General features: G+C 38.6%; 3 protein-coding genes and 1 pseudogene across 3 annotated transcripts; all 4 read left to right on the forward strand.

The window, feature by feature from the left end:
* The first annotated feature begins 17,999 nt into the window (after positions 1–17,999).
* LOC108703894 (up-regulator of cell proliferation) lies at positions 18,000–22,666 on the forward strand. The gene has a single exon (XM_018240198.2). The coding sequence runs from the start codon at positions 18,012–18,014 to the stop codon at positions 22,653–22,655; it is 4,644 nt and encodes a 1,547-aa protein (XP_018095687.1). The 5' UTR covers positions 18,000–18,011; the 3' UTR covers positions 22,656–22,666.
* A 30,707-nt stretch (positions 22,667–53,373) lies between these two features.
* LOC108703868 (up-regulator of cell proliferation) lies at positions 53,374–58,418 on the forward strand. The gene has a single exon (XM_018240174.2). It carries the CDS (start codon positions 53,748–53,750, stop codon positions 58,416–58,418), a length of 4,671 nt encoding a protein of 1,556 aa, XP_018095663.2. The 5' UTR covers positions 53,374–53,747.
* Positions 58,419–77,595: 19,177 nt separating this feature from the next.
* Positions 77,596–82,645, forward strand: LOC108703956 (up-regulator of cell proliferation). The gene has a single exon (XM_018240267.2). It carries the CDS (start codon positions 77,596–77,598, stop codon positions 82,297–82,299), a length of 4,704 nt encoding a protein of 1,567 aa, XP_018095756.1. The 3' UTR covers positions 82,300–82,645.
* Positions 82,646–125,644: 42,999 nt separating this feature from the next.
* Positions 125,645–130,325, forward strand: LOC108703867 (annotated as a pseudogene).
* The last annotated feature ends 13,854 nt before the right edge of the window (positions 130,326–144,179 follow it).

The raw sequence follows: 144,179 nt of genomic DNA on the forward strand, positions 1-144,179 counted from the left end.
TTCAGTGCAGAGAAAAGAGGGACTGGTGTGCTGCTCCTCCTAGTAGTTCACCACTACCAGCACCAACCAGAGTCAAAATTGTTACAAAGTATCTTATTTGCACCTGTTAGCTGTTCTGAGCTCTCTGCCAAAAGCTAATTAAGTTAGAAACTGTTTTTTTTCTGGCTGTTCAGAGAAAAGAGGGACTGGTGTGCTGCTCCTCCTAGTAGTTCACCACTACCAGCACCAACCAGATTCAAAATTGTTACAAAGTATCTTATTTGCACCTGTTAGCTGTTCTGAGCTCTCTGCCAAAAGCTAATTAAGTTCAGTGCAGAGAAAAGAGGGACTTTCCAGTACAAAAGAGGGACAGGGGGTTGAGTGGTCAAAAGAGGGACAGTTGGGAGGTATGCAAGTGCCACCTAGCTGTGTGAGCTTTTTCACATTCTGTCTAAATAACAATAATAATTCCGTGTCCGTAAACATCACCTGAGTGATGTTTTTACAGCAGCAATAATATATTCCGTATCCACTACTGTATACGTTGCCCTTGCAGGCATTGTTTGCCCAGTCTTTAACCAAGTGCCACCTAGCTGTGTGAGCTTTTTCACATTCCGTGTCCAGAAACATCACCTGAGTGACGTAGTGTGATTTCTGCCCTTTACAGCACAAAACGCAGCGCTGTGTCAACAATGTATTTTTCAGATACATTTTTGCCCTTGATCCCCCTCTGGCATGCCACTGTCCAGGTCGTTGCACCCTTTAAACAACTTTAAAATCATTTTTCTGGCCAGAAATGTCTTTTTTAGCTTTTAAAATTCGCCTTCCCATTGAAGTCTATGGGGTTCGCGACGTTCGCGAACCGTTCGCATTTTTGACGCAAGTTCGCGAACATTTTTTCCGCCGTTCGCTACATCCCTAGTAATAAACTATATTTTTTAACTTAATAGCATGCCTTGGAGAATTATTTAAGTATATTGTTGTACCTCTGTTTGGTCACTAGAGGACTCTGGCATGCTTAATACAAATATTCACTGGCCTCTACTTCCAATTTGATTTAAATGGTACTTGGTGGTCAGACTGGTGAGAAACTGACCAATAGTTGGCGCTGTTGTAACAAGATTCATTCATATTAACAGTACATGTATTCTTTAATATCTTGGAATGAAAACAAAATAAATAATGAATGTAAATAACAAAAGTGCTTAGAATAGCCCCTCATCAATTTTACATGCGCTTATGTTAAAGGTTTATTTATCCTTTAAAACTCCTACAATTACTTTTTCTTTAGCACAAAAGAGAATCCGTCAGGTTTAATTGTGTCTGATAATGTGATTTTAAGGAACACGCCTTACTCTGCTGTATTGATAAATACCTTCTCCCTGCAATTGGCTTAGAGAAAACAGCCCCAGAACCACTACTGGCATTTGGCGAACCACATTGTCTATAAAAGTTGCATCCACAACTCATCAAGTGTCATAAAAAGGCCCAAGTGCTCTGCCCTGAGCCTTCAGCTAGGGGAGAGGAATCAGCTGTATATGTCGGAGCAGACACTCAATTAGCAGTCTATCACAGGCAGAGAAGTAAAATAATTGTGGGTTTATTTAGTACAGGCATTGGACCTGTTATTCAAAAAGCTCGGGGCCTGGGGTTTTCCAGATAACTGATCTTTCCATAATTTGAATCTTCATACGTCTACTAGAAAATCATATAAACATTAAATAAACCCAATAGGCTGGTTTTGCTTCCAATAAAGATTAATTATATCTTAGTTGGGATCAAGTACAAGCTACTGTTTTATTATTACACAGAAAAAGGAAATAATTAAAAAAAAAAAAGGATTAAAATGGAGTCTATGGGAGAATTTCTGTAATTCGGAGTATACTGGATAACGGGCTTCCGGATAACGGATCCCATACCTGTACCAACAAACAGAGGCAGCCTTTCACGTTTTGTGTCATAGTCATAGACAATTGTCACATCGTCTCTACGCATCATGATGCGCTTTTCAGTGCTAGGATTTTCATTAGTCTGATGCACTGAGACTTGTCATCAGTGTCAGACTGGCCCACTGAGATACCAGGAAAACTCCCGGTGGGCCCAGGTGTTAGTGGGACCTTTTGCTCTTGCCATATAGCCTATTTCATGGTCATTCCCCTATTTCTTTATAGGGCTTAGTAATGAAAGAATAGAGTATAGTATTATAGAGATAAAAGACTAGGACAATAAGTAGGTTGAGTGAAGAAAGCAGGAATATAGTTTGTAAAGTGGGTCCATGGTCTAAGGTTTTCTGGTGGGCCCCTGGCATCCCAGTCTGACACTGTTTGTCATCTGTATAGTTACAATATTGAACTCACTTTCTTGTATGAGTTAGGATTGTAAAGGCCTCCTTGGCCAGTACTTTCTAGGCAAGCCTATATCACCAAAGAATGAATAAATGGCTTTAAACCCATTTCTCTTAAACGTTGGATAAAACCCAGAGCGCTGAAGTAATGATCAAGGCCATAACTTCATACCTGAGAACATTAATGATTAAAAAAGGAATTTCCCACATCTGAGCCAACGGATTTGGGTGTCAAAGTTAAGCATTTCACCTTCTTCATTACTGGGCCACCAGAAACTACTGCTTCACTTGAGACACTGGCATTCATGTATCAACACTGGGCAAATTTGCCCAGTAGCCCCATTAGCAACCAATCAGTCACTGGCTTTATTCAGGCAGCTGCAGATAGAACCATGAATGCACCAATTTGATTGGTTGCCATGGGTTACTGCCCACAATCAATTTTGCACAGTGTTGATAAATGTCCCCCTGTAAGTATGAAGAAAATACGACTGGGTAATATTTAAGCTTTGAGTTATGTTTTCCATGAAAATTGGAGTTTTAAAGTTGTATTTTTCGGTCAAAACTCACATTTTTGGGTAAAAAAACCCCATATCTTTAATTTTTTTTAAAAAATTCAATTTTTTCGAGATTTATTATACCCAACCGTTGAAATAGCTTGATTTAGAAAAAATATCATCTAAAACCTGTCGAGGTCATGTAGGAGTCAATGACAGAGGTCCCATGAACCATTTGAAGATGTTAAAGGACCAGTAACATCATTTTTTTTTCACAATAAAAAATAATTAATGTACATTACTTACCCCCAATATGCTGCCCTTTCCTGCAGTTTCGGCAAGACGCCCGAAAAAACTCAAATCGGCTCTGTCCCACGGCGTCCAAAGGGTCTCCACCATTTTCTGGCTTCATCTTCTTTCTCCTTCCCTACGTGCGCGCAGCTGTGGGCCTCTTCCGGTTCTTCGTGACGTCACTTCCTCTCTCACTGCTGTTCCCTCAGCATGTTCCTGTCACACAGCCATTGACTCCGTGTGCGTCTCACTGCAGTTCCCTCACCCAGCCTTAAACTTTCCTCCCCCTCCTCTGTATTCTTCTCACTGCCGTTCAGTCGCGCAGCCTTCTCCTTTCGTCACTCCCCCAGAGTTTCTTGACAAGCCTTTCTTTCTCCGTTACAGAATTTATTTCTGCCCCCCCCCGCAGGCTGTCTTTATTGGCACCCTTTCTGTTCCAGCAGCTTTCTGTGCCAGCTTTTTTGAAGCCCTCCCCCCCAGCGTTACTCTCTCTTTCCGTGCAGCCTCTCTCTCCACAGCTCACGCTGCCTTGTCAGAAGTTGTGCCTCTCTGCTCTGTGTGCGACGTCCTGTTCCTGACTTCCGGTGCTGTGTGGAGGAACAGTGTCGGGAACGTGCACGCAGGGGCGAACTGATCGCCGTATCGCCGGTTTCCAAGGTAATGGAGAAATAGTATTTTGAATTTTTTTTAAAAAAAACGCTAGGTATTTTATAGGGCATTATTAGGGCATGTCCATTATTTTTATCATATAGAATGTATTTTTTAGATAAAAATTTTTGATGTTACTGGTCCTTTAATAGCCTGTATGGTGTTCAAGGTTTTTAGGAGGATTTTGCCTTGAAAACTCAAATGATTCGAGTTTTTTTTTTTTCGGCGAAAACTCAATTCATTTACGGTTTCGGGACTCGAACACGCAGAATCAGTTTTTTCCCATTCAAGTATTTTTTTAAATAAAATACCATTTGAGTTTCGAGTTCATTCGTGGTAAAAAAAAAACTCTGACACTCGACTTTTGATAAATAACCATCCTAATGCAGGAAGGTGCTGATTGCAGTTATGGGGCAACGGGCAGAAGAATTTACTACAAATCCAACTGATTCCAACCAGTTTATCAATGCAGTCATTTAATAATTTACTTATCATATTTTCCACAAACCTCATTCTTTTCTAAGTAAAATGCAGTAAACATTTTAATATCTGAGCTTTAGTGGTCCTTTAATGTCTCATTTCATCTTTTTTTTATAGGCCAAAGAATTGCTTTAGGCAGCTTACCGAGGAGTCCTAAATGTCACCATGAACCCTAATATTATATCTGCCAGGTAAGGATAAATGAGAGCATTTAAAAATTAACTTTAAAGTCTAAAGAATATGCACCAATAATCTGATAGACCAAATGCAATCTGGTTTTTGACCTTCATTCTCATCTAAGACAGCTGTATGTTGAGTTTCATATGATCTCCAGATTCAAAGCCAACTGAAACTTGCCTATTGTCATCCTCCTGGATTTATCCTCTGCTTGTGATACTATCAGTCTTTGTGTTCCAATGCAAACTTGAATGCATACAGAATTGCCCCTCGCTCTGTATGTTGCATGGCCGTCATGCATAGGAGGTGGAAAATGAGAAGAATGTAGACATTCCCTTGCTTGGGTGTTATTCAGATAAGTAGGCAGAACAGTGTTTCTATTAGTTACCACCTGCTTTAAACAGACATTAAGTCAAAGGCTCTGCACTTTGCATTGAATTATAATTCTGGCAGAAGGTGGCGAGTACAGTTTATATCGTAAACTCAACAGGTGCTTCATGGCAAGGCCATAAGGGGTCCAACTTTGAGTCCCGTTGTGCTTTATGCTTTGATTTTGTTGTATATTCTGTATAAATATTTAACTAGCAATTGTATTTTTTCAGACCCTGGGTTTCGCAAGAACAACGAAATTTTCAGAGAGTTTCATTTTCATACAAGAGGGGAAGCTATGCTGCTCAAACCCAAAGCTCTGCTGGTAAATATACTTCTCAAACGAAACAGGCATCCACAGCAATGAAATCCATCCAGTGAAGCACAAGCAGCTTGCTTTAAATCTTTAGGGTATTGCTCCCAACACTATCAACATCGTGAGCACGACAAACCCCCTTTATTCCTTACAGCACAGCTCCCAGCATTCTCCATTGTGAGCACACAAAGTCCTCCTCTGCTGAACTACAGCTCCCAGCACTCTCAATAGTGCGAGCACACAAAAGTCCATCCAAGCTCTAAACCCGCATGGTTGAGCTTACCTGGCTCTGGGATACCGCAGGGTTATCAAACTCTTTTTAGCTCCTATATTTTTGCAGCAGTTTCTGTCCACCCTCTCTCAGTGAAAGTGACTCCCAAGACTCTAGGTAGACCCTGTAGCTGGAGAAGTAGGGGATTTCCACATGTGGTTTCAGACCATAGGGGAATTAACCCTACGGGTCCCTAGATTCTCTAACAACAAAAATGTATACATTTGTAGAGAGGAAAGAATAAACACGGCACTGCATTGTTATGTAAAAGTAGGAATTCTGGGGGAAATGCCATATTTTCTTTTTTCTCAGAATTCCTACTGGCTTGCCTAACATTTTTTTTTTTTATACTGCCCATATCAGACGCATTCTTTTTTTAAAAATAAAACTACATCCAAGTTTTGCATATATCGATGAGAATCTCTACACCAGGGCTGGGCCAAGCTGCCCAGGCACCCTAGGCAACTCATTTGGCCACCCACTCCCCCCCATGTGTTTACTTGTGCATGCATTGTAATGGAGTGGAGCGCGGCAGAGGTGAGGACAGGGGAGGGAGGGGACAGAGGGTTGAGCAGAAGACCCTTTAACAGGTACCTGCCCAGCGCCCACCCTTTGTTGCACCCTAGGCAGGTACCTCTTCTGCTTACCCCTAGTTCCAGTCCTGCTCTACACTGGTGAAGTGTAGACTGAACTGATCTGTAGATGGAATCTGATCAGCACCTCCCCCAGCTGTGATCCAAAGCCAATGGATGACATTATGGGAATTCCATGGAACTGTAAAAACTTGAAGCAAAATTTCACTTTTCTCCCAGGGTTTATCCCACTACCCCCCTAGTTTTTCATAGCAAAGTTTTGAATTCTACTGACCATAACCTTAATTACAAATACAAGAGAATTCCCCAATGAGAATATCTAATATAAGTAATTCAAAAAACAACTGGACTTGCTGAGTAATTTTAATGAAAACGTTTCACTACTCATCCGAGCAGCTTCTTCAGTACAACTGACTGGTGTGGGAAGTTCCGGATTTATGTGCGCATTGATGCTGGCGTGTTTATGTCAGCGTGCAATGGCGCGAAATTTGAATAGTATTTAAAAGGACTTTGGTCCTGTAATCATTGCCTGTTGTTAGGTTCATCTTTGAGAGTTCCTGGGTGCTATTCTTGTTATTGCTGATATCTGACTCCTGTTTTGACCCCTGCCTGTTGTGACTACTCTGACTTCTGTGTTCCTAACCCCTGCCTGGTAACTGACTAATCTACACACTGTAATCCGACCATTCTTGATTGATCTCCCAGCTTTGACCTCTGCCTGTTTGACTCCGACATGGGGATAAAGGACAGACTTGTTCAGTACTGGATTAAAAAATCTTTTAGGAAAGTATTAGTCTGGGCTTAACATTGCCAAGTGTTTCAGTTATAGTCTTTGCAATCTGTAATATTTTATGCATTCTGTGATGGATAGAATGTAATTAACATGCTACCTGACAGACCCTATATAAATTATATGTTTGTCTTCAGTCTGTCCAAAAATAAGTGTCAAAAATTATTCATTACAACTTATCTTTTAAATATGTCATGTGTGTGTATATAATGGACATGTTCAAACTCTAATTCAGATGCTTCAGACTGCAGGGATTCAGAAAGTACCTCTCACACTCCCAGCTCCTATGGCCCTAGCATCATCCCTCCAATGGCCAAGAACAACGAAAGTCAACTGACAGTAAGTTCTGTTCATAATTTTTATATGTATATAATGCAGGTTGAACCCTCTTAGCTCATAACAAGGTTACAGATATATAGAAACATTGGGGTCACTCTGCTATAGTTCCAGGGGTACCTTGAAGTCGATGCTTCTGAGGTTGAAACAGGAGCTATAATTTCCCAAAGACACTTTACTGATGGGAAATTACACCCATGTGCATATTTTTCCAAGAAATTCTCTGCTGCGGAGCAGAACTATGATGTGGGGAACTGTGAACTTCTGGCAGTAAAACTCACTCTCGAAGAGTCAATATCTACACTGACCATAAAAACCCTCAAGAAACTGAATCCCCAGCAAGCAAGGTGGGCTCTCTTCTTTTCCTGCTTCAACTTTGTCTTAACCTATCGCCCTGGCTCCAAGAATCATAAAGCAGATGCATTATCCAGAAGTTTCACTCTGGTGGATCGTCTCCCTGAAAGGCAAGATCCTATTATTCCCCTGCCAGAATTATTGCTTCTCTTTCAATTTGCCGAGCAAATCCTGTCTGGTCAGTGTTCGGCTCCTGCTGATACACCTATTGGGATGGCGTTTGTTCAAGCCTTCCCACAAGACTTTGTTTTGTCAGATGTCCCTGCCGCAGATGATCACGCAGCCCATATGTCTGTTATTTGGGCCGCGACCAAAGCTAATTTGGAGAAGAGTGCTCTGGTGCATGAGACTTTTGCTGATCGCAGACAGAGCCCTCCTCCTCCATTCAAAGTCGGAGACAAGGTGTGTTTGTCTAGGAACATTCATCTAAAGGTTCCTTCTCCCAAGATGGGCCCAAGATCTGATGGTCCTTCTCCAGCTCAGAGATAATTAATCATGTGGCAATGTGAATTCCAAACGTTTTTCATGTCTCCCTGGTAAAACCAGCAGTTTCCAATCGCTTCGCTTCAGATCAGTCTTCATCCATATCTGTGGATGGTCAACAGGAGTACGAGGTGGAAAAGATCTTGGATTCCAGACTCTCCAGGGGTTCTCTCCAGTTCCTTATTAAATGGAGGGGCTTTGGCCATGAAGAATGCTCTTGGGAGCATGCCCCTCAATTGGTTAGGGAGTTCTACAATCAATTTCCCCAGAAGCTAAGGCTTGGTGGTCCAGAGGCCCCCCTGTGGGGGAGGGGGTACTGTCACGAGTGGTGCCCGATGTGTCTTCTCCCATTGACATCAAAAACAAGATGGCGGCGCCCATAGCTACCACGTTGGTAGCAGTGGCACTGTAATGTCAGGACGCCGGCACAATGACGTCACGCAAGTCGGCGCCAAATTCAAAATAAAAGGATGCCCAGGACACCGGTTCAACGCCCGATTATAGGTCTTAATTCCTGTGAGCACCTGGGTGCTTTATTATTATATTGACTGATTCCTGGACTTTGATTACTGCTTTGATCCTGACTTTGATCGTTTTCTGCCTGCCTTTTGGAACTCTTGCCTGAACTTTTACTGTGATTGTGCCTGATCCCTATTTGTACTGCGAACTTGGACTTAACCCCTAAGCTTCCTCCTTGGTCTGGACTACTCCCGCTGGGAGCCGCTAGGCCCCCTGACATATTGGAAGCAAAACCAGCCTATTGGGTTTATTTAAAGGACATGTAAACCCCCCACGCAAAAATTTAATCAGTGAACAGCCTCTTTGAAATCTCTAAATAACTGCCACTCTGGTTGTTAAAAAAGGTTAACAGTAAGGCTGCAGCATTCGCTTAATCCCTTAGGATTCCTTCTCCTCCTGTAACCCACTCTGCCCCCTCCCTCAGAAATTGGCTTTGGCTGTTGGCTCATGAGCATGCTCAGTTCTTCTCAACTCAGATAAATAAACACACCCTCCAGTCTAGCAGCCAATGAAGAGATGGCATTGCTGGTTCCCATAGAAACTCTGCTCTAGCTGTCTGCTCCTATTTTTAAATCCTAACCCCTCTCCTGAGCTCAGAGTAACCATTACAGTGCTCAATCCAAGCAGGACTTGTCATCATAGTAAAGTCTGCCTGTGTTCGCCTATATTCTTCAATTGCATGAACTTTCCATCACATATGTGCTGTTTGCAGATATAAATGCACTGATGATGTGTCAGAGGGAAAATGGCTCCCGCGTAAAAGCTGCTATTTTTTTTAGGGAAATGTAATGACGCTGACAAACGGAGGGGGTATAAGCAGTACAGGTATGGGACCTATTATCCAGAATGCTCGGGACCTGGGGCTTTCTGGATAATGGGTCTTTCTGTAATTTGGATCTTCACACTTCAAGACTACTAGAAAATCATGTAAACATTAAAAAAAAACAATAGGCTGGTTCTGCTTCCAATAAGGATTAATTATATCTTAGTTTGGATCAAGTATAATGTACTGTTTTATTATAACAGAGAAAAAGGAAATCATTTTTAAAAATTTGGATTAATTGATTATAATGGAGTCTATGGGAGACGGTCTTTCCGTAATTCGGAACTTTCTGGATAACGGATCCCATACCTGTACAAATAATGCCATTTGGGTGGGGGAGATGTGCCCAAATCATATACGTGGTAGGAAAATGTAGGCTTTACATGTCCTTTAATGTTTACATTATCTTTGGAGATCCAAATAACGGGACAATCCAATGTCCAGAAAACCCCAGTTCCCCTGCATTCTGGATAACAGGTTCCATACTTGTAGTAGCTCACAAAAATTCATATGCAGTATTGGTGATAATTGTAAATTTTCTTCAATTTGTTGTCATCTTGAGAACTTTTACCACGATGGAAATGTTCTAGTTCCTGCATGTTTCCATGTGTTTCCAAGAGCAGTTCTTTTGTTTTGATTGATTCTATTTTTACAAATTCTTTCTCCTCTTGGATAAAAAAAATGCAACGTTCATTATTTATGAGGTTGCAATTTTATTTGTGTTTCTTTTTTTGGTTATTTCTTATATATCTGGTGTTTCTAGACATTTTTAAATAATGGCCATCATCCATAAAGTCCATTTTATGACAATAACTCTATTTGTAATAATGATTTCCTTTTTCTCTATAATAATAAAACAGCACCTTGTACTTGATGGTATAACTAAGCTGCATGAATCCATATTGGTGGCAAAACAATCCTATTGGGTTTATTTTATATTCAAATTATATTTACCAGCCTTAAGGCATGATAATTAAAGAAAAATCCCTTATCGGGAAACCCCTGGTCCCAAGCATTTTGGATAATTGATCCTATACAGGACCTGGTATCCAGAATGCTTGGGACCTAGGGTTTTTCGGATCTTTCCTTAATTTGGATCTTCATACTTTAAATTGACGAAAAAATGTTTTAACATTAAATAAACCCAATAGGCTGGTTTTGCTTCCAATAAGGATCAATTATATCTTAGTTGGGATCAAGTACAAGATACTGTTTTATTATTACAGAGAAAAAGGAAATCATTTTTAAAAATTTGGATTATTTGTATTATAATGGAGTCTATGGAAGATGGCCTTTCCATAATTTGGAGCTTTCTGGATAACGGGTTTCCGGATAACAAATCCCATACCTGTACGTGTATTCTCAAACTTTCATTGGCTCTTGGTTTTCATATCTTTACGTTACAGTTTAATAAGAAGTATTTAAGAAGTAATTAATTCATTTACTCCAGATAAAGTGTTCCATGGTTTTAATTTCATCTTTAATCGTGCTATGGTAACTTGATACATGTTCCAGAACTTTACAGCAGTATTGTAAAATGTTATTCTATGTCCTGAAGTTCTATGTTTTATGCTGTTTCATATTATATGGTATAGTGTAAATATATATATATATATATATATATATATATATATATATATATATATATATATATATATATATTGAATTTCAGCCATTAATATGGCAGGTAAAAAAACAGTGTTCAGAAATGTACCTTTATTCTTAATACATACTGGTTGAAAAATACCAGATTTCTTAAAGGAGAAGGAAAGCTACTGAAGCAGTTTATTGCCAATAGATTAGCCACAATAGTGCAAGCTATAACACTATATTTATTCTGCAGAATGCTTTACCATACCTGAGTAAACAGCTCTGGAAGCTCTCTCTGTTTGTTTAGGATAGCAGCTGCCATATTAGCTTGGTGTGACATCACTTCCTGCCTGAGTCTCTCCCTGCTCACTCATAGCTCTGGGCTCAGATTACAGCAGGGAGGAGAGGAGGGAGGGGGAAAACTGAAAGGGAGAGTCAGAGAAAGAGAGTAATAAACTGAGCATGCTCAAGCCCTAGCCCTGGAGGTTTAAGCGGAAAACAGGAAGTCTGATACAGAAGCCCATGAGTACACAGTAGAAGGAAAGAAATGTGGTGTTTCTTTTGACAGAGAACAGCATTACTTTGAGGGTTTACTGGTGTATTTCTGATAAAGCTTACTTAGTTTTAGTCTTTCCTTCTTCTGTGACCATGCACGAGCAGTTTGACTGAGTTCAGTTTTACTGCCTAGCCAACGTGGGCCACTTTTTCATGTTTTCAGTTTTCAGTGTTTACTCCAACACTGTGGAATACTGCAACATCATGGGCCAGATAGACTGACAGGTCTGTACCTAGCATTGGATATAAACCAATCAGCAAATAGGTGGCATGACCAAGCTCAGCCCATTGATCACTCCTACATATATGTTTTCTCCTTTGCAACAATGGACTGCTTGGTAGTTCTTGGCTACCATGGAATGATGAAGTTTCATTGATTTGATGGGCAGAAGTGTGATTTTGGTATATAGAGATGGAGACCTTTGAAAACCCCTAGGTACATGTTTTCCTCTTGCCTCAATGTGCTACAGAGTAGTTCCAAGATAAATATTGAATCTGATTGATCATATGTGCAGGCATGTGATTTTTGGGTGGCACATAAAAAGGGGAACTATGGCCAAAATGAAAATGTAATATAAACTTTATCATACGGAAATATGGCACTTTCTAAATTGGAGCCTGTAATCTAGAATGCTTGGGAATTGGGGTTTTACGGATAAAAGATCTTTCCATAATTTGGATATTCAAAGGTTTAAGGGGTTATTTATCAAAGGTCAGATTTTAGAGGTTTGGGAACTTTTTAGACCTTGAATCAACTCAAATGAACTCACAACTCAAATGGTTCCTTTTTAAGAAAAAACTCAAATGTAAAAACTGGAATCAGTGTTGTTGGGACGAAAAACTTGAAAACTCGAATGCTCGAACTGATCAAGTTCTCAGCGGGAAAAAGCTGGAATTGCTTGAATGTAATGAGTTTTCAAGCGAAACCCACCAAAAAAAACTCGGACATCATGAAGGCTACAAATATGAGTTTTTACTGAAAAATACCCCCAAAAAGTTGAATTCTTCTGGGAAAAAAACAACTCGACCTTTGATAAATCTGCCCCTTTAAGTCTACTAGAAAATCATATAAACATGGGGGGCCTTATTTATCAAAGTCCGAATTTATCTGATTATTTTAATGAAAAAAGTCCGATCAAACTAGAATCCACGATTGGACCTTATTTATTATTAAAAAATCCTGATTTTATCGGATCGGGGACAAGCACGAAAAATAGGGCAAAAATTTGAATTGTACGAGAAAAAGTTTATATTAGAATTCATTTTGGGGATTGTTCTCCTTTGAAGTGCAGCACCTTAGTTACATGATTTGCTGAATTTTTTCTTACCCTCTGTAAAGCTGAAATATTATTTGTAAGATAATATGGTGGCCCATTATGTTTTGGGGTTGACTCGACTGATGTTTTAAAACAAAAATTAAGGGGCAGATTTACTAAGGGTCGAAGTGAATTTGAGGGAATTTTCGAAGTAAAAGAATTCAAAATTCAAAGAAATTTTTTGGATACTTCAACCATCAAATAGGATGCTATGACTTTGAATTTACTTTGACTTCGATTGGAAGTAAAAATCGTTAGAATATTCGACCATTCAATAATCAAAGTACTGTCTCTTTAAAAAAACTTCGACTTCAATACTTCGCCAAATTAAACCTGCCAAAGTGCTATGTTAGCCTATGGGGACCTTCTACAACACTTTTCTAAGTCTTTATATATCCAATAAAAATCGCTCGATCGTACGCTAAAATCGTTCAATCGAACGATTTTTATTCGACCACAGGATTGCCAAATTTGTTGAAAAAACTTCGAATTCGATATTCAAATTCAAAGTTTTTTAATTCGATGGTCGAATTTCGAAGTTTTTTTGTACTTCGAAATTCCACCCTTGATAAATCTGCCCCTAATTGTTAACCTTCTTCCAGAAAAAAAGTTGTGATATATGTACCCAGACATTCCATGCTCTTGTTTTTAAGAAAATGGTCTCTTTTGTTGTATTCGGTGCCTGAATGCATAAAGTGCAACTACACCAATAATCACACAACAAAATATTCTCCGTTTAATAAGATGTAATACTTCAGTACTTCCCTTTACATTGTTAGTATTAGATCTCGACTAAACTCAATGTACATCTGTTCATTTAGTCATCGGTGTTTGGGAACGTCTCATACAATGAAGCAGAGAAGCTAAATCACTGTGAGTATTTCCTGTCATTTCCCTCTAACTCACCTGTTAATTCTTTATTTTTTTATTTTCCTTTTACATTTATTTAATAGAAATATAAATTACTACTAATGAGTGAATCTGTCCCGTTTCACCGAAAAATTTGCAAAATGGAGAAAAATGCGCAAAACGCATTTTTTTGATGTGCAGCAATTTTTTTTTATGTATGCAATTTTTTTCTCCCTCCAAATGCATTAAAGTCAATAGGCGTTTTTTCATGCATTGACTTTTGTCTCAGTGACTTTTTTGTCTTGGCGACTACCGTATATACTCGTGTATAAGCCGAGTTTTCAGTGATTTAGTTTGCGCTGTAGTGATTGTAGCATAAAGGGTCTTAGTTGTGTCTAGGCTTATACGCGAGTCAATAAGTTTTCCCAGTTTTTGTAGGTAAAATAAGGTACCTCGGCTTATACACGGGTCGGCTTATACACGAGTATATACGGTATTTGTCCAAATGCATTAAAGTCAATAGGCGTTTTCCATACAGTGACTTTTTATTAGCCACCAGTGGGATCACCTGACTATAGCTGGGAAGGGTGGGGTATTTTGTGGTCACAGCCTCATTGCACCCCCACCTAATGGTTTTAAGAATTAGTGGTGAGCACAACTTTCCCTTGTTTGTTATAGTTATACAGGAGCAGTGACCAGCTCCATGTTGTAGCTCCAACCCTTCCCAGCTATAGTCAGGTGATCCCACTGGTGTCTAATAAAAGGGCAGCCAAGTTTGGGAGTTTTACTTTGAAAGCAGCAAATAAGTTGCAGGTAAAACTTAGTCCCTGATTCTTAATGAATCAGATAAAATAGAGCGTAGGACTGGCCAGATATGGGATGACTTTGACGTATTTGTTCAGCTTAAAGGAGAAGGAAAGCTACAAATGCAGTTTATTGCCAATAGATTTGCCACAATAGTGCAAGCTATAACTATATTTATTCTGGAGAATTCTTTACTGTATCTGAATAAACAGCTCTAGACATTGTCAATGTTTGTTTAGGATAGTAGCTGCCATATTGGCTTGGTGTGACATCACTTCCTGCCTGAGTCTATCCCTGCACACGCATAGCTCTGGGCTCAGATTACAGCAGTGAAGGGAGGAGGGAGGGGGAGAGGAGCAAACTGAGCATGCTCAAGCCCTAGCCCTGGAGGTTTAAGCTGGAAACAGGAAGTCTGATACAGAAGCCCATGTATACAAAATAGAATGAAAGAAATGCAGTGTTTCTTTTGACAGAGAACTCAGAGCAGCATTACTTCAGTAAACATTACTGATGGTTTACTGGTATATTTATATAGACCTTTCTGATAAAGCTTACTTACTTTTAACCTTTCCTTCTCCTTTAAATATATTGCAATATATGGACAAACAATCCCTGTGTTGTTTAAAGGGTAAGGCATTTTTCAGAAGCAGTATGTTCAAAATGTCTCTGTCTTAAATATATTGATAATGGGTTGAGTACCTCTGGTATTTATCATTTCATGTTTTTGTCTTACCAGTTCCTCAACCTGATCAGACAGCAAAACAAGACAATAAGAGGCCCCCTCCTCCTAGGCCTCCACCTCCACAGATGAGAGGCATTAAGAGTACAACGTATACATTCAGTTCATCCGTAAGTCTGCAGACACGTTGGGGGTTATTTATCAAAATCCGAATTTTTCTAATTTTTTATTTAAAAATTTGGCAGGTATTAGATGAAGTATTTTCAGATTCAGGTTTGGAACAGGTTTGGGGCATAATAAATCATGAAAACATGGCGTCTTTTTTTACCGCAACTTTTTTTGGGGTTTTGTCATCAAAACAGACACATTGAAAAAAATGTTGTTTCTCTATATGGGAAAGTGAATATGGTAGATTCATTCCAGGAGATAATTAATAAAGCAGTTTAGTTCAATTTTATAAATTATAAGTGCAACATTTATTATATACACTACATTGACAGTAGTTTCTCTAGTTATTGCATGTGATCTATCTTGATAACATATATCAGCTGTGCTATATATGAATCAACATTAGATACCAAGCACATTGAACTCAGTTGGTATTTGTTATTTACTTCAAAACAGATGATTGTTCCAAACCACGGGGAGGAAAAGGCAGCAGCTGATTCTCACCGTGAGTATTGCTATTTTTTCTTTCTTTAAAATTTTTATTTTTCAACACATGTACAGGAAAGTACGGTCGCTGGACATTAACCAGCTAGCATCAGCAGTAACATTTACTTAGCTCGAGTGAAGGATTAGAATAAAAAATACTTAGAATTTCAAAGTTTTTTTTTGGCTACTTCAACCATCGAATTGGCTACCTCGACCGTTCGACTATGACTTCGAATCGAATGATTTGAACTAAAAATCGTTCCACTATTCCACCATTCGATAGTCGAAGTACTGTCTCTTTAAAAAAAACTTTGAGTACCTTCTTTGCCACCTAAAACCTACCAAGCACCAATGTTAGCCTATGGGGACCTTCCCCTATGGGGACCTTCCCCATAAGCTTTCCTAGCAATTTCTGATCGAAGGAAAATCGTTCGATCAATGGATTAAAATCCTTCGAAGCACATTTTCCTTCGATCAAAGTATTTGCAGTAAATCCTTCGACTTCGATATTCGAAGTCGAAGGATTTTACTTAGATGGTCGAATATCGAGGGTTAATTGACCCTCGATATTCGACCCTTAGTAAATGTGCCCCTGGGTGTTCCTGAGACAAATGAAAGTGCATTTTTGTTGAGGTCAACAAATAATGACCAACAATCATACAAAGAAAAAAAAAATACAGGTACGGGACCTTTTATCTAGAATGCTCAGGGCCTGAGGTTTTCCGGATAACTTATTTTTCTGTAATTTGGATCTTCATACCTTAAGTCTACTAGAAAATCATATACACATTAAATAAACCCAAATAGGCTGGTTTTGCTTCCAATAAGGATTAATTCTATCTTAATTACAGAGAAAAAGGAAATAATTTTTAAAAATACGGATCGTTTGGATAAGTTAAGTTGACTTTTAGTATGTTATAGAATCGCTAATTCTAAGCAACATTTCAACTGGTCTTCATTTTTTCTTTTTTTTAATAGTTTTTGAACTATTTGCCTTCTTCTTATGACTCGTTTCAGCTTTCAAATGGTGGGCATCTAAAAACAAACGCTCTGTAAGGCTACAAATGTATTGTTACTGTTACTTTTTATTACTCCTCTTTCTATTCAGGCCTCTCCTATTTATATTCCAGTCTCTTTTTCAAATCAGTGCATGGTTGCTAGGGGAATTTGGACCCTAGCACCCAACTGGAGAGCTGCTACAGTACATAAATACCTAAAAAAACACAAATAAAAAATGAAAACCAATTGCAATATCACTTTCTGCGTCACACTAAAAGTTAAATTAAAGGTGTACAACCCCTTTAATTAATTAATTAATTCATTCATTAATTAATCCATATCATAATAAGTTACCTATTAAATCTTTTTTTATCAAATTGGCATAAAAATATCAGTAAATATCTCCTTTTATATCTTTTGTGATGATCACCTGACAGGAAGTAACGGAGGTTCTAACTGAAACAGGAAGTGCAGGAGTAAAAGACAAAGCTATGTCCACTCATTGGCTAATATAACCTAGCATGGTATTATCCAATGGCCCATTCAATTTGATCAGAATATTTTTCATGAACAGTTTTATATAAGTTTTTTTATGAAACAATGTTGTACACGCAGTTTTATGTGATCCATTTTTATAAATACCTGAAATGTCTTAAAATATTTTATTAAATAATAATTAATAATAAATGAATAATAAAATAAAATTTAATTAATAAAACAATAAACAAGGAAAATAAAACAAATATGGTGCAGATTCTTTGCACCTTGCCACAGAAGTTGTCATGAGAAGCAACTTTTTGCGATCCTACAATAGTATTCTCAATGTCGCAAGTCCTGTGTGCACATGTAGAATAGGCAGTGAGCCATTGCATTTATGTAATCTATGGAGTGTCAGTGGATGAAAGGTTCTGGGAAACTCTGCATCTACCACCAGGCAGGTGCTAAGATAGGTTGTTCCAGCTGGTACAAGGATCTTGGAAGTCATTATCTGGCTGCAGATAAGAACAGGGCTTCTTTGGCATCAACAACTGTGTCCACCCCAGTCCTACATTGTTGGAGCCACTGTTACAAGACAATCCACTGTACATAGACTGAGGCATGTGACTATCTTTTGATTTAGTATGGCCTTCACTGAATTCCTATATATAAACTCGTGTAAAGAAAACAAAATATAGTGACTCTTTTGATGCTAACATGAAAATGTTATTCATACATTAAACTTAGTAAAGTGTATCTTTATTGTTTTTCTACTAGGCATAAGAAAAGAATTCAATCATATAGTATCCCAGCTTAAAATGGAACCTTATAAAATATCAAAATTAACACTTACGGATATTTTGAGCATAGGGAAGGAATCCGAGAAGAACACGACTTTGGAAGACATGCCCTGGTGTTTTTTAAACAAAGTAATGGCTGTTGATAGCACTGCAAGGAACACAACTATAAACCAACCTTTGTTTAGTGAGGGAGAAGGTGCCAACTGGTATGAACATCCATTTCCAAATCTGAAACCAACCACTCAGCTTTCCATCCATCCTCTAGATGTTGTGTGCGCTGTTCTTCATTGTTCGGATAACTTTTTGCAGCAAGAAATAATATCCAAAATGTCTATGTGTCAGTTTGCTGTCCCCTTGATACTACCGCCCAGTCATGACCAAGAATGTACTTTCCTGTTGTGGGCCTTAAGAGGTATCGTGAAACGGTGGAGACCTCAGTCATTGGCAGAAAGCAAAGGCTTTATTGAAGACAATTTAGTAAATATAAAAATGCCAACATTTTCCTTTGTGAGACTTGGTGAATGCAACATATCTAAATCCAGAATTCTTAATCAACTACTTTGCCAAACTCAGTCTTACTATGACATTTTTGTGAATCAGGACATGGTTTGTGGAAACACAGAAAAAACAATTGCTGATGGTTTAGTGGAAATTTCTTGGTTCTTTCCTGGAAGTGTTACTAAATCTGAACTCTTTCCGGAACCAGCTGCCATTATTAATTTACGTGGAGATTTGTTGTCCTACTGGAAACAGTTCACCTTTCTGACTCATGTTTCGTCAGCTGTGTTCATATTTACAAAGTATTTTTCTGAGAAGGAATATCAATTATTTTTAAATTGCAAAAATAGCAACACAGACTACTATTTTGTTATTGACTCTAGTGACATCATAGAGACACAAAAAATAATTGGCATTCTGAAAGAGTTGTCTAAAGTACTAAAAGTCAATATACTCAGAAGCAATCATAGAAATATTAAAGAACTAATTGTGACAATACAACATTATGTTGCTAAATACATGTCAAAAGAAGAAGTCCGAGTAAGTCTTCAGGATCTGGCAGATGTGGCCACTAAACTTGGCCTTCATGTAGATGAGAATTCTACAGAATGTCAAAAGGCTAAAGCACATGCAGTTTCAATTACAAATGAGATTAAAAATGTGTTGGATTATAAGAAAAAAACAATGCCTCTCCAGGGGGTTCCGTGGAAAGAATTATCCAAGATAGAAAAAGAGCTGTGTAGAATGAAGCACCAAGGAAACACCAATATTAATATTTATAAAAGGGAACTGGAAAGGAAATGCTCTGAGCTACACAGGACACAATACCAGTGTGAGCTTCCTCGTGGCATAAGGGACTATATGAATAGTTTAATGACGTTATCCAAAGTGGAAAAGGGTTACTTTATTAATTGGATGAAGTTCTATCTGGATGCAATAACAAGAAACAATCTGTTAGGCTTACAGGCTGAGTACAAAGAAAAATGTAGTAAGTTACCCACAAACTCAAGTGAAATAAACACGTTGTGTGAAAAAATTTCTGACAGTTCCTTGGGAGTTGATCATTTTCTGCGAGAGCTTGGGCAATTCTATGAGGCAGAATGTGCCATGCTCAAAGAAAAACACATACAACCAAACAAAAATAAATTTTGTAAGCTCCCAGGATTAGCCACTGATCTCCTGCTGAATGGATTCCCATTAGAGCTGATAGATGGAGATGCCTCCAATATCCCTTTACAGTGGATTACAGATGTTCTAGCAGAGCTAAACAAAAATATTGCTGGATGCAGAATGAGAGTAATCTCTGTACTGGGAGTACAGAGCACAGGGAAATCCACTCTCTTGAACACCATGTTTGGGTTGCAGTTTCCTGTTGCCAGTGGAAGATGCACAAGAGGAGCCTTTATGACGTTGATTAAAATAAAGAAAAACTTACAGAAAGAGCTGGGTTGTGACTTTATTCTGGTGATTGACACTGAGGGTCTGAAGGCTCCAGATCTGGCTTCCCTGGAGGGCAGCTATGAACATGACAATGAGCTGGCAACTCTAGTGGTTGGGTTGAGTGATATCACCATAGTAAATATAGCCATGGAAAATGCCACAGAAATGAAAGACATCTTGCAGATAGTAGTCCATGCATTTCTCAGAATGAAGAAAGTTGGACGGAAACGCAACTGCTTCCTTGTACATCAGAATGTGAATGACGTGTCCGCTTATCTGAATAACAGAATAAATAGGAACAAACTTTTGAATGAACTAAATGACATGACAAAAGTTGCAGCAAAAATGGAAAAAATAGATGCACCTATGGACTTTTCTGATATTATGACCTATGATCCTGACAAACACAGCTGGTACATTCCTGGGCTTTGGCATGGTGTCCCACCAATGGCTCCCATAAACTTTGGGTACAGCGAAAACATTTTCAAACTGAAAAAACATTTGATTAAATTCATGAAAGAAAGCCACAACTCTGGTCCTCAAAACATTGAATCTTTCACAGAATGGATGAACAGTTTGTGGAAAGCTGTAAAATATGAGACCTTTATATTCAGTTTTAGAAACAGCCTTGTTGCCGAGGCTTATGAGCAATTGTCTGCTAAATACTCAAAGTTGCAATGGAATTTCCGAAGTCAGGTTTATACATGGCTATCAGAGCAGGAAAATATTATCAGAAACCAGCCTCAAAGTAAAATGACAGTTGGAACAACAGATATTCTAGAAAAGAAAATGACAGAATTATTGGACAGAGAAGAGGCCTACATGACAGAGCAGTTAAAATTATTTTTTGACCAAAGCATTAGCAAAATGTATGTTGCAGAGAGATACCGAGCTGATTTCATGAGCTATGTCAAATGCTTGCGCCTTAACATGGAAGTCATTATTTCAAGTAAATATTTGGAAACCATGCAAATCCAGAGAGGGAAACAAGAAATACGGAACATTCAAGAAAGTTGTCTTAAATTCATCGAAGAAAAAGTGAACATATTTTTGAATACTACAAATGCGTGTTATTTGAGTGACACAGAACTGAGAAAAGAATTTGACTTAATGTGGGATAAAATGTTGCAAGAGCAACAAGTGGTTCGTTTAAGAAAACGCAGAATTGATAATGAAATGCTGGAGCAATTTAAAAAAGAAATGAGAACCAGGGGAGGTTATGTCATGGAAATACTGCATAATGTATTATCTTTAAAATTCTATGGACAGAATGACTTTAAGATGGATAAAAGTTATATCAACATTCCTTTGTGGACAACAAAAAAAGTTAAAGAATTTTTTACGAACGACTGCTATAAAAAGCTAGCTAATGTTGCAAAAACCTTACAATATAGGTGCCAGAACTATGTAACAGACAAAATTAAGACAGGAGAAGATTACAATGAGTTATACTGTCAGGAGCTGCTGAACATAATTAATCAAAAACTGAAACATGAAGAAGTGAGAAAACTTGAAGCCACTAACGAGTTTGAGGTCAATCTAAAGTTACACATTTTAGGAGCTGCAGCACCTCAGTTTCAGAAGATGCACGATGACTTTGGCTTGAAAAATGATCCCAGACTTCTCATAAATAGATCAAAACCGCAGTATTTTGATATATTTAAAAACAAACTGCAGCAGAAAGATGAATCCAATGCTCGAGCTAAAGATTTCTGTGATCAGTGCCTGAAGCCGGCAATAACTGACCACATTTACAAGAACCTTGGCAAAGAAATAATCAATGACCTGCTAAAAGATCATTTTGATTTCAGGTTCAACAGTCAGAACCATTTTCACTTTAGGATTCTGAAAGAGCTGCTCAAATTTAATAAATATGAACATTATGCAGAATACATTACAAACTATGAGATTTATTTAAAAAGATGGATTTCGAAATACATTGTAATGAAATATACAAATTGTTCTGGCTTGGATGTGTTGATAGTAAAAATAATTTCTTCCGTTACTGAAAAAATCCAATCTACTCTCTCTGACAAAAATATACAAAACAGTCAGACTGTTTCCGAATTATTGGAATCCTTTTGCATGAATTTGAGGAAACATTTGGTGATTTCCAATAATGCAATGAGAATCATAATTTTTCAAAACACAGTGAACATCCACCAACTTGCAAATAATATTAAATTTCATCTTGAAAAATGTCAGGAAGAAATCAGATCAGGAATGAAACATTTAGACATTGAATCTCTACTTGCCTGTCTGTCTCTAAAACCTCAAGATGAGTTGCTCAAAAAGATTTTGGGATGTGGGAAAAAGTGTCCATTTTGTAATGCTTCTTGTGAAGCCAGAGGAGATGACCATCAGGAACACTTTGTATCTGCTCATCGGCCCAAGGGTTTAGCCCAATACAGATTTTCAGATGACAACAGTCTTTGTACATTGACATGTTCCACTGCTATTATTTCTAATGGCACATTTAGAAATCCAGACACAGGAGGAAAAAAACATCCATATAGAGATTATCGATCTGTTTATCCCCAGTGGATCATACATCCAGAGAGAAACCCAACAGCTTCACTTTACTGGAAGTTTGTCCTTGCGCGGTTCAATTATGATTTTGCCAAACTTTTCCAAGCAAACCCAGCCGAAATCCCAGCAGAATGGCTAAAAATAACTGAAAAACAAGCTCTTTGCAGTTTAGAAGACATGTATAACATAAAATAATGCCCACCATCTATTCAATTTTATGCAGGAAAAACAGACATCTTTTAAAGGGAAAAAAATGAATTGTTGTTGAACATCTTTAAAGGAGAAGGAAAGCTACAGAGGCAGTTTATTGCCAATAGATTAGCTGCAATAGTGCAAGATATAACACTATATTTATTCTGTAGAATATTTTACCATAACGGAGTAAAAAGCTCAAGAAACTCTCTGTTTGTTTAGGATAGGAGCTGCAGTATTAATGTGGTGTGACATCACTTCCTGCCTGAGTCTATCCCTGCTCTGGACTCAGATTACAGTAGAGAAGGGAGGGGGAGGGGAAGAGGAGCAAACTGAGCATGCTCAAGCCCAAGCCCTGGAGGTTTAAGCTGAAAACAGGAAGTCTGATACAGAAGCCCATGAGTACACAATAGAAGGAAAGAAATGCAGTGTTTCTTTTGACAGGGGACTCAGAGCAGCACTACTTTGGGGGTTTACTGGTATATTTAGATGGACCTTTTTGATAAGGCTTACTTAGTTTTAACCTTTCCTTCTCCTTTAAACAGCTCTACAAAGACCATTTTGTAAGTGACAATGCCATTACCATTTTGATATATGGAAATCACAATTCTGACCAGTGTCCAGCCCTAAAATGAAAGCAAAATAACATTTCTACCCTAGCTTACTACTCAAAACATGTAGAGCTTTGGTGACCGTTTTCTCAGATGAGACATTAAAACAAAAAGACTTGTTTTATAAACAAGTAAAGTTATGACAATGTTTTGAGACATCAGTACTATGCTACAGTTGAGACACTGCACATGTATTAACAGAGACAAATCTTGTCCCAGATACAATTTTGTACTTTTGGATGGGACCTGTTCTCCAGAATGCTCAGGACCTGGGGCTTTTCGGATAACGGATCTTTCCATAATTTGGATCTTCATACCTTTAGTCTACTAGAAAATCATGTAAACAAAATAACTGGATAGGGTGGATTAGCTTCTAATAAGGATTAATTATATTAGTTTGGATCATATACAAGGTATTATTTTATTATTAAAGAGAAAAAAAAAAGGAAGTAATTCAAAAATGTAACATTCCACACTTTTTTTTGGGATGGGGTGGTAAACTGTACTGTTAAACATATCAATATTACAAGGCATGTTTATCATTAAACATTGTACTTGTTGCTAGTGATGGGCGAATTTATTCGCCAGGCGCAAATTCGCTGCGATTTTCTTCGCGAAATTGCCGAGAAAATTCAATGGCATCAATGTTTTTTTCATGCCGGCAACAATTTCGACGCTGTTTTGCGAATTTCGCGGGAAATTCGCTCATCTTTCAGCGAAACTGGACAAATTTGCCCACCACTACTAGTTGCCATTAAGAGATGCAACTTTTATACTCAGGTGACTGGTTATGACCTGTACCAAGTAGATTTTGTGTGATGTCTTTCTTGCCTAATACACAAGGAGAAGTTCCTCAGAGAAGAATTTTAATTTCTGATGGGTCAATGCTTTTTGGAGATTGTGATCAATGAACTCCTTTATACAGCTTTTTTCAATATAAGAATTAATAGAACTTATGCTCATTAAGGACTTATTAACAATATATTACATATTCCTTTCATAAAAAAAAACATTCTCTATGATGATTCTCTTTATTATTAATAAAGCTTTAATGGATCAATGTTTTGTTGTTACACTTACTATATCTCTGTAACCAGCTAAGTTAGTTCTGAATAAACTACCGCCTCCTATTCTCCCTTTATTTGAGTTTACAGAAATGAAAAGCTCCTTTATGCAGGGAGTTTATCGTTACACTGGTGACCTGACTTACTGTCTCATAAGGAAACTGGAAACATAGATGTTATTCTTAATTAAGACTAAAATCCTAAAGGGGAAACATCATGAAAAAAGTTTTTTTATAATATTAATAATATATGGTCTAGAGAAAGATTTTGACATTTTCTAGCTTTTAAAAATTTTGTATCGTTACAAATAGTGATGGGCGAATTTATTTGGCAGGTGCAGGTGAATTCCTGCGTTTCGCCGCTGGTGCTGCGAAAGTGCTGCAAAAATTTGCCAGTATCCGAAAAAAATGGACACCGGCGTCCAAAACCCACCTTTCATTAATATTTCGCCGTTTCGTAATTTCACAGGAAATTCGCTAATTTTTCTGCGAAGCGAAATGGGACAAATTCGCCCATCACTAATTACAAAGCTATGGCTAATTATTGATGCAGCCTCCCATCCTGCACCCTTCAGAATCTCAAGCTCTCTGGTTGGTGACAGTGACTGAGAAAAGTTTGAGTGACAGAGCAGAGTGAAAGCTGATTTGTCATGTCATGTCATGAGGCCACACCCCCAAAAGCAAACATGTGCAGGGCAGAAGTCAAGAAATGGAGCCAGGCTGGGATGGGTGATGATGAAGTTGCATTTCTACATAAAACAATAAACCAGTTTATTGTTTATATACTTTTTACCACATATACACAGCACTTAAGACTAGTGATGGGCGAATTTGCGCCGTTTCGCTTCGCCAAAAAATTCTCGAAATTCTCGCGAAATTCGCAAAACGGCGAAAAATTATCGAAACCGCACCTGTTTTTGACGCCGGCGCCCGTTTTTTGACGCCGGCGCCCGTTTTTGACGCCGGCGTCCGTTTTTTTTTCGACGCCGGTGAAATTTTTTTTTTATGCCGCGAATTCGCGCCTGGCAAATAAATTCGCCCATCACTACTTAAGACTCTTTTGGGTATATTGATGCTCCCCTGCATGCTCAGATCAATTGCTAGTCTGCGGGTTACACATGCACATACAAATCTTAATTCAATTGCCAGATTATGTACCACAAGAGTAGTGACGAGTGAAACATCGAAAAATTTGTGAAATGCATTAAAGTGAATGGGCATCAAAAAAAATGTTTATGAGCGTCAATTTTTAGAAGCAGACTTTTTGTCGTGGCAAGTTTTTCCATTGAGAATTTTTGCCACCGTTTCGCAAAAAAATTCACAGGTGGTGAAGTATGGAAGCTTGCCATGAATCCATGCCTGGCAAATAAATTCACTCATCACTACACAAGAGTGTATAAAGTAGACTTTCTCCATACCAGTGTCAGTAACATATCTCATACATATTAATTCCAACACCTTATCAAATCCCAGGACAGCTTGAACTTAATTGTTTTATTCGGATGATTTTAGGATTGATTACGTCTTTTAAAGGAACAGTTCAGGGTAAAAATAAAAACTGGATAAATAAATAGGCTGTGAAAAATTAATAAAGTTTCTAATATAATTAGTTAAGCAAAAATGTAATGTATAAAGGCTGGAGTGACTGGAAGTGTAACATAATAGCCAGAACACTACTTCCTGCTTTTCAGCTCTCTAACTCTGAGTTAGTCAGTGACTATAAGGGGGGCCACATGGGACATAACTGTTCAATGAGTTTGTAATTGATCCTCAGCATTCAGCTCAGATTCAAAAGCAACAGTTATGACCCATGTGGCCTCCCCTCAAGTCTCTGATTGGTTACTGCCTGGTAGCCAGGGCAACTAGTCAGTGGAGCTGAAAAGCAGGAAGTAGTGTTCTGGCTATTATGTTACACATCCAGTCACTCCAGTCTTTATACATTACATTTTTGCCTAACTAACTATATTAGAAACATTTTTATTTTGCACAGCATATCTATTTACCCAGTTTTTATTTTTATACTGAAGAATTCCTTTAAAACTTACTTGCTTATAACTAGGAATATCAAAATTAAAAACACACTGCAGCAACATTCCTGAGATCATATGGAAGCTTCTCACAGTGTAAATGTCAGGACAGCAAATGTCTCTTAAAGGGGAACTAAAGTCTAAAATAGACTATATCTAAAAATGCTGTTTTTTGTGTACTGAACATAAACATTAACATTCTGAGTTACTGCACCAGCCCAGAGGTTGAGAACTAAGTATAACTGAATGCATGATTTATATTGTCAAAGTTGTCCACAGGGGCCACCATCTTATGACTTTGTTCAGCCATCTTTTGAGTGATCAGCTGTCATGCTCATGCTCAATATGCTCTGGGCTGCTGTTGGGAGGTTAAGCTTAGGGATCGTCATAAATTATCAAAGCAGCACAAGTCAGGTAATATCTGCCATAGAAGCTGATTCAGCAAGACTCATTAATAATCAGAATCAGAATGCTCTGGTTTCTGTGTTGCCATGTAATATTTTATAGTTTTTTTTGATTATTTAATAAAATTCTTTCCCAACTCTCCAGAGCCAACAGCAATGGTACTATCCAAAAAGTATCATCCAATGTGAATCCCAGCTGATCTGTATAAGTCTGGCTTCACATTCTTTGTTCCTGCAACTGGAGTTGGAAGCTTTAAGCCCAGTTTCCCAGCACTGAACAAGTCTGTCCTTTATCCCTATGTCTGATTCCAGTGTCATATAATGACCCCAAAACTAACTTCATTATATCTATAAAAGATAATAGCAAAATGCCTGACATAGTGCTGTGAAATCTAATCAGCATTCTTATTAGTTTATTTTCTTGCATCTAAAATTAAGTTTATCTTCAACTTCATTAGAGAACTAGGAGCAGGGCTGCCATCAGAAATCATGGGGCCTCGTATTACAACATTTTCTGGGCCCCCTGGTCCCCAGCCCGCCCAAAGCCCCGCCCCAGATCCAACCAACCCCACAGTAAAAAGGCCACACATTAAGCAGAACTAAAGCACTAACCCCAAGTTATAAAAAGCCATTGGTGGCCAGGGCCCCCCTATAGGTAAAAAAGAAATAAATTAGTGGCTAGTCCCCCCTATAAGTAAAAACACATATATTGGTGACCAGGCCCCCCATAGGTAAAGAAAAAAAACATTGCTGGGCAGGCCCCCCCACAAACTATAAAAATACATTGGTGGCCAGGGCCCCCCTATAGATTAAAAAACAAAAATTGGTGGCCAGGCCCCCCCCATAGGTAAAAAAAAGAACATTGCTGGCCAGCCCCCCCCCCCCACAAGTTATAAAAAGCCATTGGTGGCCAGGGCCCCCCTATAGGTAAAAAAGAAATAAATTAGTGGCTAGCCCCCCCTATAAGTAAAAAAACATATATTGGTGACCAGGCCCCCCATAGGTAAAGAAAAAAAAACATTGCTGGCCAGGCCCCCCCCAGGTAAAAAAAAACATTGCTGGCCAGCCCCCCCCCCCACAAGTTGTAAAAAGACATTGGTGGTCAGGGTCTTCCTATAGGTAAAAAAAAACATTGCTGGCCAGCCCCCCCCCCCACAAGTTGTAAAAAGACATTGGTGGTCAGGGTCTTCCTATAGGTAAAAAAAATAAATTGGTGGCCAGGCCCCCCTAAAAGTTTTTAAAAAATTGGTGGCAAAGGTCCAACTTTAAAAGGTTTATAAAAAACATTGGTGGTCAGGGGTTTAAAAAAATGATATTCAGTGGAACTTACCTTTAAAGGTCCTCTTCATTCTCCTCTTCTTCAGCTCCATTCAGCAGCATTCAGGTCCTTTGTCAGCATTCCGGTCCTCAGCTCGGCTTTCAGTTCCATTGAAACTCCCTGCCAGTTGCTAATTAAGGGGTGCTAATTACGCAAGCAACAGTTCGCATTCCACTAGTCTGTAGAAGAAGGAATCACTCAATAAAACATAACATTTAATAGTTCATTTAAAATTAAAAGAGGGAATTAATGAAAGATAAAAACACTTACAATTATGATGGATCCCGATCTGGTTTCACAGTTGTAAGGATTGCAGTATATCTGAGTAATGAAAATACTGGTCCCACCTAGATCATTACATCAGCCTAAATGCCCGCGGATAGTATTATGAGTTGGGGTGGGGAGCAGGAGGGTGTCTATAGTAAAAGAAATTAGGTGGCTCCCATTGTGGGAAAAACAACAGACACACCAACACCTTGTATGCTGGACCTTGACGTATCACACAAGTGTTAATTACAAAATGGTGTGCAAGGAGAGTAAACTGACACTTTGTCCTCTCAGAGGCACCTAAGTAGGTATGGCCTATTCACTATGTCTTGTGTTAAAGCAACACCAAAAGTTTGGACATGAACACAATAGGTTAAATAATCAAAGGTAACGCATACAAACGGAGGACAGAGCCAGTGTACTGTACCTTGCAGTATTATACAGACATATATGTTTCCAATATGGTGTGCATAGAGTAACTGGCGCTTAGTCCTCTCAGAGGCACCTAAGTAAGTGTGGCCTATTCCCTATCACTAGTGCAAATGCAACACCAAAAATTGGAAACGGGCAAAGCCCAAAATGAAGTCTGTGCGAGTGCTGGTAACAACATCACCGGTCTGTCCAACGTTACCTTCGTTATTATAAGGAAACTGCTGCCACCATTCAGCCCTCCCTCCAGAGTGCCTCCTCCCTACCCGTAGAACGCTCGATAGAGCAAACGCCTGACGTACGTTTCACCTGTATAGGCTTTCTCAAAGCTCTTGCCCACCACCTTACACCGCCCAACGTGTTTCACAGAGATACATGTTGGGCGGTGTAGGTGGTGGGGATAGCTCCTACTCTTCCCTACGTAGATAGTTAGAATTGGCACAGAGGGAAGGGAGGTTACTGGTGGCAACATGATCGCTAAATTAAACCCTAATTCTATTGTTGCTAATACGAATCATTGAAGTTTGGAGATTATACAATTAGGGGCCCATTCATTAAATTCGAGTGAAGGAATAGAAGAAAAAATACTTCGAATTTCGAAGTGTTTTTTTGGCTACTTCGACCATCGACTACGACTTTGACTTTGAATCGAAGGATTCAAACTAAAAATCGTTCGACTTTTCGACCATTCGATAGTCGAAGTACTGTCTCTTTAAGAAAAAACTTCGACCCCCTAGTTCGCCACCTAAAAGCTACCGAAGTCAATGTTAGCCTATAGGGAAGGTCCCCATAGGCTTGGCTATCTTTTTTTGGTCGAAGGATAATCCTTCGATCGTTGGATTAAAATCCTTCGAATCGTTCGATTCGAAAGGATTTAATCGTTCGATTGAACGATTATTCCTTTGATCGTTCGATCGAACTATTTGCGCAAAATCCTATATTCGAAGTCGAAGGATTTTAATTCCCCAGTCGAATATCGAGGGTTAATTAACCCTCGATATTCGACCCCTAATACATCTGCCCCTGAATGTCTCTATCCACCACCTAGCCACTCTATTCTTCAGTTTTAACTGTGTGTTATTTTAAGGACACGGTCCTGCACAGCTATGAGAGTAATATGCTGTGAGTGTGTGTATGGCTGCGCTAGCTAGTTTTTACTGGCACTTACATTAAAAGTTACGTTTTAGATACATTTAGACAACAATTTCCTGAACTAATTGGCTTGCTATATTATAGATGGAATGGTGATCTTAGCACATTTCAATCTAATTTGTTGCAGTTTTGCAGTCTTATATGTTATGCTAACCTGCGGGGATATGTAGATAATTTACCTTGCTCTACATACAAGCCCCTTCTAGAAAGTAGGAAAGTCTTTCTGGATATGAGTCCTCCATGTGTCCCATGGCAGCCATTTCTGCAGTAGTGGATCTGAAGTTTCTCCTGTGAGAGGTTCCTTTTCTGCACTTTTCCTATTCTGCTGCACTATCCACACAACTGTGATCCTCATGTCCACAAAAAGTTTTGTGTTCACAGCGGAAGTTATGCAGAACTCACTGATTATGCTTAAACAACTGGTTTATTTCAGCTCCAATATGGCTAACTATGTACATGCATTTCAAGAAGGAAGTATATCTAACTATAGAGAGCAAAACAGAAATGAAGCTAGAACAGTATATCCACGAACAGGGAGAACACATATAAAAAAACAACAATATTTAGATAAGCAGCTCCCTCTATTGGTACACAACAGGAAACTTGCAGTTTTCACCAGCTGAGGAGCATTACGTTTGAGTTCCGTGGTTCCACCAGATTTACATTAGTTTATGTATTGATTTAAAAAAAAAATGAAACCCATGGGTACATTCGCTCTGCACATAAGATTTTCATTTGCCTTAATCCAGATTGTCTCCGTAGATGTGGTTTTAGGCATCTAAGGCAGGAGTAAGGCTCACTCCAGTTGACTGTTCATGTAAACAATTGAAAAAAAAAATACCACAGTACTGGACAGAGTTTTATCCAACACTACAAATCTTATGCAACCCTCTCAATATTTTTTAAAATATGAAAAGCATATTCAGAACCTCCTTGCGACAATTTACTTGAGTTCACAGCTTGGCTTTCCATAGTTGTCAATCACATAACAAAACAAAAATGTAATAAACTGTCTTATAAAGGTGGATGTAAAGTAAATATTTAACTCTGTACCTTTCCAAATAAAACACAAATAGTCAATAAAGCCAAAAAAAGACAATAATATAAACCATAATGAGCAATTCAAGACAAAAGGCTGTCAACAACTGCAGAGATTACAAAGTAATACACTTACAAAACCAATACACTTTTTCCAAACTCAATCATAGCTGTTTCAATGCTAGAAAATGTGATCTAATAGACTCATATTTGCCAGAATCAAATTATACCTAATCCTACCCTCAATGGCTGATATGGCCTTAAGTCTAAACATCAACTTTGCATAGTAGAGGGTTGTCCTATTCCTCTTTGAGGAACATCTATTTGAGGCTATTAATTTGAATTATTTCATAAGGTCACAACTCTCTCTCACAACTGTTGCTCTATGAAAGCAAATCCACAAATATGTAATATGTGAAGAGAGAAAAGTGAACTGGGGAGGCTGAAATCAAAATCTTGTTTCTACCAATACAAAGCAGAGGGAAATTGATTTATCCTTTCTAGAAAGGTCTGTTATCATAGAAATGAAAGAATTAAAGTTGGAAAACTGCACTGAACCTTAATCCATACGGACAAAGAGTTCCCTCAATTTACTTGAGTTTACAGTATATAAAAATAGTAATATGGCAGAAGGAGAAGGGTGGCCTTTTAGGGCAATGGCACTGCAGGTGACAAATCTCCCAAAAATGCTTTCCCACTGGAAATAATGTAAATCACTGGTGGGAATACATACAAATCACTTTGGCTTTCCAAAGTTGCTTCACGCGGATTTCATTATCCTCCCAGATCAGTATCGGATTGGCAATATACCGAAAGTAACTCACTATATGGGAATGAAATGGATTGTTTTTACCATAAATAAATGTATGCCACAAACCTATGAAGAGGTTCGCATAAGAGGGCACAAACCATGCCCCCATCACCGTACCGCTCCTCTAAATGTAAAAGGAACCGTTAAACATTAAATAATTTGTATTTAACAAGTGATTGTATTAAAATTAATTTTGAACATCTGAGTAAAGCAGGGGACCCCATCCTTTTTTACCTGTGAGCCACATTCAAATGTAAGAGTTGGGGAGCAACACAAGCATGATAAATTCCCTTAAGGTGGTTTATATGTGGACTGGCAGCCTACAAGAGGCTCTACTTGGCACTATACTTAGTTTTTATGCAATTAAAACTTGCTTTCAAGCTTGGAATTCAAAAATAAGCACCTACTGTACATTAAGGACCCTGAGAGCAACATTCAAGGGGTTGGAGAGCAACATCGAAAGCAACATGAGCTACTGGTTAGGGATCACTGGAGTACTGTATATTCTAGCCAAAACTGAATAGCGGATATCCCCATGAGCATGATCAGTGGAGGAATATAAGGAGGCTACATCTAGAGTCACCCACAGGTAAGAAGATTTCCATGTAACTGATAGGGATGTAGCGAACCGCCGCCGATGTGTTCGCGAACGCCGTTCGCGAACACCGGCATAATTTGCGAACTGTTCGCGAACTGTTCGCGAACTTCGATCATCCGAAAATCGTTCGATTCGAACGATCGAAGGATTTTAATCGTTCGATCGAACGATTTTCGTTCGAATCGAACGAAAATCGTTCGATTTTAGCGATCGAATGGTCGAATGGGCGACCGATTTTGACGCGAACGCCTATTGGCGAACGTCGCGCGACGTTCGCGAACTTGCGGCGGACGCGAACAGTCGAAGTTCGCGCGAACTAGTTCGCCGGCGAACAGTTCGCTACATCCCTAGTAACTGACTGCATTTTATCAATACAGTCTATACTGTCCCTAAGATAACTCGGTAACTTCAACACTTCAGTAGAAGACAGTTCACATACTCTGACAAGTGTTAATTAAGGGACCCTATACCTGAAACTATGGGTCTAGCAAAGACAGTTCACATATTCTGACAAGTGTTAATTAAGGGACCCTATACCTGAAACTATGGGTCTACCTTGTACATTAATAATGCTTTTGTGGACTTTGGGTAGCCAACGAAAAATAGGTATATGTGGATAAGTGCCACTAATATAAATATATTCCTTTTCAGTCAGGATAACTGCCTCAGGGCTTCCTTTATATAGAAGTCCGCATCCAATACAAAAACAGAACCCCCTTTGTCTGCTTTCTTAATTACAATGGCTTTATTGGATGCCAAATCAGTAATACTTTAGCTCTAAGTTCTTATTTGTTGAGATTTCTACTGGTACAACCACGTCTCCCCCTGTAACCTACACAAATCTTCGTTAAAGTGTCTTATCAAAGTGAGTTTACGGACAAAGTTGTTAATTTCCAAAATAGTATAAAAAACCTGCATGTTCTTATGAGTAACAAAATTCCTAAACATGAAATTCATTTTTAGTCAATATATGTTTGGATAAATTGATAACATTGTGGACTTCATTAGGGAGTCTTCCATCACTACTATGGATTAATAATGCCTGTTGCTCCTCCTCTGGGTCCACTCTAGACCCCCCTGAATCCACCGCACCCGGCTGACTCTTTGTTTTTACCCTTTCCATGCATTGGGGGACTCCTCCGCGATCTCGCCTTCCAACATGTTCCTATGTCTCACTCAAACAGACATCCCCCTCTGTGTGTAAAAAAGAGGAGTAAGAGAACGAACCATCTGACATATAGCTATCTCAGTCTTTAAAACAAACCTTCTTGTAGGGTATCCTATTGCTTTTAGATTGACTCTTAATCACATGTTTTGACCGATCAGCAGGAAAGTTGGTTCTGACACTCCAATAATATACACGGTTAAGTTCATAATCTTTCTTGTCCCTAAGGAACTTCTCCCTTTTAACACACTTCACATCCATTTCCATTTTATTTACTTGATATTTTATATCATACAACCACTCAGCAAAATCCACATTTGCTTCGTTTTAACAAACTCTGATTATTGAATATCTGATTGTATCACATTATGGCATTAGTTTGGATGATCAGGATGAAAGTATGTCATTCCATGCTTCAACAAAATCTTTAGAAACATCTGAGAAGGCAGGAAATTTACATATACACAGGCCCCTCGGAATACGACCCGTCTTTAAATAGTTCTCCAAAGTTGAGATATACCACCATAGCCTCATTTCTTCGATCATATATTTCTCCAGTTGCGGACACATATCCATAGCATTATCAGTATCTGCATAAAACAAGGTAATATCCTCAACTACATCAGAAAAAACATCAACCACTTCTGTGAGCTGAAACTACCAAAGTCTGCACCCATAAACTCTACCCTGCCTGCACATGTCAAATCGGTTGAATGGCTGAATTTTGGTATGGACCATGGCTGGGGAGGATCACTTGCATGGCCATGTAAGTGAAAGGATTTTTTTTGCAGAGGGGGGCAGTCTATTAGCTGGCATGGCCAATCTCCTATGTGCCCAGTTAGTTGGCTAATAGAGGGAATCCCCTCGGAGGTGGGTCTTTTATAATGAATTAGTTTGTAGCCCTATATGACTGTTGTTGACTGCACTGCTTTGGTGACAACAAATTCCATCATCTTGCAAAGATTCCTAAATATTTTTTTTCTGTGGTGAATGTTATCAAACCTTATATACACCCAACACCATAAAGGTGTTGTAGAGGTTTAATAAAATATTAAAACTCTAGGTGTGGGACCTCAGAGGGAATAAACATTGCCCCCATTTAACTTTTTTAGGTTGGTAAGAATAATAGCAAAATCTTTGGGTGTAATGATAGTGTTTTCCCTCTCAAATTTGCTTTTATAATCACTTTATTAAATTAGATTTTTTTTAAAAAAGGTCACGGTTTCAGGGATTTATAACAAATTAAATCTCCATTTTACTTCAATAGGCAGTCTATTCAATTTTTATAGAGCACTTTGTGTTGGAAGGAAAAGGCAAGCAACTCTTTGCTGAGAGTGTATTTTGCACATCCTACCCACGTTTTTCACTGTTTCTCTTCACTGTGGTAAGGATATACTGCTTAGGGGAGTAACACTACTCAAAGATGATCCTCCAGTACAACAAGCTATTTGGAATAGGAAAGTTTCCTTTGTTACCATGTTAAAGGGGTGGTTCACCTTCAAGTATACTTTTCGTATGTGATAGAACCGCTAATTCTAAGCAACTTTTCGATTGGTTTTCATTACTTATTTTTGTATAGGATTTAATTATTTGCCTTTTTCTTCTTCTGACTCTTTCCAGCTTTCAATGGGGGTCACTGACCCCATCTAAAAAAACAAATGCTCTGTAAGGCTACAAATGTATTGTTATTGCTACTTTTTATTACTCCTCTTTCTATTCAGGCCTCTCCTATTCATATTCTAGTCTCTTATTCAAATCAATGCATGGTTACTGGACCCAAGCAACCAGATTGCTGAAACTGCAAATTGGAGATCTGCTGAATATCACTGTGAGGACTCACCCTGGTGATCTAGTGGGAATGCAACAGGTTCACTCATCGAACCAATGGCAGGGACGCCCACCGCGCCCATATTTTTTGCACGCTGTGTAAGTATGGAGCAGGCGCAGCCGCTGCTTCTTGGTTTGAGGTGGCACTGCGTGCGACGTCATTGTGCACTGGCATGAAATTCAAATAATTAATGGGCTTTCACATGATAATTCATTGTCCAACGTAAAGGTCTTATTATTAAGTTCCTGGGTGCTTTCTTATTGTGAATCTAGTTGTTGTTGACCCTGCCTGTCCCTGGTTTTGTCCTGTCTGCTGTCTGTCATGACCATTGCCACTCTGACTACTCACTTGGATTCCTGCCTTGTACTACTATATTGTTGTGTTTTTGACCCAGCCTGTGACCGCGACTATTCTCTTGCCTACTGATTCGGTGCTGCCTCTCCTGTTTGGTTCTGACCCCGGCCTGTTCTGACTTCCTGTTCTCCGTTCCTGTACCATGAGTGGTTCCTTTGCCTGCCCAGAACTCTCTTCCTGGTCCACTCACACTAAGACCTGGTGGCATCCAAGTAGGGAAGGGCTCATTCTGAAGCAAAAGGTGTCTGTTATAGGCGGAAGACTGAGCCGCGACCGGGACCTTGGGGATTGTTCTGGGTTTGGGATACCAATCATAACAATCACTCTCTATTTCATACTAACATTTGACTCAAAGGTTAACAACCCCTTTAAGTTGAATGTTTTATTGAATCGTGTTTATAAAAACAAGACAACCAAACACATAAGCGCTAAAGTGGTGTATTTCATGGCCATGTAATTAGATCTTCTAGTTTCAGGCGAGAAAAGAATTTACTACAATAAGTGCAGGGGCACAGGTGTAATACAGAACCCATATATCAAAATGTATAGTTCCAATAAAAAACATATGTGCAAATTTTGGCGCCGAACGTAATAACCCATACAAAGCTATAAAGTGCAAATGCTACCAATGTAGAACAATAAAACACGTAGGTCTAAGGGCAAACAAACCGTAATAAGGATACAGGTTCGTAGTAGCCTTGTGTCAATACCTGATCTGCATGTATAGGAATATATGTGGGCATTCTCTTTAACTGTTTAGTACTATAGCACCCATATGCATTTGGCCCCATTATACATATATCTAAGACTGTTGTTGAAAGATTCAAGATTAATGACCATTCTGGAGTCAGGGGGGGGGGCTTGAAGTGGGGCTACAAAGGTAATCCCATCAGGACATTTACTTTCAGATACTTTATATTTTACTAATCCACCAAGGAATCCTAGATGCTAATAAAATATTTCATATATACTTTACAACGCATTACGAGGGGGGAGTTGCAGTAATCGAAAGTATTTATGGGTAGAGCTACTGGTATAAAAACATTATGAGATAAATGGTATATTTAAATAGCTGCATTAGGCACAACAGTCAGTATAAGGGATAGCTTCGATGAGAGAACATCTCACTGAAATCTGTTATACTCTTGTGAAAACTTCAGCAGGTAAGCACCTTGCCTATTAGTGTAGGTGACACTGATACAGAGGAATGGACAAAGTCAGTGGATGAATTGTAAAGCAATATTTATTTGTATTTTTTTTACATTTAGGAACAATTTAGCATTTGATGTATTCTAATGGGAAACACCACCCAAGAATTTTTTGCTCAATGAAAGAAAATGCAACTTCCCAATTTACATTAATTCCAATGGTTTTAAAGGTTTGTGTAAATGTAATTGCTGTTGGAGTAGCCTTAGTCTTGCTGATTACATTCTCTGCACTCCTGAATCCTATTGGTTCAAGAGTCAGACCGACAGAATATAAGTAGACAGATGATAACAATATTCAATTTTTTTTATAATTTTTTAAAGTTTTATAGGCCTCCTAGTTTTTATTCCTTGAACCTAAGTTCACACATTGTAATGATGAGTGAGATGAGGGAGTTTACTGAATAAACTGAGAGATACAACTGCAGTTACGAAGTGTGCAGAAGAATCTTCTACAAATCCAACTCATTCTAACCAGTTTCTAGTTCCAATATTTTACGTAATGAAAAATTATATCCCAAAATTATACAAAAAAAGAGAGACTCAGATGAGGCTTAATAAGATAATAACAGACCTCAGGTGTTGGGGTGTCCACTAAATTGACAATGTGTAAACCAAGAAAAAAGAACGAAATAGGGGAATATTGACATGCTGTCCACCTCAGAACTTTGGAAATTTTCCTTTTAGGATCAAGATGGACTTATTCAACTGAATCCTATTGAATTACTGCACTTTAAAACATACATGTACAATTTTGTTCCGAAACTTTTCACATGCTAATTTTCCCTTTGTTGGTTAACATAACCAGCTTTTGGGTTTGTCCTCTTAGAAGGGATCCCTTCATTTCCACATGCAGCGCTGCTCATCATTTTAAATGTTTTTAATTTCACTGGTTTCAATATGGCATGGTGGTGAATAAAAATTGCCTTTTATTTTATTTTGTTACTTATTATTATTATTTTGTTTTCAACAACATATTCTTTCAGGCCCATGTAGTGTGGGGATAAGTCCCTTTGGTTCTTTTTTCTTGGTTTACACATATATCCCAAAATTGCTACTAATGAAGAAAAAATATAAAAAAATATGACTGAAGGGCAGAGCATTTGGACAGATAGGGGCAAATTTACTAAAGGGCGAAGTGGCTAACGCTAGTGAAAATTCGCCAGTGTGACGTCATTTCGTTACTTTGCAGATTTACTAATGGTGCTGGCATAAATTTGCTAGCGAAGTGGACCTACTTTAGCGCTACTTCGCACCCTTACGCCAGGCGTATTTGCGCTCTGGCGAATGGACTTAACTACGCTAATTCACTAATATGTGGATTTTACTGAACGTTACCTCTTGCGCCAGACTTGCCTTCGCCACCTCAGACCAGGGGACGTGCAATAGAGTACATAGGACTTGCTTCAAAAAAAGTTGAAATTTTTTCTAAGTCCCAAAAAACGCTGGCGTCTTTTACTTTTTTTAAGGGTGATAGGCTGAAGAAGACCATAAATTTTTTGGGGGGTACCCTCCTTCCCCCCTACATTTCCTAACATATGGCACCTAAACTATACAGTGGGCACATGTATAGGGTAAAATAACAACTCTATTTTATTTTATGAAGCTTTCCCAGGCTTGTGTAGTGTAATGTATTTGCTGCTACATATACGTCCATTGTACTTTAACTTGGTGCAGTATGCAAATTAGGCATCGCTACCGTAGGCATTGCTTTGCTTGACAAATTAACGCTAGCGCAACTTCTCTACCTTTCGCCTTCCAGAGCGCAACTTCAGATTTTTGTGAATTAGCGGCGCCCTGGCGAAACTTCGCCTGGTGAAGTGCGGTGAAGCCAATGCTGGCGCAACTTTGAAGGTAAGTAAATTTGCCCCATAGAATGAAGCCTGCATCAAGCTGAACATATGCAACACGTTATTTTAATTGGAATAAAGGAAACCTTTTAAATTATGGGCTTTAGTGGCCCTTAACCATCATTTCCTGCTTCCATTTTACAGGATACATTTCATTGAGGCAACTCAATGAATAATTGTAAATCCAATGAACCGGAATTTTGCAGCTCCCAGGTAAGCCTGAAATACATAAAATCAATTCTACTTAGCCAAAAGAATATACACTTATAATACACAAAAGCCATGAATATCCTGTAAATTATATCCTTATAAACAGTGAGATCTGATGTCATCTGTTATAAACGGTGAGTTCTGATGTCATTTCAGTCACATGACTCATTGAAATTTGTGTATTATAATAAATAAAGTACCCCCAGTTGCAAAATATGAGGATATTAGAAATTACATCGGAGTTCCATGACCTGTATAAAAACACTCGGCCTTCTGCCTCGTGTTTTTATATGATCATGAAACTCCTCGGTAACTTATAATATCCTTATATTTTACAGGAGGGGGTACTTTATTCACTATATATAATCTGTTGGTCCCTATGTAGTCTGAGTTTTTAACTGGACACTCCACTGAGACAGCTTTTTGTAGAGTTGCAAATTATCTTCAGACTGCCAAGGTCAAAAGGAATTACTGTGTCCTCCTTCTCCTCAATTTATCTCTGATTATAATGCTGTTGGCCTTTACATTCTACATTCCCTTTGTATTTGTAAACAGCCTTTCTAACCAATCCTTTGCCGAAAAACATAATTATAGATGCAAAAGAAGTGACCAATGAGAATGCTGATGCCCAGCACTATATCAGGCATCTTGCTGTTATGTTACATATAGAGATAATTATGTCATTTTATTCTTCATTATATGACAGTGGAATCAGACATGGGGATAAAGGACAGCCTTGTTCAGTGCTGGGAAACTGGGCTTAAAGCTTCCAACTCCAGTTGCAGGAACAAAGAACATGGAGCCACATTGATACAGATCAGATGGGATTCTCACTGGAGGATTATTTAGCATATTAATTTAACAGTGGCCCTGGGGAAATGTTTTATTGTGCACTATTGCTTTTAGAATAAAACAATGATATTGCTGGACTACAGCTCCCAGCATGCCTCATCGTATATAATATGTTATGGTATTTTTGGATTAGTAGGGCAAAGAGTGAGATTGAGCAGTAATGGGCAGCAATGTTTATTGCCCCTGTAAAGCGTGGGCAAGGTTCTAAGTTGGAAAAAAGGCATAAAGAACCATGTTTGATTCTAGAATGGAGCACAACCAATTGCACCTTACTCTTTATGTAGCACTGCTGTATATTAATTGTACTCTCTGCTGTATAAATATTATAGTAAAGTAAAATTGATGAGGGGGCTATTCTAAGAAATTTTGCAATGTACATTCATTTTTTTTTGTTTTTATTCCAAAATATTAAAGTTGTCAGGAGAAAGAAAGAGGCTGCTCTGATGTTCTTCTGCTTAGGAATGATGTGAGAAAGGTTTATAATTTTTTTTCCTAAGCAGAAGAACATCAGAGCAGCCTCTTTCTTTCTCCTGACAACTTCCTTGACTACTTGCTGGTCAGACTGGTGGGAAAATGACCAGCAGGTGGCGCTGTTGTAACACAATTCATTTATATTAACAGTACATGTATCCCTTAATATCTTGGAATAAAAACAAAATAAATAATGTAAATGACAAAACTGCTTTTATGCCCTCATCAATTTTACATTTACTTATTTTAAAGTTTTAATTATCCTTTAATTATAATAATGTATTCTAACTGTATTTTCAGGCCCTGGATGCCAAAAGAGAAACAATGTGCTGGCAGAGATACATTTTCAAGCATGAGGAGAAGTCATATTTCAAAAGCCCAAAGCTCTTCTGGTGAGTTAAAGCCATCATTGCTCAAACTAAAGAACTCTAATTCCAAAATGTATATATTGCCAGTGTGGAGAGAGTACCCCACAAACTGTGCCTTATTTGTATTCAATAGTTTAAAAAAGGTTTATTGTGCAATTGTAAGAATACAACCCTGATGTCACTGTACTACAGCTCCCAGCATGCCTCAACCTTTATTATATGTTACATTATTCTGGGATTTGTAGTCCAGCAACAACTGAGTAACGTTTAGTTGATCAGTGCAGTGCAGCAGGGTTTACTTTCCCTTTAAGATAACAGCAAATGCTGTAAAATGAAAGAGACAACATTTTTCATGGGATGTGTGTGCGTGTATAATACATTTGTTTAAACTCTAATCCAGCAGCTCCAGACTGCACGGAATTAGAAAATACATGTCACCCTGACAGCCCCTACAGCCCTAGTGGTATGCACCCTTCAACGCCAAAGAATATCAGCAGGCAGCCGATAGCATCATCTGTAAGTTTCTTTTCCAAGTGATGATCCAATATATTCATCTCTTTTAAATATTTCTATAATGCAGGATTCATAATAATGGTGTTAATAATGTAAAAAAAAACCATATAAGCAAATCTGGTTCTTAAATCTATATCAGGAGTCTGTGTTAGGAGCCTGACTAACCCAGGTCTAACCAAGTTGTGGATGAACGGGGGGCAGATTCTGCATAGTTCCCCTCTGCCATTTTATAGCAAAACAGGGAAAGTTGTGTTGACACCACTTAATGAGGCTGTGACCACAACATTCATACAGATAAATACAAGAGTCCTCTGCACTCTACACATTATGAATATATTTAGGAAATTGAGACATTTTGTACCTTAAAGGAGAAGGAAAGCTACCGGAGCAGTTTATTGCCAATAGATTAGCCACAAAAGTGCAAGCTATAACACTATATTTATTCTGCAGAATGCTCTACCATACCTGAGTAAACAGCTCTAGAAGTTCTATCTCTTTGTTTATGATAACAGCTGCCATATTAGCTTGGTGTGACCACTTCCTGCCTGAGTCTCTCTGCTAACTTATAGCTTTGTGATCAAATTACAGCAGGGAGGGAGAGAGGAGTAAACTGAGCATGCTCAAGCCCCAGCCCTGGAGGTTTAAGATATAAACAGTCTGATACAGAAGCCCATGTGCTATGGGAGCAGGGAGGGGGGCAGGCCCGGACTGGCAATCTGTGGGTTCTGGCAAATGCCAGAGGGGCTGCTATAAGGTCCAATAGAAAGTCAGTATTTAGTGGGCTGGTGGGAGCTGTTTGGGCCTCTATGTGGGTTGATTGGGCCTCTGTGTATCTGAAATGCCAGGGCCTATTTTAATTCTCAGTCCGAACCTGGAGGGGGGGTCTATTTAGGGTATGGGATTTAAATATAATGGATTTGGTTCTCCTTTAAGTATATCTTCTTGGGGAAGGCATTTGCTCCCACATAGAAGGTACCCCCACAGGGACCACACCCATGTAACCTTACCAGTTTTCTCCCTTTGGTGGTCACTCACCAGGGCTCTCAGAGGCAGGCACACTGAGGATTATAGGCAGCTCTACAGCACAAAAACTTTCCACTGTGGCAATGGTCACATCCTTAAAAGTGGGGCAGGTAGCTGGAGGGCCTTTCGCAGAGATGTTGGAGCTCTAGGTCTCACTTTCTGGCTGAGCTCAGGAGGGCCAACACCATTGCTGCTTTCTTTGGCAGTCTATCTCTCTGGGAGTGGCAGCAGGGAATATGTTATAGCCTCTGGTGGCCATTCCTCTGGTTTGTGTGGTAAAAGACTTCCCATAGATGCATTCCACCCCCCTACCCCAATGGATCACTCCTACCTGTGATGGGACAGACAGAGGAAAATAAGGCAGGGAATGGGAGGAATAATCCTCTGACTCCTTACATATATTTATATGTCTTTCTATGAATTAAAATGCCACCTTAATGATTCATATCAGGGGTTTTGTTTGATGGTGAAACATGGCTGTTGTCCAATATACAAAAATGTATGACTATTATTGGTATAGTGATTTTTTTATTCTTAAAAAGCAAAAACACCCGAAAGATGAGTACAATGAAGATGAAAGACCGATGGATAAACACCACCAGCATGCTTATCACTGTGAGTACCTTTCAACTTTATACTGTTTTTTTTAATTGAGAAAATGTTTTTGAAGAGTTTACAGTCTAAGTTAGGACATTTTCAGTCTGTAACCCTATCGTGGCAACTCGTGTAGTATAGGATGTACCCTCTTAATAAAAATAATCTATTTTATCAATACAGGGCCTGAATCCTTTTTGCTATGTGAAAGATACTGGGGATTTTTAATGCAGTGCATCCACCTAGTGGGCACTGAGAAATTCCACAAGGACAAATAAACCACACAAGTGCAGCAAACAAATAGAACTTTATATGGAAATAAAGAAAGGCAAAATGCAATTACAAAAGTTAACCTCTGCTCTGGAAGTCCAACCCTGGCACAATCGTTACCAGAACACTGTCCCTATTTGACTCCAGGTGGACAAAGACAGTACAGTTCCTTCCCTGAGAGCTTTTTTTATTATGTTATAGTTCAGTCAGCACTCACCAACGTATGATTTCGGTAACTGTCTCGTGGTCCGCTTTCCACTTCAATTATAATGATCCAATGTATTACACAGCACTGCTACATAGGAATTTTGAATGAAAAGCCTTTATTGGAACATATGACTTCTGATCGGAACATACAACGTTTCTGGTCTAATCTCGGCCCTTTATCAAGCTTGATAAAGGGGCAAGATTAGGCCAGAAACGTTGTATGTTCCAGATCAGAAGCCATATGTTCCAATAAAGGATTTTTATTCAAGATTCATATGTAGCAGTGCTGTGTAATACATTGGAGCTCTTTTTATTACCCCAGGTAACGTTACCTGCCCAAAACACCTCTCCATTTGGACTTAGACAGTAGCTCCTACATGGCAGGCACACAATCAATACCTGTCCTGTTGCAGGGGACCACATGCTGGATAAGACATCCACAGTGTCTCCACAAAAATCTTCAATCTTCAGGTTGAGCTCTCAACACTTCCCTGAAGTGCGAGCACACCAAAGCCCCTTTCAATGGAATCCATCAACAGGCAGAACCTTTACTTTCCTCCTCTGCCTCGAGCTCCAGATCATCTCCTCCAAATTGAGCTCCACATAATTCCTTGTATTCTGGTATCCCCAAAACCACCAAGGGCCTCACCACCTTTCGGGCTTTTCTGTGCTCCAGCTGCATCCACTCCCTCCTGGAATGGATGGCTGTTGGAAATCATATAGCGATATTTAACTTTTTATCAGCGTGATTAACCTCTAGCTACTAACAGCAAGGTTAAAGTGATTATGTCATGATTTTTATGGTGTAGTTTTCTAAATGACACTGTTTACACTGCAAATAATTCACTCTACAATATAAAATTCCATTCCTGAACCAGCAAGTATATTTTTTTGTTGTAATATTGGTGTGTAGGTGCATCTCAGGTCATTTGCCTGGTCATGTACATTCAGAAAGAGCCTGCACTTTAGAAGAGAAATGCTTTCTGGCAGGCTGTTGTTTCTCCTACTCAATGTAACTGAATGTGTCTCAGTGGGACCTGGATTTTACTATTGAGTGCTGCTCTTTGATCTACCAGGCAGTTATCTTGTGTTAGGGAGCTGCTATCTGGTTACCTTCCCATTGTTCTGTTGTTAGGCTGCTGGGGGGAGGGGATGACATCACTCCAACTTGCAGTACAGCAGAAAAGAGTGACTGAAGTTTATCAGAGCACAAGTCACATGACTGGGGGCACCTGGGAAACTGACATTATGTATAGCTCCATGTCAGATTTCAAAATGAATATAAAAAAATCTGTTTGCTCTTTTGAGAAATGGATTTCAGTACATCAAGACAAACTGATGTGTTTTGATTTTTTTTTCTTTCTTTCCCATGACAGTATCCCTTTAAGGTTTAAATATAACACTGTGTGAATGTGGAATGACAGATGGCATTTGGGGAAGACTGATGATTTTGCAGGACTGAGTTTGTAATAAAACTTTTGATGGATTTATATATGAACATTAAGCAGCAGATTTATCAAAGGTCAAATATTCAATTAGAATTTTCAAGTTTCAAAATTCACGCATTAAAATTTTAATTCCCCTATTTGAATGTAATTTGAATGTGAGATTTTTTACACCTCGACCATGGAAACAGTCCTAATTCAAATATTCACCACCTAAAACCTGCCAACGTTGCCGAGTTCATGTACAAGTCAATGGCAGAGGTCTGTTGAGCCATTTGGAGATGTTAATAGCCTTCCTGACATTCAAGGTTTTTTTCTGGAGAAAAACTCAATTCATACAAGTTTGCTCATAGTCTGTACAGAGAGATCCCATAAAACTATGGCAGCATAGGTATTCCCTGTACTAAGCACAATTCAGCAGGAACAGCCCCTAAGTTTGCTCATAGTCTGTACAGAGAGATCCCATAAAACTATGGCAGCATAGGTATTTCTCTGTACTAAGCACAATTCAGCAGGAACAGTCCCTAAGTTTGCTCATAGTCTGTACAGAGAGATCCCATAAAACTATGGCAGCATAGGTATTCCCTGTACTAAGCACAATTCAGCAGGAACAGCCCCTAAGTTTGCTCATAGTCTGTACAGAGAGATCCCATAAAACTATGGCAGCATAGGTATTCCCCTGTACTAAGCACAATTCAGCAAGAACCGCCCACAAACAATAGGGGGTACTTTATTCACTATATAATCAGATCAGCAAATTCCCTATGGGACACACTGTAATTTAGATCTTTATAAACGTTGCATTTCTACGTGAGAATGCGCCATTTATTTCTTAAAGAGACAGCAGCTGTTACTGTCACATTGTCCCTGAATCTTCTCTTCCATCCTGTCCACCTCGCATCTGACTTCCCCGCTTTTTTACTTGAACGGTGCACACAGTCACTCCTCCTTCTTCACTCTTGCTATTTTTCCTTCCCTCTGCCATTGTCCCTCTGCGTCTCTCTCCCAATTCCGCTCCCCCTCCATCTCAGTTGTGCTAGCTCTGCATCTCTCTGCCTCTTCTGTTCCCCCCACTTCATCTCCGGTCTCACTCCTCTGTCTCTCTCCCTCTTCTGATCACTCTCCCTCTGTCCTTCCCACACCCTGGTCTTGTTCCACCTGCTGCTCCCAAACTCCCTCTATCAATCTCCAGTCACTTACAACGTATCTTTCTCACTCTGTACCAATACTGTGGTCTGGCCTTCTTTTTCAGATTTGCGGCTTTTTATTCATTATCTAAGAGGGTTTTTTTTTTATTTTTACGATATGCATTGTATTTATTATAATACAGATAAATAATGAATAGAATCATTTCATATTTATTTTTGGAACTTTCTTGTTAGTGAACAGAACCTTTAAGCTTGTAGCATCTTTGGAATATTACTTCAGTTATAGCCTAAATAAGTCATAGGCTTCTTTGGGCTTCTTTGTTAGCTCTTGCTTTAAATTCAATATTACATAATACATAATGGGAATGAGTATATATTCATTATCTAACACAGTTGATCAAGACCCTGAGTGGGACAGTAGGGATGCAGAGAAGGTATCACATTGTACTATTGCTCATGAAGATCAGAATACCAACAGAGACATCAGGGACTTACCCAAAAAGACATCACATGTGAGTTGTTTTTTTTTTTTTAAACTTTAACAGTGACTGTATAACCCTAGGGATTCCCTTAATCAAACTTTTTAGCACTAAAAATTGTGTATTTAACTAGTTACTTTAAACCACAATTTTTTTTTTATTTATCAATCTTTCCTTGCATTGAGTTTTTATACGTTTTCAGAGTTTTCTTTTTTGTCTGTAAGCGCACAAACATTTTTATGAAAATGAGGACTTTAATGTTTTTAAATTCTCATTTGGATTTGTTCCTTTTTTTTCATTTCTGCTTTTTATAATTCGGATCTTTTAATAAATAAGTAGATGTTCGTGCTTACATAGTTACATAGTTAAGTTGGCTTGAAAAAAGACCAAAATCCACTGTCCATACATACATTCACACTGACCCCTTCATACGCTCTCATAAAGGATATATACCCATATCTATACTAATTGTAGACTTTAGTATCACAATAGCCTTTGATATTATGTAAATCCAAGAAATCATCCAAGTCCCTCTTATAGTCATTAACTGAATCATCACCCGGCAGTGCATTCCCCAACCTCACTGTCCTGACTGTGATGAACCCCCTACTCTGTTCCTTTAAATGAAACTTCTTTTCCTCTAGTCTGAAGGGGAGGCCTCTGGTACGTGATTCTCTTTATGGGTAAAAAGGTCCCCTGCTATTTGTCTATAATGTCCTCTAATGTACTTGTAAAGTCTAATCATGTCCCCTCGCAAACCTTGACAGTCCAACCAATTTAGTTGCACTTAGTCTCTGCACTCTCTCCAGCTCATTTATATCCCTCTTAAGGACTGGAGTCCAAAACTGCCCCCATACTCCAGATGAGGCCTCACCAGGGACCTATAAAGAGACACAATTATGTTTCATCCCTTGAGTTAATGCCCTTTTTTATACAAGACAGAACTTTATTTGCTTTAGTAGCCACAGAATGACACTGCCCAGAATTAGACAACTTGTTATCTACAAAGACCCCTAGATCCTTCTCATTTAAGGAAACTCCCAACACATTGCCATTTAGTGTATAACTTTCATTTATATTATTTTTGCCAAAGTGCATAACCTGCATTTATCAACATTGAACCTCATTTTCCAGTTTGCTGCTCAGTTTCCCAACTTAGACAAATCATTCTGCAAAGGTGCATCATCCTGCATGGAACCTATAGTTCTGCACAATTTAGTATCATCTGCAAAAATAGAAACAGTACTTTCAATGGCCACCTCCAGGTCATTAATAAACAAGTTGAAAAGCAAGGGACCTAGTACAGAGCCCTGCGGTACTCCACTAACAACACTGGTCCAATTAGAAAATGTTCCATTTACCACCACTCTTTGTAGTCTATCTTTTAGCCAGTTCTCTATCCAGGTACAAATACTATGTTCCAGTAGTGATGGGCGAATTAATATATCAATATAAGCATCCCTAAGCTTCAATTAAAAAGGGGAGGTGACACAGAATTATACTCAAAAGGAGAGATGTTTTAACAAGATTAACAAGTTTAAATCATTCCATTCAGCAGGAGTGAACAAAGATTATGACTTGTTTTTATCAAAATTCAAATTTGTGTAGTCTTAGAGGTCTTTTCAATCTCGATTAAACTCACATATTTAAAAAGCATGAATGTATACTTATTTATTACAAGATCTGCATATAAAAAGCACAAATGAATAAAAACATTTCAGGCCCCCAAAGAGTATTTGTCAGGAGGCACTTATTACAAACAAAGGTCCCTGTGGCATTTCAAAACATTTGCGATCAAATAACAATGCAGATTTTAATTTTTTGAAAATCCTGTGAGTGCCGTATTCTTGTTCCCGTTGAAATGTGATTTTGGGATAAACATTTGTCAGACTGAAGTTTATCACCTCTGAAGACAATCTGGTCCAATCTGGTCAGATAAAACGGCGAGCCATTGAGGGTTGGGGGAAACAGATGTTTTATGAACAAAAAGCAGTTGCTGACTTTTTCTCAGATGCTTAAACATGTTTTGTTGCATTCCATGTCCAAAACAAATATGTAAACTAAAGATGGGGGGGGGGGGCAAGCTATGCTGTCATTACACACAATGACCCAATGTTTTTTATGTCAAAAGTGCTTGCGACAACCTCATATATGACAGTATGGTCCCAGAGATATTTTATTGCATTCCATCATACTGTGTCTGAATGCCTAGAAAACACTCAAAAAAAAAATCTGATTTTATTTTTTATTTTTTAGTAACGTAATACTTTGGTTATTGTTTCTATATTGTTGGTATTACAAATCTACAAAATAAAATCTGTTTATTCTTTAAGTTATCTATATATTTGAGTGGCTCAAACCAGAAAGCAGAGGAGCTGAAGCAGAGAATGCATCCCCGTGAGTATTTCCTGAAATTTCCCCGCTATACCTTCCTTTTGAATTTTCAGTTTGGATTTGACTACAAAGGTTAAATGCTGAATGTTTTTTTGAATTCCCTTTTTGCTACTCCCCTCCAAAATCTCATTTTTTTTTCATTTTTTACTGGACGAAAACATATCTACAGTATCATAGATGTCCAGGGGGCATTGTGCCATGTAACTAGGGGCATAACCAAACAAAAATTTGTAGGAACACCTACTAATTTTATTTATAGCCTGCAGAGAGATATGCCATAAAACTATGTCAGCATGGGGATATTATTCAACACCAGTCACTCATTTAAGTCTTAGGGCAGTGGCATACCTCTCAACTGTCCTGCTTTTCATGGGACAGTCCTGATTTTCAATGCAGAGCACACTTTCTTGGGTTGTAATTTAAATTTACTGAGTTTCCTGGCTCCTCTTAAGTTCTTTCAGGACTGCTGTTTCCTTCCATCTTGAGGAAAATATCCAAGATGGTTGTGTGTTCCACTATGGAACTACAAGCATTTAAGACCGGCAGAGGGAGAGAGTGAGAGCCAAGCGATGTGGGAGCATTAGGAAAGAAGAACATTGGTGTTAATATTCTGCTTGTGCAAGTGTAGTTAACAGTGTCGGACTGGCCCACCGGGATACCAGGAAAACTCCTGGTGGGCCCAGGTGTCAGTGGCCTCTTGCTTCTAAACATTTGGCCTATTTCATGGTCATTCCCTATTTCTTTATGGGACAAAATCCATAATAATGGAAGAATATAGTTAGTAGATAGAAAAGACTAGGAGAATAAAGAGGTTGAATGAGAAAAGGAGGAATAATAGTTTGGAAAGTGGGCCCATGGTCTAAGGTTTTCTGGTGCACCCCTGGCATCCCAGTCCGATGCTGGTAGTTAAGGTGATACTTGAAAGCTATTGATTTTTGCAGTGATTTTACTGGCATGTCTGGAGCTAAAGGGCATTTATTGGCCATTTCTTAAAGGGAAACTGTCATGGGAAAAAAAAACATTTCAAAATGAATCAGTTAATAGTGCTGCTCCAGCAGAATTCTACACTGAAATCCATTTCTCAAAAGATCAAACAGATGTTTTTATATTCAATTTTGAAATCTGACATGGGGCTAGACATATTGTCAATTTCCCAGCTGCCCCAAGTCATGTGACTTGTGCAAACAAAAGAACAATGGGAAGGTAACCAGATAACAGCTCCCTAACACAAGATAACAGCTGCCTGGTAGATCCAAGAACAACACTCAATAGTAAAAACCCATGTCTCACTGAGACACATTCAGTTACATTGAGAAGGAAAAACAGCAGCCTGCCAGAAAGCATTTCTCTCCTAAAGTGCAGGCACAAGTCACATGACCAGGGGCAGCTGGGAAATTGACAAAATGTCTAGCCCCATGTCAGATTTCAAAATTAAATATAAAAAAATCTGTTTGCTCTTTTGAGAAATGGATTTCAGTGCAGAATTCTGCTGGAATAGCACTAATAACTGATGTGTTTTGAAAAAAAACATGTTTTCCGATGACAGGATCCCTTTAAGTGATCTTACTGGCTTGTCTGGGGTTCATGGAGTACTCACTGGCCATTTTTACAGTGATCTTTCTGGCTTTGCAGGGGCTAATAGAGTGTTCATCGGCCATTTCTACAATAGTCTTACTGACATGTCTGGCATTAATAAGAGGATTATCCCTATTCTGTAGTAATTGTATTGGCATGTCTGGTTTTAGTATGCCTATTATCCATTTTATTAAGTAATTATAATTGTATGCTGGGGTTAATATGCACTTTCATTTTGTTATTTTATTGGCACATCTGGGGTTAATATGCACTTCATTCATTTAATTTTTTATTTTATTGGCATCTCTTGGATTTATATGCTTGTTATCTATTTTCTGTAGAAATTATATTGGCACCTCTGAGTTTAATATCACTGTTATCCATTTAGTGAGTATACTGGCATGTCTTGATTTAATATGCAACTTTATCCATTGTATTTAGTGATTATACTAGCAAATCTTGGGTTAATTTACTTGTTATTCATTTTATATAGTAAATTATACTGGCATGACTTGGGTGTGTAAATTGAGGTATGTACGGCATGGCCTCTCTGTTTTTCAAATGTTTGGAGGCATCCCTTTCTGTACATAGTGTTTTTTTTATGCAACTGTAGATACACCAGTGATGTATTCCCCTATATTGTCCTAAATCTGCTGTATTAAAGTACACAAGTAATGATTTTACTTTATTTTGTCTTGCCAGCTCCTCAATCATATCAGACATCAAAAAGTGATGAGAGGTCCCCTGCTCCCATGCCCCCACCCACACAGATCAGAAGGACAAAGAGTGCAACTCATACACCTGGCTCATCAGTAAGTTTGCAGATAGGAAATTATTTCTCCATATATGAAAGTCTGAATATGGTAATTTATTCCCAGGGATATTTTAGGTAATTAATGTGCTAACATATCATTTTTTAAATATAAATATCACAAATGAGTTCATAAAGTGCACCATTCTCTGCTTTATACAGGACATTGGAAGTAGTTTATCATATCTACTCTAATTTTTCTAATCATAGTCCATATGATTAAGAACTTGAGCTGATAGCTTATATCAGCTATACCTATATTAATTTAGATACCAAACACAATGAAACCGATTGATATTCCTTTTAAAACAGCCAACTGTTACAGACCATGAGAAGGAAAGGACAGCAACATGTTCACCCCGTGAGTATTACTATTTTAATTATTGTGTCTCTATAAAGACAAAAATAATAGGTTTGGATTTTTAAAAAATCATGTAGAAATGTAATTAATAGAAATAATAAACAATGAAAATAATAAAAACAAATAAAGGCCACATTGTCTCACCTACACCTAAATGTAAATGCTAAAGTAATCTAAACCCATGACCCATTTAATCTCTAGATATACCAAAACGCTATCTTCAATCCACCCAATCCCCATGGCTTGTGTGTCAGTTCAGACCGCTGACTCAGCTCTGGTCTGCCTACTAGTGATGGGTGAATCTGAATCTCTGAAAATTTGCTAAAATGAGAAAATTTGCCAAAATGCATTGATGATGTGTATGGACGACAACATTTTTTGACGCGCAACAATTTTTTTCACCCAGTTCACCACAAGTTTGTTTTCGAGGTAAAACTTGGTGAAAATTTCACTCATCACTACTGCCTACCTGTCTCGTTTTTTGCACTTTCCACCTTTGCACAGGTAATGTAGTGAGTAGCTTATGCACTTCTACAATGAAGTAAGGTGTGCCCCACTTTCAGTCCAGCAATGCCTGGCTTCAGCAGCCTAAACTGTATGTGTAAGGCACAAAGGTGCTCCTTTGATCTCACCCTAGTTTGAGAGTCACATAGATGTGCAAGCTAAAGAGGGCCTCTAGGCCCAAGGTTTTAGGGAGACTTGGGTTTATTGCCAGGTAGGTAGGTAAGTACACCACATACTGTATACAGCATTGCCCTAGGTGTAAGTGCTTTGTTGATGGACCCTAAAGGGTATCATGTTTGCTCCCTAAGTGCACATGCCACAGTTAATGGTAATTGATGCCCTGTATTTGGGTATTAAAGGAGAAGGAAAGCTACAGAGGCAGTTTATTGCCAATAGATTAGCTGCAATGGTGCAAGCTAGAATACTATATTTATTCTGTAGAATGTTTTACCATACCTGAGTAAAAATCTCTAGAGCTCTCTCTGTTTGTTTAGGAAAGCAGCTGCTGTATTAGCTTGATGTGACATCACTTCTTGCCTGAGTCTCATAGCTCTTGGCTCAGATTACAGCAAGGGGGGAAGAAGGAGAAGCAGAGAGGAGCAAACTGAGCATGCTCAAGCCCTAGCCCTGAAGGTTTAAGCTGAAAACAGGAAGTCTGATACCGAAGCCCATGAGTACACAATAGAAGGAAAGAAATGCGGTGTTTCTTTTGAGCAGCATTACCTTGAGGGTTTACTGGTATATTTAGCGGACCTTTCTGATAAGGCTTACTTAGTTTTAACCTTCCCTTCTCCTTTAAAAAAGCTATAGTTGGCAGCAAACAGAAGGGCCATAAAATAATAATTTACATGTCTCTCTGTACATAAACCTTTAAAATAAGTTAATCTAGAATTGATGAAGGAGCTATTCTAAGCACTTTAGTCATTTACATTCATTATTTATTTTGTTTTTATTTCAAGATATTAAAGAATACTTTTACTGTTTATATGAATGCGTTTTGTTACAACAGCACCACCTGCTGGTCAATTTCCAATCAGTCTGACCACCAGTTAGTGAAGGAAGTTGTCAGGAGAAAGAAAGAGGCTGCTCTGATAAAAAAAAATTAGAAACCTTTCTAACATCTTTTATAAACATAAGTACATCAGAGCAGCCTCTTTCTTTCTCCTGACAACTTCCTTGACTACTTGCTGGTCAGACTGGTGGGAAACTGACCAGCAGGTGGTGCTGTTGTAACAAAATGAATTCATATTAACAGTACATGTATCCTTTAATATCTTGGAATAAAAACAAAATAAATAATGAATGTACATTGGAAAATGTCTTAGAATAGCTCCCTCATAAATTTTGCATTCACTTCATTTAAAGGTTTACTTATCCTTTATGTAAGAGTCAAAATGTTCTCCAAGACTCTACAAATACATGTTTACTCTAAATCTCTCTAACTGAATTTGTGTTCCAAGAGTATATACAATAGAGTATCTACAATAGAACGTAGGCATTCTGCCCAGATCCCACCCTAACTGGTTTCTCCAAAACTCAGTGCCCTCTACATAGGTCAGTCCCACCATTTTAGATCTCCATATGTCTTTAGCATGTATGTATGTGAATACATTTTGATTTAAGAAGGCTTTCACTGCATCACTATTCATTGCACCCTTGGAAAGTAAATAAAAACTAGTAATACTTTTGAAACCAACATGGAAATTCTTAAATCAATGACTAATGGATACATTAAAGCAATATCAGTAATATGTTGCTTTATCATTTCTCACTAGGTGTAAGAGAAGCATTTACTGACATTGTTACCCAGCTAAAAATGGAACCTTACACAAAGTCAAAATTATCACTTAAGGATATTTTTAGCATTGGGAAGGAATCAGTGAAGAACATTGAGCTTAAGACTTCTGAAGACATTCTCTGGTATTTTTTACAAAAGATAATGGCTGTTGATAGCACTGCAAGGAACAGCTGGTGTGAGAATACATTTCAAAACTTGGAGCCAACCAGTGAGCATTCCATCCATCCTCTAGATGTTGTGTGTGCTGTTCTGCATTGTTCAGATAACTTTTTGCAGCAGGAGATTATATCTAAAATGTCTATGTGTCAGTTTGCTTTACCTTTGATGCTACCACCCAGCCATGATCAAGAATGTACTTTCCTGTTGTGGGCCTTAAGAGGTATTGTGAAACGATGGAGACCTCAGTCATTGGCAGAAAGCAAAGGATTTATTGAAGACAATTTAGTAAATATAAAAATGCCAACATTTTCCTTTGTAAGACTTGGGGAATGCAACATATCTAAATCCAGAATTCTTAATCAACTGCTTTGCCAAACTCAGTCTTACTATGACATTTTTGTGAATCAGGACATGGTTTGTGGATATGCAGAAAAAAAAATTGCTGATGGGTTAGTGGAAATTTCTTGGTTCTTTCCTGGAAGTGTTACTAAATCTGAACTCTTTCCAGAGCCAGCTGCCATTATTAATTTGAGAGGAGACTTGATGTCCTACTGGAAACAGTTCACCTTTCTGACACACGTTTCATCAGCTGTGTTCATATTTACAAATCATTTTTCTGAGAAGGAATATGAATTATTTTTAAATTGTAAAAATATCAATACAGACTTCTATTTTGTCCTTGATTCAAGTTTAAAAAAAGACAAAAGAAAATTAAATACAATAATTTGCACTCTGGAAGAGTTGTCTAAAGTACTAAAAGTCCATGTACTCAACAACAATCATATTGTCAGGACACTTCAATATAATGTTGCTAAATATATATCAGGAGTTGGGACCCATTTAAGCCTCCAGGATCTGGCAGATGTGGCCACTAAACATGGCATCCAGGTAGATGAGAACTCAACAGAATGTGAAAAGGCTAAAACACATGCAGTTTCAATTACAGAAGAGATTAACAATGTGTTGGGGTATAAGAAAAAAACAATGCCTCTTCAGGGGGAGCTGTGGAAAGAATTATCCTGGATAGAAAAAGAGCTGTGTAGAATGAAACACCAAGGAGATACTGAAATCAATATTTATAAAAGGGAACTGGAAAGGAAATGCTCTGAGCTACACCGGACACAATACCAGTGTGAGCTACCTCGTGGCATAAGAAACTATATGAATAGTTTAATGACATTGTCCACAGTAGGGAAAGCTTATTTTATTGGATGGATGAAGTTCTACCTGGATTCAATAACAAGAAACAATCTGTTAGTCTTGCAAGCTGAGTACAAAGAGAAATGTTGCAAGTTGACCACAAATGCGAGTGAAATAAACAAACTTTGTGAGAAAATTTCTGATAGTTCTTTGGGAGTTGATCATTTTTTGCGTGAGCTTGGGCAATTCTATGAGGCAGAATGTGCCATGATCAAGGGAAATCACATAAAACCAAATGAAAAGAAATTTAGTAGTCTCCCAGGAATAGCTGCTGATCTTCTTCTAGATGGGTTTCCATTAGAGCTGATAGATGGAGATGCCTCTGGTATCCCTTTACAGTGGATAACTGATGTTCTAACAGAACTAAGCAAGAAGACAAAGGGAAGATGCAGACTGAGAGTAATCTCTGTGCTGGGAGTGCAGAGCACTGGGAAGTCCACCCTCCTGAACACCATGTTTGGGTTGCAGTTCCCAGTGGCTAGTGGACGTTGCACACGAGGAGCCTTCATGACTCTGATTAGAGTGAAAGAAAACTTCCAAAAAGAGCTTGGCTGTGACTTTGTTCTGGTGATCGACACGGAAGGTCTGAATGCTCCAGAACTGGCTTGTCTAGAGGGCAGCTATGAACATGACAATGAACTGGCAACACTAGCAGTTGGGTTGAGTGATATCACCATAGTGAACGTAGCCATGGAAAACACCACAGAAATGAAAGATACTTTGCAGATAGTAGTACATGCATTTTTACGAATGAAACAAGTTGGGGGAAAAAGCTACTGCTTGTTTGTACATCAAAATGTAAATGATGTGTCTGCTTATCTGAATAACAGAATAAATAGGAACAAAGTTCTGAATGAACTAAATGAAATGACAAAAGTTGCAGCAAAAATGGAATTTATAAATGCTCCTGTTACCTTTTCTGATATTATGACCTATGATCCTGACAAACATAGCTGGTACATCCCTGCGCTTTGGCATGGTGTCCCACCAATGGCTCCCATAAATTTGGGCTATAGTGAAAACATTTTCAAACTGAGAAAACATTTGTTTGAACTTATGAAAGAAAGCCAGAACTCTCTTTCTCATGATACCAGTTCTTTTACAGAATGGATGAACAATTTGTGGAAAGCTGTAAAATATGAGACTTTTATTTTCAGTTTTAGAAACAGCCTTGTTGCTGAGGCTTATGAGCAATTGTCTGCTAAGTACTCAGCGTTAGAATGGAATTTCCGCCATCAAGTTTATACATGGCTATCAGAGCAAGAAAATATGATCAAAAACCAGCCTCAAAGTAAAATAACATTTGTAACAACAGAAATACTAGGAAATAAAATGACTCAATTATTGGACCAAGAAGAGGCCTATATGACGGAACAGTTAAAATTGTTTTTTGAAAGTAGCATTAACAAAACGTATGTTGCTGAGAGATACCGAGTTGAATTTATGAACTATGTTAAATGTGTGCGGCTGAAGATGGAAGTCATCATTTCCAGTAAATGTTTGGAAGCAGTGAAAATCCAGAAAGGAAAACAACAAGTACGGGACATGCAAGAGGGTTGCCTTAAATTAATCGAAGAAAAAGTGGAGACACATTTGAAAACTCATACATTGAATACATGTGATATGAGTAACACTGAAGTGAAAGAAGAATTTGACTTAATGTGGGATCAAATTTTGCAAGAGCTGGAGGTGGGTAGGTTAAAAAAACACAGAATTGACAAAAAAATGCTGGAGCAATTGAAAAGAGAAATGGCAAACAGAAATGGTAAGGTCATGGAAATACTCCATAATGTACCATCTTTAAAATACTATGGGCAGATTCCATTTCAGATGGATAAAAGCTATATCAACATTGATGACTGGAAAGTAAAAGTTAAAGAATTATTTACAAATAGCTGCTATAAAAAATTAGCTAATGTTGCAGGGTTATTAGAACATATCTGCCAGAACTATGTGACAGACCGAATTAACACAGGAGAAGATTACAATGAGATGTACTGTCAGGAGCTTCTGAACATAATCAATAAAAAATTGAACCAAGAAGAAGTGAGAAAGTTTCACCCCGATGGCAAGTTTGAGATTTATCTAAAATTACACATTTTAGGCGCTGCAGCTCTTCAGTTTCAGAAGATGCACGATGACTTTATCTTGAAAAATGATCCCAGACTTCTCATAAATAAATTGAAACCACAATATTTTGATATATTTAAAAACAAACTGCAGCAGAAAGATGAATCCAATGCTCGAGCTAAAGATTTCTGTGATCAGTGTCTGAAGCCGGCAATAACTGACCACATTTACAAGAATCTCGGGAAAGAAATGATTGATGACATTCTGAAGGATTCTTTAAATATCAGATTCAACAGTTACAATACTTTTCACTTTGGGATTCTCAAAGAATTGCTTGAAATTAACAATTTTGAAAATTATGCAGACTATATCACAAACTATGAGATTTATGTGAAAAGATGGATTTCAAAATACATTGTAATGAAATATAAAAACAGTTCTGACTTGGATGTGTTGGTAACCAAAATTATTTCTTCTATTTCTAAACAAATTCAATCTGCCCTTACTGACAAACATGTGCAAAAGAGTCGGGATGTTTCCGAATTTTTGAAATTCTTTCAAACTAATTTGATGAAACATTTGGTGATTTCCAACACTGCAATGAAAGTAATAATTTTCCAAAACACAGAAGATACCCACAAATTTTCAAGCAATATCACATTTTATCTTGAGCAATGTCAGGAACAAATCAGATCAGAAATGAAAGATTTGGGCATTGAATCTATACTTGCCTTTCTGTTGCTAAAACCTCAAGATGAGTTGCTCAAAATGGTGTTGGGATGTGGGAAAACGTGCCCATTTTGTAATGCTCCTTGTGAAGCCAGAGGAGATGACCATCAGGAACACTTTACATCTGCTCATCGGCCCAAGGGTTTAGCCCAATACACTTTTGCAGAAGATAATAGTCTTTGTACAACAACATGTTCCACTGATATCATTTCTAATGGCATGTTTAGAAATCCAGACACGGAAGGAAAGCAGCATCCATATAGAAATTATAGATCTATCTATCCCCAATGGATCATACAACCAGAGATACACTCTTCATTTTACTGGAAATTTGTTTTTGGCCGGTTCAATAATGAGTTTGCAAACCTTTTCCAGGCAAATCCAGCAGAAATCCCAGAGGAATGGCTAAAAATAACTCGAGGACAAGCTCTTCAGAGTTTAAAAGACATGTATAACATAAAATAAAACCTACCATCTATTAAAGGCTATCCAAAAAAAAAATCACAGATAACCATGAAAGAAGAAAACAATGCTGTATTTGCCCTTAATAGGAAGTCTCTGTCTTTCAGAAATGGCAAAAGTATTTCAAAAGTAATTCAAGCAAAATTACATTTCTACTCAAGAATACTATATAAAATGTGATGCTTTGGAGATAGTTTTCTTCCTTGAAGCTTTAAAACAGTTGTTACAATCCAGCTTCATCAAGAAAAGACTGTTTAATAAACAAGTAAAATAATTTCAGCTCTAAAATCAGAAATGTGATACCGCTGAGACAACTTGTGTACTTTATGGGGCAGATTTACTAAGGGTCAAATTGAATTTTCGAACTTAAAAACTTCGAATTTCCAACTATTTTTTGGGTACTTCGACCATCGAATAGGCCTAAATTAGTCTTCGACTTCGATTCAAAGTAAAAAAGTTAGACTTCAAAAATCAAAGTACAGTCTCTTTAAAAAAGTTAGACTTTGACACTTCGCCATCTTAAACCTGCCGAATTGCTATGTTAGTCTATGAGGACCTCCTAGAACCCATAGCCAACATTTGGCTAAGTCTTTAGAAGTTGAAGGAAAATCGTTTGTTCGATCGATGAAATCGTTCGAATAGTTCGATTCAAAGGATTTCATCGCTGGTTGAACGATTTTCGTTCGACCGAAAACGGCCAAATTCGATTAAAAATCTTCCAACTTCGACATTCGAAGTTGAAGAAATCCAATTCGATGGTCGAATACGTTTTTTCCTCTTCGAAATTCGACCCTTGATAAATCTTCCCCTATATGAATATTTTATAGACACATTTAGCCACTGATGAAATCTAATCTAATGACATTTTGTGAGTATATAATGATTTTGAGTATCATTCATGAACTATATAGTCATTTTGCCAAGACCACAAATTAATAAATCTTATGACTAAGGGGGTAGATTAATCAACACCCAAGTGTTCAACACCCAAGTTGCAAAACTCATATTTTTATGATATATTAAATGCAAAATACTAAAAAAACCTGAATAAAAAATGTTGCTGGTGAGTTCCTTGCAGAAGTCCAAGGGGGCTGTATTTAAAACATTAAAACATTAAATTTAGGTTTTCAAGTTTTTTGCTTAATATAGCTTGAAAATTTGAGTTTTGGAAACTCAAATTCAAGATTTTTGCTGCAAAATAAAAAATCATGGCATTTAGCACTATGGAGAAGCTGGAAGAGTACCTAAAGTTCTAGCGTGTTAAGAAATGTCCAAAGACTGCTTTCCATTATCTCCATTTTAGAAGCAGCTCTTATATTCACATGATCGATAATAATAACCTGTAAGAAGTAGTAGTCTGTATATTTCTTGCCCTAGATGTTTCTCAGAGAAGCATTATGGAATTTGATGTGTGATGCAATCTTTAAGGGGAAATTAACTCCTATATACAGCTTTTTTTAAAATAAGCAAAATAAATAGAACTGATATTGAATCTATTGTCTAACTTTTCTTTTCATCTTAAAGTGGACATGTCATCCAGACACAAAAATCTGTATAATAAAAGTCCTTTTCAAATTAAACATGAAATCCAATTTCTATTTTTTATTAAAGCATTCATAGCTGTTGTAAGCTCATTTAAAAATCTCAGCTGTCAATCAAATATTGTCTGCCCCTCCTCTATGCCAGTGGCATAGAGGCGGGGCAGACAATTACTTTCACTTTCCATTCAGCACTTCCTTCATGTCACTGCTCTCCACACATTCCCCCGTTCTCTTTACCGTTTAATTGTGTAGTCAGGGCATGGGAATGGGCATCAGGTCCCCCATTCTGGTGAACAAACAAGATTCTGAGATGATACAAGGCTTGTCTTAATAACACTGTCCACAAAATGGCTGCTTCCTGCTTGTTATAATTATGAATCCCCAGACTAAAGGAAACAAGATTTAAATAATTTATATAGTGTAATTGAAGTTCATTTTGCTTGACTAATGTGATAAAATAGGATTTGGAATTTTTTTTTTTGGGTGACGGGTCCCCTTTAAAAAAAACATATTTTATTTTGTCCATAAACTGAGAAGAGTCCATGGACTCCCACATTATATAATACCAATAGTAACTAAGGTTAGCATCTGTATTGCTACAAACAATGGTGTAAAAAAACCCCCACAAAATAACCCAATCACTTTAACATTTTAAAAAATAGGTATATAAAAAGACTTTTGCAAACTACTGACATTTTTTTCTTAAACGTATAATTTTTTATGTAGAGGACTTAAGGGGGCAAATTAACTCACCTTCAAGGTTGCGCCAGCATTGGCTTTGCCGCACTTCGCCAGGCGTAGATTCGCCAGGGCTGCACAAATTCACGAAGATCCGAAGTTGCGCACAAGTTACCGATCGTTTGCGAAGTTGCGCTAGTGATGTTATGATCAGCGGTTCGAAGTTACACTAGTGATCGGAAATGACACTGGCTGTATATGCAGCAGAAAACACATTACACAACACAAGGCCAGGGAACCTTAATAAATTTCTTCTAATGCCCTACACATGTGCCCACAATATAGTTTAGGTGCCATATGTTATCAAATCTAGGGGGGAAGCAGGATACCCTAAAAATTACATTTTTGGCTAACTAACTATATTAGAAACATTATTTATTTTGCACAAGCTATCTATTTACCCAGTTTTTATTTTTACACTGAAAAATTCCTTTAAATCTTTACTGTTTAAAGGTGGTTTCTTCCAAGAAGGACTCTCTTTGGCTTTCTGTGCCCTGAGAAGAGCACATTTTAAAGTTCAGAGCCCTAACAAGGACCCCCTTTCCTTCCGCACCCAAAATAGAGCATACTTTTCTGCCACTGAAGTTCCCTACTAACTATACACACACAGTAATACTGGGAACTAGCAGCACCTTGCTTTCACTCTGCTGCTTCTTTTTCTCCCAGCAGCACTTTCTGTGCAGCACTTCCTTCTTCCTGTCAGCTGAAAGGGGTGGGGCTTCTCCACAGAACAACACAGAGGAAGTACACAAAGCTTCCCTATATATATAAGGCTATAGCACAATAATTAACACAATAATTATGTAGGGCTAGAACTAGAGGTAGGCAGAAGAGGCCTAGGGTGGAATGATAGGGGGCGCTGGGCATCTACCTCTAAAATTGTCTTCTGCCTACCGCTAGTCATTTTCCACACCCCTCAGTCTTACTCCCCTTTCTTCCCTCTGTCCCCTCTCTCACTCCTCTCCCCTCCAGCACTCACCCCCTCCCCTACCACACTCTGTAGGTAGTGAAAATACGTGTCCTTTTATTTCATATAATACGGCATTCTATCCAACATTTCGGTCCCACATGGGGATCTTTTTGTTGGATAGAATGCTGAATTATGTGAAATAAAAGGACACATATTTTCACTACCTACAGAGTGTGCTGATCCTCCTTCTGCATATATCTTACAATATATTGCACCTCTGGCTATGACAAGTTTGTAAGGGGAGTTAAGGGTTAACACCGAATTATGAAAGGGTAGGAAGGGGTTAACACTGTCACCATGGAAACCCAACTTGATCCAAAGATTAAAGTCCACACTCTTGATGATAAAACAAACTTGAACTGTTTATTTGGACACACTTTCTTTCATCAGATGACTCTTCCACACATCAGGGCATACAGATATACAATCCACGGCAACGATACACTTCTCCTTTTCTGGCTAAGCCGACACTCCAAACACACAAAGGTTTTTCCCCGAAACCTTCCGAAGGACATCCCTTTCCAGGGTTACTCACCACCTCCCTGCTTCAGCCGGGCTGACACCACGCCAGTGCACCACTGACCTTTCAGGGTAGGAATTTCCTTGTGACACCTTCCGGTCCTACCAGTCCGGCATACGACCTATGCCCCTCTGGCCTACTCCGAATAGGACTTTTCTTTTCCCCCTCCTTCAGGATGTCCTTTTTCCTATAACTTCCACTTGCACCCTCACTGGCTTAGCCTTGGCACATATGTCACTACCTCCTCGTTGGGGTCTTAACTACCCATGCTACATAGTCTTGACTATCTGAAATACCTAGTATTTCACACTTGTGCCCTCTCTCTATCTAAATCCAAATGCATGTGAACAAACCTTTGGGTGTGTCTCCCCTTTAAATACCTTCTTCAATTAAACACTACCCTAACACTTAGGGGCCGATTCATCAAGAGTCGAATATCGAGGGTTAATTAACCCTCGATATTCGACTGGGAACTAAAATCGTTCGACTTCGAATATCGAAGTCGAACGATTTTGCGCAAATCCTGCGATAGATCGATCGAAGGATTTTTCGTTCGATCGAACGATTAAATCCTTCGAATCGAACGATTCGAAGGATTTAAATCCAACGATCGAAGGAAAATCCTTCGATCAAAAAATCACAGGCAAGCCTATGGGGACCTTCCCCATAGGCTAACATTGACTTCGGTAGGTTTTATCTACCGAAGTAGGTGGTCGAAGTATTTTTTAAAGAGACAGTACTTCGATTATCGAATGGTCGAATAGTCGAATTATTTTATAATTAAAGTGATACTTGTGGTTCCCTTGGTTCTATGTTCCCTATACAGCATCGGACTGGGATGCCAGGGGTGCACCAGAAAACCTTAGACCATGGGCCCACTTTCCAAACTATTATTCCTCCTTTTCTCATTCAACCTCTTTATTCTCCTAGTCTTTTAAATCTACTAACTATATTCTTCCATTATTATGGATTTTTTTCCCATAAAGAAATAGGGAATGACCATGAAATAGGCCAAATGTTTAGAAGCAAGAGGCCACTGACACCTGGGCCCACCGGGAGTTTTCCTGGTATCCCGGTGGGCCAGTCCGACACTGTCCCTATATCTCAGATAAGGAAGAGAGCAAGAGGTGTAAACATGGAAACGCAAATCACTTTGACACTGCATTTTTTGCACCCAGTGCAACTCTTTGTGCTGCCAATTGTGGCTAACTGTGAATGGAGTTACCGGAGTTTGAATTTCCATCCTGCATTCCAAGATTTGCTGCATGTGTGGTCGCCCGCATGTACTGTCATGCCTGATGAATTTCTCCAGTGAGGCTTCTACAGAGGTGGATCCATTAGTTGTTATTCTCTTCCCTTAAATCCTAACCATGTGCATCACTTCCTTGACAATCCTTACCACTTTACTTAAAACTTCCTTGAGATCCAAACTTTTATGAGTGTTTCCATGGCACCCCAATGGTATATATACAACTTTTACTTGCACAGAAAAAAAAAAATAATAATATATATTTATTAACTACTATGCACAAGGAAAAAAACCTGTGAACTAATTACCTCTAGAATGTCCCTGTGTTTACTAATAATTATTTTAATTTCATGAACACCAGGTGCATAGGGTTTAAAAAGGTTCATTGTTTTATCTTATAACCTGTATTTCTTATTTGTCTAGATCTCTCTTCATAGATTTTCCTATGCAGCTTTGTTTTTACCTCCCTATTCTTTAAATCTTTTTGATAGGAATGGAGCCTATTCAAGATATTCTTCAGGTTCAGAGCAATTTTTCTTCACTCTGTAGAATTGTCCATAGGGGATATTCTCAATCCATGCAGAGTGGTGGTTGTTTGATGCTAGGGGTAATTAAACACATGAACTTTTTTAAAAAAGTTCTAAAGTCAATCCTTTCATTCTTTATATCAGGGATACCCAACCTTTTTTACCCATGAGCCACATTCAAATGTAAAAAGAGTTGAGGAGCAACACAAGCATGATAAAATCCCTGTGGGTTCCAAATAAAGGATACAATTGGCTGTTTAGTAGCCCTATGTGGACTGGCAGCCTACAAGAGGCTCTGTTTGGCCATGAATTAGTTTTTTATGCAACAAAAACTTGGCTACAAACCTTGAATTTAAAAATAAGCATCTGCTTTGAGGCCACTGGGCACAACATTCAAGGGGTTGGAGAGCAACATGTTACTCATGAGCCACTGGTTGGGGACCACTGCTTTATATATATACCTCTATATCAGGATAACTAACTAAACTTCTACTATAATTCAAAGTAAACTTTAGGTTCAGATCATTGTTGTTCAAATCTTCTACAAATGTAATCAATTCTTCCTGCAGGCCATGCTATATGAAATGATATCAGTAATGTATCAACAGCTGAGAACAAAACTCACACCCAGTCTTGGGGCAATGCAAAGTTCTTACCAGTGTCCCATAAACAAATTAGCACAACTGGGCATGAATATTGTTCCCATGGCGGTCCCACATGTTTCAAAATAAACAAGATGGATTTTGAAACAAATTATTTTTGCAATAAAGGTGTTGTATCATCCTTCTCTAAAAAATGAGTTATCACTCTCAGTCCAGGCACTAGTCCATTTTGGAGTCAGGAAGGAATCTTCCCCCTCTGAGACAAATTGGAGAGATTTCAAATGTTTTTTTTTGCCAAAAAAAAATTACATCCTATATGGTTTTTAATCTGCCCCCCCCCCCGTAGGTCAAAACAAGGATATAAATATATAGAAACCTTGGTTTTTTTTCCTGAATAACTACGTTTTTTTACACAAAAAACACAAATGTTTTGGATTATCAGCCATTACCCAGTGCAAGTCATGATATCTTCAAATTGGGATGGGGATATCTGCATTTGACATATATATATATATATATATATACAGCAGCTTGTTTATCAAAAACTATAGTTGTACTTATCTGTTATCTACTGTGTATCCTGTGCTTGAATGGCTTCCCCCATCGCTACACAGCAGCTTGTTTATATAAACTATAGTAGTACTTATCTGTTATCTACTGTGTATCCTGTGCTTGAATGGCTGCCCCCATGGCTACACAGCAGCTTGTTTATATAAACTATAGTAGTACTTATCTGTTATCTACTGTGTATCCTGTGCTTGAATGGCTTCCCCCATCGCTACACAGCAGCTTGTTTATATAAACTATAGTAGTACTTATCTCTTATCTACTGTGTATCCTGTGCCTGAATGGCTGCCCCCATGGCTACACAGCAGCATGGCTACACAGCAGCTTGTTATATAAACTATAGTAGTACTTTATCTGATATCTACTGTGTATCCTGTGCTTGAATGGCTGCCCCAATGGCTACACAGCAGCTTGTTTATATAAACTATAGTAGTACTTATCTGTTATCTACTGTGTATCCTGTGCTTGAATGGCTGCCCCCATGGCTACACTGCAGTTTGTTTTTATAAACTATAGTAGTACTTATCTGTTATCTACTGTGTATCCTGTGCTTAAATGGCTGCCCCCATGGCTACACAGCAGCTTGTATATATAAACTATAGTAGTACTTATCTGTTATCTACTGTGTATCCTGTGCTTGAATGGCTGCCCCCATGTCTACACTGTAGTTTGTTTTTATAAAGTATAGTAGAACTTATCTGTTATCTTCATCAAGGACCATACCTGCTAGTTCATTCGGCCCTCTTCCCGTCAGCTGGTATGCTTATTATTGTATTTTGATTGGTTGGCTATAGGGCTGAATGATCGGATTAGCCCAATATCGACCACCTTTTGGTGGGCATATCGGAGGAAAAATCTGCTTTGACCTCGCCAAACAGGCAGATCTTATAGTGTATGGCCACCCTTAGGCAGCAATTATTCACCATTTCCTAATCAATCTTATAAATACCCTTTCAATCACAGGGCACTCCAGTAGCAGTATACTGAAGTAAAGTCTTAGCACTTTTTGCTCCCTCTTCTTATTCTGCACTTACTTAACAATCCCATCAGGGACCTGCTCCACAATTCTGCTTTCCACTTTTCATATCAGTCATTTCTCCACTCCACTCCATGCTCCATTTCTAGCAGAGATTTATAGGAAGAGCTGATACGGAAAGGAGAACAGGAAGGTGATCACGGTATGTCTGATGGGATTGTGGATCTGATTTGGATCAACATCTGTAAGTATTGATTAAAGTCAAGGCAATTCAGCTTCACATGAGTTGCCAATATGGTAGGTAAGTCCAGTGAATACAGTTTTTGGTTTTATGCCAAAAAACGAATGGAGTGCCACTATACCATTGTACTTACCTTTCCAAGGCTTCAGATTGACAAATGCAGAGTAGTGTAAAAGATTCTGATTTATACACATCTCTGTGCCAGGGACTCCTGCAAATGAAACTAAAATGGTGATATGGTCCTGCATTTGTTTTTTTTCCCAGGGTAGTCCCATTTTTTTCCCAAAAGGAGCACCAACTTGGAAAGAAATAGCATTATTTAAAAAACATTTTGACCAATGCAATATTTTCTGTGGGTTTGAATTGTACCAATGCCCCTCACAAACCTTCCTGCCCCAAGCTCCCGAGCTGAAGGTTTGTTGGTTCTGTCCCTCCTTTGAAGAAACACATCTGCTTGATCCTCTAAGCTCATAACTAGATGACTAATTTAGTAAAACATTGCAATAATAGTTACTATTTTATAGTTCAGTAAGTGGCCTCATGCTGGGCTAGCGTAGATCCTCCTAGGAATTATGTTCAAGACAGACAGTCTCATCACACTAAATACGGACAGGCCAAGAGAAAGACATTTCCCCTTTACTCAAATATAGTGGTGGTGGGGTCAACTGGTACTGCAGTTCATTGCTAGACCCTCACTCACAATAGATCTATCTGCACAGGAAGAAGAAAATACATTCCTCCTCACCTAAAATAAATGAATGAAGTAAATTTACCGCCCCTGTATACTTTTTTGCCTCATGAGTATCCTGCTTTAATTGACATTTCAATATGTATTGTAATTTGTTGACAGATTGTGACCAACATTGTTGGGTAGAAAACCCTTTCTTTTTTTATTCTTTTTTCATGCACATTTGTCTCTTTAAAGGAATGTCTTAAAGTGGACCTGTCATCCAGACATAAAAAGCTGTATAGTAAAAGTCCTTTTCTAATTAAAAATGAAATTCAAATTTTTTTTTATTAAAGCGTTCATAACTATTGTAAGCTCATTTAAACAACTCAGCTGTCAATCAAATACTGCTTGCCCCTCCCCTATGTCTTAGGCAATTACTTTCACTTTCCATTCTTCTCCCCACATTCCCCCGTTCTCATTTAATTCTGTATCCAGTGCATGGGGATGGACATCAGGTCCCCCATTCTGGTGCGCAAACAAGATTCTGAGATGATACCAGACTTGTCTTAATAACAGTGTCTACAAAATGGCTGCTGCCTGCTTGTTATAATTATGAGTTCACAGACTGATAGAAACAAGATTCGAATATTATTTTACAGTGTAATTAAAGTTTATTTTGCTTGACTATCATTATAAAATAGGATTTGGAATATTTTTTTTGGGTGACGGTTCGCCTTTAAAGGACAAGGAAAGTCTAAAATAGAATGAGGCTAGAAATGCTGTATTTGTATACTAAATATAAACATGAACTTACTGCACCACAAAGCCTAATCAAACAAATGATTTATGCTTTCAAAGTTGGCCACTGGGGGCTGTCATCTTGTAACTTTGTTAAACATCTTGGCCTGACCCTGACCCTGCACATGCTCAGTGTGGTCTGGGCTGCTTAGGGATCGTCATAAACAAAGCTGCTTGAATTCTGCATGGCTGGTAAGTAAGGCGGGGGCTCCCCCTGCTGTTCATAAGTATGATTGTTTCCCTGCAGAGCAGTTAGGGACTGTCTGACAATTCCTATCCACAGCAGTAAATGAAGGGAGAATTTCACTGCATACAGTCAGGTTTCTTACAAAAACAGTACACATTTTTTAATTAAAGTATATTGGAGAAAGGTTTATTTTTCATTAAAGAATGTAAAAATGGGATTTTATTGTTTTGCCTTTCCTTGTCCTTTAAGCCAGAGCTGTTTTGTTTTGTACAGGGCAATACATTTATGGAGAGTGGAATCCACCCATACTTATGTGATTTCCTGCTTCAGTTATTGAAGTATAGTGTATGACTGGCTGCTAGTGACGCACATTGCCTGATCAACCTGAAGCTTGAAGAGGTAACAACTGACTGAGCTGCAAAAAAAATATTTTTTTATGCAAGGTAGGTAAATTATTTCTGAACATTACATACAGGGATGGGATCTATGTGTACAGTGTATTTCTGGAAACTTGTTACCTGGCGATTTCCAGATACAGTGACTTCATATAATTTGGAGGTTCACCTCCCTCGGGGCCTTCCTGTACTGGGCCCAGGCTCTCCAGCAGACATCCATCTTCCTTGGCATGTAGCAACAAAAGAGAAAGACCATGTGGTGCATCTCATTTATAAAAATGTAAGTCTTTAGAAGACTTATAAATCTGGAACCGCCAGGGGGTGCCTTAACCTGGAAAGGGAAACTCTCCCATCTCTAAATTAGGCCCAACTCTTAGCTGTCCAAACCAGGAAATAAATAACCAGTAGGGGATTTTCAGACATTGGGGATGTTAACCTTATGGACTCAGGCCCGGATTTGTGGAAAGGCCACCTAGGCCCGGGCCTAGGGTGGCAGGATTTAAGGGGGGCGGCATGCTGGTCAACCACACCCACATTGGTTCAAAAACACTGGGGATATGCTGGAGATACAATAATTTTTTAAATTTCTTGTGTGCCAATCCACATTGCTCCTGTCCCCCTGGAGTAGACAGGGCGACGAACGGTAGTGGGCCTAGGGGCGCCCACTATATAAATCCGGCCCTGTATGGACTGCTACAGAAATATAGTAAATACAGAGAAAAATGACAAGGCTGATAAAGGGAATGTAAGAGCTCAATTATGGGTTTAGGCTGGCAATGGTGGGACTGGCTACACTGGAGAAGTAGCCATTAAAGGAAAACTATACCCCTAAAATTAATACTTAAGCAACAGATAGTTTACATCAAGTTAAGTGGCAAATAATTTAACCAAGCTGGTATATATTTCTGTAAATATTGCCCTTTTACATCTCTTGCCTTGAATCACCATTTCATGATGGTCTGTGTGCTGCCTCACCTGACCACCTGATCAGAAATACCACAACTCTAACTGTAACAGGAAGAGATCACCTGGCCAGAAATACTGCAGCTCTAACTGTAACAGGAAGAGATCACCTGACCAAAAATACTGCAGCTCTAACTGTAACAAGAAGAGATCACCTGACCAGAAATACTGCAGCTCTAACTGTAACAGGAAGAGATCACCTGACCAGAAATACTGCAGCTCTAACTGTAACAGGAAGAGATCACCTGGCGAGAAATACTGCAGCTCTAACTGTAACAGGAAGAGATCACCTGACCAGAAATACTGCAGCTCTAACTGTAACAGGAAGAGATCACCTGACCAGAAATACTGCAACTCTAACTGTAACAGGAAGAGATCACCTGACCAAAAATACTGCAGCTCTAACTGTAACAAGAAGAGATCACCTGACCAGAAATACTGTTGCTCTAACTGTAACAGGAAGAGATCACCTGACCAGAAATACTGCAGCTCTAACTGTAACAGGAAGAGATCACCTGACCAGAAATACTGCAGCTCTAACTGTAACAGGAAGAGATCACCTGACCAGAAATACTGCAACTCTAACTGTAACAGGAAGAGATCACCTGACCAAAAATACTGCAGCTCTAACTGTAACAAGAAGAGATCACCTGACCAGAAATACTGCTGCTCTAACTGTAACAGGAAGAGATCACCTGACCAGAAATACTGCAGCTCTAACTGTAACAGGAAGAGATCACCTGACCAGAAATACTGCAGCTCTAACTGTAACAGGAAGAGATCACCTGACCAGAAATACTGCAACTCTAACTATAACAGGAAGAGATCACCTGACCAGAAATACTGCAACTCTAACTATAACAGGAAGAGATCACCTGACCAGAAATACTGCAGCTCTAACTGTAACAGGAAGAGATCACCTGACCAGAAATACTGCAACTCTAACTATAACAGGAAGAGATCACCTGACCAGAAATACTGCAACTCTAACTATAAGGGCTATTCCACACGGGGAGATAGCGACGCGTTTGCGGTCGCGGCGACAAAGCGCCGCGACAGTCGCCGCGACCGGCGCAGGCGACAGTTTTGTATGGGCGCCTATGTAAAAACGCCTGTGCTAACCACACGAGGCGATGCGCTTTTCAACAGTCGCCTGAAAATGCCTCGCCAGGCTTTTTCAGGCGACTGTTGAAAAGCGCATCGCCTCGTGTGGTTAGCACAGGCGTTTTTACATAGGCGCCCATACAAAACTGTCGCCTGCGCCGGTCGCGGCGACTGTCGCGGCGCTTTGTCGCCGCGACCGCAAACGCGTCGCTATCTCCCCGTGTGGACTAGCCCTAACAGGAAGAGATCACCTGACCAGAAATACTGCAGCTCTAGCTGTAACAGGAAGAAGTGTTGAAGCAAAAGACAGAACTTTTTTCTGACCTAACATGTATAGTTTGTTTGGTATGTTTGTGTGCAACATGAATGGTACGATCCCAGGGGGCGGCCCTTATTTTTTAAAATGGCAATTTTCTATTTATGATTGCCCAATGGCAGATAATAATAAAAATGTATATTGGTATGAAAATGGTTTATTTACACAAAGCAGGGTTTTACATATGAGCTGTTTTATGCAATCGCTTTTTATAGAGACCTACATTGTTCGGGGGTATAGTTTTCCTTTAAGGGAGATATGATCTTTGTACTGTATAAAAATTTATAAGGGGGAATATAATAAACTGTATGCAGGAGAGGATTGCCGATCTATTTTTGATCTATTGATACTTGTTATTCAGAATAAACCAGGATGTGTATTTGTTTTCATCTGCCTGTATGTTAGTATTTTCACCTCTAAGTGCTTTTGTAATTATTATGACTCATTGTGCTACTTTCACTTTGAACTGTCTTTTTCAACTCAAAAGATGGCCAATACTGACATGATTATCCACCACTGAAGTAGATACTTGTCAGGTACTCACCGATCCTATGTTTGGCGCGATGCGTTCTAGTGACGTCACGGCGCACACGTCGTGACGCCGACGCAGGGGATTCGCTGGGCGCAGCGTATGGACGCAGGCATCCCTATTTCTCTCAGCACACTGATGATTCCAGTGCTCGGACATCATTTTCTCCTAGCTACACTGAGTAAGTGACTCTTTACTTAATCTGAACTTTGGTTGACCCTGCTATTGATTATTTGACTATGATCCTGCTTAACCCTTTTGGTACTTTGATTGATATTGACTACCTGTTGCCCGTCTGATCACGCTACTGTATTTAACCCTTTGGAACTCTGCTTGGTATTGAACTCCTGTTGCCAAAACTCTGCTTGCCTGTCTACGCTTCTGTGTTTAACCCTTTGGAACTCCGCTTGATATTTGACTACCTGTTGCCGAACCCTGCTTGCTATTGGTTTACGCTTTCCTGCCTTGACCACTGTTACTTGGTTGAACTTCTGATTACCGCTGCCGACCAGTTTTGCCTTTCCTGGCTACGCCTCAGCTACTACTTTTTTGGAAACCTGCATCTTGTGAACAACTACTAGACGCCACCTGACCCGCCAGTGTTACGGAGCGAAGCGGCTAATTTCATTACCTGCACTAACCGTCATATCTGCTAATTATTCGTCAACATCTTCCTGCAGCTGACGCTAAGGTGACTGTTGCGCTAGTATCCCGAGACGCCCTATTGCCCTCAACTACTTCCACAGCTAACGCCACATCTTCTTGTATTTACAGCCACAAGACCCGCTCCACCACAGGCCGGCGCATCCTGCTAGTAATCACAGGCTCCCATATTACGCCTTCACTAGTTTCCCTTGTATCCAGTCGAGGGTGCACTGGTGGGGGAGCTGTAGGGGTTGTCTTCCTCAACATCCGTGGTTCCCGGTTCGGTAAGTCTGACAATACTTTTCTTTTAATCTTTTTTTTTCCCCCTTTTCTTTAGTGCCTATGGTGGCCTCACTCCATCCAACTAAGCACTGTGCCATTTGGACCTTTTGAGTTATTGCTGATTGTTTGCACTTGTACTGCCTCTTAATTCCTCTCTCTCTAGGCACTTGGCATAACCTTTGGGTGAATAGAGTGTATAATCCCCATTATGAACCTCTTCTCTAACCTGGACACTGGCCTAGCATACGTTGACCCTTTGAGATAGGGCATATTAATATGACTGGGAACCAAGTGAGTATGGACACAGATGGTGTCACAACAGTATATGAAGACCCAATGGGAATAAATGACCTACACAAACTTTGAGGCTCTGCTGCAAAACAGCTCTCTTTGGGCAAAATGGCTCTCATTGGCTCTTGATCGACCAGGCTCTTGTGGAACTACAACAAATGCTATTAAATAGGGCAGAAGCTTGGAATCTGGACACTGGTGACCACCAAATATCAACCCAGTAAAGGGTACAGTATATGCTGATACAGTGAGAGTTAGACTGTTTCTAAAGGGGCCTGCTCTAATGCATGTGACTTATATTACATGTTGGCCCAGTTGCTGCCTCTCCCAGGCAGTATAATAGATACACTCAGGGGTCTGTGCTTGTCCAATGGAACAGGGAACACAAAGGTAATATGGATAGATTATAGTTTAAATTTACTAGCCTCAAGCACTGTGATTGTCTTATTTTTAAACTGATTGAGTTAGGGTATATATTTTTAAAAAATAGTGCCCTTTTTGTGATCCTTTTATGAAATTTGTTTTTAACAGGTTGGTGAAGATTTGCACAATTGATACTATGTATTTTTATGGAGATTTTTAACATTGTATACAATGTATTTAATTGATTGGACATTTCCTGCGCAAAATATTCAAGCACTTTGGAGATAATTTCGTTTTTACTTCAATCACCTGTGGACACAAAATTGAACATTTTTATCACTCCTGATTGGATGATGGGAATGAAGGGGTTAATGGGTGTGTTTTAAATGTTCACTGTGATTCTGTGTTTGTTACACTTGAGAAAGGGCAATTACAGCCCGAAACATGTTGTGTATAGCAGCTTAAATAAATATTAATCACAAGCAGTTAATCTGCGTTAGAGTGCTCTCCTACTGAAAGTTCAATGGTTTGGGATGTTCGGTACATCTGCTCGGGAGGATTGATGCATTCATCCATCAGGTGCTAATTGGCAGAGCGCGGATTCCCTACCTCCACTATAAAGGTAATATGGAGTCCTCGGGGACAACAGTTTGTTGTACTGTACACTTTGCCTGATAATGTACTTATGCCTCTCCGTAACACCTTCCAAGACAGTATAACAAACAAGGGAAAGTTGTGACCACAAAATACATATAGACAAATACAAGATTCCTCTGCACTCAACCCATTATCAATATATGTAAGACAGAGACATTTTGTGCTACTGCTACTGAAAAATGCCTTACCCTTTAAACAACACAGGGATTGTTTGTCCATATATTGCAATATATTTAAGCTGAACAACTACGTCACAGTCATCCCATATCTGGCCAGTCCTACGCTCAATTTTCATCTGATTCATTAAGAATTCTATTGCTTCATTATACATTTTACACAGGGACTAAGTTTTACCTGTAACTTACTTGCTGCTTTCAAAGTAAAACTCCCAAACGATCCCTGTGTTGTTTAAAGGGTAAGGCATTTTTCAGTAGCAGTATGCACAAAATGTCTCTGTCTTAAATATATTGATAATGGGTTGAGTGCAGAGGACCTTTTGTTGTTGACCTTCCAAGACAGTATCCTCCTGAAGAAGGAACTTATATAGTAAGTCATTACAGGTATCACAGTTTTTTACTTGAATGCAAAAATACAAGTTTTACTTTCCCTTCAGGTTATTCAGGAACCTGTTACAGTAAATGGCTGAGTTTAGATGAAAGTCAAATTTTTTAGTGATCTGATGATCATAAGAGAATTTACAGAATGGGTTGGTCTCTCAGGTATAAGGAAGCTGAAGGTGAAAACCCCTTAGACTTTTTAAGTCAGAAGGACGGACATCCAGAGCAGCAGCAACATGAACTTGGCTAATCCATAGAACAGCAGAATATAGTTGGGTGATTAAGGATAATTTCATAATTAAAAGGTAAGTTTTACCCATTACGGGATATGACACACTTTGGCTTCTGGAGTTATGTTGAGCATGTGCAATGCCGTTTCCATGGTCTGTAACTTGCCTTTGCTTCTTAGCTCTAGTCCAAAAAGGCAGCAGTGGTATTTCCAATCCACCTCTATTTTGTTTGTCAGCAAGTGGCATGAGGATCCTACTGGGGAAAACTCCAGATTGTCCACTGCCTACTGGGGGCACTATTTTGTTTAGAGGGATACAAAAAAAACAGGAGAGAACGATTGTAAGGGGAAATCAAAATGGGTGAGAAGAGTAGTATTGTGGCATTACTGTGGTTATTTCCTAGAGTGTTTATGTTAATTTAATTTGTGTTTATAGCATGGCTTTATATGTGTGTATATGTGTGTGTGTATATGTGTGTGTGTGTGTGTATATGGGTGTGTGTGTATATGTGTGTGTGTGTATATGTGTGTGTGTATATATATGTGTGTGTGTGTGTATATGTGTGTGTGTGTGTATATATATATGTGTGTGTGTGTGTGGGGGGGGGGGGGTTGGGGTGGAGCATGGAAAATTACAAGAAAAAGTGAAAGAGAGCTTTGTCAGCAAAGCAAAAAGCAAAGAAAGAGTAGGAATATCAGTCATTTCTCCACTCCATGCTCTATTTCTAGCAGAGATTTATAGGAAGAGCTGATACGGAAAGGAGAACAGGAAGGTGATCACGGTATGTCTGATGGGATTGTGGATTTGTATGATCTGATTTGGATCAACATCTGTATGTATTGATTAAAGTCAAGGCAATTCAGCTTCACGTGAGTTGCCAATATGGTAGGTAAATCCAGTGAATACAGTTGTTATTTTCCCTGGTTTTATGCCAAAAAACGAATGGAGTGCCACTATACCATTGTACTTACCTTTCCAAGGCTTCAGATTGACAAATGCAGAGTAGTGTAAAAGATTCTGATTTATACACATCTCTGTGCCAGGGACTCCTGCAAATGAAAGTAAAATGGTGATATGGTCCTGCACTTGTTTTTTCCCAGTCACATTTTTTTTCCCAAAAGGAGCACCAACTTGGAAAGAAATAGCATTATTTAAAAAACATTTTGACCAATGCAAAACTTTCTTTTCTTTTCATAACTAGATGACTAATTTAGTAAAACATTGCAATAATAGTTACTATTTTATAGTTCCAGTAAGTGGCCTCATGCTGGGCTTCCCCTTGTACTAGCGTAGATCCTCCTAGGAATTCTGCTCTAGACAGACAGTCTCATCACACTAAATATGGACAGGCCAAGAGAAAGACATTTCCCCTTTACTCAAATATAGTGGTGGTGGGGTCAACTGGTACTGCAGTTCATTGCTAGACCCTCACTCACAATAGATCTATCTGCACAGGAAGAAGAAAATACATTCCTCCTCACCTAAAATAAATGAATGAAGTGAATTTACTGCCCCTGTATACTTTTTTGCCTCATGAGTATCATGCTTTAATTGACATTTCAATATGTATTGTAATTTGTTGACAGGTTGTGACTAACATTGTTGGGTAGAAAACCCTTTCATTTTTTTACTTTTTTTCATGCACATTTGTCTCTTTAAAGGAATGTCTTAAAGTGGACCTGTCATCCAGACATAAAAAGCTGTATAATAAAAGTCCTTTTCAAATTAAACATGAAATTCAAATTCTTTTTTTTATTAATGCAATCATAGCTGTTGTAAGCTCATTTAAAAATCTCAGCTGTCAATCAAACACTGCTTTCCCCTCCCCTATGTCTTAGGCAATTACTTTCACTTTCCATTCAGCACTTCCTACATGTCACTGCTCTCCCTACATTCCCCCCAGTTCTCTTCACCTTTAATTGTGTATCCAGGACATGGGGATGGACATCAGGTCCCCCATTCTGGTGCACAAACAAGATTCTGAGATGATACAAGACTTGTCTTAATAACAGTGTCCACAAAATGGCTCCTGCCTGCTTGTTATAATTATGAATTCCCAGACTGATAGAAACAAGATTCGAATATTATTTTACAGTGTAATTAAAGTTTATTTTGCTTGACTATCATTATTAAATAGGATTTGGAATATTTTTTTTTGGGTGACGGGTCGCCTTTAAGCCAGAGCTGTTTTGTTTTGTACAGGGCAATACATTTATGGAGAGTGGAATCCACCCATACTTATGTGATTCCCTGCTTCAGTTATTGAAGTATAGTGTATGACTGGCTGCTAGTGACGCACATTGCCTGATCAACCTGAAGCTTGAAGAGGTAACAGCTGACTGAGCTGCAAAAAAAATATTTTTATATGCAAGGTAGGTAAATTATTTCTGAACATTACATACAGGGATGGGATCTATGTGTACAGTGTATTTACGGAAACTTACCTGGCAATTTCCAGATACAGAGACTTCATATAATGTGGAGCACCATTCCATAAAGAGGTGGTAAACCAAATTTTACTCAGTTGTTGCTGGACTACAAATCCTAGAATAATGTAACAGATAATGAAGGTTGAGGCATGCTGGTTTTTAACAAGTGTATATATATATATAGCAGTCCTGTTTGGTGCACTCTATGCCAGAAGTCATCCGCCTGGGTGCCGGTAAAATTATAACTATAGTCACATCTCACAAACCGCACTCCAAGGACTTCTTCCTGAAGACGGCTCGAGTGTTAGAGCCGAAACATTGAAGTAAAATTTCTTTTAGTTTTTTCACCTAAGTCCTTGGAGTGCAGTTTGTGAGATGTGACTATATATATATATATATATATGTATCCTTTACTGTACAAGCTAATTGAGTTTAATGGCACGTGGGGCAGTTTTTCCACAGTGTTTTTTAGTTGGCAGATAAATGCCCGAAACCACCCTAAATTATTGGGGGCAACATAGGCAGTTTTGCCTGTTTTGCTCTTTTGTGCAGGATTCGGCTGGAGCAGCACTATTAACTGATGCGGTTTTCCCATGACAGTATCCCTTTAATAAATCTTATTCATTGAATGGTAGATGAAATAGACGGAACACTTCCTCGATAGCTGCCATATTTCTTGATGACGACATTAGCTAATTTCTTTACTGTTCTTTATGTATGATCATATATATCATGTTGGCATGTAATATTATTAGAGTTTGCAATTATTACAATTTATTACAATTTAATTTCCACATGTTTCCCCAGAAAGCAGAAGTTCTTGGAGTGAAACGATGACGCATCTTATTATAAATGGTTCCAGTGCATCAAAGCTCAGCCTTAACAATATCTTGGAAATTGGGCACCAGAGTATCAATGAGGCTGATCCTGTGACTGTGGAAGATCTTGTATGGGTCTTCCTGAGGAGACTTATGGCCCTAAACAAAGAAGCAAGGAATACTCAGTATACGGGGAGCAGTGAAAATATTCCAAATCAGGATACCTTTGAAGAGTTTGATTTTTATAATGATGATGAGAAGGCTTTTAATCCTACCGAGTCTATGCATCCACTTGATGTCTTATGTGCTGTCCTACACAAATCTAATCCAGTTTTACAGCAGGAGATTACATCAAAAATGTCCATGTGTCAGTTTGCCATCCCACTATTGCTCCCTGCTGGTGATGGTCCAGGCTGCACCTTCATGCTCTGGGCATTGAGAGATATTGTAAAGAGATGGAGACCTCATTCATTAGCAGAGAGCAAAGGGTTTAAAGAGGACAGTGTGGTGAACATATCCATGCCTATATTTTCCTTTGTGAGACTGGGTCAAAACAAAATGTCCAAATCTAAAATCCTCAATCAAGTGCTTAGCCCACCTCAGCAAGGTCACAGCTTCTTCATACATGATAATATGGAGCGTGGAAACATTAAAAAGATGGTTTCCAATGGGTTAGTGGAAATATCATGGTATTTCCCTATAGGAAAAGAAACCTATGACATTTTCCCTGAACCCACTGGGGTTACAAATCTTCGTGGTAACTTAGAGTCTAATTGGGTCCAGTTTCAGTTCCAAATGCAAGTCTCATCTGCAGTGTTTATATTTGCCGAGAATATGTCTGAAAATGATTATAGATTATTGTCCAGTTGCAAACATTTTGAGACTACTGTTTGTTTCATTATTAATCCAAGTGCTGATAAAAGTCTAAATAAGGAGTCCTTGGGTTTTCTCAAACGTCTGGCTCATGAGCTTAATATTAATCCAACACATATAATAAGCAAGGAAAGGATCAATGAGACACAAGTTGTCAAAAGATTGCAAAAAACCATGAGTCATCTTATAAAAAATTCTTGTAAGAGAGTTAAACTCAACGACATTTCGGATGAAGCTAAAAAGCTTGGAATCCATGTAGATGAGGGTTCTAAAGAATTTCAAATATCAAAAGAAATGGCCGTGGAGATCACAAAAGAGATTGGTGATGTGGTTGAGTATAAGAGAGAGAACATGAAGCTACAAGGACAGCTCTGGAAAGAACTATCCCAGTTAGAGAAGGAATTTTGTAGAATGAAAAAACTAGGGCATCAGAATGCTGAAGACTATAGGTGCCAGCTGAAACAAAGGCGGTCAGAGCTACATCAGGAACAGCACAAACATGACCTTCCTGATGGTATGAATAAGTTTATATCTGCAATGACTCAATTAACTCACACTGACAGGGTATATTTTTTAAAATGGATGAAATTTACCCTTGATTCCATATCTAGAGATGTTTTGTCAACCTTGCATTCAAAATACAGTCAGATTTATAGTGAAGGAAAAAGCAACCTCACAGGGCTGAAAAAGATAGACACTTTGATGTGTAACAGTTCTTTGGGGCTTGAACACTTCCTACGTGAGCTGGGACAGTTTTATGAATCAGAATGTTCACTCATCAGAGATAAGCTTATTAATGTAAACCAGAGGAAGTTTAGCAGACTCCCTGAAATAGCTGCTAAGCTTCTGCTGGATGGGTTCCCATTAGAGCTGATAGATGGAGATGCCTCCAACATCCCCATACAGTGGATAACTGACATTTTGACTGAACTGGACACCATGACAGGAAAGGGATGCAAATTGAGAGTAATCTCTGTACTGGGAGTACAGAGCACAGGGAAGTCCACCCTCCTGAACACCATGTTTGGCTTGCAGTTCCCTGTGGCCAGTGGACGCTGCACACGAGGAGCCTTCATGACACTGATTAAAGTGAAACAAGACTTCAGAGAGGAATTGGGCTGTGACTTTATTTTAGTAATTGACACTGAAGGTCTGAAGGCTCCAGAAAGGGGATCTCTGGATAACAGCTATGAACATGACAATGAGCTGGCAACTGTAGTGGTTGGGCTAAGTGATATCACAATAATCAATATGGCCATGGAGAATATAGTCGAAATGAGTGATACTTTGCAAATTGTCGCTCATGCCTTCCTTAGAATGAATGAAATTGGGAAAAAGCCGATCTGTCAGTTTGTTCATCACAACTGCAGTGAGGTATCCGCTCATGAGATGACCATAAGAGATAGAGTGAAAATGGTGGAGCAGCTGAATGAAATGACTAAAGTGGCAGCAAAGATGGAAAAAAAGAGTGGTATCACTGCCTTTAGTGATATAATGACCTATAATCATGAGAAAGACAATTGGTACATTCCTGGGCTCTGGTATGGTGTCCCACCCATGGCTTCTGTAAACACAGGATACAGCGAAAATGTTTATTCATTAAAAAAACATTTGTTTAACCTGATGGCACAACATAAAGATATTCAGAACTCTCAAAGTATCAATGAACTTATAATATGGATAAAAAGCTTGTGGAATGCAGTGAAACATGAAAAATTCATCTTTGCCTTCAAGAATAGTCTAGTGGCAGAAGCATATGATAAGCTTGCTGTAAAATACTCAGAGTGGGAATGGAACTTCCGCAAGAAGATTCATACCTGGATCACGAATGTGGAAATGAAAATCAAGAATGAGGCAGCTGATGAAATACATCCAGACATTGATGTGACATTAAAGAATGAAGTACTTGACATTTTCCAGAAAGAAGAATTAAAAATGCTGAAATTAATCGAAGATTATTATAAAAGTGCGACTGAGAATGTCTATCTGATTGAACGTTACAGAGAAGAATTTTTAGTATGTGTGAAATGTCTCAGACAGGAGCTTAGCGATTCAGCATCAAATAAAATCGAAGAGATTATTCGCAGGAAAAATTCAAATGATCAGTTCCAAGCTGTCCAGAGTAAATACCAAAAGGTTATTGAAGATAAAGTGAGCAACCTTGTAGAAAAGTGCAGACAGAACAAAAATATTGTCAACAGGGAAGCAAATGAAAAAATGTTTGAGACTCTGTGGTCAAAAGCAATCTCAGAATTGCCAAAGTGTCACATTGACAAACTCAACATCAGTCAAGAGATGCTAGGACATCTTACTAAGGACATGGAGAATAAAGGAGCTGTTATAAATGAGAAGTTACTTAATATAAAAAATTTAACTGAGTATGGAAAACAAACGTTCCAGATGGACAAGAATTACATCGCTTTCAACCGGAATCCACTGGTTACGTTTCGAGAATATTGGACCAATAATTCCCATAACAAAATATATGAGCTGGCTAGATTTCTAGTAAGAACATGTAATGAATATGTCACAGAACAAATTAGCAAGAACACTGGCTATGACAACATGTATAGCCATGAATTGCTTAATATAATCAATAAAAAACTCAGGGAGAAAGATGTTATGAAACTGCCCACAACACATTTGTTTGATATGGAATTAAAACTTCATATTTTGGGAAGTGCAGCCCTCAGATTTCAAGAAATGCATGACAAGTTTGTACAGGAAAATGATCCAAAACGGTGTCTTGAAAAACTGAAACCCTACTACTTGACAAGCCTTAAAAATATTTTCTGCCAAGAAAAAGATGAAACTCAAGGTAAAGCTAAACAGTTCTGCGAGCTGTGTCTGAAGCCAGCTTTGATGGAGCACATCGACAAACACATCGGGAAAGCAATCATTGATGATATTTATTACAGTGGAAAATTCAAAGAGTTTTCTAGTAGTCGCCATTTCCAGTTTGCTGTGCTCAAGAATCTTCTGGAAAATGAAGACTTTCACCAATATCTACACTATATTAACAGGTATGAGAAGTTTGTGAAATCATGGATAACAAAAAAAATACAGGAAAAATATGAAAAGTCCAAAGAACTTGATACTTTACAAATAAAGATTCTCTCTCGTATTTGCAAGAAAATCAAAGAGGTTCTCATTGAACTTAGTTCTGTAGGATTTCTCACTGCTTCTGACTTTTTACAGGCATTTTGCAATAAGCTTAGACACGATCTGGTCATTTCACAGAGTAATATTCTTGTGACTATATTTCAAATCAAAGATGATGTTCAGATGTTTTCAGATGGAATTGAGCTTTATGTCACTGAGACAGAAAAACAAATATCATCAGAAATAAAATCTTCCAGTAATGAATCAGTGCTTTCCAGGGCAACACTTAATCCCATGAATGAAGTGTTCAAGTCCGTCTGTGGCTGTTTAAAATTCTGCCCATTCTGTAAAGTTCCCTGTGAGGCCTCAGGTAGAGACCATGAAAAGCACTTTGCATCTATTCATAGACCAAAAGGTTTGGCAAAGGGCACCTGGCAGACAAATGCCTCCCTTACTACATCAATATGTTCTACTGCTGTTGATACTGATCTCCTTTTTGTAAGCCCAGAAACAAACTGGGAACCTCATCCCTACAAAGAATATCAAACAATCTACCAAGACTGGATCATTCAGCCAACAGATATCCGGGAATCATCTGAATATTGGAAATACATCTTTAAAGAGTTCAACCGGCAGTTTGCAGCTGCTTATGTGGCAGAAACAGCTAAACTAGCAGAAGACTGGAAAGATACAACTGCAGAAGAAGCTCTGAGAAGCCTAGAAGAAGCGTATTCAATGACCTAAAAGAAAAAGTTAATTTGTTATATGCACGTAATATACAGTACATCTAGCAGTCTAATATTAGGTGCTTCAGTGTTCTCCTACATATAGATGGGAATGTATTACTTGTTTTAACCCCTGTTAAATCTATTCTTCTTTATTTTGCTGGACATAAAGTTGCTGTCTAAAAATAGCCAAGTAAAACCACTGTTTTTAATAGTCTTGCCTTTTGTTAATACCACCTCTAAAACTTACTGTATGCGTTTGAAGTGTTGTGTAATGACAATTCTGCCATCAGAATCTGACTCTTTCTAAAATTAGAATGATAGAAATGTTATAAGATGCACTATGCAGTCACTGGTAAGCATACAATATACAGTATCCCTCCAACAATACCTTGTCCTGTATCTCAAAAATATCAGCAAAGGTATCTGGAATAATAATAAATTCTTTTGGGAGAACCTGCATACAATGTTCTACAATCATTCCATAGCACATTAAGCACACTTTCTTGGAATCACCGAAAATTCAGGATGAATCTTAGGAACAGTCATTTGGGTTAGTTAGGTTTCCACATCTTGTCCCAACCCCTCTGGTGCCTTGCCCAGGGAAATCTCTCTCTTCCACTTCTCCCTCAGACCTTAAATGTAGCAATTGAGCCATCTCAGTCTCAACATTGGTCAGAGTAAATTTGGTTGGGAATTTCTTAATTAACAAAAACCACAGTTGCTGACCGCAGAACATTTTTATTTTGAAACTCCAGGCCGTCGCAAGGTGGGGTTGTCTAACTCCACACTACTCAATGGAGTGAAATGTTTTCTTACTTTCTTGCCCTGCCTATAAATGAGGCTTCTGATGTGCTTTGATTGTTTTGTTTGTCAACGAACAAGATCTAAATATATGTCTTTAAAGATTAAGGGGCAGATTTATCAAGGGCAACTTGACCGGGCACCCTAGGCAACCCGGCCAACTACGTCACCCTTTACTGTTCTCACATGCGTAGAAGAGCGCACACTCACATTCAGAAGGAACTGCTGCCACATCTTCTGGACAAAGCGGTCTGAACTAGGAGAAGGCATTAGAAGAAGGACGTGCTTGGTGCCCCTTTCCCTTTGTGCCTCTTCTGCCTACTCCTAGTTCTGGCCCTGGATGTAATCCTATAATGCATTTGCATTTTGTCATTGACAATAAAAACAGTTGAAGGACATTTGAGATAGATTAGTCAGCTATGCATGTGGCTGTCAGAACACAGAAGGATAATCATTAAAAAGGACCAGTCCAGTCCAGTGGTGATGCATTTCATGGAGCTCCATGAGACCAATCTGAATAGGCTGTTGTATTGAAGTAGTAAGTCTCCATGATAGTATTTAAATTTGAATTGTGTGTATTAAATAAGGTGGATATATCTAACATAGAAATCAATGAGTACAAATAAAAGTTATCATAGCATTTTTACAATTTGAGAGCAAGTCCCCCTTCGTGCAGTGGGAACTTATACATGTTAGTATTTAAAGGAGAAGGAAAGCTACGGAGGCATTTTATTGCCAATAGATTAGCTGCAATAGTGCAAGCTAGAATGCTATATTTATTCTGTAGAATGTTTTACCTTACCTGAGTAAAAAGCTCTAGAAACCCTCTGTTTGTTTAGAATAGGAGCTGCAGTATTAATGTGGTGTGACATCACTTCCTGCCTGAGTCTCTCCCTGCTCTTGGCTCAGATTACAGTAGATAAGGGAGGGGGGGGGGGAGAGGAGCAAACTGAGCATGCTCTTGCCCAGGGCAATGAGGTTTAAGCTGAAGGCAGGAAGTCTGATACAGAAGCCCATGAGTACACAATAGGAGGAAAGAAATGTGGTGTTTCTTTTGACAGAGGACTCAGAGCAGCATTACTTTGGGGGTTTACTGGTATATTTAGATGGACCTTTCTGATAAGGCTTACTTAGTTTTAACCTTTCCTTCTCCTTTAAGGGTAAAAGCACACCACTCCTCATATAGATGGTGAGAAACATTTTTTTTGTCTGTGCCAACTGAAGTTTTAATATTGTCATTCATGTGATTTACAAAGCCAGGAATTGGGAGCTATTTCAGATATGTTATGAAGTAAAATGCCAGAAGATAAACTTTAAGAGACCTTAAATTGGACCATCAATGACAAGGAAATATCAAAACCCTTAGATCAGTGATCCCCAACTAGTGGCTCATGAGAAACATGTTGCTCACCAACTCCTTGCATGTTGTTCCCAGTGGCCTCAAAGCAGGTGCTTATTTTTTTAATTCAAGGCTTGGAGGCAAGTTTTGGTGTACTGCCAAAGAAAGTAAGCTACCAGTTCACAGTTTTGTAATGTTCTGTAATGTCACTTCTTTTTTAAACAAAAGATGCTACCGAATCCTTGTTTCCAGTGGAATAAAAAAATAACTCCTTTCTTTGTGTCTTTAAAACATGAATTAGCTTTGAATCCAATTAATTCCTTCCATGCTGACAAGTACCCACACATTTAGCCGCCTATTAATTATGTAATATTTTCGATCCTAACCACTCAGGATACTGTAATTTAGACAAGGTCAACCTTATACAAGTATTTTATGCTTCTTTCTCCAATGCCGGAAGGTTGAAAACTGACAGAGAATCTGTTATATTGTTGATAACTTCTGGGCCATGTCTAACCTTAATCCAAACATTGGATTTCAGTGCTCTCTGAGAATGAATTGCCTAAGTGAATCGACACTGGGGGGGAGCTGGATTTAAGAGAATTAATAACAAATACCAAATGAATTCACATTTAAATAATATCTTCTTATTTGTGAGCAGTGGGCCACATATCTCCAGTAAAATGTTAGAGCTCTGCCTCTTTCCATGTATTGGGCAACAATTTTCATTGTAAAGGCCTCCAGATGGAAAGAAGTAAACCTTCCTTCACCAGTTATAGCTAGTGGCCAGTGTAGTACCAGTGGAATAATTTACAGCAACAAATAAGTCATTAGCTTTGTCGTCTGCATGTTAGTAAATGAAAGCAAATCACATAGTGGTTTTTATGAGCTGTCTAAAGTGAAACTATTCAGATGTCCATAGTTGTTATGAAGGTAGCCATATGTAATAAACAAGATACCATATATACAAAAATACACCAAATGGAGAACATATTTTTAATGAAATAATTAAATTCGTTTTGTTTGTTCATTTATATGTAGTTGTCCTGTCTGGCCAAGGAAATCAATGTTAAAAATTACAGCTTCCCAAGTCAACGTTCAAATACATAAAGTAGTCATGTTTCCCAGCTAAAAAGTAGCTTTTAGGCATATACTTCATCAAAGATAATTTACTATTGTCCTAAGCACAAGGATAACAGCATTAAGGGATGCAAAGGCAGGTGTCATGTATGGCTACCCAAAACCCAGGAAAGTGACTGCATTCCTGTCTAGGCATGCTCTTCTGACTATAACATTCACCTTTAGCTTTGGGCCTGGTCCTCAGCTACTTGGGTACCGCCAGGAGTCCAGCAACTCCCACAGGTGCCAGGCAAGGGCTCCAAACATATAATAACAGAAGAACCGGTAACGAAGGAGCTGGACATAGTCAAACAGGCGAGGTCAGAACCAGATAACAGGAGCAGAATCCTGAGGCAAACTCAAGGTTAGGAACAGGCCGGGGTCAGAACCAGGATGTCACACAGGGAACCAGATGAATGGCTAATACTGAGCAAGATTAGAAACAGCTGAGCTCACCATGCCTACCAGGGAATACAAGGATACCTTTAACAGTGAACTAGGGCCTTAGCTGTCTGCTCATATAGAGTAGAGGTAATGCAGACAGCAAGAAAACACCAGGTCACTGGTTCAACTCCAGTCAGTTTCCCACCAGTCTGACCACCAAGTAGTCAAGGAAGTTGTCAGGAGAAAGAAAGAGGATGCTCTGATGTTCTTCTGCTTAGAAACCGTCTAACATCTTTCCTAAGCTTGACCTACATCTCACCTGGTCATCACACAGCAATCATGTCTACCCCAGTCATATCTAAAATAAATAAATAAACTCTGATAGGCACCCATGACCCACTTATATATAGTCTTAGCCCCATTAGGTGTTATTTACTTTTAACCTGTTTGAAAACAAGCATCTGATTGGTTGCTATGGGTTACTGGACCTGGGAAAAAAGATGAGGTTGCACATAATAGCTACTGTTAGATATAAAGAGTATAAGTGTTGTGGTTCTCTGGATGCTCTGTCTCTGATAGCCAACAGCAGATATCTTTACAAGTTATGAAGGTTGGAAATCACACAGAGAAGCACAATAACTGCTGTTTAGACTTTAATTGTGCGTCCACACAACATGTTTCGGGCATAAAGGGCCCTTTTTCAAGTGAAGGCTCAGAAAGTGACTTTAGTAATGGTTCAAGGAGGTCAACTAAATGTCCCCATGCATAGGAAAGAATTTACAAGCAACTCATTATTTCAAGTAGATTCCTGACATCCTTGGTATTGTAACCCTATTTTGGCTTAAAAAGTCAATCACCAACTAGTTGAGTAGAGTATTGGCTACACTGAACCCTTTTTCAGCAGGATGGACCTTCACTAGGTGGAAGGAGCACGTGAGGGTGTTGCTACTGGCAAAGATGGAAAATAAAGGAAAATAGATGCCATGGGTTCTTTGCAAAACAATAATAAAACACACTTTATTCAATATAAAGAGCCACAGGGTTAAGAATACTCACAGCACATGAGGTAGATCAATAAATACCAGGTACAGTCACATGTGTAGCAGGCACAGTATAAATGACACCACTGAAGGAATAGCAGGGGGAGTTGAAGTATACATCTTCCATGTTGTCAGTATCTCATGTGGCTCAGATTCCTATAATAGACGTGGAACAGGGATAAATCAATAACCTGATTTCCTTGTCAATATTTTGGTCCCTTCACTACAGGCAGCAGAGCCTGCTGTGTTAAAAGGAGGTATATGGATTTAAGGGTATGTCTTAAAATGACTTAACTTTTTTCCTGTATGAGTTTTAGTGATATCCCTGCAGTAAGCACCAACCATTTGGTTTTTTGGTGTGCTACTGATGTGGATGTGGTCTTTTGGTAAAATGGGTGTGGTTTAACGTGGGTGTGGTCTAAAACAGGAAGTGGCTAACACTGGCTTCCATTATCGGCCCTCCACCATGTAGACCAGAAAAAACCTGGCCCTCGGTGGCACAGAAGTTGGACAGCACTGTTCTAGGACATTAACCTAATATCATTTTTAGTTTTGGAGGCATTTTCTTCTGGCACAAGATTCAACTCAATTTGCAAGCAAAAACATTCCCCAAGATTTGGGGTTGGAGGCTGCAATGTTATTTCTAGTAACACATCTGCACTGGGTACAGAAGGTTATACACCCCACATCTCAGATATAGAAACATTGGGGTAACAGTCACCCTGCTATAGTTCCAGGGGTACCCAGGGTACAAATAAGCACTCACCCCAAATCTCCTCCTAACTGACCTTCAGACTGGGCCCCCTTAGCTCATAACAAGGTTACAGATGTATAGAAACATTAGAGTAACAGTCACCCTGCTATAGTTCTAGGGGTACCCAGGGTACAAATAAGCACTCACCCCAAATCTCCCCCTAACTGACCTTCAGGCTGGGCCCCCTTAGCTCATAACAAGGTTACAGATATATAGAAACATTGGGGTAACAGTCACCCTGCTATGGTTCCAGGGGTACCCAGGGTACAAATAAACACTCACCCCAAATCTCCCCCTAACTGACCCTCAGGCTGGGCCCCCTTAACTCATAACAAGGTTACAGACATTGGTTTACGATATTCCTTCATACAGTGTACAATAAGTTGTCAAGTTGTCCATGACATAGTTAAGATAATAGGGGCCATGGCGAGATTTTATAAGTATTTTCTATATTATAGATAAGGCCTATAAACTTTATTTTTGTATGGCACATCTCTTTAACCTTCAAAGGTGTTGGAAGGCTATGGGTGCTAAATTTCAGGTCCCTTTATCAATTCTTTGCTTATTTCTTTTTCTTACTTTTCATGTTTCGCAGCTCAGAAAGCCTGGTTACCAACACTCTAAACTATTGTAATTTATTCAATCACTTTCAGTCATTTCTCAGCAGTGGCATAGAAATACCAGCAAATAATGTTTCACATTGTAAAAGATGCATGGAAAGTGACTTTAGCAATGCTTCAATTCTACAAGGAGGTCAAGTGATGAGCCCTTCGCACAATGAAGAATTTGCCGGCAACTCATTGTTTCAAGTGGATTCCTGGAATCCTTCTTATGTTATTAATGGATACCTGAAGTCAGTTTCTTTGGCTGTACCAAATTTGTTGTGATGAAAATGAATCTATAAGTCAGGTTTGTGCAGTAAATATATAGTTTATAGAAAAGGGATTATTTAATTCCCCCTTTACTTCATGAACTTTGCAGTGATAGGGATATCTTGCTCAGGGTTGAGACTATTTCTATTGTAGGGGACAATGAGGTCATCTGAATAGATAAACAAGAAATTAAGCACTTTGGCTATGTACTTTATTTTGCTGACTTCTGAATTTTAATTTTATTGTACAAGTGTCAGGGATTAGGTAGGGGACGCTGTGAAGAATGATAGGGAAAGGGCGAGTCCTTGAGGCAGGAGCTGTATGTGCCTAGGGAACATTTGAAGGGAATGCAGGAACAGGTTGATGAGGGCGAAGAGTCAGTCTGGATCAGGTGCAGAGCAGAACAGGACGGAGAGGGTAAAGATCAGGACTGGACTGGACTAGGCAGGAAGAAGAGGGCGACGACTCAGAACAGGAACAAACTGGAGAGGGAAGGAGTGGAACAGGAACAGACTGGATGGGACAGGTTTGTGAAAGAGACAATTGAAGTCTCATTGTGGCAACCACATGAATCCATTCACAATTCAAAGATCAAGCTTTATCATGTCAAAATCCCCCTCTGCCAAACAGCAGACATAAGTGAGTTGACATTAAGGGGCAGATTAATCAAAATGTGAGTTAGAACGTGAATTTTTCTGTGATAAAATTTAAGGGGCCAATTTATTAACATTTAGATTTCTATTTCTTTCACAAATCACATTTTTTTTCTCTAAAGATTTGTTTTTTTATTTATATAAAACTCTAAAAAAGTAAAAGCAGTCAAGGTCCTATAGAAGCCAATGGGAGCTGCAATGATCCTACTGGACCTTTTTTTTATCCATTCAGACTTTTAGAGGCACATTTATCAAGGGTCGAATTTCGATTTTTTTTAAAACTCCCATAAACTTGAAATCAAAATATTTAAAACTCAGATGAATAGAATCGACCCAAAAACTCGAACGGAATTCAATTCTAATTAAACAAAAACTTGATTCAGGTCTTTTTTTGTCAGAAAGGCTGCATACAACTCAAAATCAATCCCTGGACCTCCCCCATTGACTTAAACAGTAATTCGGCAGGTTTAAGGTGCCAAATAGTCAAATATGAGTTCTTAAAGGGCCAGAGTATGATAAATCTTGAAAATTTGAATTTGTTTTATAAAAACGTGAATCAAATTTGAATAACAGTCGTATTTGACAATTTTGACCATAAAAAACTTGAGAATTCAAATTTCCAATTCAAATTTTCAATTTGTCCCTTGATAAATCTGCCCCTTAAAGTTTTTCAGATTTCTTTTCACTAGTAATTTTCCGAAATACTCAAAAGTTTAGAGGTTTTCATATTATCAGCTTCTTATATTTGGATCTTTTAATAACCTACATGGCATTCATGGTTTTAGAGATACCACTAAAATTCAACCTTTGATAAATGGGCCTCTAATTTCACATTTAGGTGGTTTTAGAGGTTTTATAAACCACCAAGTCATTTATTACAACAGCCTTTTATAAAAAGCACAAATTAAAAATTCCACACAACGAATTAGAATTTTATATGAAAACCTCTAAATCCTCATTTGCGCAAAATTTCCTCATGAATAAAATCATGGGGGACATCTGACAACCTTTAATACCACCAAGAAAGAAAGATTTTAAATTTGATGGTGAAGTTTTGTATTACAGTTTTTGTTTTTGAGTAATCATTATAATACATGATTTTTAGTGCTAAACACCATGATTTCGGGAAACATAAAAAATACAATCATTTGTAAAATGGTCTCTAATGGTCTTATTTATCAAAAATCTAATTTGTAAGGTTTTTGTAAAAGAACTGGAATACATTGTATTTTGAGTTTTCAGGCTTAAAAAACTTGAATACCTAAAATTTTAGGCTTTGAAAACTCAAATTTATAAGTCTACAAATTGGAAAATCTTGAAATAAAAAAATAGCTTGAATTTTGCCTAGGACAACATTCACATTGACTTCTTCATGACCTCGCAAGCTTTTAGATGACAATTTTTCACATTTGAATTTTTTGAAAGTTTTTTGGTTAATAAATACCAGACATTCGAGTTTTTGAAAATAATATTCATATTTGTACGTTTTTGTCTAAGAAAATGTGAATCATGGCAAAAATTCTAATTCAAACCTTGATAAATCACCCCCTAAGTGTTAAAGGGACAAGAGGAAGGAGATACCTGCCCGTAGATCTTAGAATTCATGTGATTACATATGTCCAGCATATACTATTCAGACTGGTATAAAATTATTCTTTCCTTTTCTTTAGCTGTTGAATGAGTTAAGGACTCTGGTGTATTTAGGGAGGTGAAATAAGGAAATGTGCAAAGTTTATGTCTTATCAACTACAGAGTATTGATTGGAGTAATAAGTTTTCAGACAAAAACACAGAACAGAAATGGTTGTCCTTTAAAATTATATTAAATCATTACTGTTCCCAATTTATTCCCTTAAAGACTAAACGTAGAAGCTCTAAGAATCATCCTGTGTGGCTTAATACAGAAGGTAAGAAGTTAATAGGAAAGAAGAGAAAGGCATTTAAAAACTACAAATCTGTAGGGACAGAAGCTGCATTTAATGAATATAAACACTGTAATAAATGTTGTAAATCAGCAATCCGCAAGGCTAAGAAAAGAAATGAAGAGTTAATTGTGGTGGAGGTGAAAAATAACCCTAAAGTTTTTTAAATATATTAATAGTAAAAAGATGCAGGTTGAGAGTTTTGCTCCATTAAATAATGGTACCAGTATGGTTGTAACAGATACAGATAAGGCAAATGTGTTAAATCAGTTATTTTCTTCAGTGTATACAATAGAGGAGTCTGGGTTCACAGGCTCACTTTATAGCTGCACTAATGGCTCAGCTCAATCTAGTCAGTGGCTGACTCAGGATATGATTCAAAAAGCTTTAATACAAATTAATGTAAACAAGGCTCCAGGGCCTGATGGCATACACCCCCGGGTTCTAAGAGAGCTTAGTTCAGTTTTAGACCAGCCCCTTTTTCTGATTTTCTCAGATTCACTGTCATCTGGTATGGTGCCTATGGATTGGAGAAAAGCTGATGTTATTCCAATATTTAAAAAGGCGTTACGATCTCAGCCTGGCAATTATAGGCCAGTAAGCTTGACATCTGTGGTGGGCAAATTATTTGAAGGCTTGTTAAGGGATCACATTCAAAATTTTGTCCTAATGAATGGCATTATGAGCAACAATCAGCATGGCTTTATGAAGGATAGGTCATGTCAGACGAATTTGATTGCATTTTATGATGAGGTAAGTAAGATTCTGGACATTGGGGGGGGCAGTAGATGAGATCTATTTGGATTTTGCCAAAGCGTTTGATACTGTGCCCCACAAACGACTGCTTTCTAAACTAAGGTCTGTTGGGCTTAATGAAGTCGTTTGCACATGGATAGGAAACTGGCTACAGGATCGGGTACAGAGGGTGGTTGTTAATGGGACATTCTCTACTTGGAGTAAGGTTCTTAGTGGGGTCCCCCAGGGCTCAGTATTGGGTCCACTTTTATTTAACTTGTTCATTAATGACTTAGGGGAGGGTGTTGTAAGTAATGTATCAGTGTTTGCAGATGAAACAAAATTATCCAGCCCAATTAATTCCATCCAGAATGTGGCACTTGCAACAGGATCTTGACAAACTGGCAATCTGGGCAGCTAAGTGGCAAATGAGATTCAATGTTGATAAATGTAAAGTCCTGCACCTGGGATGTAACAATATCCACTTATACCCTTAATGGGACTGCACTAGGCAAATCCATAATGGAAAAGGACCTTGGAGTCCTTGTAGATAATAAACTTGTCTGTAGCAAGCAATGTCAGTCAGCAGCATCAAGGGCAAATAAGATCTTGAGTTGTATTAAATGGGGCAGAGAGTCACGGGAGGAGGGGGTCCCACTGTATAGAGCACTGGTAAGGCCCCATCTAGAATATGCCTTACAGTTTTGGTCTCCATCACTCAAACAGGACATTATTGTATTAGAGAGGGTACAGAGAAGGGCAACTAAGCTGGTAAAGGGAAAATCTTAGCTATGAGGAAAGACTGGCCAAATTGGGGATGTTCACGCTGGAGAAGAGGCGCTTAAGGGGTGATATGATAACTATGTATAAATATATAAGGTGATCATATAATAATCTCTCTAATGATTTATTTACCAGTAGGTCTTTCCAGCAGACACCAGGTCACCCATTCCGATTAGAAGAAAAGAGGTTCCGCCTAAATATTCGGAAGGGGTTTGTTACAGTGAGAGCTGTGAAGATGTGGAATTGTCTCCCTGAATCAGTGGTACAGGCTGATACATTAGATAGGTATAAGAAGGGGTTGGATGGTGTTTAGCAAGTGAGGGAATACAGGGATTTGGGAGATAGCTCATAGTACAAGTTGATCCAGGGACTAGTCCGATTGCCATTTTGGAGTCAGGAAGGAATTTTTCCCCCTCTGAGGCAAATTGGAGAGACTTCAGATGGGTTTTATGCCTTCCTCTGGATCAACTGGCAGATAGGTAGTTAATAAAAAGAAAAAAAAAGGTTGAACTTGATGGACATGTGTCTTTTTTCAACCTTACTTACTATCTTACTATGTTACTATGTTACTATGTTACAAGGAATCTTATGTTCCCAGTTAATGTTTTTGTAGGTTTGGTGTTTAAAATAAATGACCTATTAAATGGTTCAGAAATGTAAGAGTACTAATGCTCTTATAGAATGTATATTCATAATAATAATCTGAAGACTTCTATGGTCAGTGATCCCTCTAATTCCATTTTTTTGTGCACACAATATAAAGGGGACTTGGCACCCAAAAAAAGATTCAAAATCCTATTTTATCACATTAGTCAAACAAAATGAACTTTAATTACACAATATAACTTATTTGAATCTTGTTTCCTTCAGTCTGGGAATTCATAATTATAACAAGCAGGCAGTAGCCATTTTGATGACACTGTTATTAAGACAAGTCTTGTATCATCTCAGAATCTTGTTTGTGCACCAGAATGGGGGACCTGATGTCCATCCCCATGTCCTGGCTACACAATTAAAAGGAGAAGAGAACTGGGGGGAATGTGGGGAGAGCAGTGACATGTAGGAAGTGCTGAATGGAAAGTGAAAGTAATTGTCTGCCCCGTCTCTATGCCTAAGGTATAGAGGAGGGGCAGACAATATTTGATTGACAGCTGAGATGTTTCAATGAGCTTACAACAGCTATGAACGCTTTAATAAAAAGTAGAAATTGGACTTTAAGTGTAATTTGACAAAGGACTTTTATTATATATCTTTTTGACAGGGTGACAGGTCCACTTTAAACTTGTGTGTGCATTTTTAAGTCATTTTTAAGTGTTCAAGTCAGAATAAATACAATATTTTGTATTTGTGCGCAAAATAATTTATTGTGTTAACTGGCTTCAATATTTGTGTGTTTGTAGTGATAGTAACTCTGACCCATTTTGCTTTGCTGAAAACTTGCTGGTCAATGGGCTGCAATTTTTTTTTGATGAGCAACAATTTTTGTTTTGACGTGCAATAATTTTTTTTGGATGGGTGACACTTTTTTTCACCCATTGGAGCCTATGGGACACGTTTTCATGGTACAACTTGGCTTATTAATGGGCCAAGGAAACACCCAAAACATATATAGATATAATGCCTGGAAAATTATGCAATAAAGGCACTTTTAACTTCAGGATACAGTATTTAGAAGTGCTGTTCCATATTGAGTGCTACAATTATTGTCACCAGAAACCATTACTTCACACATCATGGAAGTTGATTGGTTGAAACGATGAGAGTCTTGGAGGCCTATTTATCAAAATTTGTGCTTGTGCAATTTTCATATTTTTTTCCTATTTCGAAAACCCTGAAATTTTTGAAATGCGATCGCATACCTTCTTTATTTTCAAAAAATCATAGGAAGAAAACCATAAAAAATGAAATACCTAGATTTTATCATTTACGTGCAAATTTCAATGATTAAAGTTTTTAAAGCTTAATTCTTGTTTCCCAACTCGAGATCAGAGGTTTTTAGACTTTTTTGGTTCTTCCCCCTGCCTTGCAGTCAACATTTGGTAAGGCCCTCCTTAGTTCATACCAAAATGATACATATATATATATATATAGAGATATGAAAATATTGTAATATGTAACTTCAACGTCAATGTCCTTTTAGTGGGCTTCCCATTACACTATATTGAGTCCCTTTAGGAAAATGAGTCCACAATTTGGGAGACACTGATCCAGACAGTCACAACATGGACAGCCCAAGAGAAGGACGTATCTCCCTTTGTCCATTGTGGTGGAGTCAACTGCATTGCTTTGCTAGACCCTCACTCGCAAAAAAACCTATATACCCAGTAAGAAAATCCTCACGTAAGAAGAGGCTGCAAATGAGGACATTGAATTTCATGTTGGGTGTGTTGAGATGTTTTGAGACAGATGTGTCTTGTTTAATGCAGTGCAATAAATGGAGGGTGGAATCCAACTATTTATTATTATCTGATTTCCTGCTTCAACTGTCAATAAATGTATCATAAGTGTCTGCCAGATCCTCATACCTGCAAGAGGGAATAATGGACTGATTCTGTCTGTATGAGAGGTAGGTCAAATATTTTGGAAATGTATATATGTTTATGGGATCTAATATTTGGAATGCTTGTGACTAGTGATGGGCAAATTTGTCCCGTTTCGATACGCCAGGAATATCGCGAATTTCCTACGAACTGGCGAAAAATTTGCAAAACGTCGATTTGACACCGGCGACAATTCGGTGATGCTGTCGCCCATTAAAGTCAATGGTCAATGTTCGTCCAGCATCAGAATTGGTCATGCAAATTCGCAAATTTATTCACCGCCGGCGAAACGGGCACATTCACTGCAAATTCACGCCCATCACTACTTGTGACCTGAGCTTTTCCAGATAAGGGGTCTGTCCATTATTTGAAGCACCATTCCTTAAGGATTTGCCACCAACATGGATTAGTTACCATCAAGCACAAGGTACCATTACATGCACAGAAAAAAAAGATACCAGTTAATTAATAAGAATTTTGTCTGAGGCAGACCTCTATGGGAAATGGTAATTCTGTGGGGCCGATTTACTAACAATGGAATTTAGATTTTTTTTCCCAAAAATCTCAAAAAATTCATGATTTTCCAATTTTTTTTAAAAGCTCTGAAAATTCAAGTTTTATTAAGAGGCACATTTATTAAAGCTCGAATTTCGAATACATGTGAGTTTTTTTAAAGACTCTATTAAATTTGAATATACTTCGAAATTTGACTGGGAGGATATTCAATAAAAAAATTGAATATCGAAAACTCGCACAATTTCTACTAACTCAAAAACTCAAATGGAATTTGACTATACTCAATTCGAGTTTTTTCTCTGAAAAAAAACATCAAATATCAGGAAGGTTAATAACATGTCCAAATTGATGCCTGGAATTCTCCCATTGACTTATACATGAACTAGGCAGGATTTAGGTGGTGAATAGTCAAATTTGAGTTCTTAAAGGGCCAGACTATAATAAATCTCGAAATTCGAGTTTGAATTAAGTCTCAAATAATTCACAATTTGAATTTGAGAGTTTTAACCATAAAAAAAAAATTAATTAGAATTTTCAATATGACCCTTAATAAATCTGCCTCCAAGGGGCATATTTATCAAGGATCGAATTTCGAAGTAAAAAAACTTCGAAATTCGACTATCGAATTTGAGTACATCGATAGTCTAAGTATTTTTTCCAGCATAAATGGCCATATTCGAACGAAGTACGATCGAAGTAAAATTGTACGATCGAACGATTGAACCCTTCGAATTGAATGATTCGAAGGATTTTTTAAATAAAAACCTTTGATTTCTCAAAACTTGCCCAAAAGCCTGAGATAGGTTCTAGGAGGTTCCCCATAGGCTAAACAGCAATTCGGAAGGTTACGGTGGCGAAGTGTCGAAGTTGACATTTTTTAAAGAGACAGTACTTTGATTTTCAAGTGGTCAAATTTTCAAAGGTTTTTCAAATCAAATTGAAGTTGAATTTGGCCTATTCCATGGTCAAAGTACCCCAAAATCACTTTGAAATTCAACGTTTTTTAATTCGAAAATTCACTTCGACCTTTGATAAATCTGCCCCCAAGTGTAAAAACCATGAAAACCTCTAATACAAAACTTTACAAGGTAAAAAAGCTGTGCTGAATGTATTCAACTGTTTTTGATCAAACTTATTTTTTTCAGGTTGTTCAGCATTATTTTCTATTCCTTTTTTTATTCAAATCTTTTAATAAATGTCATGTCATTCGTAGTTTTAGGGAAAGTGAGTTTAGTTGTGGCTTTAAAAACCTCTAAAAACACTAAAACTCAACCTTTAATAAACAGGCTTCTGTGTTTTGGAGCTTTCAAGATAATGGGTTTCTGGATAATAGATTCCGTTCCTGCACTTGTTTTATTTTTATAGCACAATTCTACTTTTGCTTCATTTTATGAATTGTGTATTTTTTATTTTTAAGTTTTATTTATTTTTCTGTTTACATCAATTTAAAAGCATAATAAAGTCAACCCATTAAATTTAGGCATTCAGTTAGTATCCCTTAAAGGGTGGTTCACCTTTTAGTTTCCTGTATGGTATAAAATGCCCTATTACTAGCAACTTTGCGCTTGGTCTTCATTATTTGTTTTGTATAGTTTTTGAATTATTTGCAACCTTCTTCTATCACCTCTTTCCAGCTTTCAAATGAGGGGCCACAGAATGACACTGCCTAGAATTAGACAACGTGTTATCTACAAAATCCCCAAGATCCTTCTCATTTAAGGAAACTCCCAACACACTGCCATTTAGTGTATAACTTGCATTTATATTATTTTTGCCAAAGTGCATAACCTGCATTTATCAACATTGAACCTCATTTTCCAGTTTGCTGCCCAGTTTTCCAGTTTAGACAAATCACTCTGCAAAGTGGCAGCATCCTGCATGGAACCTATAGTTCTGCACAATTTAGTATCATCTGCAAAAATAGAAACAGTACTTTCAATGGCCACCTCCAGGTCATTAATAAACAAGTTGAAAAGCAAGGGACCTAGTACAGAGCCCTGCGGTACTCCACTAACAACACTGGTCCAATTAGAAAATGTTCCATTTACCACCACTCTTTGTAGTCTATCTTTTAGCCAGTTCTCTATCCAGGTACAAATACTATGTTCCAGGCCAACATTCCTTAATTTAATCAGTAACCTTTTGTGTGGCACTGTATCAAATGCTTTAGCAAAGTCTAAGTAAATCACATCCACTGCCATCTCAGAATCAAAGTCCCTAAATCACCTGATAAGATCTGACAAGATCTATTACACATAAAACCATGCTGGCACAAACTCATAGTATAATGATTTGCTATGAAGTCCAGTATCTTATCCTTTATTAACCCTTCGAAAAGCTTTCCTACCACTGACGTCAGACTAACTGGCCTATAGTTTTGAGGCTGAGAACGGGATCCCTTTTTGAAAAGCTGCACCACATTTTGCCAGTCTCTCGGCACTGCGCCAGACCTCAATCAATCCTGAAAAGTTAAATAAGTAGGTTTGACAATCACAGAGCTAAGATCGCTAATTCCCTGGGATGAATACCATCTGGTCCAGGATCTTTACATGTTAGCTGGTCCTTCAGTTGTGTAGACAGATGAAAAATTACTGTTCAGAATGTTTGCTTTTACCCTGCTCTCATTGATCAACTGACCCCCTCTGATAATAAGGGTCTCCCCCCTTCTGGCTAATTTTTTTTGCTATTTGCATATTTGAAAAATAATTTTGGATTAATTTTACACCTCACTGCACTGTCCCAACTAACTTGAATGCCTTTAAAGCACGTCTTTTATTAGCAACCTTGACACCAACACTTTTATTACCTGGTTTACAAGGGGAATATACTGACATACAGTAAATTTATTAAGCAGCATTTTAAAGCCTTTCCCAGTTAATATGTTGCAGAGATGCCCTTATACTGTCAAAGTTTGAGTTTTAGTTACTCCCTTATAAAGTTCTTCTCCAAAGGCAGAATAATAGAGTGTGTGCGAATCCTTGAAGAAAAATTGCTGTTGTTTCTGCAAGACCCTGGGGCAGATTCACTAAAGGGCTAATTGTCACTTCGCAACCACTTCGCCAGCTGCAAATTCCTTACCACCGCGCTAATTCCACTGCGCTAATTCCACTGCGCTAATTCCACTGCCCTAATTCCACTGCGCTCATTCCACTGCGCTAATTCCACTGCGCTTATTCCACTGCGCTAATTCCACTTCGCTAATTCCAGTGCTCTAATTCCACTGCGCCAATTCCACTGCACTAATTCCACTGCCATAATTCACTCTTTTTGTAATAGCAGCTGGGCTTCATTCTCGTCACTTATACTGGGAGGTTTGTCGCACACACCAATGACACATTTTTATCCTTTGGACCATTGGAAATCATTACTCAAAGGGATTCCGCGCCTCACCAGCGCCATCATTGGTACTTTCTTTAGCGCATGGCTTTAATTCAGGCTTTACATAAAGACAAACTCCTCCACCATTTTTAATCCCTCTGTCCCTCCTAAAAAAGGTGTAACCATTTAAATTCACAATCCAGTCACATGTTTCATCCCACCAGGTCTCAGTAGTACCAATTATATCATAATTTTAAGTATTTGCAATAAATTCCAGTTCTCCCAATTTTCCTGACAAACTGTTCATTCACATCATACAGTGGAGGTTCCTACTTTTCCCACTGACTTTTACATGATGTAATGGTGAGTTACTGTAGATCTAAAGTTACTATTGGTCTGTTTTCCTTGTAACAGAGGGACCTCCTTAGCTGGTAAAATGTATGCCCTCCTCACTCCTACCCCATGACCCCTTTTTAATCCTAATGGCCCATCTAACCTAATTTCCCCATAATTCTTTGGCTCGCCCACCACCCTCCTTGCCTAGTTTAAACACTCCTCCAACATATTAGCCATTCTTTCCCCTAGCACAGCGGACCCCCTTCCATTGAGGTGCAAACTGTCAAGATATGAAATAGGTTGTACCCCAAAGAAAAATCAGCCCAGTGTTCTAGGAACCCAAACCCTTCCTTCCTACAGCAACACTTGAGCCACACATTTAGTTCTCTAAGCTCCCACTGTCTTCTTATAAATCGGCAAAGTTTCCAAAAAGCATCTGATAAGAGCTCCTATAATTAGGAAGATAGACATGGTCACCTGTCAATAGGACTGTGAGGCTGGAGAGTGCCTGAGCTCAACTTGTTGTCAATTAGCTACAAGTATTGATAGATGGGTACTGAAGATGGCCCAGAGGTCTAGCAACATATTTATATCAATGACCTACTTACAGAAAGATTATTGAAGTGACAGTAACTGACCTGTAATATAGTTCTTTTGGGTTTCCCTGTATGTTGAGCTGGTAGGTTTTTATTTAACATGTTCTCCTTATGATTACTTCTTTGTACTAAAAGGTTATATTTCTATTAGTGATGTGCGGGGGAAATCCCGACACGAACCCTACCCTCCCTTGGCCCGCACCCGCCCAAGCCCGCACTTCCGGTTTCCTTTTATAGACCCGCAATGACCCGTCCTGGCGATGACATCACAAAAGGGGCGGGGCGAGCAGGCGCAGTGTTTATAAAACACAAACCCGGAAGTTGGAAGCCGGCATTTGACTGTGGCGGGCGGGGCAGGGAGAGCAGGAGAAGAGCCCAACGCGCACCACCTGTCCCCCGTGACGAAGCATGCAACGGGTACCGCGGGCATAGGCGGAGGGTAATTTTTTTGTTTGGGGAGGCTAATTAAAGGCATGTCCTCTACTATTGGTTTTATAGTCAAACTGCATGCAAATTCACCCAAGCAAAAAAAAAAAAAACATTGTTCTTCAGATGCATGGTACCCCAGAATTAGCGTTGAGTGAAATGTTTTGCCAAGTTTCACTGTAAAAATTATGTCCATAGACTCCAATGGGTGGAGAAAATTATTGTGTATCAAAAAAAAATTTGTCGCCCATTTACTTCTATATATTTCGGCGAATTTCAGCCGTTCTGTGAATTTTTGACGAAATGGGTCAAATCACTACCCAGAATACTTCATAAATGCAGTGCCCATATCCTGTGTATTACCCCTTAATTATGTGGCAGAATATATGCAATGCCAATGCCATGTATAATGCCACCTGAACACACTGCAGGATAAATAAATTGCCATATTAATGGATAATGCCCTGAGAACATCTGGCAGAATACAGTGTTATATCCTTGTATAATAACCAGTGGCATAGCTAGAAGATACTGGGCCTCAAAGCTAAATCATATCAAAGCCCCTTGAACTTTGGGAATATGACCAACATAACCATATACTGAAAATTATACCCAGGTCACATAGCAGAAAATGATAGTACCAATTCCATGCATAATGGCAATAAAACATATGAGAAATAAAGTGTGAATTCAATGTGGCATACCCCAGAATATGTCCAAATAAATACAGAGCCAGTTATAGGTATAGTGCCGCTTGGAGCACACACTGAAGAAAATACTGTGAATCCTACATATAATACACCTTTAACAACAATAAAATACATACATCAAAATGCTGCTTTTCCAGTTATTCTCTCTCCTCTCTCTGATCTGCCTTTCACTTTGTTTTTGTTCACTTTACATGGTCTTATCACAGCAATTGGGTAAAGCTTTCCAAGTATTGTTGAACTATAACCAGGGCCGCTTCTGCCATGAGGCAAGATGAAGCCCTTGCCTCAGGCGGCAGCGAGCGACCAGTTACAAGGGGCGGCAAAAAGCCGCCTCTTGTAACTTTAAGAGCCGAACTTCCGGGTTTTAACCTGGAAATTCGGCTCCGCTAGTGCAAAGAACGCTCTGCACTAGTGATACTGCCCCCTGAAACCCGCTCCGACGCTAATTTTTAAGCGCGGATCGGGAGAGGAGGGGGGCGGAATCTGGGCTGCTGCCTCAGGCGGCAGCAGCCCCAGAATCGACGCTGACTATAACTCTCAAAATGCTGCAGCCTTTTAGCCACAGGTGGGAGTTCTAGAGCAAGATCATTTGGAGAGTGTCATTTGCCTTTTACAAGTGGTAGCTGGCTTACCTTAGTAATGAAGCAAAGCAATTTTCTATTTGGAAGCAGGAAGCAACTTGACCCCTCCTACTCCATTCTGATTGGACAGGCAACAGTAACAAGGCTGTTCATGATGTTACCTAACCAATCATAAAGTAGGAGGATGCTCAGCCTTCTATCTGCTTACTATCCAATCGGACGGTAGAAGGAGGTTTAGTCTTCGCAAATGCAGTCTCTCCAGCTGCACTGACAGCTTTACATTATGGAGATTCGCAGTGAGTCTGTGTGAAGTGTGAACCAGGGAAACGTTTTGCTACAGTGTCGACCTCTTCTGGAAGTTTGACACTGTTGGTTTGGGGAGGCTTAGCCAACCCAAGCCTTCATTATTATCCGCCCCTGACCGCGGGTATCAGGTCGGCCAGCACATCACTAATTTCTATGTACTGGAGAATTGTATACCTGTTGCTGGGCACTCATACAGTAATCCTAAATAAATTGTATATTCATTAAGGGATACCATGAATATATAGTGAATAAAGTACCCCCTCTTGTAAATTATAAGGATATTACAAGTTACAGAGGAGTTTCATGACCATATAAAAGTACGAGGCCGAAGGCCGAGTGTTTTTATACAGGTCATGGAACTCCGAGGTAACTTCTAATATCCTCATATATCCTTTATTTATTATAATACACAAGTTCCAGTGAGTCATGTGACAGAAATGACATCAGAACTCACCGTTTATAACTGATGACATCAGAACTCACCGTTTATAATGCGAGTATATCCTCTCAAAAAATCATCTGGTGTCCATCCATTATCTAAAATCAACAATGCAGACTTAAGTTATGGTGATCCAAATAAAAGAAAGACCCCCTTATCCGGAAAGCCCCAGGTCCCAGGCATTTTGGAGAATAAATTCATAATCATAAAGCTTTGCAGTCTGTTAAAAATTAAAAGTTCAGAATTTGTATGATAACCTGTGATAACATATGTGTATCATTTTTAGAATAATAATAATAATAATAATACAGTCCAATGATCATATAAAAAGGATTAAAATATTAAGATGAGATAATGAATTATGACTAAAGAACTACGCATTGGTGAAAATGCTCTTCAAATTGCTGTAAATTCCCATCTTTTCTGCGTGTAACATTTCTCCAGTTTACTAAAGCAAAAGAATTAATTAAAAATGAATATTCACCAAGAGAAATTTCACCAGGATGAGGCTGGTGCACTGCCATTGTGATTTTCAGTAAATACGAGATGTGAAAATACACTTGACAAATTTGAGGTAAATTATTTAGATGAGGAGAAAAATCATAATTTGTTAAATACGCCCCTTAGGATGATAAGTAGTGATGGGCGAATTTGCGCCGTTTCGCCGAAAAATTTGCGAATTGCATGCGAAATTTGCGAAACAGCAAAAATTTGCGAACCTGCGTCGGCGTCTCATTTTTGGCGCCGGCGCCCGTTTTTTCAACACCGGCGCCCGTTTTTGACGCCGGCGTCCGTTTTTTCGAATTCGCGCCTGGCAGATAAATTCCCCCATCACTAATGATAACAGAAAAATGAATGTTTGTGCAAACTTTATATTTCAGACACAAACTACCATGTTGTTACACATAATACAGCTTTTCCCCATAATAATTATAAACATTAATCTAAGATGGATCAAAAGGTCTCAATTAACTTGGAAAAGAATGCCCAGGAGGGAGGTAACACTTTCACTCCTGCTACAGCTTTAAATTCCCTGGGGACTGGGTAAGCAATATATAAAGTGGCATCTCTTTTGAACTGCTCTCCACATAATCCATTAAACCCGACACCAGAATGATTGGCCTGTTGCTTGGACTGAATCAGTGTATTCTGATCATTTATGTGAGTAAAGTCTAGTTTAGTCTCATTATGGTTTAAAAGATTAGTAAACCTTCAAAATAAGTGAATTTAAAATTGATGATGGTGCTATTCTAAGAAATTTTGCAATGTACATGCATTATTTATTTTGTTTTTATTCCAGGATATTAAGGGATATATGTACTGTTAATATGAATGAATTTTGTTACAACAGCGCCACCTGCTGGTCAGTTTCCCACAAGTCTGACCACCAAGTAGTCAAGGAAGTTGTCAGGAGAAAGAAAGAGGCTGCTCTGATGTTCTTCTGCTTAGGAAAGATGTGAGAAAGGTTTCTAATTTTATTTCTAAGCAGAAGAACATCAGCCTCTTTCTTTCTCCTGACAACTTCCTTGACTACTTGGTGGTCAGACTGGTGGGAAACTGACCAGCAGGTGGCGCTGTTGTAGCAAAATTCATTCATATTAACAAAACATGTATCCCTTAATATCTTGCTTGACAAAGAGTGGAGTGCCGCTCGAAACGTTGCATCATGCTGCTGTCCTAGAAACAATAAAGACGGTTTTACTGAAACGGGAGTGCTGTCTATTGGAAGAGCATTTGTGTATCTTGATGCAGTCCCTGTGAACAAGCTACATGACGTGCACCCAATTATAAACGTGCTCAGAAACAGTGAGTGCCGTCTAACTGGAATTGTCCTTTAATAACTCGGGAACAGAAACAAAATAAATAATGAACGTAAATTACAAAAGTACTTAGAATAGCTCCCTCCCGGATCTCTCCCTGATATGCCCACCTTGAGGTGGGCAATATCGGGCTGATCCGATCGTGGGCCCTAGGGCCCAACAATTGGATCCTAACGCATGGGAAACTGGGGTCGGATCGCGGGACTGCATCAACGAACAGATGCGGCCGCGATCCGGCGGGATTTTTCGTCCCATCCGATTGAGATCTAGCTGACTTTCGGCCAGATCTCAATCAGTGAAGCCCGTCGGGGGCCCCATACACGGGCCAATAAGCTGCCGACACGGTCTGTCGGCAGCTTTTATCGGCCCGTGTATGGCCACCTTTATTTTAAAAATGATTCCATTCTTTCTGGACTGCCCTCCGGTTGGTTAATTGGGTGACTACGTGAGTTGTCAGTGGGGCTCATTTATCAACACTGGGCAAATTTGCCCATGGGCTGTTACCTATAGCAACCAATCAGTGATCATCTTTTTAAAGCCAGCTGCAAGAAGAACAATGAATGCAGCAATCTGATTGGTTGCTATAAGTAACAGCCCATGGGCAAATCTGCCCAGTGTTGATAAATGAGCCCCACTGAGTTGTCAGTGTTTGCAACTGCCAGTGCTGTTTTGTCTGCTCTTCATGTCTTGTACACTGCATCTGTAAAGAGTAACCAGAACTTATTTACCTTCCTAGTTAACCTAGAATGCCATGTTCACCCACCTTGCTGACTCCCAGCATCCTCTGAACACTTCCTCTTTTCCTTGAAGTTGGAATTCAGTCTTCATCCTGAAAAACACACTCTGGGGCTCATTAAACACCCCAGATTTTTACTTTTTCCAAGTCCCTGCTTTTGTGGCAGGATACAAATCAATTTTAAGGTGGACATAAATGTATTACATATGATTTAATAGCAATAAATTACTAAAAAACAACTCAATGTATTGAAGGACATTTCTACTGTACACAAGCCCTGGTGCCTAAGTCAGTTAGATGGGCTTTATACAATCTGGGTGGGGTGTTGAATTGACCTTTGATCATTAACTGCATGTGAATATCCAAAGACGTTCAGAGGATGGAAGCCACCCTTTGGAGATTGGGTCAATGACTCTATCTAGATAATGTGAGGTGAAAGTATTAGAAAGTGGGATGTGGTGGAAGATCAAGCTCTGCATTGAAACCTCGCACTAATCAGTTAGAGATGTGTTTGTAATTCCAATATCCAATTAAGGTCTGATCAAAGTCACAAGGCAGTTTATTTAACTGCTAAACTAGTGGTTGATCCACAAAAGTTATCCATGAGCTGAAAGTGATGAGATTTCCCTTTTTGTTTGCTTCTATTGTAGGTTTATTTCACAACTAACATAAAGCATCTATGTTCTCCCTGTATTTAGGTGACCTTCCATCCACAACACATACTGGTAAGTCCATACACTTCCGAGCGAGCCTGGTGTTTGTGTGTGTGTGTGCAGGGGCGGAACTACCGGGGGAGCAGGGGGTGCGAGCGGACCAGGGCCCGCACCCCCTCAGGGCCCCCCGGCAGTCCGTGCGCCGCACATATCCCGGCCAGTTCCGGGTTTACGGAGGGGGCGGGGGGCCCGGCTGCGAGTCCTGCTCCAGGGCCCGCCCCCTCTAGTTCCGTTTCTGTGTGTGTGAATAAGGAGGCATTAGATTTTAAGATCCTGAAAAATCCATAGCCATCTATTGATGCTGAATGTCCACATGGATAGTGATGGGCGAATTTGCCCCATTTTACTTCGGCGAAAATTTCACGAAAAAATGTGAAATAGGAAAGTTCCTGAAAAAATCGTGAAATTCTAACGTTTTCACGAAAAAACTTAAAATGTGGACGTTTTACTAAAAAATCGTGAAATTCGAAGATTTTCACTAAAAAATCGTGAGATTTGAAGGATTTCACTCAAAAATCTTGAAATTTGAAGGATTTCACTCAAAAATCTTGAAATTTGAAGGATTTCACGCAAAAATTGTGAAAATCGGACAAAATCGGAAATTGACGCCTGTGAATTTTCACAGGAATTCGCGCCCATCACTACACATGGATTATAAATCATTTCTGGTAATATTAAAGCAAAAAAAAAAAGAAGGACACCATAAGCTACTCCTTTGTTGTGTTTAAAGGGCAGATTATTTTTAGAAATACTGAAGGGTGTATGTTTCCCTTGAAGAGGGTAGCACAATTAAAGATTTAGCAGCAATTCTACACAACATCACATCTGATTTAATGTTATCTTGGACTGTGTGTTCAGACATTTAGGGGGAAAGATGAATCATGTCTGAGCTAAAGAACAGGTGTTCTATATAAGATCCACTGCTGCTACTGTAAGGGGCCGATTCATCAAGAGTCGAATATCGAGGGTTAATTAACCCTCAATATTCGACTGGGAACTAAAATCATTCGACTTTGAATATCGAAGTCGAACGATTTTGCGCAAATCCTGCGATCGATCGATCGAAGGAAAATCCTTCGATCAAAAAATCACAGGCAAGCCTATGGGGACCTTCCCCATAGGCTAACATTGACTTCGGTAGGTTTTATCTACCGAAGTAGTTAGTCGAAGTATTTTTTAAAGAGACAGTACTTCGATTATCGAATGGTCAAATAGTCGAACGATTTTTACTTCGAATCGTTCGAATCGTTCGAATTCGATCGAATTTAACCAATTCGATGGTCGAAGTACCCAAAAAATACTTTGAAAATCGAATTTTTTTACATTCGAATTCTTCACTCGAATTTTGTAAATCTGCCCCTAAGTGTTGCTCGATGCCAACAACACACAAGCTAGAACAGGTCCTGCAAACAAAGAACTGCTGAGGGTGCACTGAACAAAATCAAATCTTCAAGAAGTCCCAATGATTTTTTGTTGTGCGCTGGGTTCAGAGGTTTTCATAGACTTTGGGGGTTATTTATCAAAGTCCGAATTTATGTCAATATTTTCTGCTACAAACTCCGATCAAATCTGCTTGGGTTTTTTACGCTTATTTATTATTACGTTTTCCTATAAAAAATATGTGGGAGAAAATCACATTTTCTAAATTTTTTATTAATTTTCATCCAGAAACTCCAGCGCACATCAAAAAATCATTGGGACTTCTCCCATTGTCTTACATGCAACCTTGACAGGTCTGAGATGCCGGATTTTCACATTCGTACTTTTCCCATCCTCGGAGTATAATAAATTCCCGAAAAATTAGTGATTTTTTAAAAGTCAGAATTTATAAAAAAAAAATCATAAATTTTTCGTAATTTTTGTATTGTGAGTTTAGTAAATAACCCCCTTTATGTTTTAAACTGGTTTAGGTACCTAAATGAACAGAAGAGGAAATGTCTAATCCTATACCAAGTGAAAATCCATCAAATGTAAGTTCTCTTTCCACTGCTGATGACTATATTATATTATGTTTATTGATATTATGTGTGTAAGTATATTTTACTACTTAACTGTCAAAACATTATTTCTTCATCCATTTACTCTCATCCAGTATAAGTATTTGTTGTCCAGTCTTTATTTAGTTTAATTCATTGATAACATTAGTTAAAGCAATTAGGGCTGAGGGCTACAGATCTTGTTGCAATTTTCTTGTATTATTATAGTAAATAGCAGATAAAATGTAATCTAATCAAAAATAAACTAAAGGGCGGCATTCAATAAACTGTTTTGCTTTCTTTTTGTCTCATTTTCTCGGTAAAATAATCCCAGCACTATGATATTCCAGAAGAAACGACGGCCCAACTTGAACCTTTGATGTATGAAAGTCAGTATCTTCTAAAACGTTTCTTTTATGTGGTGTTAATATATTTTTTATTTGCTAATTAAATATATCAGTAGTTATTTTGCAGATTCAGTTCTCAAGAAAATGAACATTTTCTAGCAAATGTTCCAGTGAAGTTATTATTTCTAATGCAGTCTTTTCAGTTGTAAACTATAATTATAAGCTTTAACTTTTTTATTCAGGCAGTGCATGTTCAGATTCTCATTGTAAAAAGCAAATAAAGGTGGAAATTCTAAAAAACAAAAACCCTATAATTATAATATAGTACTCACCATACAGGCCCATGTGATTATAAAGTCTTTGTTTGGTTATCTTCAGTGACATAACTGTAGAGGAAGAAGACCCTGAGGCTACAGGGGTCCCAGGAGGTATAAGGGACCCATAATAGAGGGCCCACAAGGACCTAATTCATGAGAATATTCAACATAAGGGGAAAAGAGTTAAAGAGAAACATTCCTGTCTTAGAGATGTTTAATTTAAGTAATTGTTGGGACATCCAAGTAGAGCTAGTTGGAGAGATGGAAGAGACCTGAATTATGAGCTCTGGTGTGAGATCAATAGCTCCAAGTATTGTTTTTTGACACGCGGCTAATTTTTTTTTGACACTCATCATTTTTTTTTGGACTCACGGCGCCATTCAAGTCTATGGGCGACATTTCCGTGCCAAAACAAAAAAATGTGCCCATCCCTAAAGATAATACTCCATTGTAGGAGATACTGAAAGAACAATTTGAGAGCTAGGAGAAAAACATAGAAGTAGTGGCTAGTGTATTGTTGGCTATAGCTGATAACAAGTCAACTGGGTTAGAACAGTTTCTGTGAAGTGTAGTTGCCAAAAACCAGATTGTTGGGGCTCAGCTGGTTATTGTCAGAGAGGAATGCCTTAGTCAGTTGTAGAGTTAAGCTGGCCATAGACGCAAAGATCCGTTCATACGAATCGAGGATTTGTACGATTTTTTTTGTGGAGAGTCCCAACATTTTTCATCCGGCGAAGATCGGTTGTTTGGCCGATAGGACAGGTTAAAAGATTTCTGTCGGCTGCCGATAATATCTCTGCGTGTATTGCCGATTGGACTGTTTTCAGTGGGAGACTGTCACTAGTTTTGTCGGACATAAATTTCGTACGATTGCTGTCAGGGGCAGAACATCGGCTCATCTGTTCTTTTATTACTTTATTTGATCTGAATGGTTAGTGGCAGGTCGGGAGATGGGGAAGGTCGATCGTTCGAGGACTCAAACAATCGGATCTTTGCATCTATGGCCAGTTTAAGAGCTTAAATAAAGATAAAGGGAAACAGAAAGAGAAGAGTTACAAAAACTAGAGGGATCAAGAGAGGGCTTTTTCCGAATAGGGTTGAAAAGTGCATGTTTGAGTTGAAGGGAATGATTCCAGTTGAGAGGGAAAGGTGAAATAAATGGTTAAAGGCTTTTATTAGACAGGGATTGGCATAGCTGAGACATTTGGAAGGAATGGGATGTTGCAGGCAGGTAGTAAGGATCAAAGAAGCCAAAATTTTGAGATTTCCTCATCAATATCTGGGGAGAAGGAGCACAGAAAATACTGTGAAGTGTGGAGAGTTAGAGGTAAACAGCCAGGAGGATTATTTTGTGCAATGTCATTTCTAATGGTGTCACTTTTGCTTTTAAAGTGCTCCATAATATCCTGAGCAGTAACTGATGCACACGGAGAGGGTGTATGTCAGATCCTTTCTCCTCTCTTAATCCTTATTGTATCAGATAAATCAAAATCTATCACAAATTGTACTACATTTCCCAGCTAAATAGCATTCAGAGCATAAGTAATACAACACTGCTTCTAGGATGATTAATGATGAAAATGTATTTTATCATCATTTTCTGATAAAAAATAGATGTCTGTTTCTAGATATAAAAATCTAAGTCGTATAATTTGGTCCAATTTAGGTGCTGATTATGAAGGAAGCAAAAACTATGTCAGGGACATGATCAAAAAAATAAATAAAAGGTGTGTTGGACCAGATGCCACTCACAACAATATCAGCACACCAAAGAATAGAGAAAAAAAAAGCCATGAACACGTGAAATTGAAGACTGAAAACAGAAACCTCAATGTAAGTTTTATTTATATTTCATGCATCCTAATGAGGAGGGGAAACTGTCCCTGGACGTCCCCAAATGAACAGGGTATGCCCCCTTATAGTTATTTCACTAAATAGTGAATCGACATTTTTTTTGGCATTTCTCATTCTTTGAGAGAATTACAAGTGCCTACAATGAATTATAATGTGACGATGAACACAATATATGAGCAATGAAATGTTATACAGTAGGGAGCATATTTATCAAGGGTCAAATTTCGAATTGAAAAAACTTCGAAATTCGAATTCAAAAAGACCAACCGAAATTAAGTCGAATTCGAAATTTGGCCGAATACGGACCTCTTTGGTCGAAGAGGTCCGTATTCGGCCAAATTTGAATCGTACGAATCAATCAATAGCGCATTCGATGAGATTCGAAGTTCACCAATTGACTCCAAATGGGTTCTAGGAGGTCCCCCATAGGCTAAAACAGCAATTCGGCAGGTTTTAGATGGTGAATGGTCGAAGGCAAATTTTTAAAGAGGCAGAATTTTAAGAGACAGTAGATGATAAATATTCGAATTTTCAATTTTTTTTTCAAATTCAAATCGAATTTGGACTATTCCCTAGTCAAGTACACAAAAAATAGCTCGAAATTCTAATTTTATTCATTCGAAAATTCACCTCGACTTTTGATAAATCTGCACCTATATATCAACTGCAATGAAGAGTTGAACTTCTTAGAGGCCGATTCACTAAGGGTCGAATATCGAGGGTTAATTAACCCTCGATATTCGACTGGGAATTAAAATCCTTCGACTTTGAATATCGAAGTCGAAGGATTTAACGCAGATAGTACGATCGAACGATCGAAGGATTATTCCTTCGATCGAACGATTAAATCCTTCGAATCGCTCGATTCGAAGGATTTTAATCCAACGATTGAAGGAATATCCTTCGATCAAAAAAAGTTAGCCTTCCCCATAGGCTAACATTGAGTTCGGTAGGTTTTAGATGGCGAACTAGGGGGTCGAAGTTTTTTTAAAGAGACAGTACTTCGATTATCGAATGGTCGAATAGTCGAATGATTTTTAGTTTGAATCCTTCGATTCGAAGTCGTAGTCGAAGGTCGAAGTAGCCCATTCGATGGTCGAAGTAGCCCAAAAAACACTTCAAAATTCGAAGTTTTTTTACTTCGAATCCTTCACTCGAAGTTAGTGAATCGGCCCTACCAATAAAATTATTCAACAGATATATCACACATTATTGTATTTTATATATATATGTGTGTGTGCGTGTCATCCAAATTAATAAATGAAGCACTCCATGACACTTGGCCAGTAAATGAAATATATTTATTGAGGTAAATCCCAACTTGGGAAGTGCATTACATTCAATTAATTAAAAAAACACAGTATTTGATTCACTGGCCAGTTACACATGGGGACCTCCATCTTTTTCTCTGGACTGCTGCTCCATCTTTTGATAGCACAAGGCTTTGGAAGAGGACTACTTCGCCTACATATGCAGATGTTTATTATGTTCAGGATTTCACTCAAATAGTTCCTTCTTCTAGCATTGTTGTTGTTCCCAAACCATATCATTGCCCCATATTGTCCCTAAATGGTCAGTTATGGTTAAAGGTACATGTTTATTTCATTGTTGGATTTCTAGAATAAGAAATAGACATTCTTTTTGAGCAAGAAGGAAACCAGCGTGAAGGCCAGTTAGAGTTAGGGATGTAGCGAACGTCGGAAAAAATGTTCGCGAACTTCCGGACAAAAATGCAAACGTCGCGAACCCCATAGACTTCAATGGGAAGGCGAATTTTAAAAGCTAGAAAAGACATTTCTGGCCAGAAAAATGATTTTAAAGTTGTTTAAAGGGTGCAACGACGTGGACAGTGGCATGCCAGAGGGGGATCAAGGGCAAAAATGTTTCTGAAAAATACATTGTTGACACAGCGCTGCGTTTTGTGCTGTAAAGGGCAGAAATCACACTACGTCACTCAGGTGATGTTTCTGGACACGGAATGTGAAAAAGCTCACACAGCTAGGTGGCACTTGGTTAAAGACTGGGCAAACAATGCCTGCAAGGGCAACGTATACAGTAGTGGATACGGAATATATTATTGCTGCTTGAAAAACGTCACTCAGGTGGTGTTTCTGGAGACGGTATTATTATTGTGATTTAGACAGAATGTGAACAAGCTCACACAGCTAGGTGGCAGTTGTTTGAAGAACACACTGGGCAAATAATGCCTGCAAGTGCACTACTATTGGTGCACTACTATGAAGAACAGCAAACAGCACTGGACACGTTAAAGAACAGTGAGATAAGTAAAATAAAAAAATATATATATATTAAAAAAAAAAAATTACTCTGGTTGGTGCTGAACTACTAGGAGCCGCACACCAGTCCCACTCCCCACCCCAACACAGCTAGACTAATAGCACTGGGCTCTTATAGTAGCAACTAGCAAAGTAAAAAAACAAAAAAGAAAATAAAAGCAGTCCTTACAAGGACTATTGGGTTACAGGCAGCAGTCAGCAGATGAGAGATCAGCAGCAGTGCCCACAGCAGCTACATACAGAGCACTGCAGTAGAAGGTAGATTACTAGTCAGCAAAGCTAACTAACCTAAAATGTCCCTCAAATCCCTGCAGAGTTCTGTCCCTACAATACAGAGCAGTATCAAGTAGATTACTAGCCAGCAAAGTTACTATCAACTGTCCCTCAAATCACTAACAGCTCTCTCCCTACACTAGCTCTTCCAAGCACACACAGGCAGAATGAAAAAACGCTGCAGGGCTTCAGTTTATATACTGTATGGAAGGGGAGTGGTCCAGGGGTGTGGGGGTGGTCCAGGAGGGAGAGCTTCCTGATTGGCTGCCATGTATCTGCTGGTCTGGGGTGAGAGGGCAAAAATAAGCGCCAGCTATGGCGAACCCAATTTCGCGAACATTCGGCGGACGCGAACACCCGATGTTCGCGCGAACTAGTTCCTGGGCGAACAGTCCGCGACATCCCTAGTTAGAGCGAGAGTTGGGTTGAACACTTGAATGAATGTTTTAGATGCTATTGGCAATATGGCTATATGGCCCCTTAGTGGCCCTAAATGGGCAGTTATGGTTAAAGGGACATGTTTATTTCATTGTTAGATTTATAGAATAACAAATAGACCTTCTTTCTGAAGAAGGAAACCAACGTGAAGGCCAGTTAATTCGATTTGGGTTGAACATTTGAATGAATATTTGCTGTTTTAGATGCTATTGGCAATATGGCTCACAAAACATGTTCAGATATCTCTTGTATGCCCATTAGAGATGTGCTCAACTATAGCTTGAACCTCAAAATGGGTTTTATAACAGGAATAGCTTAAAAACTACAGAAAAGAGTTGTACAATGCATATTTGGCGGTAGTTCTTCATAGGGTTTCATTAAATTACATATTTCTCCCTGCCCTTAGATTTGCCTTTTATTAACACTATGTCACATCTCAATTTATACAAGAACGACCACAGCCAAGTGCTGAATCCTTATAATTGTGCTTTCATTTGAGATATATATTTATGTATAGCCACAAGTTGCCAGTAAGCAGCAAGCTTAGCTTAGCTTTTATCTTCCCTACATTGGTAATACAGGCTCACATGCTGGGGAGTGAGAGGCTTATCTTTTATTTTGGGTACCAACTCTATCTCTGTGGGAATCACAAACCCATATAACATATAATAGGAAAAAGCAAATAATCCAGCATTCTAATTTTTTGACAGAAGACTTTAAAGCCATTAAAGATTAAACATCACAAAGAAAATGATGTCCCTGACAGATTTCCCAGTGAGTATTGTTTTATGATATTAACTAGATATTGGCTCATGCACACTAATTGATATTAGAGCCCTGCCCTCAAGCAACAATCGCCTGAACCCCAAGGGCACCATATGGGTAAATGAAATTGCCATCAATTTGAATGTAGGGAGTTTTGTCCACTGACTTGATTCTATTTCTTTATACTATAACAATAAGCAAAAATTATTAGTTAGATTAGTTCGATTTTATTTTAGAAAGAATCATTTTCTCCTAAAACTGTTACCCATTACATTCAATTTAAAAACATCCATCACTGGGGTCCACAAGGCACAGCCTCAATATAAGGGAGCCAAGAAGTACAAAGATGTAGCAACTGTAACCGAGCCAGTTATTGCAAACATTGTGCCAGACTCTTTTAAGGTGGAATTGGATGGCACCATTCTAGCCCTGTTTTACATAAGAAATGTCAGTGTTTCAAATCAAATTTGTAAGAATTCATGTTGAGGGGGAACTTGGGGCTTTCTCAGAGTGGATTATATTGATCAAAATACCCCTTTTACTATGCATTAAGAAATAAATGTCCACTTCTGAAATAAACTAATTTCTTTCTAATTTTAATTATTTACATGTTCTCTTTTAGAAGACGTTCGGCCTGATGAGACTGTTGGGAGGATTATTGAACAGCGTCTTCTTCCAAAGCCCCCACTACAAACCCAGGTCTCCAAATTCAAGATCTGGAATTGTCCACCGAGATCACCAGTAAGTTTGCAGAGTTATAATATGAATTATGGAGAGAACTTAGATGTGTGTAACATTGATTCAAGATATATATATATATATTGCTTCACAAGTGAAATTTAAGGCAAAAAAAGTAACAATAAAATAATACAATATTAAAATAACACAATAAAAACAATAATAACCAACTGTAAATTGCGTTAGAATCTCTGTCTCTCTGTCTTTCTCTCTCTGTATCATAATAAAAGTTCATTCGAATTACATTATAGGCTTTCCAGATAGGGTTACACAATAATATAAGAATTGTTTAGCCATTTTATCTGTTGTATGCCCATTAGTGATGTGCTCAACTATAGCTTGAACCTCAAAATGGGTTTTATAAAAGGAATAGCTTAAAAACTACAGAAAAGAGTTGTAGCATGCATATTTGGCGGTAGTTCTTCATAGGGTTTCATTAAATTACATATTTCTCCCTGCCCTTAGATTTGCCTTTTATTAACACTATGTCACATCTCAATTTATACAAGAACGACCACAGCCAAGTGCTGAATCCTTATAATTGTGCTTTCATTTGAGATATATATTTATGTATAGCCACAAGTTGCCAGTAAGCAGCAAGCTTAGCTTAGCTTTTATCTTCCCTACATTGGTAATACAGGCTCACATGCTGGGGAGTGAGAGGCTTATCTTTTATTTTGGGTACCAACTCTATTTCTGTGGGAATCACGATGATTTAAAAAGCAAATAATCCAGCATTCTAATTTTTTGACAGAAGACTTTAAATCCATTAATGATCAAACATCACAAAGAAAATGATGTCCCTGACAGTTTTCCCAGTGAGTATTGTTTTATGATATTAACTACATATTGGCTCATGCACACTAATTGATATTAGAGCCCTGCCCTCAAGCAACAATCGCCTGAACCCCAAGTGCACCATATGGGTAAATGAAATTGCCATCAATTTGAATGTAGGGAGTTTTGTCCACTGACTTGATTCTATTTCTTTATACTATAACAATAAGCAAAAATTATTAGTTAGATTAGTTCGATTTTATTTTAGAAAGTATCATTTTCTCCTAAAACTGTTACCGATTACATTCAATTTAAAAACATCCATCACTGGGGTCCACAAGGCACAGCCTCAATATAAGGGAGCCATAATATACAAAGATGTAGCAACTGTAACCGAGCCAGTTATTGCAAACAGTGTGCCAGACTCTTTTAAGGTGGAATTGGATGGCACCATTCTAGCCCTGTTTAACATAAGAAATGTCAGTGTTTCAAATCAAATTTGTAAGAATTGATGTTGAGGGGAACTTGGGGCTTTCTCAGAGTGGATTATATTGATCAAAATACCCCATTTACTATGCATTAAGAAATAAATGTCCACTTCTGAAATAAACTAATTTCTTTCTAATTTTAATTATTTACATGTTCTCTTTTAGAAGACGTTCGGCCTGATGAGACTGTTGGGAGAATTATTGAACAGCGTCTTCTTCCAAAGCCCCCACTACAAACCCAGGTCTCCAAATTCAAGATCTGGAATTGTCCACCGACATCACCAGTAAGTTTGCAGAGTTATAATATGAATTATGGAGAGAACTTAGACGCGTGTAACATTGATTCAAGATATATATATATATATATTGCTTCACAAGTGAAATTTAAGGCAAAAAAAAGAAACAATAAAATAATAAAAATAATAAACACAATAAAAACAATAATAACCAACTGTAAATTGTGTTAGAATCTCTGTCTCTCTGTCTTTCTCTCTCTGTATCATAATAAAAGTTACTTCTAATTACATAATAGGCATTGTTTAGCCAATTCTAGCAACCAATAACAATAAAATAAGTTACATATATTGAGTTTTAGTTTGAGAAGGTTTAGCCTGGCTTTGCCTTCATTATAGTCCACACATGGAGATTTAGTCAATTGTATGTATATTCTGACCCAATTTTCTCAAATCACAGCACAATCTAGAAATTTTAACTTTTTGCCACAAAGCCAGAGTTGGACTGGACATTGGGGGGCCCACCGGGTGCATGCGCAAACTTCTGTCCCCCAGCGCATGTGCGAATTTTTGGGGGGGCCCAGCAAATCAGGGGATGGGGTCTGGGCAGGAGGGGGCCCATGAGGGCCAGGGCCCACTAGGTTTTTTTCCAGTGTCCAGTCCGACCCTGCACAAAGCATGCAGATACTTCACAATTTAAGGGACAGACATAGAGAAAGACTAAATGAAAGAGCTTGCACTCTGGAGAGAGACAAGGCTCAGTACAGCATTTAAAGGCTTTTATAGTAGGCTCAACATATCAAGTAGATTCAATATATGTGTCTTATACAGGTCATATATATATTTTTAGATTTGAAACTATTGTGTGTGTGGGAAAACCCTCATTCTCCATTTACCTGAACATTTATTTTTGGTACAGGAACCATCAATGTATGAAGAGGTAGTTTCCAGTGATATAACAAGTAAGTGATTATCATCAGTATAATTTCATTTCCCTAAGGCTCACTAGACACAGGGTATTGTAAATACTCCATCTAAATTCCCTCACATGCCAGCAACTGCTTAACATTCACTTGAATAGAATAATACATTGTCTATTAGAGACACAGCTCTTATAGAAGTGTCTGACTTATTGTATATACCATCTTTACAGTATGTCACTGCCCTAAAGTACAAGTACAGTATTATTGCTGTTAATGTGCTTCTTCGTGCACCAATCTTCATGCACCAAGTTGGTCATGCACCACCTGAATTCATTGTCTGATAGGCTACCTGGCCAAAATCTTTTGATGTCTTAGCCTTCCAGCTGTGTTACACAAATCCAAATTAAGCATTAATGTTGAGGGTGAATTTGGGGCTTTCTCACTAGAAATAGGGTAGTAAGAAATACATGTTCTGAAATAATCATTTAACATACATATAATCTCTAAACTTAATTATTTACATTTTCTCTTTTAGAAGACTTTAGGTCTGATGAGAATGTGGGGAGAACTCGATATCTTCCTCCAAAGACCACACAACCAGGCCAGGTCTCCAAATTCAAGGTCTGGAATTGTCCACCTACTTTTCTCAATAAGTTTACAGAGCTACAATATGATATCATGTATTTTGTAGAGTGATATGAACATGTGAAAGTACTTTAATTATTGAAATACACATAGGGGGGGGCACGTGGGTCATACTGTTGCTTTTGAATCTGAGCTGAATGCTGAGGATCAATTACAAACTCACTGAACAGTTATGTCCCATGTGGCCCCCCTTATAGTCACTGACTAACTCAGAGTTAGAGAGCTGAAAAGCAGGAAGTAGTGTTCTGGCTATTATGTTACACATCCAGTCACTCCAGCCTTTATACATTACATTTTTGGATAACTAATTATATTAGATACATTTTTTATTTAGCACAACCTATTTATCCAGTTTTAATTGTTACACTGAACTGTTCCTTTAATGCTTTGACTGAATATTCTCAAATAACAGCACTTGAATTAGAATTTTAACAAATCCCCCCCCCCCAAATCAGACAGTTACTTTACAGTTTAGGGAGCAGGCAAAGAGAAAGACTTGAGGAAATAACTTGCAGTTAGTGGAGAGTCATGTGTGAGTACAGTATTTAAAGGGAATGTAAAAGCAAACAAAAATAAAATCCCATTTTTACTTTTTAATGAAAAAGAAACCTTTCTCCAATATACTTTAATTAATAAATGTGTACAGTTTTTATAAGAAACCTGACTGTATACAGTGAAATTCTCCCTTCATTTACTGCTGTGGATAAGAATTGTCAAACGGTCCCTAACTGCTCTACAGGGAAACAATCATACTTATGAGCAGCAGGGGGAGCCCCCACCTTACTTCCCAGCCATGCAGAACTCAAGCAGCTTTGTTTGTTTCCCTGCAGAGCAGTCGGCGACTGTGTGGAGATTTGTATTGGATTTTATTTTTGCCTTTAAATCCCCTTTACCGTTTCCAACTCCAGCTGCAGGGACAAAGATCAAACTGGGATTCTATTTGGAGGATTATTTTTATGCAGCCACTGACTGTGCAGAGGTGGAGAAGGTTTATATTAAACAATACAAAAACTATAAAGTCTGCATTAGATTACATGACAACACAGAACCCCTGGGACTCCAGTGGAGCTTGCTCTAGTGTTAGCTTCTCTTAAGTGTTTGCTCGTTAAGTGGGGGATCTGTAAGTGGAGTTACAAACACCGGAGTTGAAAACTAAAGGAGGTTCAAACTACTGTAGGTCAAAAGTTTGTTCTAAACCCTCATTTTTTTTCTATATATTTATTTATATTTTTTCCTGTTTTGATCTGTAACTGGGATAATGAGTGCTAGCAAGATTGAAGGTCTGACTCACAGTCTGTCATATGTATGCAGATTTGGAACAAGAGATCCAAAATGCTTACCTCTGTGGTGGATGTGAGCAAATTGCCACTTTGGAGGCTCAAGTTAGAGCACTAGAGCAACAAATTGCAACACTGCGGTCGATTGACAATCTTGAAAGGAGTCTTTTGCTCACTGAGCAGGACCTAGCGGGGTCAGATAGTTTGGGGGGAACAGCACAGCAGCAGGATGTTGAGGCAGCTAGCTGGGTGACAGTTAGAAAATCTAAGGTGGGCAAAAGGAAAATGGAGGCTGATCCGGAGATTATACATCGCAACAAATTTGCCAGATTGTGTGAAGATGATGGGAGTATGAACTCTGGATTGGCAATTCTAGATGGGGCTGATCTCTCTAACAGCCGGGAGACCAGTTTCTCTAGTAGTGGTGGGGGGGAGAGTAGAGTCAGGCCTAAGCAGATTGTGGTTGTAGGGGACTCAATTATTAGGAAAGTGGATAGGGTAATTTGTCGTCCGGATCGCTACAACCGAACAGTTTGCTGTCTACCTGGTGCCAGGGTTCGGCATGTGGTTGATCGGATAGACAAATTATTGGGTGGGGCTGGGCACGACCCTGCTGTCTTAGTGCATATCGGTACTAATGACAAAATAAATGGTAGATGGAAGACCTTAAAGAATGATTTCAGGGATCTAGGCTCTAAGATCAAGGAAAGGTCTTCCAATGTCATCTTTTCTGAAATTTTGCCTGTGCCACGTGCAAGTTTAGGAAAACAGCGGGAGATTAGGGAGCTTAATGCGTGGCTCAAGTCTTGGTGCAGGAAGGAAGGGTTTGGGTTCCTAGAGCACTGGGCTGACTTTTCGTTGGGGTACAACCTATACAGCCGTGACGGTTTGCACCTCAATGGAAGGGGGTCCGCGGTGCTAGGGGAAAGAATGGCTAAGAGGTTGGAGGAGTGTTTAAACTAGGCAAGAGGGGGGTGGGTGAGATAAAGGATTATGGGGAAGCTAGTGTAGACGGGGTAGTGGGGTTAGTAAGGGGTCATGGGGGAGGAGTGAGGGGGGCATACAGTTTACCAGCTAAGGAGTTCCCTCTGTTACAAGGAAAACAGAATAATACTAACTTAACGTATAATTCTTCACTAAGTAATGCACATTTCAAAAGTAAAAGTAGTAACCTCCGCTGTATGCTGGCAAATGCACGGAGTTTGTCAGGTAAAATGGGAGACCTAGAATTAATTGCATGCTCTAAAAATTATGATATAATTGGTATCACTGAGACCTGGTGGGATGAAACATGTGACTGGATTGTGAATTTAAATGGTTACACCCTTTTTAGGAGGGACAGAGGGATTAAAAAGGGTGGAGGAGTGTGTTTGTATGTAAAGCCTGAATTAAAGCCATGCGCTAAAGAAATAAAAATAGCTGGCACTGGTGAGGGTGTAGAATCACTCTGGGTAGAGATTTCGACTGGGCAAAAGGTATCAAAAAGAATTATCATTGGTGTATGCTATAAACCACCTCGTATAAGTGTCGAGTATGAAGCCCAGCTACTCTTGCAGATACAAGCGGCTTCACAGCTGGGTCAAGTTGTTGCTATGGGTGACTTCAATTATCCAGACATTGACTGGGGTAATGGGGTTGCTAAGACAGAAAAAGCTAGTAGGTTTGTAAATATGCTGAATGACAACTTTTTATTCCAGCTCGTTCAAGAACCTACTAGGAATAACTCTCTTTTGGACCTTGTAATAACTAACAATACTGAACTCATCTCTAACATTTGTGTGGGTGAGCATTTAGGGAATAGTGATCATAACATGGTCTCCTTTGAGATTCTGTTGCAGAAGCAATTCTATAAGGGAGTAACTAAAACACTAAATTTCAGACGTGCAAACTTTGACAGTATAAGGGCATCTCTGCAACATATTAAGTGGGAAATGCTTTTCACAGGGTTAAACACAGAACAAAAATGGGAAGTCTTTAAAATGCTGCTTAATAAATATACTTGTCAGTATATTCCACTTGTAAGCAAGGAACGTCGTTGCAAAGCAAAACCTTTTTGGTTCAATAGAAGCGTTGGTGTTGAGGTGGGTAAGAAAAGACGTGCTTTTAAGGCTTTCAAGTTAGCTGGTACAGCCGAAACATTTATAAGGTACAAGGAGGCCAATAAATCATGCAAAGAAGCTATAAGGCAAGCTAAAATTGCTATAGAAAAGGATATTGCAGCAAGCAGTAAAAAAAATCCCAAATTATTTTTTAAATATGTCAATAGTAAAAAAATGAAGCAGGAAGGGGTGGGACCCTTACTATCAGAGGGGGATCAGCTGGTTGATGAAAACAAAATAAAAGCGCAGATTCTGAACTCGTATTTTTCATCTGTTTACACAAATGAAGAACCAGTAAGTGAAGGTTTCCTTCTTAACACTCCCAATTCTAGTAATACAACTAATGATGCATGGTTCACACAAGAAGAAATTCAAAAGAGACTTGAACAGGTTAAGATTAACAAAGGTCCAGGGCCAGATGGTATTCATCCCAGGGTAATTAGCGAGCTTAGCTCTGTGATTGCCAAACCTCTTTACTTAATTTTTCAGGATTCATTGAGATCTGGTATTGTGCCAAGAGACTGGCGAATTGCTAATGTGGTGCCTCTATTCAAAAAAGGATCCCGTTCTCAGCCTCAAAACTATAGGCCAGTTAGTCTGACGTCAGTATTAGGAAAGCTTTTCGAAGGGTTAATAAAGGATAAGATACTGGACTTCATAGCAAATCATAATACTATGAGTTTGTGCCAGCATGGTTTTATGCGTAATAGATCTTGCCAGACTAACTTAATTTCTTTTTACGAGAATGTAAGTAGAGACCTCGATTCTGGGATGGCAGTGGATGTGATTTACTTAGACTTTGCTAAAGCATTTGATACAGTGCCACACAAAAGGTTACTGGTTAAATTAAGGAATGTTGGCCTGGAACATAGTATTTGTACCTGGATAGCGAACTGGCTAAAAGATAGACTACAAAGAGTGGTGGTAAATGGAACATTTTCTAATTGGACCAGTGTTGTTAGTGGAGTACCGCAGGGCTCTGTACTAGGTCCCTTGCTTTTCAACTTGTTTATTAATGACCTGGAGGTGGGCATTGAAAGTACTGTTTCTATTTTTGCAGATGATACTAAATTGTGCAGAACTATAGGTTCCATGCAGGATGCTGCCACTTTGCAAAGTGATCTGTCTAAACTGGAAAACTGGGCAGCAAACTGGAAAATGAGGTTCAATGTTGATAAATGCAAGGTTATGCACTTTGGCAAAAATAATATAAATGCAAGTTATACACTAAATGGCAATGTGTTGGGAGTTTCCTTAAATGAAAAGGATCTAGGGGTCTTTGTAGATAACACGTTGTCTAATTCTGGGCAGTGTCATTCTGTGGCTACTAAAGCAAATAAAGTTCTGTCTTGCATAAAAAAGGGCATTAACTCAAGGGATGAAAACATAATTATGCCTCTTTATAGGTCCCTGGTAAGGCCTCATCTGGAGTATGCAGTTCAGTTTTGGACTCCAGTCCTTAAGAGGGATATAAATGAGCTGGAGAGAGTGCAGAGACGTGCAACTAAATTGGTTAGAGGGACGGAAGACTTAAATTATGAGGGTAAACTGTCAAGGTTGGGGTTGTTTTCTCTGGAAAAAAGGCGCTTGCGAGGGGACATGATTACACTTTACAAGTACATTAGAGGACATTATAGACAAATGGCAGGGGACCTTTTTACCCATAAAGTGGATCACCGTACCAGAGGCCACCCCTTTAGACTAGAAGAAAAGAACTTTCATTTGAAGCAACGTAGAGGGTTCTTCACAGTCAGGACAGTGAGGTTGTGGAATGCACTGCCGGGTGATGTTGTGATGGCTGATTCAGTTAATGCCTTTAAGAATGGCTTGGATGATTTTTTGGACAGACATAATATTAAAGGCTATTGTGATACTAAACTCTATAGTTAATATAGGTATGGGTATATAGAATTTTAATTAAAAGTAGGGAGGGGTGTGTGTATGGATGCTGGGTTTTCATTTGGAGGGGTTGAACTTGATGGACTTTGTCTTTTTTCAACCCAATTTAACTATGTAACTATGTAACTATGTAACAGGACCCAGTGCAGTCTGTATATTCTGATATATTCTGTATCGGCTCCTGGCAGATATTGTTTGACTTGTGATGTTTTGATAATTTATGATGATCCCTAAGCAGCCCAGACCACACTGAGCATGTGCACAGTCTTGGTCTTGCAAAGATGTATAACAAAGTTACAAGATGGTGACCCCCTGTGGCCAACTTTGAAAGCATAAATCATTTGTTTTATTGGGCTTCTGATGCAGTAAGTTCATGTTTATGTTTATTATACAAAATATAGCATTCCGAGCTTTATTCTATTTTAGACTTTACTTCCCCTTTAAAGACATTTAAAGTATCTCAATGCTCAATATACCAAGTAGATTAAATACATGTGTGTTATACAGGTTATACATCCTTTTGAAATTGAAACTGCGTGTGATAAACCCTCACCCTCAGTTTACCTGAACATTTATTTTTGATACAGGAACCACCATCAATGTATAAGGCGGACGCCTCCAATGCTAAAACAAGTAAGTGATTACCATTTTTATCACCATCAGCCCAGCAGAAACTTGGAAGTATAAATACTCCACTGCAGTAACTGCTTAGCATTTACTTGAATAAGATATACACTGTCTATCATTAAAAGAAATTGCAAACATTGTTTCTATACACTCTGCTCGGTAGTGACTTAAAAAGAAGGAAAAGCAAGAAAGAAGTAAGATGAAAAGACATGTTTACTGGTTCCTATAAAATATATGTTGCTATTAATGTGCACTGTATCATAAGGACATGTAAAGCCTACATTCTCCTGCCATGTATATAAGTTGGGCATATTTTCCGCACCCACGCCACATCATTTGTATTTCATATACCCCCTCCATTTGTGCTACATATACCCCCTCCATTTGTGCTACATATACCCCCTCCATTTGCCAGTGAAATCACATTTTTCTAAAACTAATAGCAGCTTTCACCCAGTAGCCATTTTCCCTCTGACACATCATCAGAAACACTGAGACACGTATGCTGTAAAGTTCATGCAATGCAGGTTACACAGGCACAACATAATTTGATAAAAGGTTCTGCTGGGGTTGAGCAGTGTAATGGTTAAGCTGAGTTCAGGATAGGTGGTTAGGAGATAAAAAATAGGATCAGTCAGCTAGAGCAGAGATTCTATGGGAACCAGGAATGCTATCTCTTCATTGGCTGTTAGACTGGAGGGTGTGTTTAGTAAGCTTAGCTGAGAAGAACTGAGCATGCTCATAAGTCTGCAGCCAAAGCAAATTCCTGAGGGAGGGAGGGGGCCAAGTGGGTTAGAGGAGGAGAACGATTTCTAAGTAATTAAGGGGATGTTGTAGCCTTACTGTTAACCTTTGAACAACCAGAGTGGCAGTGATCTAAAGATTTCAAAGAGGTTGTTCACTGATTAATTTTTTGTTGGGAGGGTTTACATGTCCTTTAATGTACTATTTCCCTGAATTTAAACCTGAAGGTACATTTACATTCAATGACTGTGATGAAGCTGCCATTGACTGGCCACAATCGTCCAATCCCTTAGCCTTCTGGTTGTGTTATACAAAACCAAAATAAGCTCCAGGAGCATTCCATGCCATAATTTTGGGTTTTATGCTAGATGGGATTTACTCCATCAACTGAGATCTTAAAAAGTTATCTCTCTGTATAGACAAATTGGCCCTTTAATGGTATGACTGAATGTGAAACTGTCCCGTCATACATGGAAGGACACCCTTACTCAACTGATTCCTTTGCAGAAAAAAACCCTTAAAACATAGGACGTGAAGATCTGTGAAAGGTGGGAATCAATAGAATCGAATAGAGATTTTTTTTGGTGGGTGGTGGGAAATGGAAGAATACAGAGCAGCCACTTACCACAAATTGGACCAGATTCAATTCAGTGAGAAAAAGTTATCACAAGAAAACTCATGAGTGAGATTCAATTTGAAGAGGAAAAATATTTTCCCCAAATTCAGTCACGGGGGTTTCCTATAGACTTCAATAGAATTTTCAATTGATAAACAGTTAGATCAGTTTTTTCTGAATCAACTGAATCACATCTATGACTTCATGTGATAAACCTGTTGAGAGTTGAATCTGGCCTATTGTTGGCAGTTAATAGAGGTCATTACCTATCTCTTTGTCACAATGCAAACCTTCTAAAATAGAAACATAAGCATTTTTAACAATGATATAGTTGAACCCCCATCAACAGGCAGATGATTACTGAGCATCTGTTTGTAATGTTTGAAGTGGAGGGTCCATAACATTGCTATATAGAGTTCTAGGGAGATTTTTTTAAATTGACTTTAATGTCAGAACAGGTTCTTTACAGAATCTACACCGTAAGCAATATCTAGTAAATTCCAAGTAAAATAACTACTGATTTCATGTTATTGATTGTTGAAGTGTGTAATATATTGCTATATACCTATATATTGTTCTCAGCAGGTGGAAGAGAAGCATTTGCAGACATATTATCACAACTGAAGATGCAGCAGTGCAAGAAGTCCAAACTGTCGCTTAAAGATGTGCTTAGCATTGGGGATGAATCTGTGAAGAATATTGAGCTCAGGACTGTTGAAGACATCCACCAGTATTTCTTACAGAAAGTTATGGCTCTTGATGATGGAGCAAGAAACACAACATTAAACCAGCCATCTGGCAAGGGAAATGAATGGAATCTAAAGTTCCATAATTCTGGTAGCATGGATTTTAATTTAGAAAATTCCATTCATCCACTTGATGTTCTTTGTGCTGTTTTTCATTGTTCAGATCATTTTTTGCAACAGGAACTCATATCTAAAATGTCTTTATGCCAATTTGCTGTTCCTCTGATTCTACCACCTGGTGATGGTACCGAATATACCTTCTTGATGTGGGCAATGAGAGGCATTGTAAAGAGGTGGAGACCTCACTCGTTAGCTGAAACAAGGGGCTTTATTGAAGACAATTTAGTAAATGTACGTATGCCAACATTTTCTTTTGTAAGGCTAGGGGAGTGCAGCTTATCAAAGTCCAAAATCATTAATCAACTGCTTTGTCAATCTCAGACGTATTATGACATATTTGTGAATCGTGATATGGACTGTGGAAATGGAGAAAAAAGAATTTCCAATGGATTAGTGGAAATTTCTTGGTTCTTTCCTGGAAGTGCAAACAAATCTGAAATATTCCAAGAACCCGTGGCAGTCACCAGTTTGCGAGGAGACTTGAAGAATAACTGGAGACAATTTGCATTTTTAACAAATGTTTCATCAGTCGTTTTTATATTCGCAGAATATGTGTCTGAGAAGGAATATGAATTACTTTTGTCATGCAGAGATGCCAAAACACACTACTATTTTATTATTGACACAAGCAGTGACAAACAGACAAATAAAAAAACAACAGAAATAGTGAAGAAGATGTCTGAGATACCTAAAGTTCATTTTTTGAAGACCAATATAAGAAATGCCAAAGAGCTAGTTAGGCATATACGCCAAATAACCATTCAACCTTTTGAGACCCAAGTATCTCTCCAAGATCTGGCTGCTATTGCACCTAAATACAACATCCAAGTAGATGAGAATTCTCTGGAATGTCAGAAAGCCAGAAGACAAGCAATTTCAATCACAAGTGAGATAAAAAATGTGTCAGAGTTTAAGAAAACAACAATGCCACTTCAGGGAGATCTATTGAAAGAATTGTCCCAAACAGAAAAAGAGTTGTGTAGAATGAAATACCAAGGAGACATTAATATTGGTATTTATAAAAGAAAACTGTCAAAAAAATGTTTTGATCTACACAGGGCACAATACCAGAGTGGATTACCTGGGAGCATAAGAAACTACATGAATAGTTTGATGATGTTGTCCACAGTCGAAAGGGGTTATTTCATCAGATGGATGAAGTTTTATTTGGAGGAAATAACAAGAAAAAGTCTGTTATGCTTACAGGCAGAATACAAAGAGAAATACAGTGAACTGTCAAAAAATCCACATGAATTGAATCAATTATACCATAAAATGTCTGATAGCTCTTTAGGGGTTGATCACTTCTTGCGTGAACTGGGTCAGTTTTATGAAGCAGAATCTTGCATGGTTGATGCAAATCAAATACAATCAAATCAGAAGCAGTTCACTAAACTCCCAGCAGTAGCAGCTGATCTCCTGCTGGATGGATTCCCATTAGAACTGATAGATGGAGAAGTCTCCAACATTCCTCTAAAATGGATAACAGATGTTCTAAAAGAGCTAAATAAGAAGATAGAGGGAAGATGCAGAATGAGAGTTATCACTGTACTGGGAGTACAGAGCACAGGGAAATCCACTCTTCTGAACACCATGTTTGGCTTGCAGTTCCCTGTGGCCAGTGGGCGTTGCACACGAGGGGCATTTATGACACTGATTAAAGTAAAAGAAAACTTCAAGAAGGAGCTGGGTTATGACTTTATTCTGGTAATTGACACTGAGGGTTTGAAGGCTCCAGAACTGGCTTCCCTGGAGGGCAGTTACGAACATGACAATGAGCTGGCAACTCTAGTAGTTGGGTTGAGTGATATCACCATAGTCAACATGGCCATGGAAAACACCACAGAAATGAAAGACATTTTGCAGATAGTAGTCCATGCATTTCTTAGAATGAAAGAAGTTGGAAGGAAACGCAACTGCTTCCTTGTACATCAGAATGTGAATGACGTGTCCGCTTATCTGAATAACAGAATAAATAGGAACAAACTTTTGAATGAACTAAATGACATGACATGCATTGCAGCAAAAATGGAAAAAATTGAAGTCCCTGTGGACTTTTCTGACATTATGAACTATCATCCTGATAAGCACAGCTGGTACATCCCTAGCCTATGGCATGGTGTTCCTCCAATGGCCCCAATAAACTCTGGCTATAGTGAAAACATTTCCAAACTGAAAAGGCATTTGTTTGAATTCATGAAAACAAGCCAGAACTCTGGTCCTCAAAACACTGATTCTTTCACAGAATGGATGAACAGTTTGTGGAAAGCTGTAAAATATGAGACCTTTATATTCAGTTTTAGAAACAGCCTTGTTGCCGAGGCTTATGATCAATTGTCTGCTAAATACTCAGAATTGGAATGGAATTTCCGCAGTCAGGTTTATACATGGCTAACAAAACAAGAAAATATTATCAAAAATCAACCTCAAAATAAACTAAAATGTGTAACAATGGAATTACTACAGAATGGAACAACTAAACTATTGGACAGAGAAGAGGCCTACATGACAGAGCAGTTAAAATTATTTTTTGACCAAAGCATTAGCAAAATATATGTTGCAGAGAGATACCGAGCTGATTTCATGAGCTATGTCAAATGTTTGCGCCGTAACATGGAAGTAATTATTTCAAGTAAATGCTGGGAAGCATTGAAAATCCAAAGTGGAAAACATGAAATACAGAACATGCAAGAGAGTTGCCTTAAGTCAATTGAAGAGAAAGTGAATGCACATTTGAAAAATGTAAAATCAAGTGAAATGAGTAACATAGAATTGAGAAAAGAATTTGACTTAATGTGGGATAAAGTTTTGCAAGAGCTGCAGGTGGGTCGGTTAAGAAAACACAATATCGACAGTGAAATGTTGAATCAATTTAAAAGAGAAATGATAAACAAAGGAGCACTTGTCATTGAAATACTGAATTCTATAACATCTCTAAAACATTATGGACAGGATCCTTTTACGATGAAAAAAGGCTATATCAACATTCCTTTCTGGTCAAAAAAAAATGTTAAAGAATTTTTTACTAATGACTGCTATAAAAAGCTAGCTAATGTTGCAAAAACCTTACAACATAGGTGCCAGAACGATGTAACAGACAGAATTAAGACAGGAGAAGATTACAATGAGTTATACTGTCAGGATCTACTGAACATAATCAATGAAAAACTGAACCAAGAAGAAGTGCGAAAACTTAACCCCACCTCCGAGTTTGGCCTTGATCTAAAGTTACACATTTTAGGAGCTGCGGCTCCTCAGTTTCAGAAGATGCACGATGACTTTGGCTCCAAAAATGATCCCAGACTTCTTACAAAGATTAAAACCACATTATTTTGATACATTTAAAAACAAACTACACGAGAAAGATGAATCCATTACTCGAGCTAAAGATTTCTGTGATCAGTGTCTAAAGCCGGCAATAACTGACCACATTTACAAGAATCTTGGCAAAGAAATAATCAGTGACATCCTGAAAGATTCCTTGAACATAAAGTTCAACAGTCAGAATCAATTTCAGTTTCAGATTCTGAAAGAACTCCTTGAGAGGAACAAATTTGAAGATTATGCAGAATACATCACAAACTATGGAATTTATGTGAAAAGATGGATTTCAAAATACATTGTAATGAAATATAAAAACAGTTCTTGCTTGGACATGTTGGTAACAAAAATTATTTCTTCTGTTACTAAAAAAATCCAGTCTGCTCTCACGGACACAAATGTTCAAAAGAGTCAGAATGTCACCGAATTTTTTGAACTCTTTCGAAAAATGTTATTCAAACATTTGGTGATTTCAAACAATTCAATGAAAGTAATAATTTTCCAAAACACAGCAAATATCCACCAGCTTTCAAATGACATTATTTTTTATATTGGGAAATGTCAGGAAGAAATCAGATCGGAAATGAAACATTTAGGCATTGAATCTCTACTTGCCTGTCTGTTGATAAAACCCCAAGATGAGTTGCTCATAAAGGTATTGGGATGTGGGAAGAAGTGCCCATTTTGTAATGCTCCTTGTGAAGCCAGAGGAGATGACCATCGAGAACACTTTGTATCTGCTCATCGGCCCACGAGTTTAACCAATTACAGATTTTCAGAAGACAATAGTCTTTGTACAAAAACATGTTCCACTGCTATTATTTCTAATGACTCATTTAGAAATCCAGACACAGAAGGAAGATGGCATCCATATCAAGATTATAGATCTGTCTATCCCCAATGGATCATACAACCAGAGATAAACTCTACATCTTCACTTCACTGGAAATTTGTTCTTGCACGGTTTAATTATGATTTTGCAAAACTTTTCAAAAGAGTTCCTGCAGAAATCCCAGAGAAATGGCTGAGGATAACTCAAAGGCAAGCTCTCAGCAGCTTAGAAAACATTTACAACATAAAATAAAGCCCACCATCTATTAAATGTCACACATATACATGAATGGCATAAAACTGTTGTTGAGTTTAAGGATTTTTTCTTTTGTAATGTTGCATTTATGTTTATGAAACAAAAGGAACCATTGACATCCTGAAAAATTCCTTGGATATAAGGTTCAACAGTCAGAATCATTTTCACTTTAAGATTCTGAAAGAACTCCTTGAATTGAACACATTTTTGAAGATTATGCAAAATACATCACAAACTATTGAATTTATGTGAAAAGCTGGATTTCAAAATACATTGTAATGAAATATAAAAACAGTTCTTGCTTGGATATGTTGGTAACAAAAATTATTTCTTCTGTTACTGGAAAAATCCAGGTTGCTCTCAGAAACAAATGTCCAAAAGAGTCAGAATGTTACAGATTTTTTTTAACTCTTTTGAAAATTTTTATTCAAACACTTAGGGGGTAATTTAGTAAACTCCGAATGCAAAAAGTCTGAAAAAATTGTGATTTTTTTTAGTATTAAATTTGAAAAAAAAAATCAAAATTTTTTTTTAATTTACTATACCCCGAGGATGAAAAAATCAGGATCAGAAGATCCGGCATCTCAGACCCTTCGAGGTTGCATATAAGTCAATGGGAGAAGTACTGATTATTTTTTGATGTGCGCTGTGTTTCGTGCAATACCCTGAAGATTTCAGAGTTTTCAGGAAAAAAGCATACAAAATATGAGTTTTGAGTGTGGGAAATCCGGAAAAATCGTGAAATTCAGATTTTTTTCCGCAAACCACATTTTCGGGAAAATGTAACAATAAATAAGTGGAAAAAACCTGTGCGGATGTGATCTGAGTTTATGGCAGAACATGTTGAGATAAATTTGGACTTTGATAAATAGACTTCCCCATGATTTCAAAAAATTCAGTGAAAGTAATAATTTTCCAAAACACAGAAAATATCCACCAGCTTTCAAATGACATTTTTTATATTGGGAAATGTCAGGAACAAATCAGATCAGAAATGAAACATTTAGGCATTGAATCTCTTCTTCACTTTCTATTGATAAAACCCCAAGATGAGAGGAGAGGCCAGAGGAGATGAACATCAAGAACACTTTGTATCTGCTCATCTGCCCAAGGGTTTAACCAATTACAGATTTTCAGAAGACAACAGTCTTTGTACAAAAACATGTTCCACTGCTATTATTTCGAATGGCGCATTTAGAAATCCAGACACAGAAGGAAGATGGCATCCATATCGAGATTATAGATCTGTCTATCCCCAATGGATCATACAACCAGAGATAAACTCAACATCTTCACTTCACTGGAAATTTATTCTTGCACGGTTTGATTATGATTTTGCAAAACTTTTCCAAATATTTCCTGCAGAAATCCCAGAGAAATGTCTGACAATAACTCAAAGGCAAGCTCTCAGCAGCTTAGAAAACATTTACAACATAAAATAAAGCCCACCATCTATTAAAAGTCACACGGAAGCAGCATAAAACTGTGGTTGATATTAAGGATTTTTTCTTTTGCCGTGTTGCATTTATTTTTTTGAAAAAAATGCAAACAACTTTTTTTTTTATTCAATTACACAGCTGGAAAAAAATGTCATGGGGGGTAACATTTCGCCATTAATATATGGAAATCCCATCTCTGAGTCAAGCTCTTTAAAGGGATAGTGTCATGGGAAAAAAAAAATGTTTGAAAATGAATCGGTTAATAGTGCTGCTCCAGCAGAATTCTGCACTGAAATCCATTTCTCAAAAGAAATTATAACAGATTGTTTTATATTCAATTTTGAAATCTGACATGGGGCTAGACATATTGTCAATTTCCCAGCTGCCCCGAGTCATGTGACTTGTGCTCTGATAAACTTCAATCACTCTTTACTGCTGTACTGCAAGTTGGAGTGATATCACCCCCTCCTTTTCCCCCCAGGAGCCAAACAAAAGAACAATGGGAAGGTAACCAGATAACTGCTCCCTAACACAAGATAACAGCTGCCTGGTAGATCTAAGAACAACACTCAATAGTAAAAACCCCTGTCTCACTGAGACACATTCAGTTACATTGAGAAGGAAAAACATCAGCCTGCCAGAAAGCATTTCTTTCCTAAAGTGCTGGCACAATCACATGACTGGGGGCAGCTGGGAAATTGACAAAATGTCTAGCCCCATGTCAGATTTCAAAATTGAATATAAAAAAATCTGTTTGCTCTTTTGAGAAATGGATTTCAGTGCAGAATTCTGCTGGAGTAGCACTATTAACTGATGTGCTTTGAAAAAAACATGTTTTCCGATGACAGGATCCCTTTAAATATACAAAATAAAATACAATTAAATACAAAAAATGCACAGATTTATTCACCGTTTTCTTTGTTTAAAATGTAAAAATAGATTTAAAATAGCTTGCGTACAGCTTAAACAAAAAACAGGTAGGAATCCAATGTGGAATCCAACTGTATTTTTTATAATGAATGTTATTGTTAATTAGTGTTTATTAAAAAAAATTCAAGAAAGTGCATTATATATATATATATATATATATATATATATATATATATATATATATATATATATATATATATATATATATATATATATATATATATATATATATATATATATATATACACACCATAAATTGCTTCAGTACATGTTTCAATCCACCTCAGACTGTCACCGGAATGCCCATCGGAAGGGATTACCCTTACCTGCTATCCAGAATAATAGATCTTTCCATAAATGAACTCTTCATACTTTAAGCTGACTAGAAAATCATATAAACATTAAATAAACCCAAGTAGGCTGATTTTGCTTCCAATAAGAATTAATAATACAATATCTTAGTTATGATCAAGTACAAGCTACTGTTTTATTTTTACACAGAAAAAGGTAATCATTTTTAAAAATGTGGATTATTTGGATAAAATGAAGTCTACGGGAGATGGCCTTTCCGTAATTCGGAGATTTCTGGATAACGGGTTTCTGGATAATGGATCCTATACTTTAAAACAGCCAATAGTGACATGTTATGTGATTAATTACAATACCCATGTTGTTTCAAACACAGATTATATTATTTGTAATATCAACATTATAAATATTAAATTTAATAAAATAAATATGCATTGATCATTGTGAACAAATCAATACATAAGTATAAGTAACGCTGTACCCTAAATTCACATGTCAAAATATATGTGTAAAGTGCCTTGTGAATAAATCCATAGCAAACTGACTTAACGGGGCAAATTTACTTATGGTCGAATATCGAGGGTTAATTAAAGCACTGCGTATAAATAAATGATGATGATATTCGACTGCCGAATTTAAATCCTTCGACTTCAAATATCGAAGTCGAAGGATTTACCGCAAATAGTTTGATCGAACGATCGAACGAAAAATCCTTAGATCGAACGTTTAAATCCTTCAAATCGTTCGATTCGAAGGATTTTAATCTATCGATCAAACGATTTTTCTTTGAACTAAAAATTGTTCCAAAGCCTATGGGGACCTTCCCTATAGACTAACATTGACTTCGGTAGCTTTTAGGTGACGAACTAGGGGGTCGAAGTTTTTTTTAAAGAGACAGTACTTCGACAATCGAATGGTCGAATAGTCTAGCGATCTTTAGTTCGAATCGTTCGAGTCGAAGTCGTAGTCGAAGTAGCCAAAAAAAAACATTCTAAATTCAATGGGCCCCAATGTGTCGCAAAGTGGTCATGATTCAACTAAAATTGTCTGATCCAATGTAAGAAACTCTTTATCACTAAGGTGTTTATTTCTTTTAAATTTAACTCACTTCATTAAAACGATACTTGTTTAACTATGGTCCTCATTCTCTAATTATGGTATTGTCATGGAAATTCCGTTACCAGAGTTCATTCGACACAAGCTTCATGGATTCTGAACTCAAACAGAGACAGCGGGGCTCATTTATCAACAGTGGGCAAATTTGCCCATTGGCAGTAACCCATGACAACCAATCAGATTGCTGCATTCATTGCACTGCTTGCAGCTGGCTTTAAAAAGCTAATCCCTCATTGGTTGCTATAGCTAACTGCCCATGGGCAAATTTGCCCAGTGTTGATAAATGAGCCCCACAGACTTGGGAATGTAAGACATGAGAACATACAGAAACGGGAATGATAGGGAGTTACAAGTGGTAGAGCATAGAGACATCGCTACACAGCAAAAAAAGACAAAGAACTGCTCTTAGGGCCATACAGGAGTTCCAACTCCATGCCTAATCAAACGAAAACCTAAATGTGCCTGATGAGTATTGCACAAGCAAGATATTAATCTGACCCTGCACACCATCCATCTCATGTTTGGGGAAGGTGCTCCCTATTGTATATTTTTGATCCAGATTAAAAAAACGATGTTGCCTCATAGGGCTCAGTTGTGGCCTAGCTGAGTGTCTGAATGCTAAATTGTTGCACAGGGGCAAGTCAGGGCAGAAGGTGCAAAACACATGCCAGATTGTGCTTGTTTGTTTTGCACTTTTTTGACATTTTAAGCCACTAATAATACATTGCAAATAAAGGACTAAGATCCTATTACACCTGTACGGTCATATATATATATATGGCCACATTACAGCCAAACATTGTGAGTTTGGTACCAGGAAACAACATTCTCCCAACAGGGTTCGATAATTCCTATTTATTTTTTTGCCAGCACTGGATTCTCGGCAAAATTCCGAATTTCGGCATCTGCAAATTTTTCCGCGAAGCTGCTGCTGCTGCTGCAAAAAATGCCGTGCTAAAAAAAGTCACCAAGACAAAAATATCGCAGAGACAAAAAAGTCGCCATAAGAAAAAACAACCTTGAGTTTAATGCATTTGGAGGAAAAAGTCACATAAGAAAAAACGACCTTGACTTTAACGCATTTGTATGAAAAAGTCGCCATAAGAAAAAACGACCGTTGACTTTAATGCATTTGGATGAAAAAGTCGCCATAAGAAAAAACGACCATTGACTTTAATGCATTTGGATGAAAAAGTCGCCATAAGAAAAAACGACCGTTGACTTTAATTAGGGATGCACTGAATCCAGGATTCAGCCAAATCCTTCTGCCCAGCCAAACCAAAACTGAATCCGGAGAGGGAAATTGCGTGACTTTTTGTCAGAAAACAAGGAAGTAAAACATTTTCCCTGGCCATCTCCATGTCAGCTACGGGTGTGTAAGCTCCTCCCCTCGACCCCAGACAGAAGAAACTCCCCTCCCAAAGACTTTAAAGCCTCCCCACTCCCCTACACACGTGTCTTTTGTTTCTTCTGCCTTGGACCTCAGGCAGTAAATATTTTGTTCTCTGTGGGATCCATCTCAGGGCCTCGCCGAGAAGGCGGCCATTAGGGGGAGTCAGGTTTAAAGGTTTACCTGAGAAGGGCTACTGAGTGGTACAGGCAAGATACTGTACCAGATAACGGATATGCTTGCTGGGAAAGCAGTATGTGTATGCCCTGGAACATAGGGGTTGGGGCAGGCTCTACTGGCGGTGGCCGCTGGTCACAGCTACGTATGATGGTCTATCACTATTGTTTATGGCAGGCAAAGTTGGCATTTGGTGGCTGCAGCAGGAGGCTGCCGCTGGTGGTTCTGTGTGTCCTTACCCCAGGTCTGGACTGAGAATTAAAATAGGCTCTGGCATTTCAGTTACACAGAGGCCCAATCAGCCCACATAGAGGCCCAACCAGCCTCCACCAGCCCACTAAATACTGACTTTCTATGGGACCTTATAGCAGCCCCTCTGGCATTTGCCAGAACTCACAGATTGCCAGTCCGGGCCTGCCTAACCCCATGCCTTGCCGAGAAGGCGGCTGTTTCCCCATCCCCCCTCAGGTATGTCCTCCCAATTTGCCTACTTAAAAGCGGCTGCTTGGGTACATAGGAATACTTGCTGCGGTGCAGTGGTCTAATGGTTATCTGGAGGTTTTTTGTATTTTTGAGATGGGTTCTATAGACTCTGCTACTGCAATATAGAGGTATACGGCATGTAAGTATGTTTAAGAAAAAAAACAAAAAACCTTCTGGCTTGTGCAAGTCCACTGATTGGCAGTCTACTCAGCTGGAGGCAATAATTACTCATCTACCTGAAGAGCCTGTTCCACACTAACCTGAGTAAGAAATCCATTTATCCTCCATGCTGATAACTGTGAGTGTATACCTTGTTGTAGGTGATGAAAGCCTCAGTAAATATGTAGGTGAATCAGTTGGTACATCTGGGAGCAGTTCAGGGTGCAGATCTGTATTCCTGATTAGATTGGTCTAAGGAATTGTATCCAGATCTGGTTTGATCAGTATCAGGCTGATTCCATTAAGCCACAGCTGAGCTAATTAACTGCTAATTAAGCACTTACCTGCAAGGGGGGAGATCTTGTTACAGGTCTCTGGCCCTGACGCACTGGAATTAGGGAAACAATTATATCCCAGGTATGGGTTTCAAGCATATTCATTAATGGGACACAATATGGGGATTTTTGATTTACAGGAAAGATTAAAAATATTCAGGTACTTCTGGCACTGTCAGTCACAGTCTGGGCTGCCTTCTGGATTGTTACACACCATATTGAAGCCATAAATCGGGTTTCTAAATGCTGGTGATACCTTAAAAGTTATACCTACTAGTTATCCCATACTAGTTACACCAGACTGGTTCCTAGGAAATGCTCTGTAATATCATACTTGGGATAGCATCACCAGATTTACTGTGTATAGCACTACATGTCCTTATAATCCATCCCAATCAGTGACTGTATAATGATGCCGGCTCAATTAATAATTTAATATGGGTGTTTTTGATGTTTACATGATTTTCTAATGCACTGAATGTAGGAAAATCCAAATAATGGAAAGATCCATTATCCAGAAAAACCCAGGTCCCGAGTATTCTGGATAACAGGTCTCATACCTGTTTATGTCTGATTTTATTATTATCCCTTATTGAGATAGCAGGGATATAGCATGGCAAAATCTTTACAGTCAGGCCCATTCAGTTATTGTTCTATGTCTATAGAGCTATTTAATAACATCATACTGTGTGTAATATCATAGGACCTTACAATAGGGTCACCCAGTAAAAATATAATGGGTATAGCACAACATATCCTTACAATCAGGCCCAACCAGTGATTGTATAACGTGTACACAATAATATCAAACTGTATATAACATTGCAAACCCATTGCAATTAGGGCCACTCAGTGAAACGATACAGTTATAACACCACACTATGGGGCAAATTCGTTAATTCGCTAGCGTAGCACATTTTCGTTAATTTGCCGATTCACTAACGGACGCTGGCTTAAATTCGCTAGTGTTACTTCGCCTGGCGAAATTTGCGCAACGGACGTAACAACGCAAATTCACTAACGCGCGCATTTTTCTGAACGCTACCTTTTACGCCAGACTTCCTTCGCCACCTCAGACAAGGCGAAGCGCAATGGAGTAGATAGGGATTGCTTTAAAAAAATTAAACATTTTTCTAAGTCCCAAAAAACGCTGGCGTTTTTCTCTTTTTTATGGGTGATAGGCTGAAAAAGATCGAAATTTTTTTTGGGGCTCCCCTCCTTCCCCCCTACATTTCCTGACTCATGGCACCTTAACTATACAGTGGGCACATGTGTAGGGCAAAATAAACATTTTATTTGATGTTTTGAAGGTTTCCCAGGCTTGTGTAGTGATGCTTCATATTCCTTCATTGTAACTTCAATTTGGCGCCGTATGCAAAATATCCATTGCTAGCGTAACTTCGCTTTACTTGGCGAATTAACAGTAGCACAACTTCGCAACCTTACGCTTCCCCTGAGCGCAACTTCGGATTTTAGTGAATTTGCGTAGCGCTGGTGAAAATACGCCTGGCGAAGTGCGGCGAAGCGGACGCTGGCGCAACTACGTATCTTAGTGAATTTGCCCCTATGCCCTTACAATCAGGGCTCTCCAGTAATTGAATAAGGTATACAGAACTACGTGCCCTATGCATTTAGGTCAACTCAGTAATATCATATTGTTTACAACAGGGCCAGCCCTTTGCAATAGGGTCACTCCATGACTATATACTGTGTATAGCGTTACATGCTCTCCCAATCAAGGACACTTAGTAGTTACACACTGGGGGAGCTCTTCAGACTCCTTTTACATTCAGGGCCACTCAGCACTACCATACTGGGTATAGCAATACATGCCCTTGTTATTATCCAGGCTACTCAATAACTCAATGCATAATGTGTATAGCGTTACAAGCATTGGGGCCACTCAGTAACTGTGTTTTGTGCCTGGCACTATCGGCCTTCACATTGAGTGTCACTCAGTGAGTCTATATGGTGTTCATAATTATAGGCCCATTGTTGCAATTAGAGGCCACCCAGTAATTGCATAATGTGTATATCTCTACCCGCCCTGTACATTAAGGGCCATAGTCTGGCAAAATGGGTTTAACACCGGAGTGGTTTGGTCTTTGCCTAAAGTCAGTGAAAAATCTTAATATGATATCACTGCAGAAAGCCATGGACTTCAGGCCAAGTCATCTGTCTGTAAGGCCATTCATTATGTTTCCACGGCAATGATTATTAACCAGCAAGTTTAGATAAGCCGTATGCAATAAGGCTTTACGCATTGTTAAAGGGAATAATGGTTCCCTATGTTCTAGAGCCTTTTACTCTAGGCCACATTAAGGCAGCTGCTCAGTATGGCAATACTTGTTTATAACCAGGTAATAGGTGAATATGGAACCTTACAGGATTTTCCACAGTTTAGTATTATAATAATAGAAGCAAGGGAGCAGCTGCTACTTCATTATATCTATTCTGTTAATCAGATTGTGGGGCACATTTACAAAGCTCGAGTGAAGGATTCGAAGTAAAAAAACTTCGAATTTCAAAGTGTTTTTTGGGCTACTTCGACCATCAAATGGGCTACTTCGACCTTCGACTACGACTACGAATCGAACGATTCGAACTAAAAAATCGTTCGACTATTCGACCATTCGATAATCGAAGTACTGTCTCTTTAAGAAAAACTTAATTAACCCTCGATATTCGACCCTTCATACATCTGCCCCCAAATGTATGCAGTTTATAAGGCATGGGGTGTTGCTACATTAACCATTATTTTGGTAATGCATATCCGTAGTTTCTCAATACCAGCATTACTGCATCTAACCATGATGCCTTAGGGCTATTTGGAATATTCTGCAGCCGTATTGTGGATTTCAGAAGAATATTCTGCAGTTGATTGTTGGCTAGAAATAACATGACATTGCAGGCTGCAGCTGGGTTATTCCACAGATAATCTTAAGTAATACTGATGCTAAAAGATGAATTTTTAAATATGAATAGGTGATGCGGATCAAATTTTGCTAAAAGGTTATTTGTTAGTTAATGGTTAGTTGTACGTGGTTCCTAAACTTGACTGTTTTGTCAACCTGACCGTTCCATCTCAGCCTATCGGTTAGAGTCAGTGTTAGCGAAGAAGAAGGCTCGCGAGTCGCTACAGCAGTTCTAGAACTCTCAAATGGGCATTCGAAGGTTGGCCTAGTCAGAATGATTAACACAAATGAGAGAGTTTTTTTGAAAGGGCTTATTCCCTACATAGTTTACTCAATACATCGTGGAACTCTTGGGTATTTTATTTTATTACTATGAATCTTGCATAGGGTTCTTCCATAGGGGCAAATTCACTAAGCCGCGAAGCGCCGAACGCTAGCGTTAATTCGCTAGCGTTTGGCATTTTCGCTACTGCGCAAATTCACTAACGAACGCTGGCGTAGTTTCGCTAGTGTTACTTCGCAACCTTACGCCAGCCGAATTTTCGCTAGCAACGAAACTACGCAAATTCACTAACTTGCGCAGTGTACTGAACGCTACCTTTTACGCTAGACTTCCTTCGCCACCTCAGACCTGGCGAAGCGCAATAGAGTAGATAAGGATTGTTTAAAAAAAAGTCAATTTTTTTTCTAAGTCCCAAAAAACGCTGGCGTGTTTTCTACATGATGGCTGATAGGCTGAAAAAGATCGAAAATTTTTTGGGGCTCCCCTTCCTCCCCCCTACATTTCCTGATTCATGGCAACTTACCTAGACAGTGGGCACATGTGTAGGGCAAAATAAAATTTTTATTTGCTGATTTGAAGGTTTTCTAGCCATTTGTACTGCAGATACGTATTCCTCCATTGAAATTTGAATTTCGCGCCGTATGCAAATTAGCCTTCGCTAGCGTAACTTCGCTTTATATAGCGAATCAACGCTAGCGCAACTCCGCAACCTTACGCTACCCCCGTGCGCAACTTTGGATTTTAGTGAATTTGCGGAGCCCTGGCGAAACTACGCCTGGCGAAGTGCGGCGAAGTGTCACGAAGTTGCGCCTGGCGCAACTTCGCATCTTAGTGAATTTGCCCCATAGAGTGGAGTCAGATGTTCCTCACTATAGAATAAATTTGAGATTTCCTTATGGAATTCAATACCTGTATGCTTTGCAAAAATGTCAGTTTTTCTTAACCTAGTTTGAACATTCACAATCACCCTGTGGTGTTGAGTTTAAGAACACTTGCCAGCATAAATCTTCTTTGATGTATTAAAAAAAATTAATTAAAAAACAAATGTCATGTTTGCTTATTTATGAAACTTTGAGCTTGGGAGTTTACAAACTCAAAAACCTTGAATTAAAAAAATGGCTTGAATTTTGCTTAGGGCTTAGATGCCAATTTTACATTCGAGTATCTGAGGTTTTTTTTGCTTAATAAATACCAGTCATTCAAGTTTTTGGAAATATAATTCAAATTTGTTAGTTTTTGGGTCACAATATTTGAATCGTGGCTAAAATTCACATTCGAACCTTGATAAATTGCCCCTTAATGTCAAACTGAACTTCAACATGGGCTACTGCACCACAGTCAATGTGCCTGTTAAAGTATTAAGTATATAAGAGTCTCTTACTAAAGTCATTTGTAACAGTATCACCGCATGGCAGGGCTGGGACTAGGGATAGGCAGCAGAGCAACTATTTTGGCAGGTACAGAAAATAATATATATTTATTGAACTGTATTGCTGTTTTATTGTCTAAATCCAATCAACTACTACCATAACAGCTCATTGTCTCTTACCTCCCTTCCCATGTAACTTGGTCTCTATTTCTTGAAGAGGGATTAAAGGCTGGAAAAGAATATGTCTAGAAATTCTGTATTTTATGTAATGAATGTACTGTATTAGCCCAGAGGTTTAGCACTGCTATAACCCATGGCTGGAACTAGGTGTAGAAAGAAGACCCAAGTGTCTAGGGTGCAATAGTTTGGGGGGTTGTTGGACCCTAGGGATGTACCTCTCCTGACTCATCTGACTCTGACCCACCTCTAACAGTGATGAGTCAAGAGACTATCAAGGGGAAGGGAGAGAAGAACAGCAGGGAGCAGTAGCAACTAGGCATGAGCAAAATATTTCACCATGATTCAGCCAAAAAAAAACAAACACCCGTAGACTTTAATATTTTTGGCAATTTTTTTACAGTTTCACAAAGTGTCATCACTAGTGGCAAGAGTTGCTGTGGAAAGTATATTGTAAAGAAGGGCTCCAACTTATCCATGCTAACTGTACAAATGTGGGAGTAGTAACACAGAACTGCATTATATATATATATATAGATATATATATATATATGCCAGTCAAAGCCTTTCTTCCATGCCCAATTATGTCTCAAACTGCCCTCTATCCAACTGTAACACCTCTCACACGACTTCTGGCAGACTCATGGAAAACTGGATGATTAGAAAGGATGAAGCATGCCGGGGTCTCTCACACTGCCTTTATTTAAATAAATAGCTCCTATTTAGCTATGCATGACAAATGTTGTCAACAAATCAGCCCAGTGATTTCGTTAGTAAAGCTTTTCCAGGATGATTAGAAAGGTCTATCAGGACAGAAGTCAGCAGAAGGGGCAGAAGCAGATGCTTTTCATAAAGTGTTGTGTTTTAACCCATATATTGCAATTCAATGGCAAGGGGAACAAGAGCAAGACGTCCCTACTCATACTGTTAAAGGTATTGGCAAATAGTGGGTGTGTATTCTTGGTGGGGAGAGGAGTGTCCTAGTTATTAAGATAGAATGTAGTGTCATCTTTAAAGGACAAGTAAAGGCATATTTTATTGGGGTTTCCAAAAGTTAGGCACCCCAAGTGATTATATACACTTACCTCACACCCCTCACACTATTAGGAGAAAACTTTACTGTGCATGTGCACCTGGGCAAAGAATGAAGAACCCGGAAGCCAATCGTTCCATGGTGCTCACTGAAAGAAACCCAGGCTGGTGCAGTTTTCTGCTGATAAGAGAATTGGCCCAGGGTGTGAGGTGAGTATATATATATATATATATAATCATTTGGGGGTGCCTAACTTTTGGAACCCACAAGTAAAGAGCACCCTTCCTTCACCTTTAAAAAGGTTTGTGCCTTAACTGTGTTGACTCTTTACATTACAAATAATTCATATAAAATTGTATTTCTGAACCAATGCATATATTTTTTTAGTGGTAATATTGGTATGTAGGCAGCCATCTCAGGTCATTGTGTATGATCCTTTGCTTTCAGAAAGAGCCAGCACTACATAATGGAACTGCTTTTAGATAAGCTATTGTTTCTCCTACTCAATGTAAATGGAGGAGTTGCAGTGAGGATTTTTACTATTGAGTGCTATTCTCATATCTATACCTAGCAATGCAGGTGTCAGGGAGCTGTTATACTGTTACCTTTACATTGTTCTGCTAATGGTCTGCTGAAGGATAAAGGGAAGGGGGTGATATCACTTCAGTGAAGCAGTAAAGAGTGACTGAAGTTTATCAGAGCACAAGTCACATGACTGAGTGCATCTGGAAAATTAAAAACATGTCTAGCCCCATGTCAGATTTCAAAATGAAATATAAAAAAAAAAAATGTCATTGCTTAATACTGCTGGAGGAGCTCTATTATTTTGAAAAAAAACCCCATGTTTTACCATGATAGAATCCCTAAGGTTTGTATCCTGCTTTATTCTGGCTAGCAGATACTGTAGCTTCAGACATGAAATGAATCAATAATACAGACTTTTTGAACTCATTATATTTTATGTTGTTTTTAATGCTTTAAAAATACAATTTCTAAAGAAAGAGGCGATAGACCGAAATATCAAGTTAATGTAATGTGGCCTTAAAAAGCATAAGCATAAAAAACTAGTAAACTAAAAGTTGATAGTGAGTAGCCATTGTATGTTATGTATGGTAGCCATCTAAGCATAGCCAACATTGAAATTGCTTCTGTAACTGGGTGCCCAAAAATATTTACCGTATATACTCGAGTATAAGCCGACCCGAGTATAAGCCGAGGTACCTAATTTTACCTACGTAAACTGGGAAAACGTATTGACTGGAGTATAAGCCTAGACAGCCCTGTCTCCCAGCAGCGCACATTCCGCCAAAGCGACCCCCCCAGCGATCAACCGGACTTCCTTGCAAAGTTGATGGTGACAGAGAATTGCCAAACGGATTACTGTGTGCATCGTCCCACTGTCCCACTACCATGTGCAGAGGGTGCTGTGTGATATTGCCATCACTGTTAATCTTTCGTATAACCAACAGAGGGCGCTGTGTGATATTGCAGTCACTGTTAATCCTTCATATAACCAACAGAGGGTGCTGTGTGATATTGCAGTCACTGTTATTCTTCCATATAACCAACAGAGGGCGCTGTGTGATATTGCAGTCACTGTTAATCTTTCATATAACCAACAGAGGGCGCTGTGTGATATTGCAGTCACTGTTAATCTTTCATATAACCAACAGAGGACGCTGTGTGATATTGCAGTCACTGTTAATCTTTCATATAACCAACAGATGGCGCTGTGT

The sequence above is a fragment of the Xenopus laevis genome, chromosome 9_10L (genome assembly GCF_017654675.1).
Source record: "Xenopus laevis strain J_2021 chromosome 9_10L, Xenopus_laevis_v10.1, whole genome shotgun sequence".
Classification (NCBI taxonomy): Eukaryota; Metazoa; Chordata; class Amphibia; order Anura; family Pipidae; genus Xenopus; species Xenopus laevis.

Excerpts from the sequence above, each read along its gene's own strand:
- LOC108703868 (XM_018240174.2), top strand. The coding sequence starts at position 53,748 with ATGTTGCTTTATCATTTCTCACTAGGTGTAAGAGAAGCATTTACTGAC.
- LOC108703894 (XM_018240198.2), top strand. The coding sequence starts at position 18,012 with ATGGAACCTTATAAAATATCAAAATTAACACTTACGGATATTTTGAGC.
- LOC108703956 (XM_018240267.2), top strand. The coding sequence starts at position 77,596 with ATGACGCATCTTATTATAAATGGTTCCAGTGCATCAAAGCTCAGCCTT.